The sequence below is a fragment of the Larus michahellis genome, chromosome 11 (genome assembly GCF_964199755.1).
Source record: "Larus michahellis chromosome 11, bLarMic1.1, whole genome shotgun sequence".
Lineage (NCBI taxonomy): Eukaryota > Metazoa > Chordata > Aves > Charadriiformes > Laridae > Larus > Larus michahellis.
In genome coordinates this window covers 12,063,421-12,204,837 of record NC_133906.1, presented here as the reverse complement: position 1 = coordinate 12,204,837, position 141,417 = coordinate 12,063,421, and the positions used below count along the sequence as shown (strand labels likewise).

The 141,417-nt window shown below is 47.7% G+C and overlaps 4 protein-coding genes across 10 annotated transcripts; 3 read left to right on the top strand and 1 right to left on the bottom strand.

Annotated features, from left to right (window-relative positions):
- The first annotated feature begins 12,601 nt into the window (after nt 1-12,601).
- SH3RF2 (SH3 domain containing ring finger 2) lies at nt 12,602-60,154 on the top strand. 4 transcript variants are annotated; one of them, XR_012589518.1, is made up of 10 exons: nt 12,602-12,679; nt 13,251-13,748; nt 30,139-30,408; nt 35,564-35,887; nt 42,679-42,773; nt 44,857-45,027; nt 47,172-47,392; nt 49,510-49,877; nt 50,826-53,777; nt 54,649-60,154. XR_012589518.1 is itself a non-coding variant. In XM_074604280.1 (10 exons), exons 2-9 carry the CDS (start codon nt 13,377-13,379, stop codon nt 51,117-51,119), a joined length of 2,115 nt encoding a protein of 704 aa, XP_074460381.1. In that variant the 5' UTR covers nt 12,602-12,679; nt 13,251-13,376; the 3' UTR covers nt 51,120-51,123; nt 52,265-60,154. The 4 variants fall into 4 exon arrangements, 3 of the variants coding, with proteins under 3 accessions (XP_074460381.1, XP_074460379.1, XP_074460380.1); XM_074604280.1 differs by having other exon boundaries at nt 50,826-51,123; nt 52,265-60,154; XM_074604278.1 differs by having other exon boundaries at nt 50,826-60,154.
- Nucleotides 60,155-63,956: 3,802 nt separating this feature from the next.
- LARS1 (leucyl-tRNA synthetase 1) lies at nt 63,957-96,878 on the bottom strand. Its single transcript, XM_074604571.1, has 32 exons — nt 96,760-96,878; nt 95,356-95,474; nt 91,178-91,265; nt 90,413-90,493; nt 89,828-89,968; nt 88,583-88,744; nt 87,796-87,908; nt 87,327-87,390; nt 86,724-86,791; nt 86,150-86,375; nt 84,952-85,039; nt 84,772-84,848; nt 84,067-84,120; nt 82,953-83,093; nt 82,207-82,284; nt 81,183-81,268; nt 81,025-81,090; nt 80,839-80,921; nt 79,927-80,065; nt 78,477-78,689; nt 77,010-77,067; nt 76,042-76,105; nt 75,249-75,432; nt 74,925-75,015; nt 73,945-74,085; nt 73,235-73,375; nt 73,029-73,139; nt 71,768-71,878; nt 69,660-69,764; nt 67,848-67,943; nt 66,714-66,846; nt 63,957-64,348 (listed from the first exon to the last, which is right to left on the bottom strand). The coding sequence occupies exons 1-32, from the start codon at nt 96,763-96,765 to the stop codon at nt 64,143-64,145; spliced, it is 3,534 nt and encodes a 1,177-aa protein (XP_074460672.1). The 5' UTR covers nt 96,766-96,878; the 3' UTR covers nt 63,957-64,142.
- Nucleotides 96,879-97,347: 469 nt separating this feature from the next.
- RBM27 (RNA binding motif protein 27) lies at nt 97,348-123,148 on the top strand. Of its 4 annotated transcripts, XM_074603653.1 has the most exons (21): nt 97,348-97,551; nt 100,168-100,286; nt 101,124-101,248; nt 103,547-103,653; nt 104,234-104,427; nt 105,251-105,508; nt 106,069-106,302; nt 107,485-107,619; nt 109,662-109,811; nt 111,686-111,830; nt 112,074-112,227; nt 113,340-113,603; nt 113,725-113,853; nt 114,726-114,848; nt 115,399-115,473; nt 115,580-115,744; nt 116,169-116,273; nt 116,377-116,568; nt 118,757-118,843; nt 119,286-119,396; nt 120,001-123,148. In XM_074603653.1, exons 1-21 carry the CDS (start codon nt 97,493-97,495, stop codon nt 120,085-120,087), a joined length of 3,018 nt encoding a protein of 1,005 aa, XP_074459754.1. In that variant the 5' UTR covers nt 97,348-97,492; the 3' UTR covers nt 120,088-123,148. The 4 variants fall into 4 exon arrangements, with proteins under 4 accessions (XP_074459754.1, XP_074459755.1, XP_074459757.1 ...); XM_074603654.1 differs by lacking the exon at nt 107,485-107,619 and having other exon boundaries at nt 97,362-97,551; XM_074603656.1 differs by lacking the exon at nt 109,662-109,811 and having other exon boundaries at nt 97,362-97,551.
- Nucleotides 123,149-139,644: 16,496 nt separating this feature from the next.
- Nucleotides 139,645-140,895, top strand: POU4F3 (POU class 4 homeobox 3). The gene is made up of 2 exons (XM_074604118.1): nt 139,645-139,764; nt 140,047-140,895. Exons 1-2 carry the CDS (start codon nt 139,645-139,647, stop codon nt 140,893-140,895), a joined length of 969 nt encoding a protein of 322 aa, XP_074460219.1.
- Nucleotides 140,896-141,417: the final 522 nt, after the last annotated feature.

Sequence of the window (141,417 nt, the reverse complement as noted above, 5' to 3'; positions counted from 1 at the left end):
TGCTGCTGGGGACGCAGCCCAGGCTGCGGGGGGTTTCTGGGCTGCCAGCACACGTTGCTGGGTCATGTTGAGCTTCTCATCCACCAACACCCCCAAGTCCTTCTCCTTAGGGCTGCTCTCCAGCCATTCTCCGCCCAGCCTGGATTTGTGCTTGGGGTTGCCCCAACCCACGTGCAGCACATTGTACTTGCCCTTGATGAACCCCATGACATTTGCACCGGGCCACCTCTCAAGCCTGTCCAGGTCCCTCTGGGTGGCATCCTGTCCTTCCAGCATGTTGACCGCTCCACACAGCTTGGTGTTATCCAAGAGAGAGTGGCGTCAGGCAGGGCTCTGCTCTGCACAGCAGCAGCTCCGCAAGGCGCAGGGCACAGCCAGCCTCGCTCAGCAACAACTGAGGGACTTGCGTTCCTGGACACTCACACAGCCCTCCAGCCCGACGGCAGCGAGCAAGGACCCAGGGTACCTCCCCAGTACCCAGGGTACCTCCCCAGGACAGCCTGGCAATAGAGATCCCCTCCAGTTACCCCAGAACCGACACCTCGCTCCCGGTGCTCTGTCCCCATTGAGCAGGGGTTTGCTCGCTCTGCCCGACCCCAGCTGCACCCGGGGCTTGGCTTTCCTGGTGAGGGGAAAACGAGGAGTGTGTTTAGCAGAAAACGCATCACCGGGTAACTGCTGTCTAGGTCTTAAACATCTCCTGGTACCTCCTTGTACCAAGTACACACAACAGGAGTTAAAAACTCTCTTCTTTCAAGTTTCAAGATTTCAGTAAATTTCCACTATTAAATGCAGTTTCAGTGAGTGGGACTTAAACTAAGCTTTTTGCCTATGTCCTGCCAAGGCTATCTTCTTTTAATTCAAAACCAGTGCTTTTAAAGCTTAATATTCTCAATAGATTGATTTATTATGTTTATTAAAAGTTTGTTCATGAACTACTAGGCCAACAGTTTAGAAGGCCGTATACAAATAATGCATAACACAGACCTTCCAACCAACCAAACAGCCTTCCTGTGCTGTAAGCGGTTTCTGTCGTGACAGATGTTGTTCTTGCAGGTTCCTTGGACTGCTGGAAGTCTCATCGTGGGTACAGGTAAAAGATGTCTGTCCTGCCAAGAGAACATGCATGAACGCGCCTGGGAAGCATTCAGCCGCAGATACGCCCTTTTCATTTCCAAAACACTATTATAATGGTCATGTCAGTCTCCCATCCTATCTCAAACAGGAGGATCTCACATTATACGAAAACTTTGATTTGCATGAATCAAACTCAGCTCTTACTGCATTTACTTGAGAAGCTTGATCCACCCCTTTCTCTTGTAAGTCCTGTGTGAATCAGGCCTCAGTATTACTGCTTTTTTCAAAGCTACACCAGCAGTCTTAATTTGACACAAATCATACTTTGTGAGATACCTTAATTGGAGTTCATTTTCTTTTGATTAAGGGAACAATCGCCCAGGAAGCGCAGTTCAAAGCAGCAATGAGAAGAGAGCGCGCCACCACTGCCACCACCTGCGCGCGCGAGACCAGCAAAGCGACTCCCGTCCTTACAGTTACTTACAGGTGCTGTCACAGCACAAGTCTACCCCAGCCCTGTAATTTTCACCTTAGAACAACCCCATCCTCTGCAGCACTATCAGCTGGATTTGCTGTTTGTGCCAACAGCCCCTGGGTGCAGCCAGGGTGAAGCTCAGCCTTCTGCAGAGGCAGAGTCCTACAGCCACCGCTCCCCAGGGAGAGACGGGTCAGCTCGCAGAGGCTGCTGTGCTGCGGGGGGATCCCTCGCTCAGATACGTACACACTTCTTCTGGTGTCCCTGCACAGGTAAATCTTAAAAAGAAGAGATTTCTGAACAGCCTTTCTGCATTTCTTGGCTGTTCTGAACAACTCGGGCCAACCTTTCCCTATGAAATAACCTGAACAGGGACTTTCCAGGAGGTGTTTTGTGCCCCAGAGCTGGCAGCAGCTGCACCCCTCAGTGAGCCGGGCGAGGGACGGAGAGGCGGCACCGCCTGCTGCAGCCCTGCCGCATCCCACCGCTCCCCCGTCAGCCTGGGCTTCTTTCCCACAGCCAGCATACGGCTCACTACAAATACAACCATCAGCATTTTGCGTACAGCAGTGAAATCATTGAGTTTCATGGTCTAGATCCATCACCGCACTATGTTTTGCTTCAGACTCTATTCCACCGTATTTTAATGACATCTGCCTTTCAAGCACAGGCCTCTCCTCACCCCCTCCCCAAGACCAGAAGCCTGCAGTGATGGTTGGACGCGCGCTGGAGGCTCTGCAGAACAAAGAGAGACAGTCCTTGCCCTGAGGAGCGTAACGCACTGGGTTAGAGCTATTGCAACAAAGCAGGGTATGTACAAAGCAGGGCAGAAAGAGAAGCCATAGCGAACTGGACTGTAACGCTTTGAAGGCATGTTTCTGCCTGCAAGCTTTGCTGAAAAATATTTTGTTGTGTTTTGCTCCCTTAGAGCAAGCTCCGGAGCCCTCCTCCCCGCGAACGCGCGGGGCAGGCAGCGGCCCGGGGTGGGGTAGAGCGTTTGGGTCTCGGCTGCAGCAGTGCCCAAACGCCTCAGTCCTGCCCCGCTGCCCCGTTGTGCTGAGCACTCACCACGTTGCACAGTAAGATCTGTGGGGCACTGCTGCAGGAGAGATGAAAAAGGTGCCTGAGCCAGCATTAGTGGCCACAAAGAAGGGCAGGAGGCCACGGGGAAGAGGGCAGGTCAGTGATGAAGGAAGCACAGGAGCAAGGTAGAAGCTTGAAAGCGAGGACACAAGCATTAAACTTGCTTAATGTGGGAGTAGCAGCAGAAAGGCTGGGATCAGCAGGTCAAGAAGATCATTTTAGTTGATAATTTAAAGGAGTTGGAGCAGGCTCTGTGTGCGCTGGAAAGGCCAGCAGGTAAAAGCGGGAGAGAAGAGATGCTGCATGGAATGACAAGCGGAGCTGCTTGCTGCTCACCTAAGGAAAAGGTTCCATTTTGGATACGTGCTAGAGAAAACTCACCGGCATTCAGACACCTCTTGGGTGCATGAAGAGAGAGAAGGGAAGGAGTCACTCACTAGTTGCAAGACTTAATGGTGGGGAAGATGGTGGCATTACCATGGTAAACATGGTGGTGCATATGAGGAGCTACCAGGCGTGCCACATTGACCATAACTGACTGCAAAAGGAGGAATCTTTCCTCTTTCCGCTGTTCTCCGGGGTTTCCCTGCAGCAGGGGACCGCCTGTCCCTCACCAGGGGAGCACAGTCGGAGCACCCCTGGCACGGGCAGGGCTTGCACGGGCCGACTCTTCTGGGGTGAGTTACTGAATCCCCAAAGGACGGGGCTCTGCACCGCGTTGCTGCCACGCCACGGTACTGCATCAGCCCTTCATGAGCTCACTGGGCAGCCGGGAGCATCCTGACGTTTTGGCCCTGCTGCTTTATCCAAAAGGCTGTTACAGACACCAGTTTGTTGCATGATTAGAAATATTCTAGTTTCCAGCCTAAATCTATTTGCAACCAATTGGCACTCATTTGCACTTGTGCCAATACTGTCCTTTAGTTTAATACCTCTTCTCTGGTGATAGTTCTTACGTCCCGCTGTATTTGCAGAGGGCAATCGTATCCCTCCTCAGCCTTTGGCCCACTGGGCTTAGCCAGCCCCGCAGCAAATGGCTCTGGCTTTGAGACACAGCACTGTGAAAGCAAAAAAACAACGTCAGAGGCGTCATAGTCAGAGTCCCAGCACAGGAACAGGGGTTTGTCCAACCCAGAGCTGGCTTTTGGCTCTTCAGCAACTATTCACCTGTTTGCTCCTCAGTCCCATTTTCAGGCTGCCTTCCACCTTATGTATTTATCTCTGAGCTGCAGAATCGCCATCAGGGCTTTCTGACACGTTCCTGTGCCCTGGGAAGAGGTCAGCCCTCCTCCACCAGTGGCTGGAGGAATTTCTGCCACCCCTGCCTGGGGGGACCCGCTCCCCTCCCGTGGCGCAGGGTCTGCTGCTCCTCACCGGGAGCCGCGTGCCACTGCCGGCTGTGGGAGGGCTGGTCACAGCACGGTGCCACCAAACCAGGGATGTTCCCCAACGCGCTGGGTGACAATCAGAAAGTGCAGATCCTGGGATTCCCAGAAGGGTGTTTGCAGGCAGCTCAGCCACTGCTCCACCTGCCCCACAGCTTGTGCCTGGATTTCATCCTTCATTACAAAGTTCCACATTGTTGGACAGACCGAGTGCAGCCTTCTGACAACAGCATCTGCTCTGTAGGACTCGCTCACTTTAACTTGCCAGCCATGAGGATTTGCCACCCAGCAGAATGGCTACCACAGCTCCTGGTCATGCAGCCAGGCTTGCCAGAAGCCCAGCTTGCCTCTCTTTGTCCTGGGGGGGAAAGAAAAAAAGAGAAAAAACAAAAACAACACAACAAAACCCCCTCATATTTCTATCTCATAAAATAAAGAAAAAAGTGCCTTCCCTTCTAAACAAGCTTGCTGCCAGCACAGGCTGAAGTTCATACACCGGCCGCTCTCCCTCGCTGGAGGGTCCACCCTGCGGAGGACCAGCTGTGACGGGATGGGTGACCGGGTGACAGCACCCGGACCAGGGAGGGGTGACATGATCTGCACATGGGACAAGACATTTCATCTGCTGATATGAGGCTGCCTGGGAAGTTGTGGTGGTTACAGAAGTCTCGTACCACATATAGTGCCCCAGCACTTGCTTGATGAAAGGAGTGACCGAGATCAGGCTACTTCACCCCCCAGCCTGAGGAAGGCATGGGCGAGGCTGATGCCTGAGTGCAGCACTTGTTTCTTTATCCGCAGGGAAAGCCTCCCAGTGCAGTGTGTGGGATTAGACTGGGACATGGAACGAGCACATCCTGCATTGCCCGGCACACAGTCTCCAGGCTCTCCAGCTGGGGACCCTCACTGTGTCCAGCTCCCCTCATTTCACCTGGGGCTGTCAAACACCCTTCTGTATTTTTAGCTGAAGAAGTGGTGAAACACGAGCCTGCCCCAGCCAGGCTGCTGATCCTGTAAATGGGAGCGGGCCGTCGATTTAAAGAGTCATATTTCACCACTCCTCTTTCTGTTAAGTAGTGACATGACACATGTATTTGTATTGAAAAAAGTTATAGTAATAGCAAAGTACAGCAATTCTGCGGAAAGGTGACAAAAAGGACAAGGCCAGATCAGTCCTTTTATATGGAGCAGATGTACCCCCACCGTGGGGGGTGCATCTCTCTCTTCAGCATCTCTCATCTGCATCCAAACTTCTTGTTACTAAGAGGGCTGAAATCCATTGTCAATACGCCCCGTACAGGCTCAGGGACTGGGACACAGCAGAAATGAAGCCATTGATAGTGTGGTAAAAGCCAGTCGATCTATGCATACAGCAGCTAGAGAAAGCCCGATTTCATGTGGATTTAGCTCATGGTTAGATTGTCTGATGTCTGTTAAGATGCAAACATCCTCTCTTGTTTGGAGCATGTTTAACATCTCTCTCCTGAGGAGAGTTGCAAGTGTCTTATCAGATTGGAAATAAGGTGCAAAGTCACATTGCATTGTCTCCCTTCATGGAGGGGCAAACAGAGGTTCCTTCTTTTGTGCTCAGCCTCCTGTTCTCACAAAAGCGACAGAGTATTTAAAGTTCTGGATGCTTTTACTCTCAGATGAGCTGGATTCACCACTTATGAGGGTGCACAGACAGAGCTACACATACACACTGAGTTCCTAGGACTCCTTAACCCAGGCTAAGAAGGTCTCCCGCTGCTGTCTCGCCTCTCAAGCAAGGCAGGGCCCGCCGCGCATTCCTGGAGGCTGAGGTCAGAGGGGGTGGAGGACACCCAGCACCTCCAGGAGCAGCAAGCAGGCTCCCTGGTGAAACCAGCTTACTGCGCACCCACCTTAGCCCCAGAGACTCTTACATGGGCAGGCAAGCATCCTAAGTAAGCATAAAAATCTTGAAGTCACAAAGAAACAAAAACCAGGAAAAAGCGCTTCAAAGAGGGAAATTCCCAGGGCTGAGTTTTACCTACCGAGACAAACCTTCCTCGGCTCCTCCCGAGAGCAGTACCGCAGCCTGAAAGCGGCGTTCAGAAGAGCCTGCCCGTGTGTGCTGGGGAGAGCGGAGAAGAGCACCAGCAGGGCAGGGAGGCGGCACTGCCCAGCGAGTGCCTCCAGGAACACACCAGGGCTGGGGAAGGGCAATGGCCAGCTCTTGGATAAACACCACTTGGCATCAGAGCATCTGCATCAGGGACACTGCTCTGTACCTGGGGACACTGCTCTGTACCATGGCTGAGATACAGCTCCCAGGTGCCTGCAGACATGGAAACTGGTCTGCCACCATGCAGTAACTCTACCACGATGACTCTGACCCTGCCATGCCTTTCCACTACGCTCTTCTTCGCTGGGCTCACGAGCGGCCTGGGTCCTGCTCTCCAGACCCCCTTCCAGGAGGAGCCCTGCTCTGCAAGCAGGAGCCAGCAGGGAGGCAAACTTGGAACTGCCATCCCCCAAATCACAGCGTCATCAAACAAAGTAGCAGTAAATAGCTGAACCAATTGTTCCTTGATTCCATAAAGCAGAGGTACACTTGCAGCAGTCTGGTAAACACTTACCCCCTCCACACTCCCCCTGCTGCACCACAGCTGCCCCCTCCACGCCTGGAGCTGCAGCCTTCTGAGAGCAGTATTTATAACCTCGTTGTCTTTGCCCTGCTCTGGGCTGTGGCACTCGCTCCTGGCTAGAAGCACCTGGGAACACTAAAGGGTGATGTATCCTTGCAAGCGGGGTTGTTATTTGCATCTGTGTTTAATTAGGTAACTGAAGCCTGACATTTTCTATGGTCAGAGCTGTGTGAAGAACAGCTGGGAAGTGCTCAAAGCAGCTTTCAAAGGCCTGTTAGGTGGTGCTCGGGTCTATCGCTACTTGGAAACCCTTATTTCTTCTTGTCTTAAAAAATGGAAATTGCATCCGTGCGGATTCAGCCCTTATCAGGCAAACACCAGTGGAGCAGGATTTAGTGCTTGGTGTTCTGTGGTTCTTCATTGCGCTGCAGGGAAAAAAAGGCAGAAAGGAGGGATGTACCAGACCGCAGAGAGAGGCAGAGCCATGGCAGGACCATGGAGCAGAGGCTGGCAGCAGCCACCTCTTCTGGCCGGCCCGGCTTTGGTGCCGGGGCACCTGGGGCACAGTCTGCTGGAGGGGCCACCATCTGCCTGGAGGCTGTGAAAGGCGGCTTAAGGTCCAAACTGGGGGTGCCCAGTGCCCTTCCCTGCCCAGGAGGAACTGCCAACGCCAGGCCATGCAGCAGCCTGACGAATGGCTCTTGTCTCCTCCTGCTGAAGCCCCGTCACCCATGCAGACAGCAGTCAGGGCATCTGTCCTCGGGGGAGGTGGCAGTGTCACCCCATCGCCTGCCAGCTGCACCCACTCAGGACCCGGTGCCCGAGCTCAGACCTCGCAGCTGCTAACTCAGAGCTGCCAAAGCCTCTCCTGGGTCTGGTCCAAACTCTCACAAGCCTGATGTCAACCTTAATCACACCCATTCCCTTCTTGGGCTGCGGCTGCTGCCCTGTGCAGAGACCAGGTGGCAGGAGGAGGAAGAGGAGGAGGAGGAGGTCCGGGTGACCTCCCTGGGTGCAAGGAGGACGATGCCTGTCTGATCACTGCTGCTTGGCCCAGCTCCACCACCGGCTACTTCTAATGACACATCAACAAACACATAACAATCTGTCTTAAGGAAAATCACTGAATAAATTACATTTAAAAATACTTCTCTATTTCTGGATAGGCACCACTCTGCTCCAGCTCCTTCAGAATTGTCTGAAGCCCTCGTGTTAATTAATAAACACAAAAGACTAATAAACATCTCTCTAAACCAAGCTTCTTACATAAGTATAGATGGTTTCTCAGTGTTTGGCTTTTATCGGCCAGCTGATACGTACCTCCTGAAAGGGAAAAACGTGAAGGCAATACATAGTATCCAGCTGCCGGTGGGTTCGTCCCTGCCGTGTGCCCCCCCCGGGGGCAGGAAGCGGGCTGGCAGGAGCAAGGCTGCCCGCCTGGGACGGGGCAGGGGGGACCAGGGGTGGATTTGAGAGATGGAAGATTTTAGGGAGGCTTTTGCTCTGCAGGCTGCAGGCCCCCGTGCTGTGCACATCCCTGCAGAGTCACGCTGGCCTAATTATGTCTTCAAGCAAACGCAATGTATTTACTAAATGTGCAGCTTCTCTAAATTTGATTAGAGCATGTGTACTAAACCCACCGCTGCAGCCATGCGCAGACGCTCGCGGTGGCCGATGCCGTGCTGGCCGATGCCGCGCTGGCCGCAGGGGAGCTGAGCGGCAGAGCGACCCCGAGCCGGGGGGGGGGTCACACAGACACGCCACTCCCTGTCCCAGCCCTCGGGGTCCAGAGGCACAGGCAGGACCTGTCGTTCACCCCCTTTCAGCAGCAACACCGGGCGTTGTGCTTGTAGGTGGGTAGGAGGACAAGCTGTAGCTTCAGATCTATAATTCGTAGCAGCTTGTAAGAGGCACCCCCTCTCCCTGCCCTCCAGGAGCTAAAAACAGCCTGAAAGGTCCCTCTTCCCCGGTGGCGGAGGCGTGTGGCATCCACTGCAAGGTGCAGGGCGGCAGAGGCGTTTTGCAGCCCCCCGGGAAGCACTGCCGAGCCCCTGCCCTCTCCAGGCACATGCTCCCCGTCCCCAGCAGCGCTACAGAGCACCTTTAACCGCAGCCCGGTGCCCCTGTGGCACTTGTGGGGGGCACGGGGTCCCCGATGCCTGCGGGGTCGGCTGCCTGGGCACTGGGCTGGCATGGTGGGATGAAGGACGGGGTGAGGAGGACAGTCCAGAGCACACCAGGTGAGGGGAGAAGCTCCTCTCGCTTGCTGACACTATTCATCGCAGTTATTTCGAGCAGAGAGCCCAGAGGGACGCAGAAAGGAGAGCTGCCCCACCAGCACTGTGCCACAGGGGACTTCTCAGGAGCCCATCGCCAGACCCACGCGGGATGTGGGTCCTGCCGGAGAGCCACCACGCACAGATGGCAGGAGGGCAGCCAGCCTGGAGGACACGGTGTCCTGGAGGGCAATGCTCCCTCCAGAGTGACTCCCAAGAAAGAGTGGAGACATGGATGCTCTAACATCTCCATAGTTTCAGCCAGAAGACTGAAGGTCACAGAGCTCCGTGAGGAGGTTATTTGATGCAGGCTCCCTTCCCCACTCTGCCACTGACTGCTTTTATGACCTTGAAGAGTCACCCCACCTCTGTTTTTCCCCCTCTTTAAACAACAGTAGTTATATCCAACTTCATGGAGTTCTTTGTGATCTAAAGGTATTAAATGCAAAGCTTGTTTATACGTTAGACCTCCAGAATAATAACCAACAGTGTTAAAATCGGTGAAACTCAATGCTGGTAAAGGGAGTACTTTTTTCACCAGTGTATTTATGTGTTAGAAACTCACAGCCAGGAGCTGGTGTTAAAGCGGGAGGAGGAGCCGCACACACGCAGGTAAACACCGAAATCTGTCCGATTTTCTCCCAGAGAAACCAAGCGGAGGAAGGTTTGGAGCCAGGTGGTGGGAGAGACGGGGGCTCTCACCAGGCACCTCCCGCTTCTCACCATGGCACGCCGTGCCGAGCCTCGGAGTCAGCAGCAAGAAACACCGCTGTAAGCCCTTGGTGCTCTCGGGAGTGACACCGTTCGTTCGCGATCGGGCGCCATGGCTGACAGCAGCGAGCCTTCTCTCAAAGGAGTCCCCGGCAGAGTTCCTGCAGGGCTGGGCATGCTCCGCCTGTCCACTGGGGTACGATGGGGACAAAGTGTATTTACTGTTTGATTTGGGATCCATTTGAGCTCTTTTCTGAGTCAACTTTGGAGGTGGGGGAAGCTGAGGGTCGCAGCTCCCTGGAGAGACATGTGTGCACAGCCGCTCGGCCCCGAAGAGAGGACGGGCACATCGGAGCAGAACTATTTCTGCTCTCAATGTTGTTTCCCGATTTCCAGCTTCATGATAAACCACTTTGATTAAAAGACTCTCGCAATACGTATTTCAGCAGTTTCATCCCTTTGGCACAAGGCATCCCTCCACGGGTAAGGCGAAGAGGGCTCCTGCACCCGGCGGGACCGGGGCGGCAGCAGGCGACGCTGGCCGTGCCCAGTGCTGGCAGCTGCCTGCGGAGCAGAGTCCTCCAGACCGGGCTCCCCGCTGCATCCAGCCTGGAGTTAATTACAACATCGGCATCAAACAGAGACTTTTTAAATGAAAGGGAAGGACTAGCAGCTCTCTAGCTCTGCCTTTATTTTTTAACCCCAATTACGAGATGCATTGCAAGGGAGAGGCGGTGGCAGATAATAAAGTTCAATGGGATGGTCTGAGCGTTAAGTGGAGAACCAGGAAAGCCTCACATCCCGATCCCAAATTGGACATTGATATGCTGTGTGGCCTCGTCTCCTGGTTTTCTCCATGTAAAGTGGGGGTGATGTTTAGCCCGAGGGGCGTTCCACAGATGAATTAGCATTTGGAAAGTGCTTTGAAGATTTAAAGTGTTATATAAATGCTAAGTGTTAGCATCATTGGCTTTTATATTGCAGCAGAACCCAGAGACTGCAATCAAGATCAGAGCCTCGCTGTACCAGGCAATTTAGAAACTCCTGGTTGGAAAAAGCCCCCGTCCCTGCCTTGGCGACCCGCAGCCTGTATGCCCCGGGCAGGCAGGGGTGGGCTGGAGCCGCTCCCAGCGTCACGGGAAAAGGCTGCCCAGAGCTTTCACACATTGGCATTCCGAAGGGATGCACTGCACGGCTTCCACGGCCACTCATCACCGAAGAAGGGTGAGACCCAGCCCCTCAGGGAGCCCAAAGACTAACTGCTGCCTTGGACCTCTCCAAAGCCCTGGACCCCCCTGGACCCCCCAAGTGTGCCCAGCACCGCTGGGTCCCCCGGCCGGGGCCCTCTGGAGGTGCCCCACAGGGCAGCCGGGCGCTGGGACAGTGACCGCTGAGTTTCAGTCCCGTCTGTTGTTTGGATAGTACAATGAAAGCGGACTGGCCCTTAAAGTTTAGGAAAAACTGAAGTACTCACAAAACAGATTTGATCGGAGATTAGCATTAACTGGCGTGCACAAAACCAGCAGGTCAGCTTCATTTCCACCTCCTGCCCACTGCAAGGGATTTCATAATCCTGTTTCCTTTCTAACCAGATGAAAATACAACATGAGTGTTAATCACAGAGCACAAATACGGAAGAATATGCTAAAAAGAAAAACAACCTTCAAAACCTTTGTTTTCAATGTAGTTTATGTCATGCATTGCATTTAAAAATTCCAGTAGATGAGATAATGTTATTTGCAACATCATTCATTAAAAACTGTGCACTCAGTCAGCCAGGCACAAATCAACATACGACAGACTACAAAGAAATACCAAAGTAAAAGGAAACTTGAGATGAAACAGAGTGAGGTCACTGGTTCCTTGCATTATCCTGAAGATGTTTGTCAACACTTTAATTTAGTCAAATGGCCACCATTTAAAAAAAAAAAAAAAAAAAAGGAAAAACTTTGTTTTGACAAAATCAGGGGATGGGGAGGGGGGACTTTTGAAAAAAAAAAAACACATTAACTATTTCTACTCTGTACTTCTGAACTAGTCCTGCTGAGAAATAGACAGGACATATGTGCAGTCTGATGGCATTATCTGGGAGAGGATCAAGTAGAAGCCATTCCTGCAGATTTGCAGCATTCTCCTCTAAAATCTGTAGTGCTTTTAGGTTGTAAACACAGGACTGAGATATGGCAGGGGTGGTAAGGAAAACTATCTTGGATCTTCGCTACATCTACTGCTCTCTCCTTAGGCAATCCATCAGTATGTGTGAGCAGGACAGGAATGGAGATAGGAATTCAGCTGATAAAGTGAATGCAAATTACAGATACCATGAAATGCCCCCTGGCCCTCCCCTGCCATAGCCAGTGCCTCGCTGGGGTGAGAAGGTGCTCGGTCAAACGCCCGCTGCTGTTGTTGGGTTTAGGTCTCACTGCAGCACATGGGCGCGCTTCCCGCGGGGAGCGGTGCTGGGAGCTGGACGTACTCAGCACCCGGTTGTGGCATCTCGCCCCAGCACAGAACCCATCGCCCCACCAGCACAGGAGCGGGAACAGCTGGGAGCTGCTGGAGCCGTAGGGATGGCGCTGGAAGTTGCACGGGGAGTCAGCCCCGACCCTGCTAACAAACACTCCCTTTTCGATTTTTCCCTCTTGTCCCACGGAGCAGTTGCTTTCGAGGTGAGCATCCGCAGGAATGAGCGGCTGGAGCGGTCACTCCCTGTTTCGAGCACTGGGTGCAGAAAGCCGAGGCCAGGTCAGGTCTGGCACACGCTGCCTGTCCCAGCAGCCGCCGCGGCAGGTCCCCGTGCGAAGGCTGCCATCGGTGCCCCCAGCACGCAGCGGGCGCAGGGCCTCCCGTCTGCGCTGCGGGGCCACGCACCCGCCGCAAGTCTGGACTTGAATCCCGAGGTGGTGTGCGCTTCAGATGCAGGCAGCGTGCAGCGCCGGGGGAGCTGAACAGGTTGAGTGACTTCAGGCTGTGGGAGGAATAATCGTCTTGGGTTGCTTCAGAGAGCTGAGGCAGCCAAACCGGGCGAGGATGGCACTGCGGAGCGCCTCGCGTCTCTGCCAGGTACCTCCAGAGAGTGTTTGTGTTTGGAGGGCTTTATATAGAACTGCTGTCAAAACGGGCAGAGAGCGAGCTTAATCGGGACGGATCTGAAAAAGGAGGCGGCGTGTAGGTGTGCGAGGGATGTGTACCGTGAGCGGCTGCTTTCAGCCGGAGCCGCGCGTAAACAGGTCCAGTCTGATGTTTATCAGGGACTCTCATCTCCTGAGCTGGTAAATTTTTTCCTGTCCTGTCAGTTATGATCCGCAGAGTGGGGAGCATTGAAGACAACTTTGCGTGCAGCGTGAGCGAGGCTGCGCACACCTGTGCTGCTGCAGCCAGCGCTGCCCGGCCGAGTGCGGGATCGGGCTGCCCGGCCAGCAGGACCTGGGGCTCCTGCCTCTGGCGTCAGCCCCAACGCCGTCCCCTCGCGCGTACTGAGTCACAGTGACTCACTTCAAACTTGGATGTGAGCGCAAAGTATACATTTGCAAATTGGCTGGTGAGGCACTGCTTTGCAATGTAGGTGGGATGTATTACATACTCCAGCAGTCAAGTTCTGCTCTTTTTCCCTCCTCCCTCTCTCTCCGCGCAGGATAGCTGTCTGAGTCCGGGATTTTGGTGCGGTTCTTGCAGGCGCAGGAAGGCGGCTCAGCCCGCTCCGGTGGATGTGGCATGTGGATGGCTCCGGCTCCGCTCGTGACGGAGCTCTCCACTGAAGATGGATGACTTAGCTCTCCTTGACCTGTTGGAGTGTCCTGTGTGCTTTGAAAAGCTCGATGCCACAGCGAAGGTGCTACCGTGCCAGCACACTTTCTGCAAACCCTGTCTGCAGAGGATCCTGAAATCCCAGAAGGAGCTCCGGTGCCCCGAGTGCAGGACCCTCGTCCTCTGCAGCATCGAGCAGCTGCCCTCCAACCTGCTCCTCATTCGCCTCCTGGATGGAGTCCGGTGTGGACAAAACGTTACCAGGTTTGGCTCGATCCAGAGGTCAGGGGTCCTGTCCTCCCCTGCCTCCCTCAGGAGAGTCCCCAGGGCACTGCAACTTCATCAGCACCGGCTGGCGACAAATCCCAGGATCCACATGGAAGGGGTAAGGAGCATCCATGTCCTTTACTCTGTCTGTGAGCATAGAAAGCTTTCTTGTCATGTGCCAAGAGCTATGAAACTTTCCTGTTAGCAGTATTGCAGAAATGTTTGAAGTATGAGAGATCGCTTTGTTTGCAAATCCGGCTGTTATTTCCTTGTGATATTTGACTATTTTGAGTTCATCACAACAGTAATTGCATTGGCTCTCAGGCTGAGACAAAACCAGCCCGCCCTTCTCCTTGGAAAAACTCCATAGCAGCTGTTTTCCTCAGGAGTTTTCAGGTGCTTCCTGGCTTTTAGGGCACATTTCAGGCCCTTCAACTTTCGGGCAATATACTGATTTTTGACTGACAGCAATGAAATCAGTAATTGCAAAGCTGTAACTGTTAGAGGTGGAGAAAGGTATTTGCCGTCGCTGCACCTCAGTTTCCCCAACTATTGAAAAAAGGAGAGCGCCTAATGATGCTTATGTCCCTGGCAGAATACTTTGAGGTTCACTAGTGAAAAATATTAAACTTGACTTACTGACTTTATCTAGGGATGATTGACTTAGCTCATCTAAAATTCTAAGTTGTTTCTGTCATTTCCTTTAACAGTACAAAAGCTTTTCATAAATAATGAGGACATGATATTAGACCTGTTAAAGGAGCTTGGCTCAGATTGAATTTGGGGTAGAGACTGACTTGTGGCTTCACCTTTCCTGCATCATACTCCTGGATTTACATTTCTCCCACCTGAACTATTCTGTACGATGTCTCTACAAACCTCTTCATAATATTCAAAAGCCTGGCTCAAATGGCTGGTAAATCTCAGAGCATTTTTCAGAATTGCAGAGCTATAAATTTCCAGGCAGACACGGGACAGGTTTTCTCACCTGGGTGCTGGGGGTACCTATGCGCGGGTGTTGCTGTGGAGCTGGAGAGGACCCCTGTGTCCTGCCGGTACAGGCTGCTGTGTGTATCCCGGGGAATCTCTGTGGCCTCGCTAAGTCATCTTGGGTGGATCACACATCAAAACCAGACATCTCTCGGGAGCTCCTCTCTTAGGTTTTCCCATTGCGAAGTGTGGCAGGGTGGCCCTGAGACCCCCCTCCTGGGAGCCCTGCCTGGCCCGCAGCTCATCAGGCCGGCTGGTGTGCCTGTCCCTGCACAGCGGCAGCACCTGGGCCAGGCGGGCAGTGGAAGAGGCCATCCACCTCTCCTGCATGCATAAAGTGCATAAAGAAACGATGCTTTGGCTTAGATGAAACGTAGCTCAGTCCCCAAAGGCGCTGCGCGGTGCTGTTCGGCAGTGCTGGGGGCGCAGGGGTGGGCAGGTGACACCGCACAACCCGGGAGTGGTCTCCCGTCCGCAGCACCCCGTGGGTGACCGGGGCCGGGGTGGGAGAGTGGAGCGGAGCTGGGGTGAGCACCATCCTCGGGCCCCTCCGCAGTGACTGGTGCGGCTCGGCAGCCTGCGCGGCGGTGGCCCCGCACCATCGGCAGTGCTCCTGTGAGCAGCAGAGCTGTGGCTGGCAAGACCCCTCGCTGGGAACCAGCTCTCCAGGGGGGCTGCAGGGGGTTCCTGGTGCCATTCATGCAAGGTACGAACCATCAGTGAGAGACAGTTTTCAGCCACTGCCATTATGGCCAGCATTTCAGCTGAAAATTTGTTTTGTAGTTTCTTCAACTGGACTCCCCCAGCCCCAGATAAAAAAGCACAAGTACCTTTGACTGTTCTTCTTCTCTCTCACCCATTTCACATTTATTTTATGAGTTCTCAGGACAGGTAGGAACTTGTTGTTGATATCATATAAAGGCAACATCCTTCAGTCTGCAGCTCCCAAAAGCGTTTTAAGACCAAACTGTTGGGAATCGGCAGAAGTAGTGAGCGAGAGGGCTGCGGCCCGGCTCCTGCAGCGCTGGGACAGCCCTCTGACTTCCTATGCCTCTTGATGAAGGGATATAAAAACATGTTACGCTGAAATTCTCTTAGACTTAATTAGTTAATTAATTATAAAACACTTTGGAATCCTCGGCTGCAAGGTGAAGAATGCAACGTATTAGTCACGTTTTGGTTTTGGTGGTTTTAAATACATGTGGACGGGACCAGAGGTTACTCTGGGTGCTGCAGCGGGATGTTAATGCCTGCGGACCCTCCCCTGAGCTGGCTTCACCCGGCGGTAGCGGGGACGCACCGGCAGTGACTGCGTGGTGCAAAGAGACCAGGCAGTGACAAGGGTGACTTGTCATCTCCCTACATTGTGGAGCACTTGAGTTTCAGGGGATTCCTCTGAAGTAACTGGGGTGAGCAGAGGCCTCCTGATGATTTGAACTGCAGGGCAGATGCTTTTTGTCAAGAATCACAGTGAGAAGAGCGATTGTGAGATCCTGCTCCACCACAGTTAATCCCCCCACAGTTGCTTTCCTGGGTACTCGTAAATGCAGTATTCATTTGCAACTGCAGTGGAAGGTCGCGTGCTCTCCAAAGAAAGACTGCCCCAATCTGCATAGTCTGCTAATTACCGCTAGTACCATATACTACTTCATGCTACAAAGCAAATAAAATTAACGTGCGCCGTGCTGCACTGCAGCCAGATATGCCATCAAAAGCAGGATGCAGTATGTGTTTTGTGTTTACCAAAGAAGCCATTCTATAAATAAACTTCCTTTACTCCATGGAGCTGAGAAAATTACAAGTTTGATCAAAGTTTCCCTTCTCTGCAGAGATGTTTCCTTGCCAGCTTTTTGCTCTTCATCCTCCTGAGCTTCCATGAGGACAAAAAAGCAAAATAAATCCCCTTGTCACCAAGCAAGCCCAGAACCCGCATCATTCCGAGAGGGAAGCGCGAGCAGGCCCCAGCAGAGCTGCTGAATTAGCAGCAACACAATGCTCAGTTTTCAGTCAGGAATCTCACAGAGCCATTCCTTCAAAAACAGGGAATATTCTAGTTACAGCCCATCCCAAACTATTTCTTATTTGCTAGCATTTAAATCCCCTTTGGATCCACGTCCTACCTGCTAGCACGGGTGGGCACAGGCTGGGTTTGTGCGGGTCCGTCCCAGGCTGCGCCTCTGCAGGGAGCAGGGCTGCAGAGAGGCCACGGGCACTGCCCCGTACCTGCTCCCAGGGCGTCTGGCCAGGTTTTAAGATCTTTAACATCTATGCAGAGAGGACAAGTCTTTGGATTTTCAGGATCTCCACATAATAGACTGTCTGGAATTTAAGAATAAAAGGACTTGCTAGGAGGTGAATGCGTAAATAATCTACGTTGAAGCCTTTGAACTCTTAGGAACCGCCCCTGGCATGTGCCAGATGTGGTTACGTCTTGTGCTGAAGCATCCGTCTTATCTGGCTTCAGCCCCAATGTTACGCTAAACACAGCTTTGCCGCTGGTGAGAGAACAGAAAGATCGTGTGTGCTGAGGTACACACAAAGCTCCCGTACTTCTCTGATGAGTAGCAGACCAAAACTGTACCCTACACACGGCAAAAATCCACCCAGGCCACTAAACAGCTACTTGGATGATGAACTTTGTCATGCAACAAATACAGGGCAGTGAGCCAGAGGAGAAAAATTCCGAGTATGACAGCTTGCCTTTGGAAAACACAGACCACACAAATTTAACTGTGACTTCGGCTATTTTCTCTTTGCATGAAGTGAGTGCTGTAACACCCCCCTCCAGCATTTCATGGGAGATAGACAGATAACACCTCTATTGGGATAAAAATACACTGCACTCCAACGTCGCCACCTTCACACGGCCGTCTATATATAGTGCCTGTGTCTTGGTATTTTCTTCTCCTCCAGAAACATCTCCAACTCCTTTCTGAATTTGACAGACAGGACTTGGATCGCTGGATCTTTTTGAAACCTTACTCAAAGCAACCTTCATGTTTGCACCCAGCGGAGGCAAACACGTTTCCTGACTCACTCACTGTGCAAACCACCCTCCACGCCCCCCAAAAAACCCCCAGTGGTTCCCGTGCGGTCACAGTAATGACTTCATGATGTGTGGCATGTCCAAGCCTTGGGCTGGACGAGCACGGAACAGGCATTGCAAAGCCGGGGACTCTGGCACATGGGCTCTGCCTTAGGAGGTGCCGCTGCTGTGGGTGGCAGCTGCTCATGACACGGGGTCCCTCAGCTAGCAATGGAGCCGCTTTGTTTGGCTAAAAATTCCATGTGGTCTCATGACCTCCTGGGAGAAAGGCCTTGCCTCAGTTGCCTCCACAGCCGCATCCCATCAGGGTTTGTCTCATTCTAAAAAACGCTGAGTGTGACCCAAGGAACTGGTTCCGCAGTGCTGGCTTGCACCTTGTACAGGATACCATCGGATGCCTTTTTTCTCCTTTGCATGGAGTTTTAGCACTTTTATCTGCAAAGAAAGAGTGAAGTCACCTTGATACAGATTGCCCGACAATACACACCCCAAAAGCTGTGTGCGCAACAAGAACAGAGTCAAGAGCACAGAAGCAGAAGGCTTTGCAGAAGCTGCAGCCATGAGGAAGAGCTGGTGTTACACACAGCAGGAGACCGAGCCATTCCTTCATTTCTGTTGGAGAGAAGCATAAGACAGAACCACAGCCTCAGAGTCAGGGGATGAGGTTCTGCTTCCCTACGGAAAGCTTAAAGAGAAAATACCGTTTTGATGGGATGGAGGAAGAAACACCCAGTTGCTCTGTAGGTGGGAGGCGGCACAGTTGTACTGAAGCCAGGCCGGGATGGCGTGACGGGCGGCTTTGCAGAGGGCTGGGGCGGGTGCGCGATCGTCCTACAATGGTTCAAGTCCGTTTCAGTTACTAGCAGACTCCCCTCTGTGCTTTTGATGGTCAGCAAAGCTCCTCGCTACGGCAACCAGCAACCGGCATGGCAATTCCTGGTGGTACCGCGGGGCGGGGGAAAGCCAAAGGACCTCCACAGCCAACATCAGGAGCCAGTTTCCCTGGTTTTACAAAATAAGGTACCAAGCTGCAAACACATAAAAGTGTTTTAATTTGTTACCAAGGCAATGAGTCAGGCTCAGATGGCGAGTCAGGAATAGAACAGCAGGGTTTCTCAGCGTGAGTGTTCACCTCCTAAGTATCGTGGTCAGCGAGGAGGCTGAAAGTCTGAGAGCCCTCCTCTTCTTGCAGAGTTTCCCTGCTGGTGGCTGGCCACCATCCCCGGGTCCATGAAGCTGGTCTTTGGCCTGAGTTTGTAATTTTACCCTCCGGAGGGGAGAGGAGGAGGCACGTTCAGGTGCAGCTCTGCCGGTGCGCCAGGGCTGGAGGAGAAAAACGTCCTGCGAGACGGGAGGCTGGGTCTTGGCAGAGAGAAGACCCATTCACTGCTGCTGCCTAAACCTTATCTTACCTTCCTTTACTTCGCCTCTGCCCTTCTCACAAGGAAAACTGTGGTGCTTGCTCTTAAATGCTGGACTTTGTTCTGCTGTTATCAATTTTCAGGCATTCAAACTCCATTTAGCATGAGGACTCCACTGTGCAAGGCACTGTGCAAATGAATAAAGAACCATGACCTTTTTTTTTAAGAAAAACTTTTGCTTATGAGTTTGTAAGCATATATTTGAGTTTACCATGATGTGGGAAACCTCTATTTTGTCTTGATGCCTGGACAGGGGACACAACTGAGGAGGCAGTTTTTAATAGACAAAGATGTGTCCTTTGGCAATCCACCCCCTTTAAAGAGGTTTCCTTTGGGCCCTGAACAACTGATGGGCCCAGAATTTCTCACTGGCTTTGCAGAGAGGAAAGAGCAATCCTCGCCTCTTGGGAAACTGCGTTGGCCTGTGTCTTGTGTAACTGGGCTACGGTCGGTCGGTCTGCCCTAGGAAATGGAAATACAGAAAGGGGAGAGCGGCTCCTTTCGCCAGCCCCAAGGCAAGATGAGGACGCCCAAGGCCAGACACACAGTGACCTCCCAGGTCTTGGCCAACATCTGAGGCAAGGCCCAGCTGGCAGCCATCACTTCATGACAGTCATTAATTTACCATCAAAATGGCTGCTAAGCGGAGGTGGTAGGCTAATGGAGAGATGTACTGTCGCTAATTAAGCACTTCCCTGAAAAAACGTGAAAACTAAATCCTGGGTTGTTGAGCAATCAGAAGGTGCAGAGCCCTGACAGCTTTGAACGGTGGCAGGGACACAGCACAGACAACCGCCTTCTGCAGGCCTGCTGCTCTTGGGGATGGCCAGCGCCATCCCTCATCCCTCCACAGCCACCAGCGCTGTTCCTTGTCCCCTCACGGCCACCGGCACCATCCCTCATTCCCTCATGGCCGCCACCACCATCCTGGTTTGCAGAGCAGCCTTCGCCCTGTGCCCGGGCAGCGCTGGGTGAGGGTGGCGTCGGCGCTGCTCCGGTTCCCAGCGCAGGGAGAGGGCCCGGGAGCAGCAGGAGCAGGGCGCGGGACGCAGGTTTCCTCCCTGCCCGGTAAACAGCCACTTCTGAGAACTGCGGTGCTGAGGCAGAGCATCATGACCGGGCACGCCGAGGGCTGACACAGTTTGTTTTCCGTGCGGCTTAAAACCATGACACACAACTTAACCACTGCCCGAGATTGCTGACTGCAGCAGAGACAAAAACATCTGATAGTAACCATGAGTGGAAGAGGCATGAAAAGGTTTCATGCCGACGCTGCAGCTCCAACGCACTGGTCCCCAGCATCACTGTACTGTGCCACATGCCAGCCGCTGCCACCCCCCTCTCCTCACACAGAAATGCTGTGCAGGCCTGGCCCTGCGCTGCCTGTGCCATGACACGCTGCTGGCACCAAGGAGCAAGCAGCTACAAAGCCAAGACATGCTCAGGCCCAACTCAGCACAAGATGAACATGGACCTGTTGGAGCGGGGCCAGAGGAGGCCCCAGAGATGCTGGGAGGGCTGGAGCCCCTCTGCTGTGAGGACAGGCTGAGAGAGTTGGGGGCGTTCAGCCTGGAGAAGAGAAGGCTCCAGGGAGACCTTGGAGCCCCTTCCAGTCCCTCAAGGGGCTCCAGGAAAGATGGGGAGGGACTTTTTACAAGGGCATGTAGTGATGGGATGAGGGGTAATGCCGTCAAACTGGAAGAGGAGAGATCTAGAGTGGATATGAGGAAGAAATTCTTTGCTGTGAGGGTGGTGAGCCCCTGGCCCAGGTTGCCCAGAGAAGCTGTGGCTGCCCCATCCCTGGAGGGGTTCAAGGCCAGGTTGGACGGGGCTTGGAGCAACCTGGTGTGGTGGGAGGTGTCCCTGCCCAGGGCAGGGCGTGGCACTGGGTGGGCTTTAAGGTCCCTTCCAACCCTATGCTTCTATGAACTCCTGCCTTGCATGCACCTCGGCACTCCTTTTGTCCACCTAAATCTCTTTTGTGGCTTCACACAGGCAAAGTGAAGCCTGATCCAGCACTGTCCTCCTCTGGAGCCGTGGGGATGTTACCAACAGGCAGCTGGGCACTCCCCCACAGCTCAGCCATCGCTTGTGCAGCATCTGCTCAGCCTCTCCCTGATAAAAGCTGCTCTGTGTTTTCTTTAATCATTTTCCCCATCTTCCATTTCACTTCTGCAGTACAAAGCCAGAATTGCAATAGGCAGAGTTCAGAAGTGATGTAGGGCTTGGTGCTGCAGCCTGTCCAAGGGGTGTTCCTTAGCAGATGGTGTCAGTGCTCCCATCCACCCCTGCCGTCTCCCCAGCAGCAGCGCAGACATAGCAGCACAGAAACCAGCCCCAGCAGTCTCAGCGACAGGCTCCAATACCTGCTTCTGCAAACTCCACTGGTTGCTTTTCAGCTCTTCAGTCTGTAAATCACACCCACTTATACCAGTAACTTACAGTGGTGTTTTCTATACCCAGCTAAATCCCTACAATTCCTATCCCCGGTTCCCCCCGTGAAGGCCTGCTGGCTCCCAGCGCCACGCGGCCGCCAGCCCCAGCCCCGACCAGCTCTGGCCTTGTGTCCTGGCCCACCAGGAGGAAACAGGCAGATCTGGTGAGCCCCAGTACCCACCTGAGCAGGAGGGGACTGACTTTGCTCTCCCTGGTGCACACAGTCTGCTTCTGCTTGGAAGATGGGAGCAATCCTCCTCAGGGGAGAAATAATGCAGAAACCACCCAACTGACTGAATCCTCAGAATATAATTATACGAAGAGATTGAAATGACAAGTTCACTTTTGATGGTTTTGTTCTCTGTGACAAGGCTGAAGTTATCTCCTCTGCCGAAAAGCAGAAAAACAGAATTGTAATGGCAATTAATTTACATTCAAATAGCTCTTTTCATCCAACTGGATCCTAAAGAGCCCTGAAACTGCGCTAGCTGAGCACACAAAAGAGATGGTGTGGGGCTCATTCATCCCATCAAAATGCAGGCAGTCGGTGGCAGGATGCTGAAGGCGGCTTCCAGAAAGTTAGTAATCAGAATGGATGGCAGTTGTTATTGATTATCTCTCTTTATGAAAAGCCACATGTCCTTTGGCGTCAGTCTGTAGATAATAACCAGCTCTCCATCACGGTGCGTAAATCACTGCTCGTCAGGAGCATGGCGGGATTGTGCTCCCAGATCTGTCCTGGAGTCGCTGTCTGCCTCCGGGCAGGTCACTCCCCCTCCCGCTAGTGCTATCCCCACTGGTAAGGCAGGGATTTGCACCATCACCCCACCTTCACCTGCACGGTCTCCCTGGATCACCCAGCTCTCCAGGGCAGGAATCACTGCTGCACTTGCCCAGCGCCCGGCACAGCAGCTGCCTTCAGTAACACCTACCGACCCTGAGAGTAGGGACGACTGGCCACCTCACCCTCCCAGCCTGAGCAGCGGGGTCGGGACACAAGCTTTCCATCTCCTACACACATCAAATATTCTTGCTATTTCCATGTATGCTGCGGAACAGCCTGTCCCTGCACTGTGGCGGTCACTGCACGGAAGCAGCAGCATCCTTGTGCAGAGATGGACGGGTCACCCTGGGCCAGTTGAGAGCAAAGATGCTCTAACGCTTCTTCAGCCACCCTGGCACACCTCTAGCACTCATTTGTGGATCTTGGGCAATGAAATGTGCCCTCACCTATTGCATACCACCTCTTCGCGCCATGCAGTTCTTTAAAGAAAAGGAGACAGCGTTGGTAGGAAGAGCTTCCTCCATCCTTTGGTGTTGACCCTTCTTTGCTCCACAGTGGCAGCTTTCTGGGTGGAAGGTTTTTTCAAGCACCTCGGTACAGTTTGATATTTAGGCTGTGCTTGGACTCCTACTACCCAGGTGTAGAGCCGGCACAAGGGAGTTTCAAGGTTTGCAGGATCCAATTCAGTGTGTTTCCCTGAAAAGCAAGTCCTGGCGAATCCTGGCCCTGACACCCCTGCACCGGCCCGTGCAGCACACTCGGGTGCCAGTCCCCTCCCACCAACACCAGTCCTGCTCCAAATGGCTCTAAAATGAAAAATAATCAAAAAACACTTGCAAACTGAACCCACAGTACCTAGTGGGAGAAAAATCAAACTGGAAGACATCCAGTATTGGATTTCTCTTCTTCCTGGCACTATCCTAGAAATAAATTGTTCCTCTCAAGGAGGCTGTTATGTGTTACAGAAATCATGTATCTACAGGAATATCGCTGCCTCTGTACAGCATGGATATTTAACTCTTCTGCACAAATAATGCGGTGCTGGGGTTGGGAGGGGAAGGCAGAGCTCACGCAGAGCACTGGGCTGCGTCTCCCCTCCGCACCATCTCCGTCCCCTCAGACTTTCCAGGTGACACAGCTGGGTCTGGCCTAGATTCTCACAGTTCATTTGCAGTGTCCTGGGTCCTTTTCTGCTCTGCTGGCTCCTTCCAGGGTGGGAGAGCCCAGCAGCACTGCCACCACTCCAGCTGCGGGGGCCAGGGCTCCCCTGACATCCCATACCTGAGCCGGTTCTCCTGCACAGGGTTCTGGGGAGCGACTGCGTCCCTGCACGTGGGGCAACACCCGTGAAACCCAGATGAGGATCAGGCCCGTGGTATTTACCACAGAGAGATTCGGGTGGTGGGGAGGAGACCGCATGCTTGGAGTGGCTGGCTGCCTTCGAGGGACGAGGCGCAGCAGAGAGCGACTCCAGGGCATTCCCTGTGTGGACTTATGAAAATCAGAGCTGGGAAACCACCCGGGTGCAAGTCCAGACCCGTCTGAGGCCATTCATGATTCATCTGCCAGCAGCCTCCTCAGCCCCACGGGTCTGGCTCTGCTGCTGGAGCCAGCAGAGTGCCCGTTGAGCTTTGGGGTGCCGGGTCCAACACTGGTGCCGGGCAGAGGTGCCAGAACAGGGATGTCTGCAGCAGACAGCACTCCTGGGGCTCACTCCTGCCCAAACAGCTCCTGCTCTCCTCCTTTGGCACACAGTAAATCAGAAGGAAGCACCCCTGGACATCAACAGCAATAATTAGGATTAATTTGTCACTCATCCCATGTATTCATCTAACGCAGTTGTGGATGTTGGTGAAGTCAGAGCATCTGGGAAACAAGAGGATCCCATCTGATGCCATGAGCTGGGTCTCGCTGCAGTTATTTGCGGTGAGCCTTGCTTGGAAACAGGTAAAAGAGTAAATGGAGCCCAGGTAGATGCAGGGACGTTTATGGCCCCGTCCTCACGCCTACCCCAGGGTATCGCAGGTAGCGGCTCGGTCCGCTCCTGCAGAGGCGGTGTCAGCACGGGGCCATGCTGCTCTTCGGGGAGCCTGGGACGGGGTTCACAGCCTCCATCAGAAATCTCTCCTCTTCGCTGCTCTCCTGGCTTGGCTTTCTTCCTTTCTTGGCAATTTTTAATGTCTCTCCCTGGTGACCGGCACCCCAGCCAGCCTCACACACTTTTTCTTCTTCTCCTTTTTTTTTTTTTTTTTTTTAATACCAGTGCTTTGAGTGTGTGGTCTTACATTAATCCACTGCCAATAACGAGGAAGTTATAACTAGCTCATTTAAGATAATTATAGTGTGCATTTCTCCCAGCTATGAAGAGATGCTTTGAATTGCTTCCTCACATGTACATATTTTTAATTTGCTTCTTTGTTTTGTATGGAGGGAGACTCAGATGTATTGGATGGCTGCCCTAGCACAGCTGATGCCAAATGTCAAAAATAGTATTAAAAAAAATAAATCTTTTCTCCCTTATCGACCTCAAATCCAGTATGAATGGGGACAAGCATTGAGGTGCATCTGCCACGACCATCCCTGCTGGTGGAGTGGCCAAGAAGAGAAAAGTATTTCACCTAGAGCCCGCACAGCGTATGGCACTGACGCGAGAGGGGGTTTCTGGCTCTGCAGCCCCGGGTTCACTTGCTGCATTTTCTCCCCAGGGCTCCCCCAACAGCTCTGCAGGCAGCCGGGGGGCACCTTGGGTCTCTCACCGCTCCGAGAGCCTGAAATACCTCCTGGGGCGCGTGGTGATAGCAGGGTCGTGCCTCACTCAGGCACGACAGACATGAAAACAGAGGGGGAAAAAAATCAGAAAAAATGAGGCAGCGTTGGAAAAAGTTACAACCACCCAGAAAACAGAGAAGGAAGGGCTTCTCTGGGAGAGGCCAGGCTCTCTGCAGCAGCCAAAGGCTCCGCAGGCAGAAAAAAAGTGTTCCCTCAGCACCAAAAGCCACACAGGTTTGGGTGCATGAGCACTGACTGCCCGTGGCCCAAGGGCTTTGGCAAAACATCCCGTTGGTCCCTGTCTGCTTGACAGCCTGAAAAGTAGCAGTGGGCAATTTGATGTCCTATGGCATTCCCTTCTTCTACTCAGCTTCCCACTGATTTTAGAGGCTTTCACGCAGGAGAACGTGAAAGACACTCCTCTCTCTATTTATTTAATTTAGCGACACTACTGTAGCTGCAGTATTGATGGCATCACGGGAAAAAAGCCTTTTCCCTTCTTGTCTAGACCATGCTTTTGCCAAGAAAGGTTGGATCAGATGATCCTTGAGGTCCCTTCCAACCTGGGATTCTGTGATTCTATGGTTCAAGAGTGATATTTCTTCTTTGTACTTGCTGCCTCTCTGCTACTGGGCAGCAAATGTTTTACACAAATTTTCAACAACCTTTAGTTGAGTTTTTCACAGAGCTTCTCATAGCGTTTTCCCAACTGAATTTAAAGACAGACGCTGAACCCTGCAGCGAGGGAGCGTGCCAATATTGGCAATATTTGCCTGAATATTTTGCTGCCACTGCCACCCCACTAAATTAAAACGTTGCCTTGGATCAACAACAAGCAACTGGACATGCTAACGGGAGAAAAATCCATCAAAACAAACCCAGTCCCTCCACACCCCATGCCCGGGACCGCGTCCTCACCCGGGAAAGCCTTTCCCTCTGCCCTCAGCCCGGAGTGAGCTACCTCCAGGCACACCTTGTCTTTATCGCCGGGTTTAATTAGCACCCCAGTTTCTGCCATTGCAATTAACCTACTTTAAATAAAGCGAAACAGATGCCTTGCAGAGGATCTTATGCATCCAAGACTGGACAGAAACCAGCCAAAGCCTGAGAACAAAATCAGATTTGAGATACGCCCACAGCTGCCTGTGTTCTCGCACCAGGAGGAGCGATAAGCACTGAGCTCAGCTGCCCGTAGAGGGTTCCTGCTGCTTCCCCGGCCTCAGCGGGGTGGTTTGCTGCAGGGTGGCTTAGGCGCTTTTCTTCGTCTTTCCTGCGTCTCATGAACACGTTAAAAAATGGTGACCCTGATGTACATTTTTCTGAAAATTTCAGCTTGAAGATTTATTGTGTGAAAGGCCTGCAAAGCAGAAAAGCGCCCTGTACTGTAAAAACCACACCAGTTGCTCCGTGTGGGTAGATAAAGGCTTGGTTTATATCCTAAATAAAGTTGGGAAATCAATGTGATATTTTTGGCTCAGTATCTGAACAGACAAACAAAATTTTAAAAATAAGCAACAAAGACTTCGGAAAAAACTGACTTGGACCTTAAAAAATTACTTGAGTTGAATGATTTTTTTTTGATGAAGATCTTGAAAAAGTTAATTTCAAGTTAATTTCAGTTAGTTCCAAAACAAAACACTTTGTATTGCTATGGGTTTTTTCAATACTTCTCCCGTTTGTTATCAGAGTATTAGAATATTAGAAAAAATATTTTGGCAGTTACAAAGACGGTATGATTTTGAAAATATCAGTCATCAAGTGCTGAAACAGTCCAGCGTGATTACAGTTTCTCCTTGTTATACAGCCAGAAACGCACATCCAGTCCAACGTCCCTTCGCCACGCCACCTGTCCCTTTGAAGCACTTAATTCTGAGGTGTTTTTAATTGAGGCTTGTGGCAAACAAGGACGGCTCTCCTTGCCCTCGTCCCTCCCCGGGGCAGGCAGGAGGCGTGAGGTCCTGTGCCCCGCGCTGACCCCAGGCTGGAGGCTCCAGCCCGAGTACATAGAATCACAGACTGGTTTGGGTGGGAAGGGACCTTAAAGCCCACCCAGTGCCAGCCCCTGTCCTGGGCAGGGACACCTCCCACCACACCAGGTTGCTCCAAGCCCCGTCCAACCTGGCCTTGGAGCCAGGGGAGCCGCAGAGCCCTTCCCCGGGTGCAGGCAGCTTCAGCGGGGAAGAAGCGGTACAGCTCAAAGCACCACCAACACTATAATGACTCTTTGACAAAACATCTGTGAAGGAATACACCAAGGTTACCTTGTGAGTGTTCAAAATGACTAGCAAGCCCCAAAAGACCAAAATTCTGAATATTTTTTGGACGCTAAAGCATATAAGCATTAACTGTTATTCACTTACATCCACGGAAGTTTCACAACAAATTTTGACAAGTGACTACAAGTGCCCTGCTCTATAAAGTGAGGGGGAGATTATGTCAATGGTCACCGCAAGTGCCAGGAAATAGCAATGGGAAAGGGAACCAGCCTTAGGGGGAAAACTGAAAACAGAATGGGCTGTGAGATTTGACAGGGCATGGAAGCGGGAGGAAAGGGTTAAAGAGGAGGTGAAGAAATGAAGGTTCTGACCATGGTTTGAGGAAGAAACAGCCCATCCATCCAAGCACAGAGGGGTGAGTTTCAGCCAGCCCTATCCTACCTAGCTTTCAGTTACTTATTCCAGCCTGTCCTCCTGTCTCATCCTATTTCTTGCGAAGAAAGAATATTCCAGACTCTCACCACCCCACTGCTCATTCACTTTTCCCAGTTAGTAATAGGCATGCATTTCATTTCAGAGTTTCTCTTATTTTTAATATATTTCCATAACTTGTTCTTGATGCCTTTTATGTTTTGCTTTATTTTCCTGTGCAGCCATTCTCTCATCATCCCCGTACGTTTGTGCTCCTCCTTTACAAGCTCTGTTTTTGCAGTTTGCATGAGTCTTGTTTGTTTTCTGGTTGCTCCTGAGGCAATAAAAGGTCTCTCTTTCTGCGCTCCTTATCCTGGTCTGACACCAGAGAGTCTGTCTCGGAGGATTTCTGAAGAACTGGCCCTCCCGTAATCCTCTATTCCCACATTCTGGTTTTCTGCATGGGAACGTGCGTTGGTCCAGGCATGTGTTCGCAGGGAGAGTTTCTGTGTCCTGGCACTGACGCACTCCCTGTTCCCCGTACGAGCTCAGGGACTGCTGGAGAGCAGAGCTGCCCTGACTCTCACTTTCAGCATTTTCCTTTTTTCCAGCAATATACTTTCAGTGTCACTAAGCCAAGTGCATGTGTTTACTGTTAGCACAAATTGACAGACAAAATGAGTTAATTAGAACTAAACATCAAACTAATTGTTTCCTGTTTCAAATGCTTTGAAGCAAATGCAGTACATAAAACTTTTCTTTTCTCTTGGTTCCTTTTTCCTACCAAGCGTCAGTGCCTGGGAGTGCTGGAAGGTGTTCTCTTCCTAAAACCTAAATAATTTCCATGGAAAATTTGATCTTTTCCACACTGCAGAAAACTAATGCTGAGTTTCTCTCTTCCACCTTCCTGACCTCCCCGAAGTGGCTGGTGGGGGGTGAACTCTGCAGAAACCCTGCCTGAGCCCTGGCACAGGTGGATGCGGGGAAAAGGGTTTATCTCCTTCCACAGGAAGAGGCAGGAGAAGCCTGAATGGGTCACTGGTACAACAGTGCCGTCTCCCGCGAGGTCAGCAGGGGTTTGGTGCCTATGGCTTGGAAAAGCTGCAACGCAAGGTCCTACTCACAAGGCCGCAGCACTTGGCAGCTGACAGACAAAAAAAAAATAAAAATCTCCACATTTTGTCCACGGAGATGCAGAGCCAGCAGCCCTGAATCCCACTGCCCCACCAGCATACTCCCCTTCACACCTGAGCTCTCGTGGCATGGGACCTGGCTCCCCGTGGGGGTCCGCGCATCTCGGCCGGTGAGAGCTGAAGACATGCTGGGTTTGAAGCACTCAGCCATGGGTGGAGCTCATATACATTTGTCATGTTGCAGATGGCAATAAACAAACACACACGGGTTGCTTGTTTGTTCTAGGATGCGCTTGAGTGGGACGCAGTACGCTAGTCCAACTAACATGCTGAAGGTATCTCCATCTTGTCTGTAACACAAGTATGTAAAGATCGAGTCTTTCAGTATTGCTGATTTCCAAAGTACGGGACCCCCAAATGCATATCTAGAACAGCTACAGAGAGGGCCGAAAACATTGGCATATCTGCACTCCTCCCAGGAAAAACACTCCTCAGGCTGCCCTCGAGTTGTACCCCATGGGTTCACAGCACGGAGGCCAGGCACAGCCCTGGGTTTATTCAGCCGTCTCAATGATCTGTTGCATTGTGTATTAAATTGAGTTTTCTACTATAGATAAGGGTCAGTAAAGTAGTTATTTTAAGTGAACTTTGTAGTTTCATTTTGATGAGAGTCAAGATGGCAAAGTTCCCTCATCTCTTCTGGTTTTGGTATATCTCTTCTTTCTCATATTATACTGCAACAACAACAACATTAAGAAGCCTCTCTTCCTGTAACCCAGATTAAAGACTGAAATAAAGTCACGGTCACACGCTGTTAAAGCAAGGAGATAACCACAGGAGAGCAGTAACCTGCACGCACCTGGCTCCTGTTGCGTTCTAGACACGCACAGTCGGACACTGCAGGTGACGGCCGCAGGGTCAGCTGGACAGTGGCTGCGACCCCGGTCATTCTGAAATAGAAATACCTGTAAAATAGATATTGTATCAGTCATTATATTACCTTGTAGCAGGCAATAAGATCCCATGGGAAGGTTAGTTTAAGGCATTAATTGTTTCTTAATATTCTTAAACAAGTTCAGCCTGATTTTCATCTTGATACAAATTTAGCATAAGTATTTTGGAGCTTGTCTTCATTAGAAAAAGACATCAAGAAAGGATGTGGGTAGTTAATCCCAATAAATGCCTGCTTAAGCCGTAGACCTCTAAATTTTTCCCAGTAATTACGAATGCTTTTGGGGAATTCTGTCTATGTTGTGCATCGCTGTCACGGACAAACTGCAAGGGCTGTTTCTCATCCCACAGGTCCCGCGAGCCAAGGCCCTGTACACCTACCGAGGGCACAACCCTGGGGAGCTGAGGTTCAACAAGGGGGACATCATCATGCTGCTCCGACAGCTGGATGAGAACTGGTATCTGGGGGAGGTCAACGGGATCAGCGGCGTCTTCCCAGCCAGCTCCGTGCAAGTCATCAAGCACCTTCCCCTGCCCCCGCCCCTGGGCAGAGCACTCTACAGCCTTGACCTGAGGAGCAGGGACAAGACCGAGAACAAGGACTGCCTGACCTTCCATAAGGTACCAGCCGGGGCGGCCAGGGGCTGGCCCGTTTCCTTCTTTCGACTGCATGGTGTTCTGCTACTCCCCAGCTCCATAGAAGCTCCCATAGAAGGTTCCCAAGCCCCCTCAGACACTGCCGCCAGCGGTTAAACCCCCCCACCCCCCCAACCGCCCCACGGGCACCTAGGGGTATGTGCAGGACAAGGGACATCCAGAGAGGGATGGAAGTGCCCACCATCAGCAGCGATTGCAGTCCCTGGGCTCAGCTCCTGGCCCATGCTGCTGTCATGGATGAGGAGCGGCTGATGGTGGTAGTCTGCTCTCAGGCACTCCAGGGAGATCTCTAAACGACACCTACTGACATAGTAAAGAAAATTGCTTTCAGGTCTGGGGTACACCATTTATGCAGCCTACCGGAGGCATGCATTTGCAGAGCAATACCTGAACTTTCACTGCATTTCCCTTTATTCCCCAAAGGCTACAGAGCTTGTGTTTACTCAGTTAGAGGACACGCTCTTCTGAGTAAGTGCACACCTCCCAGCAAAGTCAACTGTCCCTGTAGTGGCAAAACGAGGTGAGGCATGGCAGAGCAGAACAGAAAGCGCTGCCCAGAGGCACCAGTGTCCTCACTGAGAAGTCACCTCTTTCTCCATCCAGCTGGCAGCACAGATGCCATGGTCTCCTCGCTCTCACGGGTGGGAAGAGGAGGCAGGAGATGGAGGCTGTGGCCCAGGTTGGGTGTCCCCAGGGAGCCGGAGCTGGATGTGGGGTGGCTGGCAGGGGGCAAGAGAAATTGAATGGACAAGAGCCGGCTGTGGTTTCTGACTAAGGGGAAGAATTAAAAGAGCAAAATCAGTTCAGAGCAATGTCACACATCACCAGCAGCTCTATCAAATGTGGGCTTTTCGCTTGCTAGTGCAGATGCAGAGAGGCTGGGCAGCCAGCAACCCTCCCTTTGTCAGGAGGATTCACTCATTAGCAGGAGGTGCCTTCCTCGGCTTTCTGCCATCTGCGTTTGTTTTTTCTCTTTCACTCTATTTGCCTTTGTTTCAGGGCTTACTCATTCTGTTTATTTGCGTTAGGAGGCAGCGCGCATCCCCACTCCCGCAGCAAAGTTCACACACAGGGAGTTAGCGCGGATCTAACACAAACACGCTTCTGCAAAGAGGCGAGAGCATCCTCCTGCCCCCCAGCCTCGGGACAGCAGTTATATGAAATGACAAAGATTGGAGCAGTCACCTCAGTAACTCCCCTCTGCAGTAACCTCGGGGCAGTGCTGTGTCCTCCTCCAGCCGGGTAAAGCACAGGGTGACCAGCCAGCTGAGGCGGGCAACTCGAGAGAGCCGTCTCTCTGCAAACCACCGCCAAGAGACGATGGATTCCTCCAGGAGCCCGAGCAGGCAGGGGAATCTCAGCGCAGGGATGCTGGAGCTGCGGGTGGATGACACAGGAGTTGCTTTTGTCCAGCACAGCCTGGCTTTCGACCAAAGCTCTGCTGCAGGCAGCTTCATCTCGTTTTTTCAAAAATACCAACAAAAGCAACACATGCCAATCCCCACAGCTGCCCGCTCTCGCACGTGCTGCTGCTGGCTTCACGGGCAGCTTCTGTCCTCCACCACCTCTCCCACCTGGCGGATACCCCCACCTTTTGCCTTCACCTCGCCATGGGCCCTGGCCCTCCCTTGGGAGAAGGTGACAGTAATTTGGCAACAAGCCCACCTGGAAATTTGGGCAGAGATTCACATGCAGTACCATACAGCAATCTGTTCTTAAGACATGGACATGCTGGAACGTGTCCAGAGAAGGGCCATGAGGATGATCAGAGGGCTGGAGCACCTCTCCTATGAGGACAGACTGAGAGAGTTGGGGTTGTTCAGTCTGGAGAAAAGAAGGCTCCGAGGAGACCTTATAGTGGCCTACCAGTATCTTAAGGGGGCCTACAAGAAAGCTGGTGAGGGACTTTTTAGGATGTCGGGTAATGGTAGGACTAGAGGGAATGGATTAAAACTACAGATGGGTCAATTCAGACTGGATGGTAGGAAGTTCTTCACCATGAGGGTGGTGAGACACTGGAACAGGTTGCCCAGAGAAATGGTGGAAGCCCCATCCCTGGAAGTTTTTAAGGCCAGGCTGGACGGGGCTCTGAGCAACCTGGTCTAGTGGGAGGTGTCCCTGCCCATGGCAGGGGGGTTGGAACTAGATGATCTTTAAGGTCCCTTCCAACCCTAAAAAGTCTATGATTCTATGATTCTTCGAGGCAGTAGGCAGCAGTTACCGTTCAGACACGCAAATGAAAGCTGAGAATCACTTACTGAAAAATTAATACAAAATTTCCACCAGTTCAGATGAAAACTTTATGCACGTGCTCTGCATGGGTGTCAATGTTTTGGCCAGCAATAACCAGCCTTCTCTGACCCCTTCAGCCTTGGAGTCATTAAAATTTTAGCCCCAAACTTTATACATTAATTCGGAACACAGAAAAACATACATTTCTGTAAAATTCTCCTTACTTCCCCCCCACACACGTGGCAGATATCCTTAAAATGATGAAATCAAAACATCTTAAAAAGTTTACAAGATTTAGTTCTGCTGGGTTGCTCAGAAATGTAAGTCTTTCCAAAGAGACGTAGCTATCAGTCAATACAAACCAGCTTCTTTTCCCCGAGTATTTCAAATACCTGCGCTCCAGCAACGCCAGGTTATTTCAGCTCCTGAAATAGCGATCTGAGCTTCTCGGCAATGTGACACGGATTACCTCGACTCTTGCACAGGGGCTTTTCGCTTGGTTCGTAGCTAAAATGCCATTTTCATTTTTAGTTGTGTGTGTGGCAATTACAGAGGCATTTCCATGCGATGGAAAGCATCCAGCAAGTCAAAGGCTTTTCATGTCCTCACCATCAGACTCATGTCCACGGTCCCAATTCAGCCACGCTCGCACCTTTAAATTAAAAACAAGTTTGAGCGTCATGCTGAGTAAGGCCAGACAGGCTGGCTTTGCGGAGCAGAAGCTATCCCAGGGGCCTGGCCAGGGCGCAGCACCATGGCAGTTACGGAGGCCACTCTCCGCCATGGCAGAGCGAGCCCACCCGCACCCCGACCACCCACCTGCCCCCAGCGAGGGCTGGGGACACCGTGCACCTGCCCTTCAGGGTGACAGCATCACCGTCCCTGGCAGCGCTGATGAGAGCTGGGAGCATGTTAGGTGACAAAGCAGGGACCTTCTCCACCGTGTGTGTGGAGGGGGGTGACAGCCCGTCCTCGGCTGTGCCCACCCAACGCCATGCCGGGCAGCGGCGTGTGCCAGCACCCAGGGGCAGAGCCCTCCTCCCGGCACAGCACAGCTCACCGCTGCCTCTGGGCCCTGCAGACAGCGAGCCATTCCCTCTGCCTCGCCGGAACGAAGCCTCCGCAACAGGGAAAAAAAAATAGGGGCAAAAATGCCAAATTCAGGCAAAATATCAAAATTGCGTTTTGAAGAGGTTCTGTTGTAAGCGGCTCCCGTGTGGCTGTTTGCTGGGGGTTCTGCCCCATGACCCCCCCCCCCAGCTGCTGTCCTGGGGCTGCAGGGGGGTGGCTGGTCTCAGTGGCCCCCCACCATGCCCAGTGCGTCGCAGCGGCATTCCCGGCGCTCCGGTTCTGCGGCCCTTCCAGCCGCCCCCTCCCTGGCCCTATTTTGTCAGCACTGGTCTAGACATTAATTGTATTCCTGCAGTTTAGCTTGAGATGTAGGGTGTAAATGGCACCAACAAGAATTCCTAGAAATAAAATTAATACTTGTAATCATCATAATTACAGCAAGCACTTCTTTGTGGCTATTTTATAAAAGGACACTAGTAAAACATCTTATTTGAAGCTCTAATATATTTTGTAAAATGTCTTTTCATTTAATTAAATCATTTTAGCTTCAGTAATTACTTATTTAAGTCTGGCGTTAACAGAAATAAGTTAGTTAGGGCCACATAAAGCCACCAAGGAATTAGAAATTAATTACGGAGAAGGCAAAGATAGGTCTGTTTGGGAGATGCAAGGCTTTTCTTGGCTTTGATGCTTACGTTTGCGCCCCATTTTATTGCATCCCCCAGTGTTTAGAGAGGGAAGAAAGATGTTTCCTGTTTAGGCTGAAGTTTAATTATGTACAGAAACAACAATATTGCCATCTTATATGTGTACATATGCACACGCTATTGTTTTTAAACCTTGCTTTAAGGAGTGGGGAGGAGGGAAATGTGAAAATAATCCCTGCTTTAAAATGATAATGCTTGAGAGACACCTGTACTTCTCCTGCGTCAGAGTCATCCCTCCTCAGCCCAGGAGCCAGGCACATTGCCTCACACGAGTGGGTGAGAATCTCAAAGTTTTGCAATTCATTAATGTCAGCAGTAAATCATGATTAATTCCTCTGGCAGTCATCGTGGTAAAAAACACTGTCACCACATGCCCTTTGCTATTAATACTGTGTGATCAGCAGTTTCCAAGAAATACTGTTTGAACATCGCCCGTATGCAAACTCAGGGCCTGACTCTTCCCTCATTAAACCCAATGGGTAACGAGCCAGGCTTTTTCAATGGAAGCAGGACCAAGCCAGGAATGTTTTGGCCTACAGAGAGGTAATTGCGTGGATCTAATTCTGCTGGGAAAGCCACCATTGGTAAGGGCTTCTCCAAGCTCATGCCCGAAAGCTGACTGCAGAGCTTTGACGTCCTGCTGCGAGACGCACCCAAGCGTGCCAGCACGAAGCGGAAAAGGGAGATGTGCCCTGACGTCCCTTCTAATTTAGAGTTAAATTTATTATAATGCTGCTAGAGGGTCAGCCAGCCCTCCTTGGCACAGTACACCTCTGCAAGCCAAAGGCTTTGACGAGAAACAAAGCTTGTGGTAAAGTATTGGGGGGAGCACTCAGCCCCAGTAACCTGTTCTCTAAGCAATAAGTTTTTCAAACCAATTTTAATTTTGCTGCCAGCTTTGCATCAGTAATTTTGCATCCAGGATTTGTCACTGCAAATGCATCAGGGGAATGACTGAGCCATAAGTTTTTAAAGATCACCTGTAATGTCACCTGAAATCTGCACGCAGCTCTGTTGACAGAGAGGAAAAGAGAGGAAAAAGGGAGAACTGGGCTGTGGCAGGAGTAACTTCTGAGCCATGCCATCACGTCTGCCTTTGTCTCTTCCAGCCAAACACCACTGCAAGGCAACTCCTGCAGACCAGCAAAAGCCACTGGTCCCCTCAGTTTAAGTGCACGTCCCTACGAACGGCGTCTCCCAAAGCAAAGGGCGCGGACTCACCAGCGTTCCCCAAAGTGCCCGACTCCAGGAGGAAGAGCCTGCGGCAGTTCTCCATCACCACCGCCCTGAACACCCTCAACAGGATGGTCCACGCGCCCGCCGAGCGGCAGGCGCTGGAGATCAGCTCCCCCGTCCTCATCAGTTCCAGCAACCCCACCGTGGCCACCCAGAGCAGCGAGAAAGCGGAGTTTCCTTACGGCACCCCTCTCCAGGTAGGGAAGCGGCGGCATGGATGCTGTAGGAGCAGTATGAGTCCAAAATGCAAATCCTGGGTAGAAACACTGGATGCGCAGGCAGCAATTTGAGAAGCTAAAGCCCAAACGTGCAATGACAAAGCAGCCGTGCTAATAGCGTCAGTAAGGTGTCACACACGTCAGGCTGCTGGGATTCTTTTTCCCCTCCTTTTGAATTGGAACGGTCTGTCTTCAGAGTTCAGGGACCCAGGCAAATTCATAAAAAGAGAAATTAAGTTATCAGAGTAACTAAACATGGATAAAGCACATTCCCATCCTGATTTCTGCCCTACTGCAGTGAGCTCCAGGTGTACAGTGGGAGAAAACAGAGACCTTAACTGGCAAAACAAAATATTTTTCATTTTAGAAAGCAGTAAGGAACGTGAATTCCCGAGGGAGCTCGCTCACAGCCATGTATGTGTGTGCGTGTGTGCCTGAATTCACACTGCAAGCAAACACCTGATCTGCTATATAACGATGTACATCAAAAATAGGCAGTTCTCAACATTTGCAAAGTTAAAGCTAAAACCAGCCATTGGCCACACTCACCTGCATTACTTTGACAATGAGCCTTTCTGAGCTCTCACAGAATTAAGTTGCACCAGCACGGTAGGACCTGCGGAATCAGGCCCTGGATTCTGAGCAAATAAAAGCCCAGTGAGGTCAGTGCGGAAGCTGCATTGTGCTGAGCAGGTCTGTCCTGCCTGCGATTGCTTTAACGGCACGTTCATCTAACCCCATGCTTAAAAGGAAAGTAGAAACCTGCTCTTTTTATTTATTGGTATTTCAATTCTTCTAGTAAGTCTTAAGCATACAAGGAGTTCCCAGCATCTCCATTGCTTATCCTCAATAATAAACATTGGGCTTAATCAAAAAACTTGATTAAACCCAAAATCTCAGCACAGAAGCTCATCTGTTTGGGTACCTCTGACCACCACCTTTGCTCTGCCCACCAGGGCACATGCACGAAAGCTGGAGCTCCGTTACCGTACCCTAATCCACAGAGTTTTGTTCAAAGGCAAACCGCCTACAGGACAGGCTTCCTCACAAAATGCCAGTTCAGCAGCTGTAACACCCACGGAAATAATGAAGGCCCCTGCTTCTGCTAAGCAGGTGGCAGCCCTTCTGCAAAGCCATGGGGGTCCTTGCCCTGCCGCCACTCAGTGCTCTGCCCCGCTCTACCCAGGGCCAGAGGAGGGTTCTGCAGGGGAGGGCAATTACACACTCCTCGCCCATCTGCAGTCGAAACCCGGGACGCTGCTGAGGGAAGCTGAATTTGGGGCTGAGATAATAAACATAGACTCACCTTTCGGTCTGTATCTGCTCTTCGCTTTAGGAGGCAAAATAGTCTCGTTCCTTCTTCACACTCTGACTAAAGATCTCAGTACAGAACCTTCAGAGATCATCTGAAATGGAAGAAAAAAGGTTTTGTTTAGATTTGTATGACATCTTTCATATTCAAGGCTGCTCTAACGTTTTATAAAGCAATAAGCAAGCCCCGGTAGTGCAGCGCCTGTGCAATAAAACCCAGCAGGTATTTTGTACTTAGCAATAGCCTGGAAAGAGCCCTGGATGTTAGATCCTGTTTTATGTGAGAGGAAATGAAGCCTTACAATGGAACTATAATTCAATTGAAATGGTATCATGTCTCACAAACCTGATATAATTTTACCAAAAATGTCTCAGTGTGAACTATTGTCAACAACAGAAGCAACAGAGTAGATGTGTTAACGTGTTGCCTTGGAAGGGTTGGAATTTCCTTTCTTCTAAACAACAGTGTTGCTCCCGGAGCTTTGCAGGAGGATCTGTGTTGTTCACACGGCCGCACCGGTTGCAGCTTTTCCTTTTCCCACCTCTGGGTTTGGGTTGTGCTGACCGACCTGCAAAGTTGAGATTCTTTTGCAAGCTCAGATACGCGCTGCCAGGCTGGACCGCGTTGGCCATATCCCACTGAGGTCACTTAGCCTTTTTCCTACTATTAATCAGATGGGAAAGCTGCGGGGGTGAATTTGTTGATAAGGCAGCCCTCACGGTCAGAACAAAGGTACGGGATTGAGGAGTAACGGGAGAGACAAGAGCTGATGCTGCTCAGCAGCTTCTGGTGGAAGTTCAGCTTCGATGGTAAGTGCTGAGACTTTGGAAAAACAGCAGTGCATCTCTGAAAGCGTGGTTGTTCCATCGCAATTAGTTTTATATACACAACATTACTTGGAAGGAAAAGATCTGTTTCTTGGGTTCAAACTACTCCAGATAAAACAGGAGTTTGGAAGTAACAAACAGTTGCGTGCCTACTGCCAGCCCTGAAAACTCAGCCCCGGAGTACAAGTATCAAGCTGGGGTCTTCCATTATTAGCAATATAGTAAAGAAAAGAGTGGGTTGAATCACATCCTTAATTGCTTCCGTGTGCTTTCGTGCTCCCTAGTAAGCCTGCAGAGGTTGAGTAGCCCGGATCTTTGTGGGTGGTCCCCAGTACGGTGCAGCAGATGGAGCCGAGTCTACAGCTCAGCTCAGCCGTGCCGAAACCCAGCCCAGGGTCCCCCTGGGTGCCCAGAGCCTGCGCTCGCACCCGGCCGTGCTGTGTAAGGAGCAGCGAGGGCAGCGCTCGAACCACCCGGGAGCCAGCCCCAGACAGCACAGCCTCTCGGGAGGAGTTCCGAGACCTGGTGGGCAAGACCGAAGTAGGCAAGGATTTAACCGGTTAAGCGGGAATTGTCCCAGGGCAAAGCCCAGGGTTGGATAACCTTAGCTGGCAGGCAGGGATGAGGCACCTGGGGGAGGCTGGGCAAGGAGAGGGGGGCGGAGGGTGCCCCCTGCCCAGGCCAGCGCCGCTGATGCCCTCCTCCGAGCAGAGGGCTGGTGAGGGGAGGGAGCAGGCAGCAGGGTTAGCGGTGAATCACCAGTCACCAGCAGGAGGAATGCACACCGCAGCATCCGCCCTCCCTGGGAGCCAGGGAAAGTCCGCCTCCCCATCCCGGGCTCCATGCAGAGCCCAGAGAAGTCCAAGAGCAGCCACGGCCCCCAGGATCCCCACCCAAACACCAGAGCTGTTCCTGAACTGCCCCAGCAGCAGCACCCCAGCCCCTCGCTCGCCTCGGCGCACTGGGCAGGCACTTGCTCACCCTCCACGGAGCACTCGGAGCTGCTTTTCTCCTTTCAGACAATGACCCGGTTTCATTCCCTGACGGAGATAAGGATGCAAGGCCCCATGAAACCAGCTGGAAGGAAAGGAGCTGTGCTGCAGCTGGCTTTGACACTAGCAAGGGTCAGGATCACAGGAGGGGGGGTCCTGGCATCAGCCGTCACTTGGGGATGGGGCAGCAAGGCAACATTAGCCATCAAACTGGAAACCAAGTGGCCCTGCTACTACCCCAGCCCTTAAATTCCTCTCCTCTGAGAGGAGAGGCGTCCAGACGGATATTGAGTATACATTCGGATCTAGTAATTTTTAAAAAAAAAAAAAAAAAATCCATGTTTTGAATGGATGTGTTCATTGCTTTCCTTGGGGTGTGAGTCAAAAAAAAGTGGGAATTTTCCAGTAGCTTGTAGTTCCATGGCACCAGCCCTAAGCTATGAGACTACAGACGTTTGAGGGAGATGAAGAGAAGCACCAGTATACCCCTGAAGCATCCTGCCTGTGTGTGACACTTCCCCAGCGGAGTCACGTCTCCAGCGATGCCGGCACTTGGCGGGGGAGAGGGCGCTGGAGGGGTGGCACCTTGGGCACACGCAGAACAAAGTACGGATTAAGAAACAACGGTGAAACGGCCGTGCTGGCTGTTTGCAGGGCTTTCCAAAGCCTGCCGTGCCTGCCTGGCACTTCCACCACCAAGGATCAGGTCGGGCTCATTTCGGCCCATAAAAGGGAATAACCGGCAGCGGCCGGCACTGCCACCCGCCCTCCTCCTGCTCTTCCTCCCCCTTGGCGGTGCCAAGCCGGGAGCCAGAACCAGTTTGCAGGGCTTGTGGCACACCATGTCTGTGCATGTGCCAGTTGTGCAAGCGGCTGCAGCGATGCTGAGCCGTGCCCTCCCTCCCCGCCCCCAGCAGAAAGCACCAGCAGCGGAGGGAACCTCTTCCCAGTCACAGCTGGGCTTATTTCCCTGTTCTGGCAGGACATGGGTCAGGAAACACCGGGCTAAGAGCTGCTGCTGCCCTTTGCCACTTGTTCAAGTGAGCTGAGAAACCTGACATCAGCTGTCAAGTGCATCTGGCTTTTCTATGTGATAAGTGATCTGAAACTTGCAGGACCCAACTTCCAGTAGCACCAACCGCCCCGCGATGGGACGGGGAAAATCTCCCTGCCCGTGAGGCGTCTCATGATCACGCTCGACTGGGAACTGCCTGTGTCAGCAGGCGCTGCAGAAATCACGTCGGTGACAAGCCAGAGAGGAGATGGAGTAAGAGAGGGATTTAAGGAGAGGCAGGAGATGAAACTCTTTGTACTTATAAGGGCTTCCAAGGTACTCGCAGGAGATCAACAAAAGTGAATGCTGAAATCAATTATATGTGGGTGGAAAATATTTCATTCAATCCTTTTTCCTCTCTGTTGAAAACACAAAACCAGCTTTGATACAGGCTCTGAAAGGATCCATGCAGAGGGGAACAGAGAGAGATGAAAAACATCCAGCTTTCCCTCCAGAAGCGGACATTTCAACACAGGCCCATCAGGAAAACCAAGCAAAAGGTTGTCATTTTGCTCCAATGCAGGAAAAAGAAACTCCAAATCCCCAAATTCCAAAGATTTTTATTACCAAAATTACTAAAACAGAATTATAATTTCAAATCAACTTTATATGAGAGCCTGGTCTGACCCTACCCGGACTGGAAAATAAGGAACACAAAGATGATTTGAAGCTTACCTGCCACTCCAGGTCCAGAGGCAGAAGCTACAGTCGCTGGGTTTTTTAATTAACTTGGTTTACTGGAGAGCAACAGAGCTGGTGAGTCACTTCTTTTTTTTCCCTAGGTCCTTGCAAAGCCACTGCCCCAGCACCGTGTTACAGACATAATCACTAGAAATTAGATTTGAAACGAATAAGAGATTAAAGCCCTGACGACTCGCATCATTAAAGATCCTGTGGTCTTTGCTGGAGAGCGTGACTGCCAGCCACATCCCAGCCCAGTGACTTTCCGCTGGCTGAGGTTCCCCAGGGATGCTGCCGCCGCACTGCCTCGCTGGGAGCTTTGTTTCCGCCTCCCGACAGCAGCCGCACGACATGGCTCACACCTCTCAGCGTGTGCAGCGCCGGGTGTCAGCCGGGGATGAGCCGCTTGCTCACAGCTCCTCACCCCGGGACACGCTTTTGTGCTTTGGCTGATCTCGCCCTGCTGAAGAGAGCATCCCGAGGGTGCTGTCCTCTCCTCCGAAGCCGTGGGCCCCGCCTGGGGTGGGTGCCCCATCACCCCCCGGCCCCGGGGTTCACTGTGCTGCCAGCACAAGGACAAGGGAAAAGCAAAGCTCACGGGGAGAAATCAAACGGACAAAGAGGCAGGTTCTGGGGTCGGGGGGCAACGGCCAGAGCACCCCTGCCTCAGAAACCCCCTAAGTGGGTGGATGTCACTTGACCTGCGAGACATGGAGGGACAGGGGAATGAGAACAACCCAGCAACGCTGCCCACATCCTCACCGGGACAAGGACGAGGTTCGAGGAGTCATCTCCTTGCCTTGGGCAGGCGGCAGCAGGGACGGGCGCTCACCTCCTGCAGCAGCAGGTCTGGCATGGCGTGTTGGAGGCACGCGATTACCCTGACAGCAGAAACGGGGCTGAGGCTCCTCCCCGGAACATGAAAGACCCCTAGGAGAGGGCAGAGGAGGCATTATGGTGGCTGGTGCCTCTCTGTAGATGCAAAACAATGGTGGGGAAAGAGCCACCCCAAACCAAACGCCAACCCCAGCGAGGTGCCTCTGCCCCGCTCCCGGTGCGGCAGCCAGCGACCCCTACCCAGCACCGTCTGCACGCACGGGGCTGCAGAGCTCCTCGGGACACCACAGACGTGGTAAATAGCTTTAATAATAGTTATTAAAAGATCACTAGGGCAAGGACTGTATTATTTAGGGTTTAGACAATGCCAATACTCCCAGCTGGAGCTAAGTAAATAACAAGGGAAAGAGCAATGATTACACCAGGCCTCACCTGGCAGACGCGACGGACTCCTCCTGGTTAGCAAAGTCTGGGCTTGAAATGCTGTTTTCCCAAACTGCTTCTCATTCCTGAAGCAGGCACCGGAGACGGTGAATGAATCAAAGGTACTCACCTCCCTCAGAGCCAAGCAAAAAGGGGTGAGAAAACACTGAACGCGAGGAGAGGTGCGAAGGAGTGTTTCCCCACTCCGGTGGATCTCAGATACATGAGATTAACAACAATTACAGGTTTAGGGCTCTTGGGAAGTCATGGCTGTTTGGTTACGTTTATCCTGTTCCATCGTTGTTCGGAGACCTGCTCACACAGCAGCTCAGCTGTCCCAACAAGTTCCTTATTTACAGGACGGGATACGCGGCATCAGCCCAACCAAGCCGTGCCCTGGAAAGCATCTCGGTGTTGAAGCGAGTCTTCCTCTTACTGTCTGGCCCTTTTTTTGGCAAATGCTCCAAACCTCTTTCTCCCCAAATATCTTTGGTTTGGTTTTTTTGTTTGTTTGTTTTGTTGTTTTTTTTTTGTTTAAAGGGTGGGTGAAGCCTGTCAAATGTTTGAAGCTGCTCTTCCAGGGGCTAAAATAAGCCTACATTCAGATTAATATATTGTTTTCTTTGCTTTCTTTCTCCCTGTAGGTCAGTGCATCTTACTACCCCGTGCCAGGATCACTGGGGCACTCGGCAGCCATTGTCACTCTTCCCCACCTGCAGCACCACGTCTCAGCTTACATGTACGTAAGGAAACTGAAATACGTTGGGGGTTCTGTAATTTCCTGTACCTTCAGCTTAGGTTTATCCATCCCCGGGTTCTCGCGCGGCGGGAGGTGAAGGCGGAGCAGAGCACGGCTCCCGCGTGCCCAGACCCACGCAGGGGTGGACACGGCTGCTCTAAGCAGGGGGTCACAGAGACTCGGTAGCACGGTTGAGTTATTCTGTTCCCAGCAGGTGAACCATCCTTGCGCCTTACTACCTTACTTCAGTATTTATAGATACGTAGTTCTGCCTGTTTGTCAACAGTATATATTTAAAGAAAAATTTAAAATGAAGAAACTAATTACTCGTTAAGCGCCTCAAGTTATTTATTTTAAAACAGTGAAACTTACTGGTGTTTTGAATGATCCAATCTTTTAAAACTTTCCCAGAGTTAAAATTTGCAGATAACGTATTGTGATAATTGGTTTTCCTCTAGATCAGATTCACCAGCCTGGCAGTGTAGTAAGCTACCTAATAACAACAGACCAGCAACAAGCTGCCTACGTGGTAATTAGCACCTCCCCAGTACGGAGCCAGGCCTGGGGAACGCTAGCACACACCAGCAGTATCTGTACCACGCGCTGGTGTTTGCTACTTTCCTGCAGTAGCACAGGTCACCCAAGCCCATCGCACACAATCCTAAGCACAAGAAAACTCCTAACATCTTAAAATAATTTGCAGAATGAGGATTGTATAAAGTGTTCGATAAGCTGCCTATTTTGCACAGCTCCCCTTTCAACCCTACAATATCAAACCAGGATCTGCACGTCCTGCCCTTCAGGATGAATCCTGCACAAAGCGATAAACCCCTGCAGAAGCAGCGCACCCCTACGCTGCGCCTCGCCTGGGCTGCGCAAGTAACAGAAGGAGAAGGCACTTGATAAAGACGACAGGCATTTCAAGTCAAACTTTCAAATGATTGCTCTGACCAACAGTGAGACAGAAACGTTTTTAAAAGTTAGGAGATAGTCCTTGACTATTTAGACAACTAGTCTGCTGTTTCTTAAATAATATCTGATAATTGCCGTATTGGTCTGTAACTCGTTAATACTTGGGAGTGGATCACACTCCCCTTAAAAAAAAAAAAACCAACAACAATGTAATTAAATTAAATGTGTTATACAGGAGAAAAATTAACGTTCTTTAAAGACCAAATTGGGGAAAGTTTTGAAAAAATACGTCATTTTCTTTTGCTCCTGTTTTGCTGCATGGCCACACGTGGTTCACTGTGGAGAACAAAGCTTCATCACCTCATCGTAGTCCCAGAATCCTGACAGAGAGGTCCAGAGGGGATCTCAAATTTATTTTTCTAGTCCGGTTTCCTCGCTAGCCCAGAGCACAGTCCTGTATCTCCTCCTTCATCCACTTTGTTCTCAAAGGAAGGGCCCCAGCGGCAGCGACTGAAGTCCAGCATTGGTCTCTGCAGGGGTCTGGTTGCAGGAGGAGGAGGAGGGGAGGGAGGAAGATGGGGTTAACACGCGTGTTGGTGTAGGAGCAGTGCTCCTCTTGCCTCAAACCCCTCCAGGTGATGCTCAAGGCAAGCAGATGCAAGGCCTCTGGCTCACCACCTGCTTCAAAGGCAGAACGTATTCTTGATGCTATCGTTCGGACAGAGCGTCGTACCTGCACTCTTTCGTGCTGCTTTGCCTTAGGACAGGTAGGCATCAGCCCTTCATCAGTTACTGCAATGGAGCCCTCGCTGCGAGGTGGAGAACAGCAGCTTTCTCCTGCCTATCGCTTGTCGCCCTTGGCTGGCTTGGCTGGCACTGCTGGGACAGAAACCATTGATGGGATCTGCTTTGTTCTCCGTTCCTGTTGGCTCTTCTTTTATTCATAACCTCTTTGGCCTGAAGTTACAGGCAGTTTCTTCCCTGCACAGTTCTCTCCACAATAACGGCAGCACCCAAATATTTGATGCGAGTGGTGGTTGACGAGGCTTCAGGCAAACAGCCGCCGCTCACCCAAAGCTAGCAGCGTCAGCTCTCCAGCACAGTTACACCCAGGAGGTTCAGGATGGCTCCAGCCGTCCTGCTCCTGCCATCCTCACCCCTCTCTCCCCAGGTGCGTGGCTCTCCATTCCTACGTGGCTCATGGACCAGACGAGCTGGAGCTGCAGAAGGGAGAAGGAGTCCGCGTCTTTGGCAAAGACCACGACGGCTGGCTGCGGGGCATGTCCCTTGTCACCGGAAGAGTGGGGATCTTCCCCAGCAACTACGTCGCTCCCCTCTTCAGGTCTGGTTCTTCTTACATGAAACAAAAGCATGCGGAGAGGGGAGTGGGTAACATGTAGGATTTGGGGTCATCTCGTTCCTGCGGAGGAATCACTGCCAAGGGATTCCTGCAGCACTTCCAAGGGCCAGGGATTCCTCGCCTGGGCGGGATGACACGTGGCAGCTCTCACTCCCTTTATTTCTCTGTGTGCCGACTCGGCTGCACACTCCACCTGGGAACCGCATCTCCCTCCAACAGCCAGGTGCCGCGGCAGGGAGAGGTCAGGGAGCGGAGGGGGCCGACAGCGTTCCCCTAGGAGGGGAACAGCTCAACATCAGCCTTCACCCACTTGGTTTAAACCTGGAATGTCGACAGAGACATCAGCAGCTTCTCCCATGACTATTTAATTCAGTCCAGGAGCTTTGACAAAGACCAAAGGTGAGACAGCCAGCACATTCTGATGAGTTCAGTCTGGGAGCCAGGATGAATGGCAGCGTGTCTGTGCTCGGACTCGCCTTTATTCCTTTTGGATGACTCTGGTCTTTCTTTTTTTTTCCTGCCAGAAGGGAAACCACAAGCTGAAGGCTCTTCTAGAATCAAAATACTGTCTTTAGAGCAGGCATTTAATCACTGGACACCATTGATCTAGCTAAACAAACATGCATTAAAAAGAGCAATAATTAAAATATACAATTTAGGAGAGGAAAAAAAATTGCCTGTGCCCTTAGTTCCCCTGAGATATGCTCAGGTTGGGCAGAGAAATGAAGAGCAGCTGAGAAATGTAGTGCTCTGCTTCTGCAAATAGAAAGCAGGGATAAGTCAGGACGCCTCTCCCAGGACTGTGATTTCATTATTTGGAGCAGTTTCCGTGCCTGGAAACTCGCTGTGACGGTCCAGCCCCGACTGCAGGAGCAGGGACGGGATGGAGGGGCACAGGGAGCTCTGCCGGAGGGGCAGCAGTGTCCCGCAGGGACAGCGGCGCAGCCGCCCGTGTGTCTGGCAGGGCCAAGGGCGGCAGTGAGGGATGAGGCCTCTCAGCCCCTGCCTCCCTCAGAGCCTGCTGGCGACATGGCAAAAATCCACCTTACGCTCCTCCTGCTGCCTCCTTGTCCCTCCCTCGCTTCCCTTTCCCTGCTTGTATCTTATCCTGCCGGATCGCTGGGGTCAGGCCAGGGCTCCCAGCACTGTTTAACCCCAGCGTTGCCCCCCCTGCACCCTCCCCACATCCAGGACCACTGGCGATCCATCTTCATTCCTCCAGCTCATTTCTTCACCATCAGCCTCCGATAACACCGTGACTCCCCCCTCACCGATAAACAGCAAACAAATAACGGAGAGCACAGCCCAGACACCCTACATAGCCTCACAAAGCGCTTCAACCATAAGCACCGGGTTTGGAGCTGCTTTTCTATCCTCCTTAGGAAATTTCTTCATAATAAATTGATACCCGAGTTATTTGATGAATCACTGCTCGGTTATTAAACCATAACTCATTCCTCCACCCCCCCCAAAAAGATAAAAAAGAACCAGAGGGATGGTTTTTCCTTCCTTTAAGGAGTTAACAAAAGGACTTCATCAAGGAATTTGGAGCGGTATTTGGCCAGTGTGCTGGTGAGGAAGGCTGACAAGTTTTTGGGCAATTCAGTGGCCTCGGGTGAAAGGCTGAAGGTGACATCCCTAGGGAAGGCAGAGGGAGAGGACAGTCCGCAGTAGCTGCTGAGCACCCGAGAGCTGCCCAAAGGCGGAGGGGAAGCGAGAGCCAGCCAGCAGGAGCCCAAGCCCTGGCTCTGCCCGCTCCGTGCGGCCCTGCCGGCCCCGAGAGCCCCAGCTGAAAGTCCCTCCGGCAGCTGCCATGCGGGAAATCACAGAGGGAGGGCTGGTGTCTAGGGGTCCCTTCTGCAATGCCATGGTATTACCTGTAACAAATCCTAACCCTATTTGGGCATAATTTCATACAAATCAGGTACAGAAAGATGAAAGCCCTTGTTAAAATGGAATCAGAAACCTGAACTAACTGTGTCATGCCTAGCACTTCCCACCAAAGCCCTGACCTGGGACCAGCGCAGGCGCATTGAAACCATTGAGCACCCTGTTGGGCAAACCCCTGCTTTCCTTGCAAAACCTCAAGCCTAGTCCCAGTTTATTTCCTCTTCCATTTCAAACAGGAAATCCAACCTCTCTGACTCGAAGATGCCTTCTCTGTACGCCTCATGGACGCTATCGACCTCCTCACTCTCCTCCCAGGGGAGCATCTCAGAAAACGGCCCCAGACAAAGCAGACCGCTGAAGCCAGCGCTGCTGCCCGTGCCCGTCCCCTCGCCCGGCAGGAGCGCGGCCGCCTCGGGACAGGCATCGCTGCGGCGCGGACGGGGCAGCACGAGGAAGAGTAAGTGCTTCAGGGGGTCTCTGGGAGGGAGAAGCCAGACGCATCCCCCCTCCCAGACCATGCTGGCTGCCTGCAATTAGCACCGGAGCCATAAAAAAAAGAAGTGAACGTGTCTGGAAAAATGGCAGCTCTCCCGAGTGGTCCTTGCCAGGGCTGAGCCCATGAGCAGAGACGGGCCGTTCCCCATGGCACTCGGCATCTCCCCACAGCGTGAGCTGGGGGGCAGGCATCCCTGGCTGCCACGCCGGGTTTGCAGACACAGAGTGACCACGCTGTCACCCAGCTGCATCCCTCTTGTGAAACCAGCTCTTGGGAAGGGCCTTTCCAAGGGGTCTCGTTACAGCCGGGCTGCAGTGCCGGGGACAGGCAGCATCGTCCTGCTGCTGGGCAAGGGGCTGCACACGAAGGAAAATGCGATTTCCTAGGCTGAGTGCAGCAAAGCTTCCCCGACCTCTGGGGATTAACCCCCCAGGCTGGCAGGGACGGGGGTGAATTGCCTGGGGGGTTAATCCCCTGCAAAGGTGGGAAGGGGGGCGATGGCGGCTGGCTCACCCCAACCCACCACTCAAATGGGGCTCAACTTGCATTGGGTGACCAAAAACATTTAAACAATGGCATAAGGGAGGCTGTTAGACATAAAAGTATCCTTATGCAGCAAAGAAAGAAAATGAAATACAAACTCCAGCAAAGTAAACATGAACTGTACCAAGACAATATTATCAGTCTCTAAAAGGGACTTCTCCTGTGATTTTGGAAAATCGGCAAATCCCGCCTTTGAAATCCACAACAACCAGCAACAGGGCACGAAAACAGATATGGGGAGAAATAATCCCTAATTACACACACAAAACCTTGGTCCCTAAATTAGCTTTTGTTGGTCTGGAGAAAAGTTTTGGAATTGTCACAGACGGCTCTTTGAAAGCTCCAACTGCATGCTCAGAAGCAATTTTTGAAAAGGTTACTTTAGAGTATTATTAGGAATTATTAAGAAAGGAACTCAGAACAAGAGAGTAAAACTCATCTGTGCCATTGGGGGAGTTCTGGCAAACTCATACCCTGAACACTTCACGTATTTCTGGTAACTCAAAAAGCATATAGTAAAGTCAGGACAAGCATGCAGGAGGATGATCAAGAGAACAGAACAACTTCTACTTCAGGAGAAAAAAAAAAATTCAGCTTGGAAATATCTGAGATGCATAAAATCATGAGTAGCCTGAAGGTGAGAAAGGATACTTCATGGAAAAAAAAGCAGCAGGAGTTACCCAGTGAAATTGTGAAGTCAAAAGCCTTGATGTAGCACTGCGCTAGAGGGAAAATTCCTCCATATCAGCTCTGTTTTTCTCCTCCTCCTCCACAAAGATCCAATTTGTGCTTCTCACTTGCATGTGCCCGAGGCTGTAGGAAACACCCTCCCCGAGGGTGGAGAGGAGGGACAGGGAGCCTCGGGGGACTCCCCCGAGGCAGGGAGCCGGGGTCCCACGCCACTGGCTTCCCCAGCCATGCTTGGTTTGGTTAATTTTAGGTTTTTTGACTCAGCAAAAAAAAACTCTTTGCGAAGGCTTACGCAGAGCTCAGTTGGTTATGTTCTTTCCACCGAGGCTGGCAAGGTTCATCTTCAGCCCATATGTGCTGCTTTAGAACACGTTTCCACGTGTGTTTGGGCAACCAAGTGGCACGTTCTGCAGCGCTCGCTGGCGGAGCTGCTGCTGGAGGCAGGCAGTGCCCCTGGAAGGGGCCAGGCGCGGTTGCGAGGGCCATGGTCAGTGTTTCTAGATTCAAAATGGGATTTATCTTAAGAGTTTGTTTACTGTAAAGGACTCATTCCCCTGTGGTGTCTCTGTTTAAAAAAAAAAATAATAATAATAATTCAATCTCGTGAACAGCAAGAAACTGTAGAACAAAAAGTTCTACAGCTATGGGATGGAGCAGCCAAGTAGGACCCGCAGCCAGCACGGGAGCACGGGACGGCGGGAGGGCTCAGGAACGGGGCTCCTGCTGGCGGCTCCTGCGTTCGGCAATGGAACTGCGCGGGAGGAGGGCAGGGAGCACCCGGGCCCCACAAGGGCCACACTGGATTCCTGCTGACTTACCTCCTTCTGACTGTTCTTGCTCCCCAGACGGATCCCTGCAGCGGCCGGGGCAGGCAGGGACCCCCGTGCAGGTTGCCGGCTCCCTCAGGCGTCCTCCCACGGCCGCGGGACGACCTCAGCAATTTCAGCTTTATCAGCACACCAGCCCCCAGCCGCACAGCATCCCTCCTGGTGCCGGCATGGCCGAGGCAGCAACGAGACCAAACTTCTCCCACGACGCTTCACCGGCACTTGTGGTCCGAGGAGGGGAAAGCAGAACTCCCTCTGTGTGCAGCTCAGTGATCCTGGATGCCAAAGACCCTCCAGCAAAGAGCGAGGCAGCTCCAAAGCCACCGGCATCAGCCCCGCCATCCATCCTGGTGAAGCCAGACACCTCCCGCAACAACGCCGAGAAGGTACGGCCCGGGGTACCTGGGCTCCAGAGGGTCCCCATCCTCCTGGGGCTGGCACTCAACCTAAGATCGCCCGGGGCCAAAGCCTGTGAGAGCTTCCCTCCATTCTCACCAGGTTTTCTTCTGATAGAAGTTACTGGGATTGGTAGCTGCATTAAGAAATCAGATATTTGTGTTGCAGACTCTGCTGTTCAGATTAAGCCCTTCAGAAAGGCAAGATGCTGCAGGGATTCTTTAAGTGTAAACCAATGTTCAGTCACAAACAAATATTGAGACTTTTCCGAGTTCTTAAATCAGGCAAGAATCCCACCGAGGTCCCTGAGAGTTTGGGAGCAAATGCCACAGACCTGGGTGTTAGACTGTACATCAGGCTGGTCTCTACAGAGCTCCCCCCATCTCCCTCCCGGCGCTTTGGCTGAGCCATTTGGAATGGAAATTTCTTTCCCCTCTGGCAGCCAGAGGGAAATTTCATAAAGATAAAATGGTTCTGCAAATTGCCCTAGTGATGACCTTCCCTTCCCGTGGCACCCAAAATTAAATGGCTCCACAAGCCCAGGTGACCTCAGAGCTCCCGGGAGGAACATCATCAGGTGGAGAGAAATGGCAGGCTCTCCGGGAGGGGCACGGCAGGACGGGCCACCCTCCCTCCTCTGTCGGGCTGCCACCCACTCTTCCCCTCGCTCTCCCCACTCCCTCGGTGATGGCTCTGGGCCGACTCTCCGGGGTCTGTGAGAGCCGATGGCAGTGCTGCACCGCGTCGTGCCGTTCCCTGGTGCTCTCCTCACCCACTACCCGCTGCCCATCACACTGGGCTTCCCCGCAGGCATCCTCTGCCCCCGGGAGGGAGCCAGCTGCCCCCTCAGCTCATCCCTCAGTGTTCCAGGGCAGATCCAGCAGGGAGGGGGGATGGCTGCTTTTCCCACCGTGATCCTGGTCCCCTTCTCGTTGCAGCAAGTGAAGACGGTGAGGTTCCAGAACCACAGCCCGCCGCCGCCCAAGCGGCACAGCCTGCAGCCCTCCCCAAGCCTGCTGCGCAGCAGGACGGAGCCGGCGGCCACGGCGGAGGCTCTCCTGCCAGAAGCTATCCTGCCGGGCCCCGAGCTGGCCCTGCTCTACTCGCCCAGGCCCAGCTCCAGCCCCCTGCACCAGCGACGGGCGCTGCACCCCAAGGCGCTGTCGCTGGACCTCTCCGGGCAGCTCACCTTCCCCGTCAAGAAGAACTACAGCAGCATTTCCGCAAACTGACAGGGTAACTCCTCCGCTCGCTTCCCTTCACGCGAGCTCCTCTCCTCCCTCCTGCGAGGGGCGAGCACCCCGCACCCCCGCCAGCCTGCCACCTCCACCGCTCCCCTCCCACGGCGAGGGACAGGTATTCCCCACATCTCCATGCCACCGGCGCCCTCGGGACCTGCAAGTCTGAGGCTTGCAGAGAACTGGGGGAGCTCCCAAGGGAGCGGGACGGGACAGGGCAGCACCTATCCCTGCACGGAGCCCTGTCCCGGCCCTGCTGTGCCAAGCGCGGCTGGAGGAGCCCCACTGCCCCCAGGGCAGCTGCCAGAGACACGAACGGTGTTTGTGGCATCCACAAAACCGATGTTCTCTGGTGCCGCGTAAGGCTGGCTGTGTGGTACTGGAAAAGGAGCGGGAGGGGGAAGAGAGCGTGAGGTATAAGAAATAGTTAAGCTTGTTTTGATCTCCTCACTGCTGCAGGAAAGCCCACAGAGATCAAAACACTGGTTCATTACTTTCCTGCTTCTGCAGGATAAAGAAACCATAAATCAAAATCAGTCAGTTCCTCGCTGACGGTTCCTGTTGCCTTTTGAGGGGGGTTCACTCAGATTTTTTTGTTAGGTTGGTTGGCTGCTTGCTTTTCTGTTTGGTATTAGTCCAGGAGTTTTAACACAGACTACAGTTTAAAAGGTGATTTGGAGAGGAAAGGGCCAATGGAAAGGGACCTGCCATTACCGCAGCCACTTAGACTCTGCAGACAGCGGGATTGAATCTTGGTTCTCCTCATTGCTTGGTTTCCTCTAATTACCTGTCAGGTACCTCCTAGCAGTCCAGGAGCTCACTCCAGCTCCTTCCCACCGCCCAGCCTTTCAGATACTGCTTTTGTAAATATCCTAAGCGGAATTCATGGGTTTAAGTCTACATTAAGATGCATGAAACATTGTCTATGTAACAGAAAGCAGAATTCAGCGTTCACCGTGCCGCAGACCACCCCTGCGCCGCGGCAGCACCAGCTGATTTTCGGCAGACCCCGTTTCCTCCTGTGACCCCGGGGAAAAGCTGGCAGGGTCAGAGCTGTGCCCAGCTTACCAGCTGGGACCAGTCTCCAGCAGACCCAGGCACAACAGCTTTTGGTTTTCATACTTTGTTTTTATTGCCAGTTTATAGACCAGCAATTCCCATCCCAGCCACAACCACCGACCGCCAGATCTCCTAACAGCGGTAGCTGTGCTTCTTCCAGAACTGCTGTAAAATCACATCCTTGGTTAATCACATGCAAAACCATGAAATTATCTCCACTGGTCAACAGAAACTCTCCGAGGCACTGGCACAGCCTCAGAGGACGTTTTCTTCTGGAACTAAGAAAATGGAATGCATAAAATCATTTACTAGTCTACAGCCCCTGTTCTTTTACTCTTTCAGACTTTCTCTGTTTGTGGAGCAGGAAGCTGGCGTCTGCCTGCAGGACTTTCAGTAGCACAGAAACCACCAATGGCACAGATAAGTTCTTCACCTTGTGCGCTCTCTCACTATTTAAGGTCCTGCAGAAAAATCCCGGCAAACTGAAAGTGTGCATTTTGCCCAGGTATAAAAGGGGTGCATGCTGCAAATAAGAGGGTGAACATGACTCTCAGCAATGCCACCTCAGAGGCAGTTGAACATCTCACAGAAGACATGCCGGTGCTTGCTGAAGGCTCCTCTTATCCCTTTGAAACTAAACCAGAAAACTTCATAAGATGTCTCTATAACCAAGACGACCTCCACTTCTCCCAAGCACATTCGGAAATAAATAGAATTGCATTAGGTATGTCCAGGACCAGCTTGGGTGGTTTATCATGCTGGTTTGGAGGGGAAAGAGGCGCTGCCTGCTCACACCTGGCTCCAGATGATCGCTCTGTGTGTTAATGAAAGGACAGACGGCTTGGTATGACCTAATCTGCAATCCGCTGACGAAGCATCTAATGCATTTCAGCAGCTGACCTCCTGTGAGACGCACAGAAGATGGTGGCATGGGTGGCTGGAGCTACACGAGAATTAATTATGGAGATGTAATTGCTGTCAAAGAAGGAGCAGTAGGAAGCATGAAGCCCATTTGAATACTTGGCGGGGTCGGGGTGCGTAGGGAAGGAAGGAAGAGGAACTTCTGTGTTTTACTGCCCCAGACACACCTGTCCTCATCTCCTGCCAATATAACAGAGCCAAGGTCTAACGGGACCACTGTGGTCGCACCGTTTGCTGAGCAGGGGGACGGACGCGTCCGGAGCAGGGTGGGCTGTGCCAGGGAGGGGACGGGCCGATCCCTGCACTCACCACAGCTGATGCCAATCCCGAGCTCTTACACACCCCAGCGAGAGGCAGCCGTGACCCCCGGCTCCAGCACAGCTCGGTGTCCCTGGAGAGCAGGAATGAGATGATGGGCCAGGGACTCTGCAGCAGCTCCAATCAAAGATCTTCCCTTGTTATCAGCAATTAACCCTGCCCTGCAGACCCTGTTGCCTGTTTCATCAGGGCTCAGGAGGAGCGTTGCTCCAGACCAGGGAGCACAGCAATAACTGCCAACACTCAGGAGGGAGCTCAGCGCAATCTGCATGCAAAGAGGCATTTGAAGATGAGGAGCAAAAAGAAAACAACAAACCATAACTCACCGGGGGCTTCAGGCAGACGTACACTGAAGTAAGTCACCTTGTAAATTTAATCTACAAGGGGGGCAGGTTTTCCCACGAGAGGCAGGCGTGCGAGGCCAGGCAGCAAGGAAGAAATTAAAGTTCAGCTTGGGGCTGCAAAATGTAAAGCTCAGAGAGCAACAGAGAGGAGCGACTGCAGCTGTGTTTCTCACCCCTCGGTCCTGCCACCAAAGCCCAGACAAGAGCAAAGACGGCACCTCCTCTGGCCTGACTTAATCAGATGCACTAATCTTCAGGGGACACCAGGAGCATCAGGAGATGCCAGAGGTGCTCAGCACACCTTAAGAATTAATAAGCCATAAAGTTTTTCTGCACATCTGGGCTCACAACCACCAGATACCTCTCATATGATCAGTTCAGAATATTGCCTTTCATGGAACAAATCCACCCTTTTATCCTCATATCAAGATAAACAGCAATAAGGTTTCATAGCACCCATGCACACAGGGAAGCCTGCAAAACTGTTCAGCCCCATTAAATGACACTGAAGACTTAAGACAAACATACCAAAATGCAAAAAAGCACCACAAATCTCTCCCGGACTTGGCCCTTAACCCACTGCGTTACAACAAGTGACAGCATTGGGCTGGTGGGGACAGGGAAGGCTCTGAGACTCCTGCATACGCACAGTCACGGGCTGCGGCGGGGAAAGGAAGCGCCAACAGTGACACTGGTGCTTTGGTAAAAGAGCAGGCAGCTATTTTGGGATAGATCTCTCAGAGTTTCTTGCATAGGATATTTCAGTGTTTTGATGCTATGGTGATAAGTGCCCTAAATATATTCAAAATATGTAGGGAGAGGGAACTGAAAACAGGAGACATTTTAAAGCAACAGCTCTAATAAGCATCTTGTTCCCATAGCCATACCTGCCCACTGGTTCCACGCTGCAGCCCACCGAGCAAAATCCCTCAGTGCTCCTCATCTTCTCCGCTCCTCCCCTGGCTACACCTAGGAGGAAGCATCTGGACTGCACTATCTCACCAAGGAGCATCCCAAGGAAGAGGGACTAGAACTCACTGGAACTCAGACCTTTCTCTTCCAAAAGCCCAGCCTAAAGCAGAAGCTCCTGTAGGAGCCAACAGGGAGCTTTGTCACGAGCCCCGAGCAAGGCAGTGCCCAACAAGTGGCCCTTGTCTACACAGAGAAGCCAATCATTCTGGGGGAGACATCGACCGGGTCTGCTGGGGAGTGATTCTAAGTGCCCCAGACTAAAAACCGCTGTTCTGGAACAGTGACTCCAATGCCTTGACTCTGCAAGCAGAACCACCCACCGGGTTCTTGGAGCATGAGCAAACAGCATTTTTTGTTTGAGCTCTGGGCTGCTGACCTGAAGGACACTGCACCTTCCGTGAAGATCTGCTCCAAACCGTGTCCATCTCTGGCTGCTGTCATCCCATTTTTACTTCTTTTTTTTTTTTTTTTCTTTTAATTGGTAGCAATGAAAACAGAGGCATCACATGTTGGTAGGAGGGTGGTAGCTCTACATGGAGGTGGGCGAGCTCTTCAAGGGTTTCTGTTCTTTTTATAAATATATTTAACTTTCCTCCTCTCTTCCCATCCTCCAGACTCTCTTCAGCCCCATTTCCTCAGGGAACAGAGGTTAGACATCAGTACTGGGACCCTGTTCTGTCATTCCTGAGTTGGCCAGGAGGGTTCACGGGGGAAGGCCACCCCTTTTCCCCCAAGGATGTCTCCATTCTGCACTCTCAGTGATACGGAGAGCCTGGCCTGAGCCCTGGCCCAAGCCTGCAGTCTCCTGTTTTACCACAAACCAGCACGGGAAGCACAGAGTGCAAAGAAAACAACATTAGGAAAGGCAAAATACAATTGCAGGTGTACTGCAGCGTAATGCATTTCTATAATGAAAATATATTGTTCTCTGCCTACCCGGTTCAGGGGCAGGCGGGCTCCCCGCACCCGAGCGTCGCGTCTGTCAGCAGAGTGCAGGAGAGGAGCTCTGGAACAGCGCACAAAGCGGCACACGGGGACAGAGGGACCGTTAATGAACCTCTCACAAGTTCTTGAATTGGCCTTATTTTCTATCTGCTCATTTCTTATGATTAGTTAATGAATTGGAGCCCGAATCAGATCATTCATCAGCTCAGCTCTAATTGCCTGCCCAGCCTGGCAGGAACCTTGGAGTGCTTCAGTAAGTAACCTGCCCCCCGAGCCTGAACTGCAGTCATGCTTCCTGATAGATTACGACAGGGGCAGCAGAGGTAAGAAAACATAACATTAACTAAGTCTCTCCACGTCCTTCACGCGGAGGGTGCCGCCCTGCCCCAGCCAGAAGCAGCTCGTCTCAGAGCCCCCGACCCCAGAGCCGGGCCCACGGGGAACCCTCCCACAAGGAAGGTCGAAGTGAGGATGTCCAGCCTCAGGAGGGAATTCTGCAAGGCTGGCTCAGATGGCAGCCGGCCTCGCTGGCAGAGTGCTCTCCTCGGAGCCGGAGAGCCGTAGCCAGGCTGGGGTCCGTAGAAGGCCCCCGGGGTCCATCCCTACCCTCCAATAGAGGGATCTAATGATCCCTTGGGCAGAAAACATAAGTCATACACCAGAGGATGCTGCGGCCACACAAAGCATTTATCATCACGCGTGGTCGGGTGCCACCAACAACTGCATCGCCACAGCAGGGCCGGCCAGGTGGGATTTGGGCACGGGCAGCTCCGGATCCCCAGAGCGCAGTGGTGCTGGGGAAGGCTCAGCCCCCAAGAGACCTGGCTCGGCTCCGACTGCTTTCAGCTTCCAGTCACTGCGTCTTTGACAGTCGTTCTCAAGAGTTTCTCCTACAGCCACAAGGGCACCTCTTTTTACATGAAAGTCAAGGAGATTTTTTTTTTTTTTTTAAACATGACCACATGATTCCAAGAACCTCGGGCTTTAGACAAAGAAAATATCCCAATCCTGATAAGCTAGTGAAAGACCACAGTGTGCGGGACACCAGATATTTGCTTCTTCCACTCTCCCAACCACCCTGCTCTGCCCTTGGTAAAGGCCCATTTTCCAAAACTAGCATTAGAAAAACACCTTTAAAGTTGTAGTGCATCCAGGCTTCTAATCCACACTATAGTCTTAGTCACCAGGTGTTTTAACGAACACTTATTTCCAAGCATTTTATTTCCTGACTTCATCCTCTTCAATTTTTCCTAAGCCACCAAAGCAAAACAAGAACTGTTAAAACACCACAGATCTCCTCTAGATTCGGAAAACCCAAGAAATCAGCTTGAGAAAAAAGATCTCTGCAGGAAGAGGCAGCCCTCAGCACCGAGCCCCGTCTTCCCCGGCTCCAGGAAAGGGCAACGCTAACGCTGGCTGCAAAGCCACGTGGGAAACACCGGAGCAACCCAGGAACATGTCAATTCATGTGTACATTTATCATTATTTTAGGAGGTTTATTCCTTGCCCAGTAGTTATTGCCGTTCATTTGTGCAACTACATCTTTTAGTGTAATAATAGCTACAGACTTTAAGTTTTTCAGGTTTTTTTGCCTTGTCTCAGTATCTCCCCCATTGGAAAAGTAACATTTCAAAAACATTCATAAAATCAGTGTTTAGAACCCAAAACCATCCAGGTGAAGCGATGGGGACTCACCAGGGAGGTCAGTGCTGGTCACTTTGTCCCTGTTTCCAATGGGAAGTTGTGACCGGATCAGGAACCGCTCTGAGGGCTGGCACACAGGATATGGAGCCGCGGTCAGGCAGGTGAAGACAATACGGGTAATAAAAGTGGAAAAAAGATCTATTTATACCAAAGTTGCAACCGAAAGAAAATTTAAAGGCAGTAGGGATCAACTAAAGGTAGTTTACCTTGATCCCCTGCACAACAGACCAGGGAATTTTGTTGTCTTCTTTCTGCACTGAGCCCAGGAAACATTATCATAAAATGCTACAGCCACTTTACTATAAATGAGAGAACAGAAATGACTATTTTTACATGTATATGCTTAGAAACAGTAAGATATATAATCTTCTCTTATTTGGTGATGGGTAGGAGAAATAAATAAAATACCTACATTTAGTTTATTGTTCAGAGACACTTGTACAAATCCAGTGATGCTTAATATTTTTTCCACGATGTGAAGTTCATTTTTTTTAAAAAGGTTTTTCAATTTAACATACTATTAGGGAGAAGAGAGGTCAATAAACAAAAAGATATTAATTTGCCATTTTGTATTAATCCTCAAGATATTTATTTTGTATTTCTGTAACTGAAAAACAACGGTTTAAAAATATTTTCAGTTTTCAGAAGTTTATTCATCTAAGTTTATAGCACTAATGTTTAGATCTGTAGCCTGTAGATTAATTAAATTAATTGGAGCCGAATGGATTATGGCATCTTACAGACTGTCAGTGAGGGGCAGGACGGAGCTGCATCCCACGGGTGCTCCCGAGGGAGCTGGTGGGGGGTCACCTGGGGGGACACAGGGCTTGGGAAAGCTGTCAGCGCCCAACGCGGGCCGTTTATCCGCCCTGCGCGGCGCCCACCCCGTGGACGCTACTGTGTTACCATTAAAACTTTTTGCATGAAAAAAACAGGAATGTTTATTTTCACTGTCTTATTTCGCGTTGCAGTTTCGCAGTCGGGATGGAATGGGAGAAGAGGGAAGGGGATTCCTGGGGCTGGGACAGGGGCTTCGCTCTCCCCCGCACCAGCCGGGCTCCAGCTCCAGCTCCGGGCTCCGGTTCAGCCGGCCAGAGCTCCAGCTCCTGCTTTCTGGTTTTGATGCTCTTTGCTCCCAGCAGGAACCTACAAGCAAGTATAACGATATTTAAGCATTGCTTGCCTTTTTTTTTTTTCTTTCTCTCCTTTCTAAAGTGCTTTGAAGTCTCTGGCCAAGAGGCGAGCAGAGCGCTTTACTCCATTTTACCTGGTTGGAGCAGGTCCCGCGACCCTGGTGCCGTTCCCCACCTCAGCCCTCGCCGAGGCGCGGTGGCACTACCCCTGCGCTACGAACTGCTCAGCTGCAGGACCAGCGCGTCACCGCTGCTCTCCCAAGAATGGCAAATAAACCTGCACTGAATTTTCACATCACAAGTCCCAGCTGAAGACGGCAATTTAGGTTCACACTCTCAAAGCCACTGCTGGATCAGGAAACGGCTGCGACACCACGACCTGGCGGGAGCTGCGGGTTACTGGGCATTATACCCAGGTTTAATTCACTGGGGTTACTGGGCATTATACCCAGGTTTAACGTACTGAAGGGGACGAGAAGCAGCAGAGAGAGAGAGAAGCTGCTGTAAAATACTCGTGCATTTTATTTTTAAAAACAAGGCATTTCACATGGTGGGTGGTGAGGGAGGACGACCGGGTGGATAGAGAGAATCACGACTCAGACTCCCTCGCTGGGAGGGTTTTTAACTAGGACACCCTCAGCTCAGCGTCCGCGTTCCCACAGGGCTGGTGGCAGCCCTTGGGCCACTTGACCTGCAGCAGGTGGCCAGCAGGTCCGAGTGCTGCCCAGTGGCCACCAAGGGTCCCCTGGAAGGAGCGAGCAGGATTTACACAAACACCACGACTGAGGACCGACTTCCCCACCTCGTCCTGCATGTCCTACCCGGGTCACAGCAGGAGTGAACTCACGGTCAGACCCAGCCCCGGCCCAGTGGATCACCCTGTGCTCGGGTGGCTCATTTCAGCCCATCACCCGGAATCCTCTGCCCGGTTCACCTTCGGCACAGGGAAGACAGGTTTTGAGGGGTGCTGGACACCCACCAGTCTCACTTAAAAGCAGGAGGTGAGGCTGCCTGGAGGGCACAAGCCCTCAGCTGAGACTCTGCCATGGCTTGAAAGGGCTCCTTGCTCCCTGCCGCCCGGTCACACAGCGATGTACGCTGTACAGCCTCCGCTCCGGCTGCGCGATCCCGCAGCAGCTGCAGACACACACAACCCTGCCCTTAGAAACTACTTTAAAAACATGAGGAGCTGCTCGGAGTTGCCATTCCATTATAAAACAAATGCTTTTTTTGCCTCCGTGCAGGAGACAGGGCAATTCCTTAGATTTAATGCATTAGTTCTGCTTTAAAAATGCATCAAGGTACCAGAACAGATTTTCAGATCAAAAAGGAATTTGGCTGCAGGATCCTGCACGTGCTGGTGCAACCAGCGTGTAGGGCCCAGATGCCATCTCCTCTGCCAGCCAAACCGCAGCTATCAACTGGCAGAGTGAACCCCCTTCGCGGCATCCCCAACAGTGGCGGGGACAGACTTCAAAGCCTGCGGGACGCTGCTCCAGCAGAAATTAAGGAGAATCGAGTAGGAACTGCAGCACCCTGGGAGCACCCAGGGGATCAGCGCTGACTCCCATGCGGGTATTTCGCTCGCTCTCTCCCTGCTATTGCCTGAAGTAAATCCAACGCTTCGCTATCGCAGCCCGGTGCGATTCATCTGCCCGGCCTTTGGCTGCAGTTCAGGCGTAAATACATCCAGCGCAACGCACCATCCCCAGCGGAGCCAAAGCCCTCGGAGCTTTGCCATGGAATCACGTTGTTTAAATCTGCTTTATACCAACAGTAACAGTACTTTAAACAATGTATTATTACAACAATATAATGCTTCCTGTTCCATTAAACTCACCGGTAAGTCCCTGTTTATGAAACCCCTGCAGTCTTTAAGTGAGCTCTTTAAAAAGGCCAAACTGGGAAATAAGAGGCCTTCAGCCCTCCCATCTCTGTGATGAGGATTTGCACGACAGCCACGCCAGAAGAATCAAAGCCCCTGAGGCCGTGCAGGGCAGAGGGCTGGAGCTCCAAGCTGGGCCCCCAGTTTCACGTTATCAGCACCAACACCACGTTTTCATGACCCAGTCTCTCCAGAGAGAAACCAGGAAAGCATCAACTGGGAAAACCTGATGAAAAGCCTGGGTTTGCCTTCTCTAGGTGAGGTCCCGGCACAGGGAAAGGTACAAGGCAGGAGCTGCTGCCCCGAGCAGGGTCCAGCCCCAGCCGCTTCGGCCCCTCAGTGGCTTCGGCTCCATCAGACACCTGCAAACCCCATCTCCCACGGAATCAGCCCAGGAGCTTCATAAACCTCCCTCCATCAAATGAGCAGCCCAGCTCTTAGAGCGGTGTCGGCATGAAACCCAAAGAAGTATTTTCAGAAAGCACTGCTGAAGCGCTCCGTGCCTTTGCATCTAACTCACGTCCTTAATGCAGATTAGCGGTGATGATTTTCTCCTCCTTACACATTATGAAAGACATAAAAGAAGCCTGGAGGAAAGTAATGTGACCCCCGCCCAAATAAAGAGAAAAAAGGACGTGAAAACCCAATCTGCTACTAAAGAAATAAAACATCAAAAGAAATAAAAATTCTTACTATTAGACATCTACGTCTGCTTAATGGATCAGCAATTACTCTAACAGCCACTGCTTAAAGATCAGAGGAGCAACAACCGAATCCCCTTTATGCCACAGATAAAACGCAGATTTACCCTGTGCAGCTTTTAGCTGTGCCCCCTTGCAGAGCCCTGCCCACGGCGGGGGGCCCCCGAGCCCCAAACCACCTGGGGCCCCAAACCACCCCGGGGCCACGAGCCCCCCAGCTGCAGTGGACACTGCCAGCGCGGCAGCTGGTGCTGGGGCACCTTAGCAGGGACAGGCAAAGGCGACAGGCTCGAGTGGCTGTTACCTGGGTGTTTCTTTGCTGAGGCACTTGAGGGGTAAGAAGCAGCCCCACAAACTCGTACAAGTTGCCTTGTTGTGGCCGACATCGATAAGGCCGGCGATCTGGCCCCCGCTGGTGGCAGTGACAGTAGCAGCAGCACTGGCTGGCTCGTCACAGGCTCCCCTGGTGCTTTGCTATGCACTGGAAAAAGGAACAAGAACACACAAAGTTAAAAGGTCTTGTCTATTTTTAATTACACACACTCTACATGTTCGGAGTGACCTTGCGAAGGAGGAAGGAAGACTTACAGGATCAGTGCTACCATTTTGCTTTACTTTATGCCAGTTCTCTTTCCAGGATTTGCTTGTTCCTGCGGTCTCCCTGCCACTGGGCTCCAGCACGTCTCCACCTCCCTCTGCCTCTGTGGCGAGGCACCGGTGCTGCCAGAGCAAACTATGGTACCCATCAGGACTTCAGCACCTCGCAGCCATGTCACCACACACTATCCCCTGGATGCTCACAGCCGTGCTGCCATCAGCTCTCCCCTTCCGGGAACGCACCACACCAGTCATGATGTCACTGAAAAGGGCTTCGAGGTCCCGTTTTGCCAGGGTAGAAGGTTTCGGTTGGGTGCTGGTGGCGTTGCTCCCTCCTTGGGCTCCCGCGCCCCAGCAGCACCCGTGGGACAGGAGTGGGGGCCGCAGGGAAGGAGAGGCTGAGGACGCCTCCAGTCCTGTCACATTAACCTGACAGAGCCAAGAGCCGGCTCTGCCGCAGCACCAAGGTCTGCCACTGCCACGCAGACAGGTCAAGAACCGATGGACAGGAGCGGGGATCCCAGGAAGGACAGCACAAATGCTAACGGCAACCATTCCAAACCAGCCTCTCGCCTGGCAGCTCGCCAACGGGCATCTCCTGCTCTTGCACGGTCATCGCTGCTGCTCCCACTCCGGCCGAAAACAACGCAGCAGAGGTCACGCAATCCTTCCGACACAGCAAGGCGCTGTTGAAGAATAACTGTTTCTGCTTTAAACAAAATATAGATTCTGGATACTCTGCTGGTGCCCCAGAGTCAATAATTCTCTCTTCTGCCTGCGAGGCCTGGAGGGATTAATAAGCTGCTTTGAACTGAATTCCCGAGTAAGAGGAGCCCTACCCAAGCCTCGCTGCAGAGATATTTCACAGTGCAATGCGCAACAGTGAGCATTCGTTTCTCATCAGCTATATGGTTTCTATACAGATTTTTTTTATATATATATTCCAGATTACATATAATGTTACACAGGGGACGTAGGGGTTCCCAACTTTACTCCTTACTTGAGACCAGAAAGAAGAGAAATCCTGTCCTCAGGCGTTACCCAGGAAAGAATCAACAGCGACAGGACCGAAGACGTTCACGCCGTCAGCGGGCACAGGATCGGCCGCCTGGCAGCAGCCGCAGCACGTGGCACCCGTGACATCACCACGCTCCGCGCCCTGACGTCACACCGTCCCCAGAGCCGGGACGACCCCTCGCTCCCCTTCTCCTGACAGGAAGAAGACTGAAGGGCACAGAAAGCCAAGAAAATACCCTGTGGTGCCACAGCACAAAACTGGGAGAGCTGGGAAATAACAGTAATAACCCATTATTTATGGCTGTGGATTTCTATACTCCAAAAACTGGCCCAATTAAAAAGGAGAAAAAAGGATCCGTTTCCAGATTTCTCCAGCCAAAATCGTAACAGGAAGACTACTAAGTAAGGCCAGAATTTTGTTAATGAAGTGGGAAATCTAATACCAAGAAAGACTCTTTATCCTTTTATTGGGAAAAAAAGCACAAGAACCAGCGTAGCAGTGACATCTCCTGGAAGCCAATACATCACAGTAGACAAAAATTCCAGCTTTTTAGCTCCATCTTTCTCATTAATAATCAGTTTGGCTCATTCACTTGAATACTGAGACTGTAAGAAATACCACCATTATTTAACTTGCCCCTCATGGCAGAAAAAAACCCAAACGCAAACAGCACACACACACCCCCAGCCAGCTCTCCCAAACATCTGGAGGAAAGTCTTTGCTCTCTGGCCAGCTGCTGAAGGGAAAAAACCCCATGGATTATGAAAGAGTAAGGAAGCAATGTTGATTGTTCTGAAACTCTGAACTCATTAACCTTTCAACTTAAAGTAGATTTATGAATAGTTTCATGAAAGAATAAGAAAGGAAAAGTCAGTCTTTAACAGTGTTTGCCACAGGCACTCCTGTTTTAAGAGCAGAGAATCATGGAACCTTCGTATTTAACTCTTGCTTGCGAGTTCTTCAGAACTGCTAGCCCACGTAGAAGTGCCCTAATGGTGCTGTCACCTGCGTCATTGAAAACTAAAATACAGAAGCGTGCAAGCAACTTTTTCCCCTCTATTACAGGAGATCTACAACCAGCCTCTCTCCCCAGAACCCATCCTATTTTGGAGGGAGCAGAATTCCAAGTGTGGTACTCTAGTTCGCTTCTGAAAACACTAGCCACAGCTGAAAAGGAAGATCCACCACATTAGCATTCAGGATAACGGTTTCTTTTGAAGAAAAGCCAAAGGGCCAGAGGAAAATAATTTTATTATATCCACATTTAAAAGAGTAGGGGTGAACTTGCATGCAAAATTAGGTTGATTTGGGTGGGCTTTCTTTTTCTAGAACAAATTCTCATCTTTGTTCAGTACAGATGCTTTCAAAGTCATTCTATGAACTTTCTCACTGCCAGGGACCAAGCCAGGTATGTGCCAGTTTAATGAACCAGATAAACAATTGTGTCACCAATGTCCTTTGTCAGGCCATTCTCAGTAATGCGAACGTGCTTCTCGCCCAGGTCGATGTGGAAGATGGCTTGCTCCAGAATAGGCGTTTTCTCCGCTTCTTCTTTGCCAAGGACGGGAACACGGCGTGGCCCAAGCACAGGATCATCAAACCTCATCAGCTTCACTTTAGAGAGATCTGCAGTAGAGAGACTGGCTGGTCAGGCTATGGGACCTACACACAAGCTATAGCATCAACTGAACTAATCAAAACAACACTTAATACTTGGTACTTTAAAATATCTACTCCAAGGAAATACATTCTCTCGGGAATACCATTCATGTTAAGATTTACACCCACTATAAAGATGTCATTCAGTGGTTACACAGCAAGTTACCAGCAGAAATGGGGATAAACGACACAGAAATACCAACTCTCGATACCACACTAAGCACTAAATTTGCCTTATCTGGTTTTGGGACACCTGTGAGTAACCGAACAGTTATGGTATCATTTTCTGAGGAAATGAATTTCAGAGACTAGGAGAAAGGGGAAGGCGAGACTTGTTTTAAATAGAATTCCCTGTTAAAATGCACACCAGTATAGACTGCTAAGCAGCCCAAGAAAAGTCTTTAGGAAGCCTGGGATCTTTGAGCCAAGCCTTTCTCCAAGTACAACCTTCCAGTCCTTGCGCACCAACAGCACAGTGACACCTTCTGGAAAAGGCCAAGTGAGCAGGAGTCACTGCTTCATCTCACTTGTTTTCAATTACTTCAAAATATCCACCTCGCAGAAGGGTAGCAGATACACACACACATCTGCTATGCATACAGCGCATTTCCCTAAACTGTATTTTGCTACATTCTTCATCATACATCCCTCTCTGTGTGCTCCATCATCAGTGTGCAGTTGTCTTTGTTCTACAGATAAACATCGATATAAACACAAGCTGTTGAAAGATACAGAAAGAAACAGCTTTGCTGTCATAAGCTTTTCGATGAGGTCCAGTTTTCCTTTTATACCCAGCTCACAGTGCTTCAGATTTCTTTGATTCTTAATTCCTGCATTCAAAAACACAGCTGCCGCTTCTTTAAGAAAGATATTTTCTTTCATTACACTGGCCAGAAACTTAATGCTTGTTACAACAACGTCTAACATGAAATTTTATCATGCTATTCTGTGTTTTCCTAAAATATCTTTCCAAGCAGGTGGAGAAGTAAAGAATACTAAAATTATCAACAAGTAGGCTAGAAAATTTGCTTATTTCCAAGAAAAACTGAGGAAAAGCACCCACTCTGAAATACTACTACGTACAAAGACCACCTTTAGGCTGTCAAGTGCATATCACCTTTAGAATTTACATGGCAGACTAATAGCCCTGCATAAAGTTACTAGGCAAAAAACTGTTCAGAAAGCAAAGCAAGAGGAAGCAAAGTAATTATGGGCAGCAATCCCAGGATTGTTGCCAAACAAAAGGAACCTCCACAGAGTTGGACTTTTTCCTATGATGGAATTCAGGTTCCTAAGCCACAGCACACTGGTCACTGCAGCGCAATCAACATGCTCTAAGGAAATATGCTGTAGCAAAAGCAGGTCCCCTAGCTCTGCCTGGAGACCTTTATCGGAGCCATGGCTGCACCACCGAGGCACCAGCTTCTGTCGGTGATGCCGTCAGACGCAGGGGCAAGGTCTGGCTCCCCGGCTGCTCTCGCGCGGGTCCCTGCTGCTGGAGCCAGCTAACACCAGGGCACGCAACAGGCAGCGCTACCACAGCTGAAACGCCACGTCAGGTTCAGGGGTGATGAAATGCTTTTGTCTTAATGCTTTCAGGATGGAATCTGCTATTGCCATGGACTGGGAGCTCTCAAAGAAACTCTTCCAGTACTTATTGTCTCTCTCACCACTGCAGGGTTCAACATTTAACAGACGAAATAAAGCATTAGTGCATAAAGAATACAAGAGTAGAGAAGGAATAAATAGCTCAGAGGATTCAACAGGAATATTAAACTAGTTCCTACAGAGGTTGCAAGTTTGAGTTTGGCATAAACAATGGTAATCCCAGTTTTAAGTGTTTTTCCACTTTTCCGCAAGTGTTTTCCATAGTATTTCCACGATGAACCGGGACAGAAATTATTAGGAGCCAACGTAGCAACTGTTAAATTAATTCACCTTAGGCTAAATAGAAAAATAAATTTGATAATTTTTTTTTTCAGCCCTGGGGTCCAAAACAGAAGGGACAGAAGCTGCCTATAACCGGTTTGGGACTAACTCTTTTTCTTGGAAATTCAAAGCACAAGGGGAAATAAAATCCATATTAATCTCTGGCTGAAGCTATGTTTCGGTGTATCAGTGGCAGAACAAATGAGTAATGAGGAAAACCCATAAAAAAGCCTGCCTATTTGCAGGTTATCTCTTTCCTTGTTCACTTAAATGTAAAACTTCTCACTCCTTTCTAAGTATCCATGACAGCAGCACAAACTTCAGCAGCTTTGTTTCCACTTCTCTCCTGGAAACATTAATCTAATCAGCATGTGACAGCTGTAGGTCTGTGCCAGTATTTTACCTTTGATTCCTCTGTCCATCTTCATTAAGCGTCTGATCACTGTCTCTCTGTTGTCTCCTTGCCGGATTTCAATTTTTGTCGAGAAGTGGCCATTTGACGGTTGAGGGTTCACCAAAAATACAGACACACTGGGCTGTAAGAAAGTTAATACAAACATTAAAGGAGAACCTCTATTTGTGATCCAAGCCTCAGAGGAAACATGAAACTAAAACAAATAAACATCATCTATCAACAAATATTCTGGATGGATAAACGTCATTTGGAAACACTTACTGCCAGTGGCTGAATGCAAGCACTCCTCTTGCACAACTCTCCAACACATAAGCCACAGTATACACAAGTTTATAGGACATATTTAGTGAAATCAATCAAATTTTAACTTTTGAAAAGTATTAGAGCTAGAAATATTCATACATGATACCACTGTTGATGAGTTTCACTAATCTTACACATTACTCACTAATTCCTCCAAGAGCGCATGACAAAACTGTAAGAATACTTTTGAAAGGTTGTAGTTTTACGCAACTGAACGCCATTTATTAGCCCGACATAAACTAATGGAAAAACATAGAAAGTATTAAAAAACACTTTAGGATTCAGCAAACAAGTAATACAAAGTTTCACATGGAAATTTATAATACCTTAAAACAAGTATCATATGCAACACAGCAACTGCTATATAACAGTGGTGAAGTGAGATCCAGCCATACTTGTGCAAGACCTTCTCAATTCTCTATTTGCGGCCTGTGTTTTAACTAGAATACAGAGTAGTATTGTACTACGGAGTGGTAGTTGAGGCGTACGCTGAGAGAAACAAATACAGAATATGCCTGTGCTGAAGTCACGTGTTTTTAACAGTCTTCAGGTCAAATCATTAAACTGTGCTGGCTCGAAGAGCCTTAAAGCTAAGGTGCAATCACAGTCACATTTAGGGCTCTGTACAGAGGGGAAAAAAAATAAAAATATAATTGCTTCAGGAGATGTTTCTTGTTTTGAACGGCTGATGGATCAAAGGCAAAAAAATCCAATGTTCATGTCTGATTCAAGTTTTTAAATGACATATTTGCTTTTATTGTTGGTTTGTTTTTTTTAATTAAGTTTTCAGACCTCCAGTATCAGAATTTCTAATTTTACCTCAGTTCTGAATGTGGAAAATGGTTTTCCAGGACAGCAGTCTTCTTTTATTTTATCTTCTGCTTCAGACGCGAACTTCACTTCAATGTGATCCAGCTGTTAAAAAAAAAAAAAAGGGGAGGGGGACGGACAAAAAACCCAGGAGTTTAATTGCTTTGGAGGGAACACCAGGAGTTCCCAGGCTTATCAAACAATTGTTCACATAGTAAAGTGGAAAGTAAACATGCCTTGGCATAAGGCAACATTAGCACACCCAATATCACAACATATTGTTTGGGAAGGACCTCTGAAGGTCACCTTCTCCCTGCCCAAAGTCGGACTACTGCCCACACTGGACCAAGTCCGCCTCTGAGGATGGAGATGCCATGGCCTCCCCGGGCAGCCTGCTCCAATACTACCCGCCACCCTCGCAAACACCTCTCCTCATGTCCTGCCTCAGCCTCACAAGTCGCACCTCCAGCAGTAACTCCCAGTTACTGCCCCTTGTTTGACTCTCAGCCCACTGCCAAGAGAGACGTTGACTTTATCGTCTTTGCGACCCTAAGCAGCAGCAGATTTCTCCGAGACCTTCCCTTGGCGATCCTCACCAAGCCCACCTCCTTCACCCTCAGCTGGAGGCCATGCACTCGAGGCTCCCCCAGCCATCTCGATGCTCCTCTGGTCAACAGCCCCAACCCCTCGAAGCCTCGTTAAACCGGGGCTGTGGAGAGGGGGAGGATGAGAGGGGCGCACAGCACTGACACACTCTGAATCGGGCTCAGCAGAGCTGAGGGGAGATGGATGACCTCCCTTGACTTGCCAAATCATGTCCTATACGGGTGACTCCTAATGCAGGTCAGCACGCAGCATGGCTCATCTGCGGTGACAGCACACTCACGTTAGTTTATATTAATCTTGACAAGGCCACAGTAACCCCAAAGTCCTTTGAGGCAGAGCTGATGGCCGGCCAGCTCCAGCTTGTAGAGAAGTGTGGGGCAATTCTGCCCTGCTGCAGAACTTGACCATTCCTGTTAAGCTGCAGGAAATTTCATAGCCCAGATCTCAAGTTTCTCTAGATTCTCCCACATGAAAGATCCACTGTCATACTGTAGAGGTTACAAAATGAAGTTTTGCAATATATATGTATTTTCAGTTTATAGGGGTTTTGGTTTCGTTTGGTTGGGGGTGGTTGGGTCGGGTTTTTTTGTTTTGTGTTTGGGGGTTTTTTTGTTACATAAACCTGCCTGAGCTGTCCCCTCATTAACATATTGTCTATTGAACCAAATTCTGGTTAGCATAAGCAGCAGCATAACTGCTACTAGACTGGCACCCATTTTACTATATACCATAGTTTTTAAAAGCCCTGCCCAGACCTGCCCCTTGAAGAGGGCAGGGTAATCTGCTACGGTGAACATCGTCAGAGTCCAAGGACACAAGGCTAAGGACTCTGATCACATCTCCTCATTTCTTTAGCTGAAAAAATATAAGATACTGGTTGGCTCAGCGAAAAATGTCTCTTCAAAAGCGTCACTGGACTTCACTATCACAGAAACAACCAGTACTGCAGCAAAACCCACCTCTGTTTTGGGGGAACTTGTCTGTATACCACACACCTACCGGTGTCTCATGTCTGTATTTAACAGATTTATACACCTATATTCGACAAATTTAAACAGCAAGATCAAAATACAGAAAGCTGATAAAAAAAAAATCTATTACGTGAGCAACATACACCCAGCAGTTCATGTAAGCAGGCTTAGAGCCTTAGGAAAGGCTGGACCTCCAGCTATCCCAATAAGCACCAAGCAATGACTATGTCGAGTATACACAGACCTCCAAGGAATTTGTCAAATAGACAATATTCTCCATGAGCACTGCACGTTCATCAAATTCTAGTTCCAGATCAAGAACACGTGATCCATTCTTCTCCAGATTTTCCTGGCAAAGGAAAAAAAGAAAAAAAAAAGGGTTAAACCCCTCTAAACACTGCAACTAAAATGATGCTTCAAAATGGCAAACTATCTACATTAGTCATGAAAAGAATAAGCTTTTAAATATGACAGCTCTCTGCTGGCACAACATGCTAACGTAGCAGCAATAATTTTCTTGTAACAGGGTTTCTTCTACAGGGAATTAGTGACACTGATGGGAGGAGTAAGAGCAATTAGAACACATTTTTAATATAGAATTGAAAAGGTGTTTGACATTCACAGTTATTTATAATCCCTACTTAATGCGCAGGTTGAGAATTCACAAAAATAAGTCAGCACTTCAGTGGTATTTCACAGCAGGAAATTCAGTCTTATGACCTAGTTTAAAATAAAGGACGAGCAGAGAACAACTGGACATGTTCACAGCAGTTGTAAAACAAGTTCTCTGCAGGGAAATAACAACTACTTTATATGTCAACATAAAAGTAACTTAATTAGTCCAGAAAGCCAACAGCAACAGTCACAAGAGACAAAGTATTACAAGCAATATAAAAACCATGTGAATTTTTTTTTTTTTTTTTTTTACTAAAACAGAACTTCCACTTTGGAATTTAATCTGTCCCTTTCTCGCTTTCATATGCTGAGCCAGCTGTCTGCTTTGAAGCCCTGCTTTGTCAGACTCAGCACAGTTGTGGTTTCCTGCTTTCCTTGTCAGTTTAATGGGAAGGATTCCCTGCATTAACTCTGAATTGCTTCCCTTTGGAAATCACAAAAGTTTCTTCTACATTTAAGCTCTCCTTTGACGAACAGGAGGCACAAGCAGAAATGCTCCTTGTACAGTGGAATTGCCGAATAATTGGTTTCGGAGAAAAACATACTGATCTAGGAAGCCTGAACTCCGATGTTTCTATGTCTTTATGTGAAATTGCCAACTGCTCTTCAAAAGCGAAAGGATGGATGACTGGGTACGCCTCAGCACGCTGACCCACCCCCTGCGTGGACCAGAAGCACTAACTGTTGCCAGACCGAGGACATCAAACACTAGGGCTGTTTCAGCCCTAACACACTTGCAGGACTGAAAGCTCGTCTGACCTTTTCCGACTCCGTCAGCTGATCTAACACATCACTACGGCTCTTTACACACCTCCCTCATGCAGGAAGCGCCATAGCTGCTTTCTGCTCCCTGTTCCTCTGAAGGCTTCTGAGCTACCATGAAAAGGAACAATTAGAATAACCCTAGAGAGGCGGCAAAAGAGCACCTCCATTTATAAACATGAGTAGAAGTCAAAATACTTTTAAACCCTACTCCACCCCCATCTTTTTTTTATTTAAGATTTTGCTTATTCTTTGCTTCTTGAACATTCCTAGTTGATGTATTGAATTTTTATCTGCAACCACAAGCAAAAAAAGTTTCTTAGAAAAAAATGCAAGCCAAGATTTTCACAGGCTTGCATGACTAGGAAAATAACAATGAAATATCAGAATATTAGTGACAAGAACATAAGAACGATGCAGAAAATTCTTAATTTCATTTAGGGCTAAGAAGAGTCCCTTTTTTCTTCCCTTAAATGTAGCATAATCAACTATCTCTAGCCTTGTTCTTAATTTTCTAAGCATTTTTATGTCTCCAAAGCAACACCTTATTCTCATGAAAAACTAGAAAAGTCAAATGCTATGCATAGAGAAATCCACTTGTATTTGAAGCACAGATTGTACAACCTGTGAAATACACAAACGACCAAGCCTCAATGAGACCATGAGTTCACTGGGCTAATTCACATAGAGACATTTTTATTGTATCTTTCTTCCAGAGGTGTCGAAGTTTATAAATAAAAACATGAAGATCAAGGAGCAAGATACAGACTCAAGTCAAAAGTTAGTAGGAGATCCAGGAACGAAATAAAGGAAACAATACCTGTGGCACAAAGTTACAGATTGTCATTGCCTTCGTCTGACATGTTTCAGTCTCAACAGCTTTTTTTGTACAAGAACTGTCCCTCTGACACTTACCTTAACCATGGCAACAAAAGGCATAACCTTCTTCATATACTTCTTCAGCTCCGGCAGGGCGTTAAGCTCACTGGCAATTACTTTATTGTCTGGCAGGTGACCTCCACTGACCTAAACATTGGTGAACATCCATTAAAAAGTATAGGCATCAGTAAAAAACCTTGCCCTTTAATATCATATACCCTTCATGCTTTTCCATAAATACCAGCAAGGTTTGTCATCATCATTGATTCCACATATAGGAATGTGGAATATTCCATTTTCCCATCCCTGTGAAACATTTTAAAAGTCATATTTTAAGTCTTTGACAAAAAAAAAAACAACAGATAACTACTGCCATTCAGGCAACTCAGTATTATTCTGCTTTTTCTTTATTTTTTCCAGTGACTGTATACTAATATACTTAAATTTTCTACCAGAATGCATTTAAAAATCTACTTTTAAGCCTTATCACAAGCACATTTTTAAGCACTAGTTTCCTGAACTTCTGGTGTTTTACACCCAAAATTCAGATATTTGCAACAATCCTATTTAGTGCATCACACCAAACAGCAGATTTTAACACCGATGCAGAAAAAAGCCAATAGAATGCCCAAAGTTTAACACCCCAAAACCAAATTTCACATGAGGAAGGTTGGTTTATCTCAATGCCATAAGTCATGACTCTCTAATCTGTCAGCTACAACATTGGTTTGTTCAAGCCAAGAAGGATGGTGCCTCAGGAGGCCAAAAGCCACTCTCCTCAGTTGCCCCATGTCCAAAACACAGATTCTTCTGCTTTCAGAAAAGCTTATTTCTTCTACTTATGACTGACATATTCCATTCAACATATTTCTTGTAACATCACTGAATAGTTTACACCTATTCGAGGACCAAAATAATGTTTCTGAGCCCACTTGCATAGTAAGGCAGAATTAATCTGTCAGTCAACAATGTTTCCTCAGAAATATACTTGCAAAGTGTATTTTAAAAGCTATCCACTTAAAAATGAAAAAAATAACAGGACATGGGTCGCTTTTTACTCAGATTGTCAATAAACAATGAAATCATACTGTCAAATCAATGACATTCCTTGGGACGTTTTCATTAAGCACCAAAATTTACTGGACAGTTATAAAAGGATAAAGAAAAGTAAAACTATATTGCTTTATATTTAAATAATTTGGTAACAAATTACTGCTTATAAGCTTTCTACAGACAGAAAAGAAGAGCCCACAAGAAAGCAGTTAAGCAGCCCAAAGAAACAGGACAGGATGACCACCTGGTAGTGCTTGCGCAGAAGCGATAAGGTGGTGTGCTGCCACGGCGGGTAGTTCTTTGCCACGTAGATGGTACAGTGAGAAGGCTTCTGGGCAGGTTCTTTACTAGTTTTCTAAGGAAGCGAAAAACAAGAGTTAGGAAGGAGTCCTAAAGCAATAGGGAATTATCAAGTACACACACTTAGAAAGATGACCCAGTACACTCCACCTTTCCTTTCACGGGTGCCATGTAGTTCTTGAGGCGGAGGCGGAGGTCATGAGCTGCTTCCATCAGGTACTGAGAGGAGCGAATTAACACCTCATCCACAGGACCCGCTGTCGGCCAAGAGGCACTCATGATGGAACCGGGCTTGGAAGAAAGGGAGAAGTGACATGCACTGAGAGGAAAACACATCACTATGTGGTGGTTTTTCTAGCCATTGTAGCTTGACTGGAAACTGGAGTTAAGACAGTCTGAACCCCAATGAGCACCCACTTACAGCCAGGTTGTAAAGGAATAACTATACAGCCAACAAGTATTTATTTGCAATGTGTTAAGGACTATACATACAATTACACCTGTCATATAGCTACATAACTTCATCTACAAGCACAAGGCAATAAAAAAAAAAAACCCCAACAACTAAGTTTCATGCATAAGTGTAGAAATATTGCATTATTTGGGTTAATTTTAGATGACCTCTTTGTGAGTCCACAACCAAAGTGACTTGTATTAAAGTTTCATGTATCATCACATTAAGAGGCTCGCTCCGTATGTTTACTGTCCTACGGACAATCAGCTATTATGGCTCTTCATATTGTAAGACATACATTTCTTCTACTTGCATATGAAAGACATCCATAAGCCTGATATGAGCCTTACTAAAAATCGGTAAAAGCTTAGATCCAAATCAAATGACAAGACTGAGACTTTAGTACCTTTCCCAGCAGCGACCAGATGTGCTCACATAAGTGGGGACAGATAGGAGCCAACAGCAGAGTCTGAACTTCAATAAACTGAAACACCAACTCTCTGTGCATTCCTTCTATCGCCAGCTCACGGTATTTGTCCTTTGCTGCCTGAAAGACAGCCAATGCTACCACCATTAACACACTCCAACTGCCAGGGAGAAACAATTAGAAGAACACACACACAATTCCTTGCTCTAATATGGCTTTAGAATGTAAGCAGCTTAGAAGTCAATAATGGATTATTACAAGAACTGTACTTTTCTGAAGCACCTGAGTGTGAATCTGGCTGTTGGCCATTTGATTTTTGCAATAATATGGTACTTTTAAAAAAGTATTTATTGTCACAGACATAAAAGACAAAAATATCCACAACTGCGTATCAGGTACTATCATCGCAAATAGCTTGCATAAAGATACTAGTAAGTACTAAGAAAAAGACAATGAATATGATCTATCATTACACACATAATTCAGCCTACTCAATCATATTCCTGAATATCATAAAGGAGCCACATGAAGGAGTCTCTGTAATTCATTAAGTGAAGTGGCACAGTTCAGCAGACACTCTGGAGACACGGTTTATGGAACATAAGAAAAAGCACTCTGCTTCCAAACAATTTTGTTGATGTATTATCTGAATTTCCTATGAATAGTTCCTTATTACAAAGGGGCTAAAGAAAGGAAACACTCTGTTTAACAGTGTCTTTTTTAAGCAGCTTTTTGCTCATATTAGACATCAGGACTATTTGCAGCATCACAGCTGTCTTCCTCTAGACATTGGTAAAAATGACCCAAGCAGACCTGTATAATTTCAGATTTATTCCATTAAAGTACTCTTCTTTCTTGGCACAATTCTGAATCCAATTCAGCTGTACAATCAAGGATCAGAGACATCAGGATCAAAAGAAATCCACGCAGTAACAAATACCTAAGAAGATTCCTCCTACCTGAAATTCAAAGAAGCCAGTTTTCAGAGCTTCCTTAAACATCATCTTCTCATAATTTTGGTCTGTCTTCATTATGCCTGCATTCATCTCACTAGGGAGGGAAGGGAAGTGGGAACATCAATATTGGAGTCTGCCCCGCACAATGACAGCACTGTGTAAAACACCATCATCAATGTCATCAGTGCGGCACAATCACATAACCTGTTCTGTAAAGTGTTTGTTTTATGGAATTAATTAATTCGCAGAAAAAAAATAACTACAGAGATGCTCCTTGCAAGAAAAAAAAAAAAATGGACCATCTGTCTATTAGCCTTTGTACAGTACCTGGCAAAGACTCTGTCGTTGAAGGTGTTGGCAGGACCGCTTCTTAGACTGTCTCTGTTTGCAATCATCTCCTTTACCCACTCCACCCATGTGTAGAGACGAAGAATACCAGCATCTGCCATGGCTTCCACAAAGTTGGCATCTTCAACAGTGTCTCCAGCATCAGCCAAGGCTAAACGCATGCCTGCAAGAAACTGGACCAGCTAACATGGCCAGCATGCAATGTGCTGGTAGACAGAGATGCAGGAGGCATGGGACTCAAAGTGAATTTCAACTAGCTTTTCATTAGGAGTTACTAAAATGCAAAGTGAATTTACAAACTGCCTGGCCAGCTAGAGAGAGATGTCCCAAAGGATGCCCTTTACCCAGGAGAGGTGCACTACCCTCCTTGGGAAGCAAAGCAGACTAACACCAAGAACCAGGAGACCAGTACAATCACTGTCCAAAACACAAGAGTGTGCAAGAAGGAACCAGGGCATGCACGTACACACACAGTGGGCAGCCACAGTGCATGCCTTATGTTCTGATCTCTTCAGCAAACACAGAAGAATGAAACACGGACCCTCTAGGAGCTCTCAACACCAGGAGCAGTTCCTGGCTGAAACAGATGTTGTGCTAACATACATCCCAATTTTCTAAACAGAGTTCAGCTTTTCAAACAAGAGCAGGTGGTAAATACTAGATTTAGTGCAATTCATTACTCCAATAAAACCACTGCTCCTTTGAGAGCAAAGCACTAATTTTAGTCATTTTGGCATAACTGAAAACGTCATGCAGGCCATAACACACTTACCATCTGCAGAAAACTTGTCAACAGCTTGAGTTAGGGTAAGAAAGTTGCCTGTGGATTTAGACATCTGAAAGAAAGAGAGGAGTGTCTGTTTTCTCTCACATCCGTTTTGTCGTTGGATAAGCAAGACAGACGCAACAAGGGTTTGGGGCGAACCATTGTGAAAGTATTTTCTTATGAATTGTAGCAAAAGCAATTTGGTAAATCTGAACTGAATCACAGTAAAAGCAAACTAAACTTTGCAAGCCCTCAGCTAGCTCCTGAATATCGAGCTTGTCTTGAGACTTGCATGAGTTGTTATGACTAAGGTCACCACAGCTGCAGGGAAACGGTCACTGCCTTCTGCATCGTGTGGGTTCCGCACTAGACTTTGTCAGGCTTCGAAAAATGGGACAGCTGATACCAAAATTTAATTCCAGAAGTTACCTGAATTAAACTTAAGTACTACAAAATTGGAGTTTTCAGCTCATCCTGCATTGATTTTTCAAGGAGGACTCCGGTGGAGGTTTTTTTGCTTCATATTGAACAGTCTCCAAGGCCTAATTCCCAGGTTCAGGCACTTTTAAATCCAATTACATTCAATTTCAGAACTTGCATATATTAGCAAGTTGTTGGCACTAACCTTTTCTCTCTCACTGCACCTACTCCAATGCTTAACAAAGCTAAAATTTAGTAAAAAAAAATAATCATTCTACATTCTATATTACCCTAAAACCTCACAGAAATGCACTGAAATCTTTACTAAACTGGTGAAGCTATACAAGAGCTAACTTAAGAAAAGCGTAAGACAGAATTGGAGGAAAGGCAGGTCTTTACCTCTGATGAATGAAAAACTGGAGGGCACCAATGAAGAAACTAGAATTTTCACTATTTCCTCCTCTTAAATTCCAAGAAGGATTTTTCCAGTCTGGCTGGCAAGCGCCTGTTTTGACAACCACAAAAGCCATCTCATACACAAAACCTCACTGTACCTTTTCAGAATTAAGGAGGAGATGTCCATTCGCTCTCACAGCTACTGGCCATTTTTCTCTGTTTCAAGACAAGATACAAAGTATTTGACAAAGGAAGTACATTTTTCTCTTTTAAAAGAAAGAACAAACATTTTATGTTCCAGTTTGGGATGAACACCTTAAGTGGAATCTTCAAAAAAACACCTAGAGGGTGTCTTAAAAAAAAAATTAAGGAGCGTCTGAAGATGGAAAGAACTACAATATAAGGTCTAGGAATTATCACGGATGAAATGCAAAGCAGGGAGCGTTGCACCTACAATTATATTTCATTTACCCCACCTTCTATTCAGCTACATTTAAATTAAAGACCAGTGACTGGCACTGCCCAACAGCACTTGATAGAGCAAAGTCCCACCTATCTCTTCCAATGCAGGAAGCAGATATGAAATTCCCCACCACCATCTTTACTATATGTGTATAAATCCGTATATAGGAAAAGCCATTTTCTCAACTCTGACATAAAAGTTCAAGGGAATGCAAACACAGTATTGTAATGCACAGAACCATATCTGTCTAAAAGCACCACTGACCAGCAAAGATTCTCAACCTGTGCTGTGCAGTCCATGGGAATACGGACACACTACTTTAGTGACCCTTGAGAAGTAAAAGAAAACTCCATGATAATAAAGTTACTTCAAATCCCATGCAGGAATACAATTCAATACTGGAAAATACATAGGAGGAGATACTTACCAAAGACATTTGACTTTTATAAAACAGGCCAATGAAAGCTAAAGTTAAAATTTGTTCTCTACCTTTACACATTTGCTTTTTTACGTGGCTATCTAACTGAGCATTTCCTGCCTCCATAGACAGCTAACAGAAAGGAAAATTAGCATCAATCGTCCCAATACCAACTTCGGCTGCCTTTGGATTTAGCTCTAGGTGGTGCTACTCAGTAGTCTCTCCACTCCCAAAGGAGGGAAAAACCCTAAAGATACACCAGTGCGGATTCAGGATTCAATACATTTTTACACATATCCTCTAAAGAAGCACTAAGCCAAGGCACTGTTTAGTTAGGACATATAAATCCTTAGGTGTGCTCTGGAGCTGATGGAAACTGCCATGTCAATTACGCTACATGCTAAAATTCCAGTATTGAGAACAGACAGGGATTTCAGCAAGTCAACTAAAGTCATATCATGCAGTTAGATTTCAGTTTTGCTTTAAACAATGTTTTAGAATTTGTATGTAAGAATCTTGCATCTTAAAATCTTTAATGGATTCTAGAAAAAACAGGGGAAATAATGGTAAAAAGCCTTCAATTTCAATAAATTCTATTATAGACAACTGTAACAAAGCTGCAATATGAAAGAATACATTTTCAACTTAATTCTGAATGTTGTACAGTCCAAAAAAGTCATTAGCAAATGTACCAGAACTATAAACTCTCCAGCTTTATCTCCTTTGCATTATCTCCAAACTTACCTTTGATCTGACCACATAGCCACATGATTATAGAGGTAGTATGACAGATGATTTGGAACAAGATCTTTGCCAGAAACTCTGAGATCCACAGGATACCAAAATTCAAACTCCTCCTTTAGCTTGTCCAACTTTTCTTTTGGAATCTCTGTTTTAGGAAATGGAGCTGACTTGAAGAAGATGTAATCCCAAACTTCCTTGCTCATTTGATGTGCCCTGCACAGAATAAGTCCCATATTGAGATGGCAGTAAAAGCTCCTCTTACACTCCACAGCATTTTGAGTAAGACAGCTTAAAACCATTGATTCACTCTCACAACATACTCCATTTGATAAGCAGAGCAAACACGGACAAAGAGTGCACAGGTCTTTGTCTAAAATCAGATGAGCGCGTCCAATATAAGAAACAAAATATCCTTTTACTTTACCCCACAGAGTAAGTCTCGGTAAAAAGTGTTTGCTAACACTGTAAGAAAGATGTTATCTACCTGCATAAGAGTATGCTCTAATTCCATATAGTTAAATAGATCAAATCTATAATTCAGTTCTCAGGATGCTCACTTCAAAGTTTGTAACCAGACGTGACTGGTATGTCGGCAGCCTCTCTATAATTACAGGGGTTTGAACCAAAATTAAAACCTTGACAAGACTTTTGCAACTATTTCCGTTTGTAAGAACCTTCACTTTGGAAATGGTTTTGAGATTAGTTACAGCATTGAATAAGGCAAGTTCCAGTTCCAATGTGTAAACCACTCGGGGAAAACAGTTCAAACACGCAGAATTAGAGCATAAGATTCAAGGCACGACTGGTAGTGGGCTTTTTCAATTCCAGATGAGTTGTACCCCCTCACCTCTCTGATCTCTGTCACTGGAAGTTCACCACCACTCCAACCAGGAGGCCACAGAGCAATCTTAGAAGGTATTCTGGTACAAATGCCCTCTCCCTCCTACTTTGAAGGTTTACAAATACGAGTTGTGGATAAAAGATGGTTCTAAGCTTCTAAGAGGGTTACCAACTTTTAATACAGTGACCAAAACTAAGCGGTAATCCTGCCCACTTTGTACACGGAAGCACACGATATTTTATAGTTGCAAAGCAGTCTCAATAAGCAGAGACACTTCGGCAGCCACTGAAACCAATCACTCAAAAACACCTGGCAAGGACCACTTTAAGGCAAGTCAAACAAGTATTAAAAAAGGTGATTTACTCTGCATACAGTTCCGCTTTGAGGGATATTCCTCCTCTCCCTCTGGCCTCCATACTCCTTTCTCTTTCCTTATTTCCCTTCTGCAGATTCGCTGTAACTTAGCTAACAGCAGGTTAAGTTTTAACAATGATGCTTTTATACACAAAAGCAAAGAATCAGCCTGCTTGGCAAGTCTTTGTCAAGAACAATTCAGGAGATAAGCACACCTAATTAAACAAGAACACTTAATGATTCACTCTCCCTCACCTGATGCCCAGAGGAGATTCTCCTTGGCCCCGCAGGTTACCTCCCTGTAAGAGATGAGCCACTGTGTAATAGGCCATGTAGATGGTTGAGTCGGAGAGAGACTCTATCAGCCACTGCTCGTCCCAGGGTAACCGCGTACCTGGGAGAGATGGGAGCCAGGACTCAGGCACGGTCAGCATCGTCCCTACACACGAGCGCCACACTCAAGCATACAAAAGCAGCTTATGACTTTCAGTGGAACATATACACACACACACGTATGCAAGTACTCATGTTTATGCTTTTAAAATTCCTTTTTTTAAAACCACACTCAAGCATACAAAAACAGCTTATGACTTTCAGTGGAACGTACACACACATGCAAGTACTCACGTTTATGCTTTTAAAATTCCTTTTTTTCAAGGCTCAACTTACGCACTTGAAGATTTTATTAAAGAGAAAGCACTTGCTATTTGTGTAGTCAGCTTCTTAACCCAACTGTCAAACAATCTGCAGCTCATGATGGCTTGCTGTGTATTATAACGCATTTATAACAGTTGTCCTATGTCACAGGCTACACGAGATGAAGGCTAGTCAGAATGTAAGGAGAACACCCAAGAAATGGTATTAGCTCTGTCTTCTGAGGTCCCTTCCAAATCAACGGCCCAGACAAAAAGCTACCTACAGAGATGCTGCATAGAATCACAGCAGTAACGCAAAAATAAAGTTACCCCTGGCCACATACGTTTTCAAGAAAGTGTGCCTTCTCCAGGATGCTGGATCAAGACATAGCGTTGGATAAATCCGTTCTACACTTAAATAAATAAATATTTTTTGGATTCTAGATAGCACTTAAGCCTTCAAATGAAATGATGAGTACCATCTTCATGGTACTCATGAAACATTGAGTGAGAAAAGGAGTGTTTTGCCTACCTAAGCCATACGTCCTGGAGCACGCATGCTCTTGTAGCCAACCTAAAGTAGCTTCAAAATTTCTCCTAGTCTCTTCACAAAACCTGTAAGAAATAAGCTATTACTAATTACTCCTCTCAGCCCTCTTAGACCACCACTAGCAGCAGCAAGCCACCGCTCCCCTTCACGTCCGTGTTTATAACTTACGTCTCTAGATGTTTCAAGCACTCTGATGCCTGTTTCTTCCAGGTCACTTCCCCATAGTCTAAATACCTACAGTCAGGAAAAGTTTATTGTAATAAAGCAATCCACAAGTAAGATATAATTTGGCAGTAACTTTATAACCACAGCTTTACTTCACTTACCACTGGTCACAAAGGGCCACGACACATTCATCAGCAGACCTCGACATAACTTGTTTCTCAGGTTCCATATAAATCATGGCTTCATCCTAAGAGTTGAAAGGGCAATAAAAGCTAAGATTTAAGTACTTAGCAGAGTCTCGAAAATCCTCACATCTTACTAAAATACATCCTCTCCCTTCTAATCTGTTTTACAGCATTTATTGCATGGCTTTCACCACTGCGCAGCTCTGCCTCAGTATTCACTTTAGTAAAATGAGGACAACACTTGACTATGTACTTCTCTGAGCTACCAGTTCATATAGTTTTGTATAGAATGTCTCCATGCATGACAAAAGGGAGGACAGAAGCACAAAATATTACTCATTGACTATGCCCCTACTGATTAAAACAGCTACCAAAAAAAACGCGGTGGGGAGGGGGGGATGACATGACAGTGGGGGTAAAGAAGAATGTAATGGTGAACTTTAATGCTACCTTCACAAACCACATGCTCTGATGTGGGATCAAACAGGATGAAGCATTATATTATAATCTGAACATAACTATGCTGCAACCACAAGGGCATACTGACTAAATAACTGAAGCCTCTCTCACTTCGAAAATCTTATTATAGAGATGACACGATCATTGTTCATTTACTACTCTTCCTTCTCTGCAGGAGGAACCCTAGAAGTGAGGTGTCTGCATGTTATTGGCAGGCTTGGAAGAGACTGACAACAGGGATCTTACACTTCCAGTATCTTCCCAACTTTATCAAAGATTAAATCAAACCACCAAAAAATTTCCTAGACAAGGTGACAGGATGAAACGGGGAATAAGAGGTCTCAATTAAGCCATTCATCTCCCTTAGTCCAAGAACACAAGGTCCTTCTTTTATCAGTATTTCATACTCTGTAGCTATCCAAAGCACCACTAAGAGGACTGCAGAACCGAAACAGAGAGCTTTCTTCAGCAACTCGGCTACTGTGAAAAAAGATAAAATGGATAATAATGTAAAAGCAGCTGTGTGCATACTATCACATACGTTATCCACCATCATCTTCTGAATAAGCTTCTTTACATCTTGAACTTTTTGTCCTTTGAATCCATCCACCAACATTACCTGCAACAGATGGGTCATAGAGTCGATTTTTTTTTTTAATTAAGAAATAGGTGCAATAGCTCTTTAGATTAAAAGAAAGAAGTAGTAGTTACTGTAGTCTTTGACATACAAAGAATAGGAATACAGGGGTTGGTGGTTTGCTTTTTTTCATTAAACAGATGGTCATCTTTACCCAAAATGCATTTATATACATGTCAGCATGCACATAGGCAATCCAACACAGCTAGTCAGAAATAAAAATTGTTGTCGGCTTACAAGAAAACAGCTGAGGAATACATCATAGTAAGCCATTACACAAGTAAGAACAGGAGATTTTAAAAAAACAACCCACATCACACAGCAACACATCGCTCTGTTCATTATCAGTTTCCAAATCAACACTTGTAACAAAACTGTTCAACTCCCCAGAACGTGACCGCTTGCTAGAAACCCAGATTATAAATGTCAATTTGCAGTCGTACTCCATTCTCCTTCTTCAGTTCTACCCAGCTCCTCCAACTGCAGAACTTGACTGCAGGAGAAGCCTAAGATAGAAGTGGTCTGGGGAAAAAGGAAAAAAACCCTCTCCTTTCTTGCAGTCTTTTTTTTAAATTCTTGATCTTTATACACCTTTTTTCTCCTCATCAAACTCAGCAAGAAAACACTTATAAAAATCTTTTATTACTTACTCCCTCATAAAATCCTTTCAGGTAGACTCTCTCCTTGGCTTCAGCAAGTTTCTCTCTGTCATTCTGGCTCTGGATTTTGAGCTCGTCACAGACTGATGGAGCACAAAGGTTGCCATAGCCTGGGATTTCAATGATGGGCACCTGGGAATTAACAAAACAGTCTCAGATATTCCGTTCAAATTATCTCACTGTAATAAAATCTACACAAAGATTTGTTTCCTGGGTTTCACAAGCTTCACTAGAAGTGACACACTGAATGAGACAGACAAGTATATTTTGCTTGGTTTGCAGTCCCAGGGGTGACATGGGAGTCTGAACCAGAGGTTATGAAGGGGGAAAAAAGGCAGTTATTACTTGTTACCTGAAAGTGTCGGTGCTGCATGGTATCTTGGCCAAAAGCAACATTAAAGAAAGAACCCTAATGGCAGCAGAAGCAGGTGTTAGGGCTAATGTTGAACTTGTACTGTCCTACTCTGCGTGTAAGTTGACGGCATCTATTACTAACCAAGTTACATAGGACTTGCAAAGTCTTAGTGCAATTCCACTCATCAAATCAAAAACTCCTGGCAGTCCCCAGTGTGACTCTTGATCTGCCCTCCCACAAGCAGTAACACCAGTCCCCAGCTGCACCAGTACTGAAGCTAGTGAGCAGAAGCAAGGGGAATGCGGAACACTGGGATGGCTTTACCTGTAACCTATGTTTTCTAATGAAAACGGATTCAGCCATGAGCCTGCAGCAATAGTAAGGGACTTGAGCTCTTTGCATAGAACAATAATGATCTGGCCATTAAGGCTGTAAGTTTTAACCAATCACCAGGCTATCAGTATAATGATGCAATCCATTCTTCAAAATAGTAATTCCCACAAAAATTAATACTTTCCTTTATCTCTGAAGTATAGCGTCGAATAACAAATCTTGGTTGCAACCCCTAACACACCAAATAGTACAACACTAGCAAAACACGAAAACCTTACTCTCAACTTTTCAGCTCTTTCAGCTGAGGACAACTTTAAATAGAAATTCTGGGAAAGGCAGGCACAGTTCTTGGCACATTTCTCATCAGTGAATACAAAGTCATGTGTACTGCAGATGGACACGTTTGGGTGTACTTACCGGTTCAAACGGCAGGACCATTTCATCTTTGATGCCATACTTCACCCTCAAAGCCTTTGAAAGTTAAAGGAAATACAATGCAATATGGTTAGAATAAAAATCTTCTAGATTTTTTATCTACCCGTAGGGTCTTTCTTGTACATAATCATTTGTTATAAAGCAGACAAAGCCAATTCCCTGCCTTCTCAGCAGTTCTCACACCTGTGTTAATCCCCATCCCATTTCCAGGTGATAACTGTCCACATTTTAAAGAGAGAAAAACCTACTATTGCTCCACCCTGAAAACAAGTGGGACAAAACCTCAATAGTCAGGGATAGCTGTTTAGACACTGATGTTCTCTTGAACCTGTAACAGCAACAGCTACTTTAAGTCTCATCTGAAATTCATACAGAGGTCTTAATCTCACCTCTGGAAGTCATTTCCACAACAGGAATTTATTTTGATTTCACTGGTACTCTTGTATACCTTAACATGCAGCAGAAGTTTACCAATTCTTGACCAAAACTCTTGAACTTTGAGAATAAAAAAGCCGTCGCAGCCCAGCTGGTCTTACCTTCATTTATTTTTAACTACTTTGATTTAAAGTTAGAGATGGCAAAACTACAACTAAAGGGAGTTTCATTTTGCCCGTCGGACATCCACTTTTGACCCTCCACACTATGGAAAGGAAACAGAAACACGAACAATTCAGTTACCAGACTGACCTGCTTTTTTTTCAAATCTCTCAGGGCTGCAATGTCATCCGGAGAATCAGAGGGAACACTTGTTACCACTCCAGTTCCTTGACAAAGAAAGAGATACAACAGATAACAAGATTAGTCAACACATATTGAATGCATGGTACACATCAAACAGGCTTTGGCAAGACACTACTGCAAGGTTACCTTTATCTTCCTTAATCGTGAGCATGGGAAGAGCGTATATAACTTTGTAGGTGGTGAGAGGTGCTGAAAGCGCAGCGCCGAGAATCTCCTATGCAAGACAAAGGAATATCATTACAATAAGTAGCACTTTTTCAGCCTAGCCGAATAAGCTCTCTTGGCTGATAGTCTTCAAATTTCCTGGCATTCCTTACATATTATGAACAAATAAATTAAAAGAAAAATTATATCTATAGTTAGAGAAGGAGAAAGTACATATGAAAAAGCATGTATGTACCATTTGAGACAGTGTATGGACTATTTACTGGTAGAAAAGTCAAATCCCAGATAATATAGACAAAGTAATTCAGAGAAAGCAAAACTACTGAAGTGTGGAGCTGGAAAAAGATAGTAAGCAGGAGAACAGTTTGCCTCCAAATATCTGAAACACATCTGCATCAAGACAGGAATGAAATAGGAAGCCAGTGTCAAGAGCTGGATTAAAAAAGGCAGGAAAAGCACATTGTCAAGAGCATTTATGCACTGACAGGGAGTAGTCTATTTGTTGTGGTTATCTTCTACCTCTCTAATTTGCTTGAATTCACATCATGTCTACTAACAAAGAAACAAAAGCTGTATTTTCTACTTCGTCCTTCGAAGCAGAATCGAGAAAGATGGTGTCAAGTTTTAGTGAACAGAGATCAAGTGATGTAAACAGATTGTATTAAGATGAACAAATGCCACTAACTACAATTATTCAAAGCACAGAAGTTAAAGATAGTAAATAGCAACCCACTGACATTCAAGTACCAAGCTAGGAAAGCTCAATTCAAAGATGTACTGGAAATTCCAGCATCAACAAAAAGCCTTTTTCACATAACCCTTTCTAGCTATTACTTTTTCCCATCCCTTTCCATTGCTCGTAGAGGAGTCATCACTCTCGCAGACAAATGTTACTTAAAACCATTCATTCGTCATGCAACACTAAGGCACTAGTAACGCATCTGTCCACACATAAATGCATCAGGTTAATCTCCCAGAAGTAGCTGTAGCCCAGCTGCCAAGAAAGCTGACTTCTGCTTCCTTTTTTAGTCACTAAACACTCCAAAATTTTTGTAATAGTTCCTGTATTTTCTTTATAAGTAGAATTCTACCATCACCTTTGTAAGCATAAGCTTCACAGGAAGAGAGAAGCCTGACCAGCAAGCTGCAAGATGCTTACTTCTCCCATCAGCTCCTTGACAACAGGTACGACTCCGTTATCTTTTGTAAAGCCCTGGTAGGACATGTTCCTGGCAGCTCTTTGGGTACAGATAAAAATATCCCCGTTCACAGTTTCAAAGCCGATGTACTTCATATCTGGGCGAACCCAGCAGTTAGTCTGTCCAAACATGGTCTCTGGTCTGAGCGTGGCAGCCACCAAGAAGATATTTTTTCCTCTTAGGCCACTGGGGAGAAAAAAAAGTATTTTATAAGTCACCAAAATAAAAACATTCAGGGCAATGCAGAACATGCTTTTAAGCTAATATGAACTTTTAAGTAACATTTCCTAAGTGACGGAAGTGGGTCATTAGGGTCTTTGTGGCTTTTTATTTTCTTTCTTTTTTATTTTAAACTCCAATTTGAGTTTCACAGACTAGTGAATATAGGAGCTCAAAACAGAGACCAAGTCTTTGAAGTGACAGAAATAACAGGGTGGAATTATACTCTGCATTAGGCAAAACAGACTGTCTAATGTAATGGTCACTTCTGGCCATAAGATAGAACCTATTTGCCATTATGAATTCAACACCTACCTTAATTTTGTGGGATAAGGATCTAACACCTTCATTTTTATCAGTGTATATTCTTGAGGCCCGACACCCTGCAATTCACATAATGCAGCAATCAATATATGACACTGACTCAAGCAGTAAAGAAAATAAATCCTATTGCGCAGTAACCTAACCTAAATGCTATTTAAGGTACCGATGCTTTCTTCAAAGTAAATCATATTTCCATCGAAACAGATGCCTGTTTACTAAAACACAGACTGGAGAGAAAGGTTATGCTTTATTCCTATGTCCCGAAACGTACTCATCACAGCTATGATCACAGCAACATCTAAGTTAAAAACAGCTTGTTTTGTTTCAATAGATTGATAATGGTATGATGTAGCGATGCTGCTGGCACAAATTGCCAAATAATCACAGAAAACAGCTACAATGGGAAATACTATGCATAGCTCAAGGCAAATATTCTCAATAGAGGAGTTCATTCAATTTTCACATGCACTGACAACTGAGAACCCACTCCATTTTGTACCTACAAAATCCACTTTGCTCCAAGATACAAATCTTTTTTCCGTTCAGTTTTTAAGATAATAAGCAATACATAAAAAAGTCAATTTAAAACATTACCTCTCCTGTCTGCCTGTCATGATCCATGCAAGGCTGTCCATCTTTTGGAGAATAAATTGTGTATCTAGAAAAGCATATATTCTCATTTAGTAGCAAATAAAATAACGTGTAGAAAAAGAGAAAAACCTCACTTGATGAAAAAGAGACCTCTTATTGGTATTTTCAAATTTTGTATAAATCTATTTCTACCGATGTTAACGTTCAGTTTTTGCAAGAACTTTCAGTATTGGCCCTGTTTTGCTTTGAGTTGGTATCCATGAAAAAAACTGAAACAGAACACAATCTCCCACACCTTGCTAGCACAAGAAAGACAGCACTTTACTGTGTCTGGTAGAGTATTTGAAATGAAAGGATTTTAGTTTAATGCGAATTATAAGCATGTTCTAGAGACATGTCATAGGGTTCTGTCTTTGGTAAAACTGAGCTTATCCATATTCACAATAAACTCAAAGTTGAGTGGCAGGCTTACCGTTTCCCAAACTTAATTTTATTTCTTTCCTTTAATGTAAGAAATTGCCATCGTACAAAGGAATCGTAGTAAGGATTAACATCTGTAGTAATGAAAGAACGCCTCCAATCCACCTGGAAACGCATAACAGTCTCTGGTAATTAAATACAGTAAGAAATTCAAGGAACTTCACAGTAGCAAAACCATTATTTTAAAAATAAAAAGTTCCTCTCCAAAAAGATAATGCAAGTACCTATCACACAAAGGGTGCATGCTTAAACACGGAACTACACAGTGTGTATGTGCATGGTCCTTCAGAGCTGAGATGCCAGACTCAAGGCCCTCTCTGCTGACTGAGAATTGTAGCTATTCTGTAGCACTTTTATTCAATTGATCCAGCTAAATTTCAGCACTACTGTTTTTCATAATCTCTACCTGTGTTCATTTTTAAAAATCTGTTGTCAGCAGCACAAATACCTTTATTTAATATCATTACTCTTCCTAAAACTACTGTCAATACTGATAATAGAACAGTTATCTAATATGGAAATAAGAAGCAAAAGTCGTAATTCTTTTACTCGTTTCTTGTTTCCAGTTGTGATCATTGCATAGAATATAAGCTCTATATAAAAAAGCACATAATACCCAAAAGGTTAAATGAATAATTCCAAAAATACCAGAAACAGTTCTAGAATAATGTTGGTATTATGCAGAAAATCTTCTCCAAGGAGAAGCGGCATATTCATAAACACAATGACAATACAAGTATGGCTGCTTGCATAACTGAATTTCAGATTTCTCCAGTTACCTTCAGTCCCATGCTTTTCAGATCCTGGACAGCAAGAGGAGGGAAATAATCCAGCCAATGCTCAGCTTCAGAAAAACTGACTACTTCTTCATCAGACAGACCCAAAGACTTCATGATTCCCCACTGGTACTTGGACGAGCCAGTCTTGGCAGCAGCCTTACTCTGAAAGGACAATTGAGGTTAGGAAAAAGTGATGTTGTTCTATTCACAACAGCTTTATATGCTCAAGAGCACTTTTTTCTATTAATGTTACACTTTCCATTTCCAGGTATACAAGCTAACACAAATACTTTAGCATCCCTTCTCTAGCAGTGAAGATTAATTATCAGAATTTCTAATTATCAGAGTTTCTGATCTGCTCTATTTCCCAGCTTCTATTCAACTGTACAGACATCGACCCCCCTCCTTTTAACTGTCATATGCTTACAGCTACCCGATACATCCGCAGAAAGGGTGAGGCAGGACAAACTGGCAAGACACAACCAGTTCACTGAGGTCCTGGTCAAACAAATGGGTGTTTTTACCATGAAAAGGTGGAACAGTCCTGCACGATATCCTTGTATCAAATACCTTTTCTGCTCTTACTTTGCTCATATCACTTCTTCCAGCATTTTATGTCTGTACCCAACAGCAACTTACTACCTGCAAGAGCAGACAAGGTCACACCTTCTGTTGATGTAGTGCAGACAGAATGACAAATCTAATGCTTCCAGTGTGACAATCTCTTTCGCATACACCAACAATACATCTAAGAACATCTCTAGATTTTTCCTAGACTTGATTCTTTTCCTTGATAAGCCAAAATAGTTTGGAGGATTTTACTTAGCCTATCTAGCCAGAATAGGCCAGGTACCATTTTCAAGGGAATAATCAGGATAGTAGGCATACATATAACCCCTTCCCCTGAGAAAGCAGCGTTTGTGAATGCTTTGTGCGGGGTGGGGGTGGGGGGGGGGAAATCAGCATATTACTCTGGATGATCTCATTTTTCTCAGGAAACTATTAAACAGCGCACCAGCTCACCATTAAGATTTCATGCATTAAAATGGTATCATTGGAACCATGCAGTTAATGCATTTTTTTCCAAGTCTACCTTAAAAGTACCCAGCTGTCTTGGAAAAAACAATCTAAATATTTGTATCACAGGTTTCTCTGAAGAATGTCAAGAAGGAAAAACTCATAATGCTTACTTTGAAGCTTTGAGAGCACAGCTACCACTCCAGAAAAATTTTCTTTAAAGTTTACCTTTTTGCCTTTTGCTTTGTCTTTGATGATAATTTCTTCTTCTTTTTTAGCAGAATTTTCTTCCTCTTCTTCCTCCTCATCAGGAAATTCAGGTGGGCAGCCATATAATTCCATTTCTCTTTTTAGCTTATCCGCACAAGCCTAAATAGAGTTATTGGTAGTCTATCAGCACTTTTCTGTGGCAACTGCTTCAATCATAGCTAAGGAGTGCTTTTTACTGATAACATTTTGCATTCTACTACAAAGCTTTAAACTTTTCCTGGACATTCCATTAACTTCTAGGAGATCTTGCAACTTCAAGAATGCCTGCCGCGGAAGGAAGAGCTTTACAGTGAGGATTTTCTTCCAAATGAGAAAATACAATCGGTAAACTTAATTTTAAAGCATTTTATTTTCTAGACAGTCATAACGTATAGTTCAAATACAACACATCTTTATGATAAACTCAAAGTTCCAAATCACACTATCTTGATAAATTTTTGATTAAATTAACATCATGTTACGGATGGACAGTAAGCAATGCCTTAAGTAGTCTTAAGTATAGAAAACATTGGAAAGAGTCCTCAGCAACTCAGACCATCCTACCTTTATAGGCATCCCAGTGCAGTGCAGACCGAACGGAAACAAGCAGCTCTTTCCCTTTAGCCTCTGGTACCCAATCGCAAACTACATAAAGGGGAAAAATGAAACAGATGAAACAAGAATGGCATAAGGCTAAATTAGCACCCTTCTCAAAAAATAAGTGCAATGCCTTCTTTAACATGAAACTACTGAAAGATAGACGAATGCAATCAACAGCATCTAGGAAGCTAATCAAAGGAAAAGGCAGCAAAACTCAATTTTGTTATTGGGTCTGCCACTGCTTGGCTGTGCAAGTACAAGCTCTCCTAATTTTCAGGTGGCTGTTTTTGAATAGAGAAGAATGGGTGCGAAGAGATGGATTTTGTGGAATCCTATCCGCTAGTATCTAAAGCCTGTTAATGTACAGGTAACAGAGCACACTGTTCACAAAGAAGAGACAGTACAGTTTCTTGCGAAGTTTGCGCCATTTAGCAGCTAGACAAATGGTAAGCAGCGACATCTCCTAAAAATCTCAGCAACTCTAGAAAAATGAGCAGGGGAAAACACCTGCAGTCTAGTCTCCTAGAATTAAAAAAAGCTATCAGTGGCATCTCTCTTCAACCAGCAATATTACCTCTGAAAATATGGGAAAAAAGGAAAGTTTGAATTAAATCATTATTGGCTCTATGAAGTAATTAACCAGGCATTCTGTTAGCTCAAAATTTAACTACAAAATTAGCATTTGTTCTAGAGAAGTATTTAAAGGTATTAGCAAAGAAAAATTTTTACCTCACATTTAGACAATGAAAACGTGTGTCCCAGGTGAAGGCGGCCATTCATGTAGGGATAAGGAAAGGTAACAAAGTACTTTCCTTTGCTGAGAAGAAATTCAAAGAATCAAAAGATGTAATTAGCTTTTAAAATGACCACCAGAAGATGCACAAGTAAAACAGTTAACAGTTAATATTACCAGCACACAATGACATCAAAGTACTATTTTCCTTGCCAATAACACAAGTTTTTGATTTTAAAGAACTGATATACTAACAGGTTTCGCATCTTTTAAAAGAAGTGCAAAAGAAGAAACACACATAGGACTGACATCACAGAGAAACTTCAAAATAAATATAACATCTGCCCAAAGGTGACAAATTCTAATCCTACTTCTGTAAATTAATTACCAAAAAGGCTTGAAGTCATTTAATTAATCTCCCACTGTCAGACTTCAGGTCTTCTAGTGGCACACTGTAAATAACTACTCATTTCACAGAGATACATTGTTGCACAGTATTTTGAATGTATATTATATTGTTGTAACCTGCTCTCAGAGCAACTACCATAATTTCCAGATCTTTAGGACATGGTAAATTTCCACCTGCACCTTTGTACTCTACTCTTCTCCTTTCAGACACTACCACTGATGTACAAACATGCATAAATAAAGGCCAAGTCATTTGTTTGCTTGCAAAAGATTACAATTTAAGAAGCTGCCACCTGTTACACCGCTTCAGTTGTTATCTGGGTTTAGCTTGACTTCCCCACATAACCAATAACTAACCTCATCTTGCCGAGGTCACAGCTTTTTCAGCCAGACCTACCCAAAGGACTAACGCTGCTCCCCACGGAAGCCGCCCTCGACACCGTACAAAGCAGGGATCCATTGCTGCGAGAGGAGCTGTGCTCCCAAGCACGCCAAGCACCTCCTGAGGTTCTGTCCGAAACAACTGTCTCAGGGCTACTCTGGGGCAGAAATTAAACCACGAGCCAAAGGGTGGCTCCACCCCACCACACGCTCCCTTCACCTCTGAAACACATTGGCTCTGCTCCATCCCCTCCTTGCCAGACACTGCCACCCCTGGGTCCTGAGCCGAGGCCAGCAGGGCTCCTCGCCGCAGTGGCCCCCCAGCCATGGCAGCAGCACCCACCCATCCCAGGAGCCCTGGGGCGCAGGGAAAGGGACGGAGTGAAGGCTGAAGCGCAGCAGCTGCTCGGGTACCAAAGCAGATCTCATCTGCACATCAACAGCGTCCAAAGCAGCGCCACACATGCCCGCCAATTTAGAGGAACCCACTTCAGAAAGCTGAGGACAACTGTGAAACCAACCAGGTGGCAGAAAACCTAAACAAAGAAACAAGCACCTTCTATGATCAACAGGCAGCAGTTTGGGAATTTTTTACCACAAGACCAGAAAGCCATTATCAAAGCAAAATATCATGTTGACCAAAACCAGCACAGTTTAAAAGTAGAACGCTCTATAAGAAAAAATAAATCCTTAACTAACAAATGAGAAAAACAAGGTAAAATTCACAGCAGTTCAAATGAATTAGAAGCAGCAAATACCAAAAAGGAAAGGAAAAAGACCTAAATAAACCTCAGTACAGATTCACGCACAGAGATATGTCAACAAGAGGATTTCTTCTTTTATTTTAACACAATAAAAGAACAAAGGTCCTCCTACCAATAGCATTACTACATGGAAACAGCAGAAAACAAGAGATGGTTCAGACACAGTCCCTCAAGAAACACAATGAAATTATATTAGCAGAGGAAGCTTCAAGCAAAGAAGGAGAAATACAACAAATGCAGTGACTGGAACTGAAGTTAAAGAACTTGATAAAAAACTTTAGATAATAACGAAAGAATAAACTGGGAACATTGTTAGCCATTAAAAGAACTTGAGAAGATCTGTGGTGGAATTCCATTCTTTTTAGATAAGGGTTAGATTTTTTCCTAGGAAATCTCCTCTAGTTCACACAGGAATCATATCAAAGAATTTATTAAATCGGAGTTTTGGAAAAGGCCAACTGCATTAAGTCATCTCTCCTGGACCACTGTCTTTGAATAATATTGATATAGCTATTCTTGCTATCACTTTCTAGGACTGAGTTTTGCATGAGCAGCAACAGATCTCTTACAGCAGTTCCATCTACATCACGGTAGAGCTTCACCAGCTCAATGCAAGAAAAAACATAGAATCATAGACTCTTCATGGTTGGAAAGGACCTTTGAGATCATCGAGTCCAACCATACACACACACAAAAAAACCCCAACCTACAATCTCTGCCACTAGAGCATGCCCTGAAGTGCCAAATCTAGACGTTTCTTAAATACCTCTAGGGATGGTGACTCAACCACCTCCCTGGGCAGGCTGTTCCAGTGCCTGACCACTCTTTCAGTAAAGTAATTCTTCCTAATATCTAATCTAAACCTCCCCTGCCGCAACTTCAGACCATTTCCTCTGGTCCTGTCATTATACACCTGGGAGACGAGGCCAACACCCACCTCTCTACACCCTCCGTTCAGGGAGTTGTAGAGGGCAATGAGGTCTCCCCTCAGCCCCCTCTTCTCCGAGCTAAACGTGCCCAGCTCCCTCAGCCTCTCCTCAAATGACCTGGCCTCCAGACCCCTCACCAGCCTGGTAGCTCTCCTCTGGACACGCTCCAGCACTTCAATGTCCCTCTTGTACAGAGGGGCCCAGGACTGAATACAGTACTCGAGGTGAGGCCTCACCAGTGCCGAGTACAGAGGCACGATCGCTTCCCTGCTCCTGCTGGCCACGCTATTCCTGATACAAGCCAGAATGCTGCTGGCCTTCTTGGCCACCTGGGCACACTGCTGGCTCACATTAAGCTGGCTGTCCACCAACACTCCCAGGTTCTTTTCTGCTGGGCAGCTTTCCAGCCACTCTTCCCCAAGCCTGTAGCATTGCTTGGGATTGTTGTGACCGAAATGCAGGACCCAGCACTTGGCCTTATTAAACCTCATACAGTTGGCCTTACATTGTAAGTAAAGCCTTTTCCTGGCATGGCACGAAATCGCACTTTGACTACGTAAGGACTGACTGCAGAAATGTTCGCACCAGCATCGTCTCTCTCGCCTCTAGCATAGCTTCTAGTAGTATCAGCTATTTTATAAAAATAGATAGATGTTTAAGACAAAATCCTGAAATAAATACATGGCATTTTAACTCGAAGAGTAAGAACATTAGTTTAGCAAAGCAGCAAAGGTTACCTGTTACCATAACAAACACTGAAATTTCATACTGTAATACCCCATATTGTAAAACCGACCTACTACTACCATTTTTAATCAGAAACTAATTATTAATTACAGCCTTAAATTTCAACCTGTAAGACAGTGAACACTTAAAAGTACCAACTGCATTTAAGTAAAAAAAAGGGAAAAAAATAGTTCTAAAGTGTAAGCAACACACACCCCCACACAACAGTTTTTATTACACCTCCTAATTTAGCATTCAAATCTTCTGTTTCGGGTTCTTCACTATTTACTCAGCCCTGGGACTAACCCTGCAGCAGTTCCAGCTCACAACGGAAGACATGTACACTGAAGCTCTATGACTGACAAGGCAGTGGGACAAACGGCTGCAACAGTTCACGTACTGGGAGAAGTCATAGCACTTCATCGGGGGAACAGAAATGATCACATGCCTGGCCTTCATCCACTTCCACACAAAGCAAAACAGGCTGGCCTACACCAGAACCCAAGACAGTTGTTTAACAATTTTCTTTTCTCAGCGAAACGGAGCAAGTACACACGTTCCTTCAAAGAAAGGAGTGGTCCTTTCTAACTGGGATAGCAAAAGCCCTCCCACTAGTAAGGGTTCAGGCATCACGTTGAGAAGCCTCCTCCATGTCAAAAAGTAAAAGACAACAGAGAATCCGTTTTTAAAATCTCAGAGGGTACGGACACTACAGAGGAACAAGGAGAAGGCTTTTTACATCCTACTAGAACTTAGCCAACACATGTACACCACTGCTTTATGTTGTCAGCTACAGAAATGCCAGCTTAATGCATAACTAAGTACCTCCAGATGATCCAAGAACACTATTCATTCAAGAGAAGCCACTTTTTTACCCCCTGGGTTTTGAAGGAAAATGTACCCTTGAAAAGACATTTCAAACAGTTAAAGATAGAGTCTAAAAACCAAATAATACTGTAATGATACCTCTTTTGGTTCTGCCTATCCGAAGCATTAACCTCAAAGACTTGCTCATCATCCCACTTTTGCTGGATCTCTTTTTCAATTTTCTTCAGGAAATCAACTTTTGCTGTCCCTTTACGTTCCTGTTAAACAGAAAGATGAAGAAAAGTCTGGCTGAATGAGTTAATAAATATAGAATTGTAATATATTACAGACTACTCCTAAACTCCTTTCGTTACTGGCGAGCATTTCTCTGGACTCCATAACACTGAAGCGTAATCTCACAACAGAGCATCACTAACATGATCAACAATCAGACCACATAAATCTGTATCTTTGAGACTCAGCATTCTGAAACAAGACGAAAAATCTGTAGGGAAAGTGTTAACAACCTTTTTCCAAGGCAAAGGACTCTACAGCAGCCAAGAAAACACACAAAATGCCTAATTCAAAGCTGTCTGAACTGGGGAGATAGGAGTGGGTATAAATCATACTTGAAAAAACCCATGGAATTCTGATTTTGCTCTAGACTCTTCATAAACCCCATGTAATGTTTCTCCATCTTGCTATACATGAAGGGGGAACAGCACTTCATATGCTGGGAGAAGAGTCTGGCATACAAATCTACTATAATTGCAGTTCAGAAGGACAGTTCTTAAGGTAAAGTATTTTAAATTATTTTAAATTCCATCAGTGTTTAAACACCACCATTAAGTGTTAAGTACTCTTTCTCCTTATTCTTTTACCATACAACATATTGCAAGTGTTAAAGGATACATGCGCTACAGATACCGCAGTCATAAAGCTCGACACACACAAAGGTTGAGGGTTTGGTTTTTTCCCCCCCAAGATCAAGGCACTATTAAGACAGCTGGGGCAGAAGTTGCGCCTGTGTTTACTCATATAAGCAAACAGAAACCTGATTAACAATAAAAGTACTACAGCAAGCCTCAAAATACCTTTAAAAGATACTATGACAACTTAATGAAAGGTTCTAACTCACGCTCCTGAATCATCCACCTTAGCGCGACTCTACCATTTTACTAGTTATTACCTCACCTACAAGTAACGCGAGGCGAGCTGCAGAAAGCCCTTCGGCTTTCAGAGGGTTTATCAGCCGCGTACGCTGCCCAGAAATGCCGCCCACCGACCCCGGCAGCCGGGCCGGCTCAGGGACACCGGCTGAGGGACACCTCAGGACGCCGCGGGGGAGCCCGCCCCCGGGACCGCTCTCCTACTGCTCCACACGCAGCAGAGCCGCGCGGTGGGGCGGGAGTGCCGCGCTGGCCCTGAGGGGAGCGCGCCGGACCCAAGCCCCGGCCCGGCCCCCGCCGGCCCCGCGCGGAGCCGCGGCCCCGGAGCGGGAAGGGCCCCGCCGGCCGGGCCGGGCCCGCAGCACCCGCCGGACCGCGCCCTGCCCGCACTCACCGCCATGCTGCCGGGCCGCCGCGCCTGACGGGACACCACGCGCCGCCACGCCCCCCACGCGAGGCCGGGCCTCCGCTCCCGCCGGCGGCCGGGCCGTACCAAGGCGGGGGCGTGGGGGGGGGCCGGGCCGGGCCGTACCAAGACAGCGGGGCTGGGCCGTACCAAGGCGGTGGGGCCGGGCCGGGCCGTACCAAGGCGGCGGGTAGGGGGGAGGCAGCGGCCCAGGAGGGCGCTGCGAGGGCAACAGCGGAGCCCAGCGGGGGCGCGGCGCTGCGGCCGGGTTTGCCAACACAAAAGCCGTCGGGGCTACCCCCGCGGAAACTTCGGAAAAGGGGAAAATAAAAGGAATCCGCCCGCCCCGCCCAGCTCCCGCCAGGTCGCTGGGGGGCGCCAGCTCGGCGGGCTAGCCGGGCGCGAGGCGCGCGGCCCCTTTAAGAGCACCCCCAAAGATGTCGCACCCGAGTTCATGTGCTCGCTCGACCTAGCCTGCTGGTTCTCCACTGACCTTCGCCATGGGCTCTTTGCGGCTACTATTGGCTCATGGAGTGCGAGCTCCGCCATCTGATTGGTGAGCGGCGCCCTGGTCCCGCCCCGGCTATGCCCAGCAGGGTGCGTTGTGGGCTGGCGGCTAGTTCCTGTAGTAGGCCTCGGCGGGGAAGGGGCCGGGGCGAGTGGCTGCAGCGGGGCGATGGCGGCCGTGTAGAGCGGAGCCGGGCGGTGCAGCGGGGTCACCATGATCATAGAGAACGTGGACGCTCTCAAGTCGTGGCTGGCTAAGTTGCTGGAGCCGATGTGAGTGCGGGCAGGGCCGGCCGGTGGTGCGGCAGCGGCGCAGGGGCCGGGCCGGGCCGTGAGGGGGTGGGCACCCGCGGGCGGGCCCGGCCCCGCCGAACGGGGCTGGCGGCGGGGCTGCGGCGGTGACGGGCCTGTCCCCCCTCGGCCTGAGCTCGGCACGGCGTGTCCCCAGGCCCCGACGGGTGACAGGGCCCGGCCCGCAGCCAGCGCTGCGAGCGGCCGCTGGGGTTATGGGAGGCTCCTGTCGAAAGGACTCGGGCCGAGATTGGGGTTTACCGCGGCCTGGCCTTTTGTCCCAAAACCTGCGTACCGGCCTCGGGCCGTGTCTGCCCCGGCGGAGCCCGCCTGCCCGGCCCGGAGCGCTCCCCCGCGGTGTCTGAGGGCGATGTGTAACGGCGGGTGTAGGCAGTCCTGAGCGCAGGACTGTGAACCGGCTGACGAGCATCGCCGGAACAACCGAGCACACGGGCGGCAGTGCCCGCGGGAGGCTGCCGGGGTCGGTGGGGCCTCGGCGGAGGAGTTGGAGGGGGTGGGAGGGGTGGCGGTTCTGGGTTCATGAGTCGGGGCAGAGGGTTGGTTCGAGGGGTTTTGCCCTAGTGATGAAAACTGCCGTGTCTCTGACAAGCACCCGGCGCACCAAGGGGTGTTTGTGCTGTAGATATGGCGAGGTGTTGGCGGAGTTTCGGCTGTAGCAAGGGGCTTCAAAAGGACGCAGACTTGCCGGTAACACACTGGCTTTACAGTTCCCACAGAGTAAAACTAAGACCTGTTTGAAGTTGCAGGACTTATATTTACAATGTGTAGTTAGCTGATAGTTCTACAGATATTTTTCTATTTTGGTATTGTAAATAGGCCTTAGAACTAGTCAGTTGTAGACATTAAGTAGCAGGCATTTGGAAATTCTTCGTTGTTTTCCTTTTTTAAGATGATGGTTGTCTCTGATATTTGGTCAAATCCTTCTGACATCTGTCTGGACGGGAGCGTAACTCCTGCTCCTACACTTTCACTGCCAGTTCCAGTTGACCTTCTGCCTTGGTGCCCAGCGCTCCTTCAGTATCTGAGCTGCGCTATAGGGACGGGAGTTGGAGACGAGGGTTCATGCAGACAGTCATAGAGTTTGGTGGTGGGTCCTGACAATTGAGAATTCAAGAGTGCAAATACAAAGTGGTTAACCTGGAGAAGCAGACACACCTTATGCATGCTCCCGTAATGCTAATGTAATGCCTAAGAGAAACTAATATATGGAGAAAGGAATGGGAATGGTTACAAAGTGATGGATCATCTCCTTTATTTTGAATTGAAGGTTTATAGTCAGTTGCATGTAGGCACTAGCACCAAATACATTACATACAGTTTATTTCTTTTTGTGAGTGTGTGTAAGAATTGTAAAATCTGTAAATTTGTGGTTTCTTTGTTGTTAATTGCTACATTTAACATGGCTTTCATTGGATGTTGGAAACAGTGAGCAAATTAATTTGGAGTAGAGCTACTTGACTGGCTGCTCGTTGAGGATTTTTATTTTCTCTAACCAGTTGTCACCTGCTTGGCTTTTTGCGTTTTGTTTGTTTGTGGTTGGGATTATTTTTTTTTTACTTGCAATTACTTTGAGGTCTATACACTTCATACTATTTCCATGTTTATTATTTTAGAAAATATACAATCCCCTCTCTAGAAGTTAATCTTAAAAAAAAGAAAAAAATCTTTAAATCATCAAACTGTTATAGGTTCCTACCTGCCATCTGATAACTTGCATCTGCATCTTTTCAGAGAGGCAAAATGAGGAGCTGTTGCTTAATCATTTAAGACTGTTAATCTAATTCATACTTTGAGTGTTTTTCTAGTAGCTGAATGATGGAATCTAAAGCAATATCCAATTTAAAGACTAGCAGCAGAGTATTGCTACACAAAATCCGCTTTCTTTGGCCTTCATGAAGCTAGATAAGGATTTAGGTAGTGTGGATAGAGAATCTGTATTAATAGTTGCACACCTTTAAACGTTTTACTAGTGTTAAAAGATTGTTGTAAAATTTGTAGGCATTGCTATAATCCTTGGGGAAGGAAACCCCCAGTATGTTAGGCATGGTAACTTAAGCTGTACGTAATGTATCTGTGTGCATATTTAAAATGTGCTTTTGTGATACATTTCTGAACTACTTTTCATGGTAATAATATTTTAATACTTTGATACTTTACAATAATTGCGCTGTGACTTTCCTGGTACTTGCTCTGCTATTCCTGTAGAATCATACTTGGTGGTGGTTGCTGTGCTTAGAGAAAGTTAGGAAACGATGGCGTCTGCTCAGTTGCCCTAGAATTGGATCTTTCCATAAAAAAAAAAAGAAAGGTGCTTCTTCCAAAGCAAAGCTCAGGAAGGAGCAAAAGCATGGGAGCACTGTCAGGTTGGGGGGTGGGCATAAGGCAACTGCAATATTGTGCTGTAACTGAAAAACCGCTTTGCTGTCTCAGTTCTTGCGGTGCAGCTGTGTTGGTGTCAGAAAAGCATCCTGGTGTGTTGCCAGGTTTCCTTCGATGGCTCTTCTGGGACAGCGACTATCCAACACGGGGGTTTGGGCACAATTGAGCAGAATCAAGAATGGTTATTTCTCTCAATAGATGCGACGCAGACCCCTCAGCCTTAGCCAACTATGTTGTGGCATTAGTCAAGAAGGACAAACCAGAGAAAGAGCTGAAAGCTTTCTGTGCTGATCAGCTGGATGTCTTTCTGCAGAAAGGTACTGTGCTCTCCGCCACTTCATCCGTTCGGTGGCTTTCATTTCATTGCAGGGAGGAGGAAGGATGATGCATCATTGTTGCCTTCAAAATACTTGTTGTCCGTGAATTGAATATTTCTTACAGAGTGTGAAGGAATAAAGATCTTGTGATTAAAATAAAAAAAAAAAAATCTTAGGATGAAGTTGTGTAGCTTGGTCTTGTTCATGATGGGTGGGAGGAAGTCCTCTGAAGTAAGTTAGCAATTTCATTTGAAAGTATCAGTTGTGCTGCCAGAAGTTTCTCCGACAGATGTTTGATACCTTTTGAAAACCTGGTCCATATTAATCTTTTGGGCTTCTGTGAGCGTCTCATAGCAATTTGGTTCAAATTCAAAGTTTTAAACACTTGAAATTCTGATACTCATGGGGGAAGTTATTGTGCATTTTCTTGTGATCTGATGTTAAACTGATGATTAGTCTTCTCTGAATGATTTACTCTCATAAAAATTGCCATAAAGAGGCTGCTAACTGCAGCTAATGGAATAACTGTGGATTATTCCTTGATCATAAGTTTCGATCATGCGTGCCTCCTTAGGACATTTCAAAGTTGTAAATGGGATTGAAGGGAAAGTCTCTGTTTCTGCCTCTGATATACCTGATTAATTTCTTTATCTAAATAAACAATCTCAAGTTCCACAAATGTAATTCCAGCTCCTTGAATGGAACTGATATTCGTTAATCTAAGATGCTGCTGTGAGCAGTCCACCTGGATGATTTTTCCCAGGGATTTCTCTGGTAAATCTAACAGTGCTCTTAAATCAATATGTAACCGTGTTTTCTTGTGTTCTGTATCCACAGAAACTTCGGGTTTTGTAGATAAACTTTTTGAAAGTCTGTACACAAAGAGTTATCTTCCTTCTCTTGAACCCACTAAAGTAGAAGCAAAGCCTGCAGGTCAGGAAAAAGAAGTCGTCAAGGAGGAGGTAACTGTTTTTTGTGTCTGCCTGCCTCTAATTTTCAAATTAGCTGTCCCGTACATTTGTGAGAGAAAAATTCACTTTATTTTGACTATTGACTTTTGCAATCTCTGTGCATTTGAAGAAAAATGCAAGATGACCATTCAGAGAAAACATTTTACATTCCCTTTGTAGAGTCTACCTTTGATCTAGATTAATAGCATTCGGAAATCCTATTCAGACGTCCCTGGCAATACGAGCTGATAATGATGTGGAAGGGCTTAAGAGAGGGGGAAGAAGGAAAAATGTTCCCAAATTTCCCCTTTCCAATTTTGTGTATTCTGTGAGAACAGAAATTATTTTAAATGTTTTCTGTAATACTTAAAATCGCCTGTATATTAAGGGATAATTACTTTTAGAAGTGAGGTAGCATTCATTTGCCAACAGTTCTTTCTTTTATCTTGTTTTTAAGTTTCATTGACAAAATTGACAACAATTGAGTTTTCGAGGGGAAAAAAAAAAAAAGGCAATATTTCCATAGTTGTCTAAATTTCTTTATATATTGTATAATCCTGTGCTATCACTTGTCTAAGATGGATGTTTTTTTCTTCTGAGTTGGTGATTTTCCAAGGGAAGAGACCACTCCTCTGTGCTTGTAGCATCCTAATGTACCAGCTTTGGGAGAGAGTTGGGGAAAAAATGCTATAGAAGTAAATGTTCTTTATTTCTGTATACTCTCTGATCACAGTTTGCAAAGATACTTTAGACTGAATATGTGTTTTAATTAGTATAGGAAAGATGCAAGTAAGGTCAGGGCCTTTCTCTTACTCCAAGGGTGCTTATGTCATGCAGTGTTAAAAGCTGCTGTCTTTATAAATGGACCATAGGTAGCGCTTTTTTCTGACAAGTACTCTAAATGGGTATTCAGATATGTGCTTTTGTCTGAGAGCCTAAAATAATGTGAAGGAAAGACCTGGCTGGAGTTAGTTGTTCTGTCCTCAGAGTTAAAACTGGCTGATGGGCATGAAGGGGACAATTGCAGATCAAACTCTGTCAGTCGACCAAAACAAAATTGTATTATATCGTATTTCAGAATGCAGATCCTTATTTGACAGAAAATTAAAGTTGCTATTTAGTTTTTTCTCCCCTTTCTGGTATCCTTTTTTTTTATCTGAGGATGAGACCCAGAATTATGACGCTTTATGGCAGTAGCTTTGGTGATGGAAGTTCGTAATTTGCAACTGTACGAGACTTCCTCTTTAACTGTTTTCCTGTCATTTCTCAAAGTACTTGTCATAATTTATAAAAATTGTTTTAGGACTACCTTCAGTTAACTTAACCAGTGCTGTGAGGTGGGGGGGGGAAAGGGGAGGTTCTGGGGGCTTGGGGCGGGGCGAGCAGGGGTGAGGTAAAAGAAGATATCTAGGACAGCGTTATGGGACAACTTTACAGGATCAGGACACTAAGTAGCTATTTCCACATCAGTAGGGCCTTGATGATTTGTTATACAGCTCAGTGTATTACGTGATTCCTGCAAGTGGAGAACAAAACCAGTGTAGAATCATGGGAAGTCCAGGTTGGAAGGGACTCCAATATCACGTGGTACAACTCGTGTTGAAAGCAGAGGGCCTTAGGTTGAGCTATCCAGAGCCCTGTCAAGCCAAGTCTTGAGTATTTCTACCGATTCTCCCTAAATAATCCTAAACAAGGATGCAGGAAGCGTCCCTTTTTGTTTTATTCTAATTGGAAAAGATCTTTTAAAGATTATTGCATGTAATCTTTGGACACCAAAATTTACAGTAGCTTCTAAGCAGTGTAAAATGGCAGCCAAGGCAGCAATGGTACGAAAGGGGTTCAAAGTGATTTACAGTAGATCTATAGCTGTCAGACTTCTAAACCTGCCCTTGTTGAGGCCAGCAAGAAATGTGACTAGTTCAACCATGTGAACAGTTTTTTGCTTTAACTCATTTGTTTCAAAGTGTAAACCAATGACGTATCTACTTGGAGAAGTAACTCTCCTTAGTTGTGTTCCAGTTAAGAGATTCAGAAAATACCTCATTAGTAGAATTGATTACTCTAATGAACGAGATAGAGAACTTGCCTTTTATGAATCCTGTTTAAAAACAAAATATCAAAGTAGTTTTGTTCTGGGGCATTTCCTCTGCAGAAAACCCTGAAAGATTTGAAACAACCTCTAGCACTCAATTACATGTAGTGCCTAAGTGTTCTGGGCAAGTAATACTTAAATATTATTTTTATACGGGATGCTAGCTGTAACTTGAACTAAATTTTGGTCTTATTTTCTTCACTAAAAAAAATTGGTAGTTGCCTCATAAACAGAATTTTCAAGAGTCAGTTGAAGAAGAGCGGGATAGCAGGAAAAAGAAGTATTCCAGTCCACAGAGAAGCCGTGCAGATTCCAGTGAACAAAGGTTAGTTTTGAGCCAAAATATTAATATATTCTTCTGTATTTGCTGTCAGTCTTTAAGTGTCTCGTAGGTAGTGATTTTTCACAAAAACAGTGATTTCCTCCTTACTTTTCTCTGTCTGCAATGTATTATCTGTGTGCTGGTCACGTGCATGAGAGCCCTTCACTAGAAGTTGGTCCCTTACAAAAGAATGACAGTATCTTTCAAATGTTAATACCTAGGAATGTCATCAGTTCCATTCTTTCCCTGGTTATATAAATTAAAAGCACTGTTGGAGGGTTCTCCAGGGGTTGACGGAGTTGATCACACAGTGTCAACATCACTTTTAAAATATGTTCTGCTTCGGTCATGTAACTTCTTCACTTTTCCGATTCTTCTTAGTCCTCCCCTTGCTGGTTTCTACCAATTAGTGCGTCAACTTTGAGATTCTGTACTTTACTATGTAATTTGGGAAATTCTGACTCGAATGTTTTGCTGTCCAAATGAGATGGGAAGGATGAGTAGTGTCTTGTTGCAAGCTTGTTTTTTTAATTTGGTTTCTCTTTTCGTAAATGTGATCTACAGTTTTTTCTTTTTTTTCTAGAACCAGAGAGAAAAAGAGAGATGATGGAAAATGGAGGGACTACGACAGATACTATGACAGGAGTGACTTGTACAGAGAGAAATCTAGCTGGCGACGTGGCAGGAGTAAAAGTCGTAGTAAAAGCAGAGGGTTAAGTCGAAGTCGTAGCCGCAGCAGGGGTAGAAGCAAAGACCGGGATGCAACCAGAAGTGTTGGTGAGTACCCGAGATGCTGCTCCAGAACATCTCATGTCAGTGGCCTGTGGTGGCTCCTACGTACTGTACAGTCTCCGAGGCTGGAGATGTCCCTTGAGCAGTTTGAGCAAATTTTGAGAACTTTGTGTTCCTGAAATTATTAATTAAGGTGCTGTTCTTCAGAGTAGAATAATTAACAGGATTGTTTTCTTCTTTGCTAACCTCTTAATTTATCCACAGGTGTATACCGGTGGATATCGGTAGCTGATATTTTTGTGCTGTGTGTGTTGACAGAAGCTGTTGATTTTTTTTTTTTTTTCCCCAAAGATCTGTCTTTTTGCAAAATAGTGTTACCCTCTTTTTCACTTTGTTGCTGTATATTTTTTAGAGAAGGTTTCTTTGTAATTGAAGGTGGTTACCATGTGGTTCATTGTTCTTTTAGGGCTAATTCAAGTCGGTTGGGAAAATAAAGAGGCGCAGATTACAATGGATTTCAACGCATGTTGAGACCATGTTAGTTAAGGGCAGGTGCAGGTTTGTTGTTTCAGGCTTTCTCCCCTTCCCTCCCACGCTTTCTACTTTTAAAAAAAGCTGTAATTCAGAATGGGATAAGGAATAGAGGAATGAGCAAAGAGAACATTTAGATTTCTGAAGTTAAAATCCTATTTGTATTATATTTAGTTCTTATTCCATTGGTAAGACTAAGTTCCTTCAAGAACAGTTTAATCTGCCAAACACTGAGTATTTAAGGAAATGTTTATACTGTTGTGTATATTTTTTTCAAGGCTCTGATATACAGAACGAAGTGTGAAGACTTTACCTAACTCTTTTTCTTTTTAAACAGAGCACCGAGAGAGATCAAAATTCAAGAGTGAAAGAAATGATGTTGAAGGCTCATATAATCCAGTTTCTGTGTCTCCTGGTAAATCTACTGAACAGTATTCCTCTGCCCAGTCTATTCCCAGTGCTGTTACTGTAATTGCACCTGCGCACCATCTTGAAAGCACAACGGAGAGCTGGTCAAATTACTATAACAATCACAGCAATCCCAGTTCATTTGGCAGAAACCCTCCTCCTAAAAGAAGATGTCGAGATTACGATGGTAAACTATCTGTTTCTTAGTTTTCAGTTTTATACTTTGTTTCAATTATTCTGTCACCTTTTTGTAGGTATTCACTAAATGTAGGCAGCAAGTCAAAAATGCAGTAGCATGTGTATTATACCTTGTATGTAAAAGATGCATATGTGACCTATATTTTACTGAGGACTAACTGGTCTTACTGGAAGCAGTTTACTTATAATCTGACAGTTGCTGGATAAGAACATAGGGAGTTTGTTCACAATTCTGTTTACGCTCGGCAAATATTTCAGCCACTGGCAGTTGTGATAAAGATTGCAGTGTAAATGTTTAATGTAAAACAGGTGGTACTTTGACTTTTTATTTCCACAGCTTTTATGATGGATGCGTGTATGTTTTTGTATGCTTTTATGGAAGATTATTCTAATTTGAATTATTTTGAAACTTCACCTGATAACGTAATGTTGGATCAGTGATTGCATGTTTTCTTTAGTAAGAAATTCCAGCAAAAACTGAGATGCTACATATCGCTGACAACTAATAATTATTTTTTTTCTAAAAAGTTTAACTGTCCTGTTTTGCAGAGCGAGGATTTTGTGTACTTGGTGATCTTTGCCAGTTTGATCATGGAAATGATCCTTTAGTAGTAGATGAAGTTTCCTTGCCAAGTATGATTCCTTTTCCTCCACCACCACCGGGAATTCCGCCTCCTCCTGGTATGCTTCTGCCCCCCTTGCCAGGTCCAGCTCGGAATTTGAGGTTGCCAGTTCCACAAGCTCATCCACAGGCACCACCTCCTGTTGTGCTTCCTGTACCACGTAAGTAAAAACATTGTTCCGCATTTCTTTATGTCAACAAGTTAAAACGACGGCTTTTTCTGGAAGATCTATGTGTATTTGAAGTAATGAGTTCAAGTTCCTTTGCTAGCCACGTGCTATTCAGAACATTGCCAAAATAATTCTGAAAAATCAGCTTGTAAAATAGAATGTTGCAAGCACTCCAGATTGAATTAGATGAATTGGGCAGGGAAGCAGGTGTCTTCCAGATTATCTCATAACCCTGGTGTTGTTTGGATTGATCACTGACAATTGCATTACTAGCTTTTTTTTTTTCTGTGTTTGTGCTATATTATGTATTGCTTTTTAGTGGCAGATAATTGATACATCTAAGATGTATTTTAGCTGAACAGTGGTCTCCGAGACTGTTTAGCCGCTTATGTTATCTTACTGCATTTTATCGTGTCAATTCTGTGAAGCAGTAGAATATTAGCTGTGTGGTTACTCTGTTTCAGTACTCTCTATTCCAGTAACACAGTACATGCTGCGATAATTGTATCAAATTGCAGCAGCCATGGGATGAGAAGTCATTTTATACAGGATTAACCCTTAAACTTTGCACGAGCCTTTTAGTGAGTAGAATTAGCTTGCTATGGAGTGAACGAAGAGCAATCTGTAGTTGTGCCTTGATAGGTTGTGTAGTGAAACTCATGGTTCTTTTTTGGCCATCTGGTAAGTAGGAATGTATGTATCGTATCCATATACACTTTGTTTGCAAACAAAGCAAAAATAGCTAGACAAATTCCTTGTCTGTGAATGCCTTTTGCCCTGTAGTTCTTGTTTTAGAACTGTAATCTAAGTGTGGTTTATTATGATCTCTTGCTCTGAGCAAGCCTTGATTCTCCATGGCAGAGCTGAGGGAGGAGCTGCTGTAGGTAATGCAAGCTCTGACAATAATAAACTGCTGGGGAAGAAAAGAAAAGACATGTTTTGTTTTGTGTTGTGCTTAAAGCTTTGTCCTTTCTGGCAAAGAGAAGAGGTGTTGGAATCAGAGTAACTTACCTGAGTGGGGCTTCTCCATTTACTTTTACTGTAGTGGGATTGTAAATATTTACAAAACTGGCCTTGCTCAAAGCAAGGCATAAACAAATGAAATTGAATTGTTTGCACGTTTTATCTGTGGAGTTACAAGTTTTAGTGATCTATTCTATGGTGTCATTGTAGGACCACCTTTAACACAGTCAAGTTTGATAAATAATCGTGACCAGCCTGGGACAAGTGCAGTGCCCAGTCTTGCACCCGTAGGAGCAAGACTACCTCCTCCTTTACCCCAGAACCTACTGTACACAGTATCCGAACGTAAGCAAATTCCTTTTTTTAAAATCTGCTTGAGATACAAATTCTAAAATTCCTCTGTTGATGTGTGATTAGAAATTATTACCCGTCTTCCTCCAGTACATACAAATCTAAAAAGAAGTCTGATGGCTTTCCCTGTGGTCAGTGCATCGTCTGCTGTTGCTGTGTGAAATCACAATAGTGTTCTGTCACCGTCTGAGGAAAGATCAGTCATGGGGAGCTTACTCTGGGTTTCATGTACTCAAAGCAATAAGATTGTTGCATAAGAGAGGGATCCTTTCATCTTCAAGCTGTTTAGCAGAACATCAGTAGGCAAAGATGGGTCTGCAAACCTGTAATTAGTGTTTAACTCGGTCTTCATTCCTATCCGGTTTTGGCTAGTACAGATGAGAGAGATTTTATTTATTTATTTTCAATCTGTGTATCGCAATAGTCTCTACAGTCTTCATATACATTAGTACTTTCTTTCTCTCTTTTTTTTTTTTTTCCAGAATCAACTTAGTTCTAGCTTTCAAAGTTAAAAAACAGACCTCAAATTTTTAAAAAGTGGATTTTTGTGAGGGGAAATAGCAAAATACCTGGAGAGCCCTAGATTGCTCTATTTAAATCCAACAAAGCTCGTATTTCATTGATAACGAAACGAGTAATGGCATTTGCATGTTTTACATGAGCAAAATAAAATAATTAAATCTCAGTGTCTTATAATGTTCCTGTCCGGGTTTTTTTACATAAATATTCTGAATTTTATTCAAAGGAGGGCTCTAGTTCATGATCCATGTAGTTTCCTTTGAATTCCATGCTTTTCAGAACTTCAGTCACTCAAATATCTTGTTAGATAATCTGTTCACTTATCTCCAAATGCGGTCAGGCATTTAGATGTTACCATCCGATTCTTTCAGCTTCAGAACTTCTTCTAACGGGCGATTCTGTCTGTCTTAGCTCGCAGGGCGTCACTTGACTTCAGTTGCACTGCATAAATCTGTTCCCCAGAACATCTGTGGAGGTTCCCATGTCCTGGTCTTGGACTGTTACGGTAACAACTGCTGGTTGCCCTTTTGCGATCAGTTGTGTGCCAAACCCTGGAGAAGGGTCTGGTGGTTCAGCTCGTGCGAGGTTAATGGAGGTTCTTGGCAGAGTCAGAAACTAAACTAAACCATCAGTTTTGAAATTCTGGGGCATCTGTTTTAGATTGTAGAGTCTTCATTGTTGCTGTGGAATGAGGAGCTGACATTTAGAGTGCATCAGATCTGTTGAGTCCCCTTGTATAGGCATTCATTTCTGTTCCAGGGTGTACTGTGGTTCTGTGGAGGCTTTTCATAGACTTTATTCGTTCTAGTTCTTGTATAGTTTTTCCTCTTTATGGTTGGAAAAAGGCATCATCCTTGATTTGGGCCTTGGGGTGGAGGAACAATATGAGGCAATTCTGTCATCTTGTGTTCTTATGGTCACCGCTTTTAATGAAAATAATCATTAGTACCTTACTGGAGGTATGCAGCTGATCTCACTCTTACATAAATCGAAGAGAATTTAATAGGTAAGTATTGGTCAAATTACCTGATTTCTCAGCTTTCTTTGATCAGAATCATTTAAGTACATTCTTCCAGAAAAATCCTTTTCTGAAGTAAACTAGACAGTTGGGCAGCAAAGACTGAAAACTCTTTGCATCTTAGGCCCTACAGAACAAACGCTCAAACTACATCTTTTGTTGCTCCCCTTGAAACGCTGTCAGACATTGTGAAGGTTGTCATACAGACACCTCATTCCTTTTTCAGGCAGCTCATCAGCAATACTCAATTACTGTGACTTACACGCTTTGGACAAACAGTAACAATCAAATTAAAAAAATATGCCCAAATAGACTTGGGCGTAAAGTTCAGTTGAGGGTTTTAAATGGTTACACACATTTGCTGTATGACCACTTTTCTCTTCTCTTCATCCAAAACAACTTCTGATTCTTGGACATCCATGCATTTCCTTAAAGGAAAATTAAACCTGAGTCTTAAACTCATTTGAAAAATTCTTTCATTTCTCTCCTTTTTTTATAGATACATATGAGCCAGATGGCTATAACCCCGAAGCTCCTAGTATTACCAGTGCTGGTAGATCTCAGTATCGACAGTTCTTTACAAGAGCACAAACGCAGCGTCCAAATCTAATTGGCCTAACATCTGGGGAGATGGATACAAATCCAAGAGGTAGGAAGGGTTTCTAGTCATTGCTGTTGCTATTATGGTCCAAGATCGTCAACACTTATTTTCCCCTTTTTCAGGCTGAACGCAGTAGTCTTTCTCACTGATCTAGTATTTCAGAGCAATTTTGGGACATCTCTACCTTTTTTAAACTGCTAATATGACCATATAAAAGTCACAGCAGCCTTGTTGATTAAAAATAACCACTTGCTTTGGAATGTTACTAGTGTTTTTTGGTTGATTGGTGGGGTTTTATTCCTCTTTAGCCTGTGAAGGCACTTTTCAGGTGCTGGGTGCTTCTAGAAGAACAGTGGTTCAGAACGCTGGCTTTGAGCAGTGTAGTCTGAAGACTGCTTTTGGTTTGCCCAGGGCGTGATTAGGCCCTGGGGCACAGAGGTGACAATCTCCAGTACTTTCCTCCACTGTTGTGGTGGTAGTGAAGAGGGGAACTATCATGGCATGGTTCTGTACTTGGTGCTCTGAGTGTCAGCTGGTTGTTCTCTCTAAAACGAACATTGCAGGTGGCATTCTAATTCTCCTAGCCCATGGAAATCCCAGTCTGCATTTAAGTAACTCTGAATCTGTAACTGGATGAATGTGGTTGTACCACTCTTAGTGTTAACACGTACAAAATCTCTTTTAGGGGAGAGAACAAGGCGTGGCTCTCTCTAAGAAATTTTTGTTCTGTTAGCATACCTTTCTTTTTCCCTCCTGCTTTCCCCACCCTGATCTTTAAAAGAAAAGTTGTTAAATTTCAGTATTTACTGTTACGCTTCACTGTTTCTTATTCAGTAGTAAGAAAGATATTTTTTTTTTTAATATTTCCTTCCAGTGACTCATCCTGTAAAGAATATGCTTAAATATTATTGCAGAAATTGCTGTTGCTGTTTTCATCTTAATGAACATCATAAAGGCAGGGCTGGGGCTTTATTGCTGGCCCTCAGATTCTCTCTAAGAACCCATTCCATTGTAAGGCGTGGGTGAGTGTTCAGCAGCGGTGCTTCAGACCACTTGTTTTACTGTCTTTGTCAGGAGTGTGAAAGGCTTACTCTAAAACCATCCTCCAAAGTAAGACTGAAACTGTATGCCTGAAAATGCCCAGTCTTTGTTCTCACCAGTGTAATCAGCAGAGCTCTGGCATATATAAAAGCCATAGAAAATTCACTTAACTCAGACTTCTTTTTAGGAGTTGAATATTTGGCATACACAGGAGACGAAGAGCAATAGCATAATCTTAAAAAGGTTGTAAAAGAAACTTGGCACATTGTGATCTAGTTCTTCAGCTTTGTGTTTGTAGAAGTTGCTTCAAACCTTAAATCTAATGTCTCTGAGAGTATAATTTCATGCCATAGTTGTGCTTAATTAACAGTTTGTTACTGAAAACGGGATGGAGCGATGACAAGGGGACGGAAGTGGGAGGAATGGGTTCTTGGTTGCTTTTTCACTGTCAAGGGTTAATACAGGGAAAGCTGGTTATTTAGTCAGCCCATGCCACATTGCAGAACTCTAACCTGAGTCTGGGAACCTACCCTTCTTTCCTTTCCTCCTCAATATTTTATTATTTTTTTTTCCCTGCAGAATCTGAATTTTCAGTACCTGAAAGATGAAGTTTTAGCTTTGTTTCTTCAAGCTAATACCAATCTTAAAGGTCAAAATCTTATCCCTGCTGGCTGGACTAAATGTTTGTCTTCCTCAAATTGTTTAGTTAGGCTAGCAAATGACCTTTGAAATAACTTCATAAACAAAACTGACCAACTTGATAAAGTCTTCCTAATTTTTATGGTTTTAAACTCAATCCTATTTTGCCGTTTAAGTGAAAGCTTTTCTGATGTTTCCGTTGATCTATGGTAAATAACGCAGGCCTCTTTCTGTTCCTCCAGCTGCCAATATTATCATCCAGACTGAACCTCCCATTCCCATTGCAAATAACAGCAATGTAACTAGGGTTGTCCTTGAACCGGACAGCAGGAAGAGATCTCCAAGTAGCATGGAATGTCCACCGTTAAAGAAACCGTGGCTGGGAAAGTAAGAATTAACAGCTGCAGTTGGTGAATTGGAGTGTGCTTTATTGCTGTTGGTGCTGTGAATATAGCTATTCACTGGTCCCCTCTAATGGAGACTAAATCTTTGGTGGTGGGAGGAGCTCCTTTTTGTTAGTGTCTAGAGTGGATACTTTTCATGAGAAATGCAAAAGTTAAATGTGCATTAACGTTTGCTGCTGTATACGCGTGGCTATCTAAATTACTGTCTTGCTGTCATTTTCTCTAGGCAAGCAAATAACAACCAGAGTAAGCCAGGATTTTTGAAAAAGAATCAATATACTAATACAAAATTAGAAGTTCGAAAAATTCCGTCAGAATTGAACAATATTACACAACTTAATGAACATTTCAGCAAATTTGGAACGATTGTAAACATTCAGGTAAAAAACAAAGTTCAGTTTTATGCCTATATATGGGTATTCTATTTTCCTTGACGCCGCCTTGAATGTTGCAGCTGAACTACATTCCTTGAGAAATCTTAATGGAGGTTAAGCAGGAGAGTAGGTAATCAAATTCAAAGAAACCTTTTCTTCACCCACTCAATTGTATTATTATCTTAATTTTGTAAGAGTTTGTTGGCTTCTGCCTTCATGAGGTCTTATTAAATTTGAAAGGCTTGAAGGTTTAACTGTCCAAACTAACTCAGGTTTTTGAGCAACTTGTGTACAATTTTTGAAAGAGATCTTCTAACGATTTCTGTCTTATACGATAGTCCTATAGTATTTGATAGCCAGGATTGTGATAAAGGTGCTACAGGAGAGTCTTTATATGCATTGGTTTATTACCACTTTGCATCCTAGAACTGGCTCCAGTTCAGTGGCATTCCTTGCACTGTAAGAAGGGGAAAAGCACTACATAAGCAAGACACAGGTGGTTACATGATTAAAATAGCATTTAATTTCCATTTATTTTTATAGACAAAACAGGTGCCTCTTAAGTCCTCGGTTAGACGTCTAAATAAAAGACAGATTACCTGGGAAGCCTCTGTATTTTTTGAGTTGATAATTTTATTCTGCACCTTGATAATGAATTAAGGCATTTAAAACATGCTATCTCATTAATTTTTAGAGAAAAATAGCCTTGCTCAAGAGTGTTAAAAATGCTTCTTTGGGAATGTGGCTAACCTTTCCATTGTACATCCGAAGACAGCAGTCGTCTTTCAGGAGCTTTGGAGTCAGCACTAGCGTCTCTTCAGTAATACCCCAAGGGCAATTCACAGTGCTCTGAATATATGATGCTATCTGGTGAAAGAGTCTTTCTTTTTACTTTTCTTTTATTTTGCTTTACTGTATATAGGCTTTGCTGTAAGTATGTGTAATACTTGCCAAAAGGTACTTGCATTTAATTACATAGAATGTTTTACCTTTATTTTGAGATGCTAATATCATGGGATGTCCCACTCACTAATGAGGGTTATTTGTAGATTGGTTTACTACTGATTGAGATGTTTTCTTCCTTGAAAAGTAATGCTTTCTAATAAACTTTTATTTAGGTTGCTTTCCAGAATGACCCTGAAGCTGCTCTAATTCAGTACCTGACTAACGACGAGGCTAGGAAGGCAATTTCCAGCACAGAGGCAGTTCTGAACAATAGGTTTATAAGGGTGCTGTGGCACAGGGAGAGCGAGCAGCAGTCCCCGCTGCTGCAGCAGCAACAGCAGCAGACCCCCCCACAGGCTCTGCATCACCAACTCCACCTGCAGCAGCAAGCCCTGACCGCAGCTCCGGCTGTAACGATGCACAGCAACCTGTCAAAGGTATGGTGCTGTCATAAATTAGGGATTGAGCCATGAAGATTATCAGCATTCCTAAATGACTGCTACTTTAAAAAAGCAAAGTATATAATCATTCATTATTTTAATATCTGTTGATGCACAGGTGATGAATAAACCACCGGCATCTGGTGCCTATGTCCTTAATAAAGTCCCAGTGAAACGTCGCCTTGGAGCAGCGGGTGTAAACCAGCCTGACATAAACCAGTCTGGAGCTGTGGTAGAGGATTCCCAGGTACGTTGATGAAGGCTGACCATCTTCATGCTTTCAGTTAAAGCTTTGCCCCATTAGCTGAGCAGGAGCTGGCAGGTAGAACTTGCGCATTGTGCCTGCTTGGTTTTTGTTCCTTATCACTCATGTTTCATGTAACCATGGTCAGTCACTTCTTCCTAGTTTCATTTGCTGTTTATGTAAAATAAGGACAATGACTTCAGAAACAAAGTATCAGTATTTTAAGTAGCATAAAATATTTTTGGCAGTGCTTCATAGTAAACAAATTTGACAGCCTATATGTGATGTCAGCTTTTTGTTGGCAAATCTAATTGCTTTCCCGGTGATTTTTGAGCTTATGCTATGCTTTCACAGTAGTGCTAGATGCTTATAGAATACCTCTGCATAGAGTTCAAGCTGATACAGTTTAATTCGCACTGATATCATAGTGCAGCGTGTGCTGTTGGCCACAGAGAAGTCCTTCTTTGCAGAAAGGCAGTGTGCAGGTGACTGTTGCTGCCTTATTTGATCAGAAAGTGTGATGTTAGACTATTACTGCAAAGGTGAATGTAATGCAGATGCAGAAGATCAACTTCAGTGATCTTTCTAGTGGATATAAAGATACAGAGGGAATTTTGGATGAAGAAGGAAAGAAAGCATCTTTTGCAGAAATCCTTTTAACAAGTATTTGAGCTGATTGCTTCCAATCAAGTTGACTGTTAGACCAATGCCTTTATGTGTGTGGTTTAATTGCCTTGATCTTTTTGTTTCATTGCACAAATCTGGAAGTCTGTGTTCACGTTTCACTGAATGCATTCCTCTAAAATTCATTGATGGTATATCACGTTTGTTTTCAGCTGTTAGATATTTTTCTGTGTGTGTGTTTGCTATTTCAGACATTCCCTACATCTACAAGCCACTCAAAAATGGTTTACAGTTCTTCAAACTTGAAGACATCTATGAAGCCTGGTGCAGGGTCTAAACCTCATGATGTGCAAGAAGCCCTTAAAAAAAAACAGGTACTTTCCTATTCACTGGCCGACTGACAGTTTATCAATCAAAGTGCTTTATAAAGAAAGATTGATAGGCAACTTGAACCTCAAATATTGCTGTATAGCTTTCTACGTTAGTGTGGGGTTTGTCATCATTATCTATCTCACAAATGCACGTTGAGGTTAATCGTGGGGAAGGGAGTATTCCTTTTGGGATGTCTTACATGACGCACTTGATCGTGTAGTTTTTCTGGGTTTTCTTGAGGCATTTCTCTGATTCTAATCTCTGCAGGTATGAGACACTTAAATGATGTAGGATATCTTTCTTAAGAGGTGTCCAAAGGGAGCAAAAATTTAGTATAAATTTAGTATAGTACTTCACAGCAGGAAGTTAGCAACTTTTTTTATTTTTATGTTTTTCCTGGATCAGATACACTTCATACTTGTGCATTTTGCAGACCGTTAGTTTTCATGCTAGCCTTCACTTCTATAGCTTGAAGAAGGCAATATGATGTAGATGAGTACGTATAATGCTAAACTGCTTTTTACTGATTGAAAGAATTTTCTCCTCGTATAGGAGGCAATGAAACTCCAACAAGACATGAGGAAAAAGAAGCAGGAGATGTTAGAAAAACAGATAGAATGCCAGAAGGTAAGTGTGGAATATCTTCTACTTACATACGTTCTGTAGATAACTAACTGTTCAGTGTTGGTTTTTTCCGGTAACTTTATATTCCTGCTCTTCTATTACTACATAGATGTTGATATCTAAGCTGGAGAAAAATAAGGCCATGAAACCAGAAGAAAGAGCAGAAATAATGAAGACCTTAAAAGAACTAGCAGGAAAAATATCTCATTTGAAGGATGAACTGAAAACTTCATCTACAACCTCTACACCATCAAAAGTAAAGTCCAAGACAGAGGTACTTATTGTGCAAGACACTTGCTGCCTGTCTCTTGTAACTATTTCTAATGTGTTGTCCTAAAAATGCAGCAACATTAGATCTAAACACTTCCAAGCAGTAGTTTGAGTTTGAGAGTGATAACTATGGACAAGCAAGCTGTGGTTCTAAGGAACTCGGATGACCTACTTTTGCATGGAGCTCATTCAGGCTTGTTCCAATTCTGAAGCAGAGAATTCTGGGTCTTCCAAAAAATGGGCTGGGGGAGGGGCATGGAGGCAACTAAAACAATCTGAATTTAGAGGGAAGTATGGATATTGTATACTGATCTGTCTATATCATTTACGTGAATGTGTTGCTGAAGAAGTGGAACAAAACGTTAACTGCACGCATTACAGTTCTGCTTTTCCCTTCCACTTTCTCTTTCTGCACCTTTTTCTCTAAGGCACAAAAGGAACTTTTAGATGCAGAACTGGACTTTCATAAGAGACTCTCTTCTGGAGAAGACACAACTGAATTGCGAAAAAAACTAAATCAGTTACAAGTAGAGGTGAGTTTGTCTGGATTGGTGCTTTTAATATATTTATGATATGTAAAGGTTTTAAATCCTTTCAAACTGAGGGTGGCTTTGTACGTTATTTGCCTTTGAACAGGCTGCCCGTTTAGGCATTCTGCCTGTTGGTCGAGGAAAGACAGTGCCAACCCAAGGAAGAGGACGAGGACGGGGTCGTGGGGGAAGAGGAAGGGGCATGTTGAATCATATGGTGGTGGATCATCGTCCCAAAGCACTGACAGTTGGAGGCTTTGTTGAAGAGGAAAAAGATGAATTGTTACAGCACTTCTCTGTAAGTATGACGTCACATTAAAAAAAGAAAATCTGAAGAGGAGAATTGTGGCCTAACTGTAAATCTGAGATTAAGTAGTTAATCCCCTGGATCGGGGTTTACTTGCAAAGAGGGGCATGCTAAGAGCTCTGTAAATAACTGGGGTTTTCCAGATTCTTGAACATGTGAGTCTTTTTGTTTCCGTCAGTGCAAACAAATCATTGACTCATCCTGAATTCATGGAACAGGCTATGGATAAGCAAACGGTTTCAAGAGTTAACAAGGGTGTAAATGCAATGTCTTTTATAGCTGCCCAATGCATTCCTTTAATGGGAAAAACTAAATAGCTTGTTCATATTAATTCTGCGTTAAAACAGTTTAGAACAGATGTTAGAAGGCAGAAAAATGCCTATCAGCCTCTCTCTGTTTACAAATTATTTTTCAGATTAGCAATTCATACCATTTATCTTGTTTCTTTCTAGCTCAAGAAGCAAAGCACTGTTTGCTAAACAGGACATCAATTTCAAAGAGGTTAAATTTGTTTGCTAACTCGTGGTAGTGCAAGCAGCTTGCTAGTTTGCAAGCTAAGCTAACGGACGTGTTGGCATCACAACTAAGTGAACATAATAAAGGAAAAACTGATTTTACATTTCCCTCCGTTACTTTAACCAGAATGAAATGTTTTGGTGTGCAAAGCTGGTAAACTTCTCAGAGAGATCATGTAATGCTTCACAAATAGACCCAGCGTGAAACCTAAGCTCGATCAAGTCCGTTGGGTATTTCTGGATGCTCCTTGCATAGCAAGTGACAGATATGGAAAACTAATTTTGTAGAATCCTGCCCTTTAGAGCTGGATACAGGAAAGCGGTAGAGCTCTTGAGGAAACTGGTAACCTGAAAGCGTGTTTGTTTCTGGTTTGAGTAGGACCAGAGAACTTTCCAGTTCTTCATACGGTGGGGTAAGCTTTGCTCTTTGGGGAACTGCTACCCTCTGCTTTGGCCTCGTGGCTTGTCAGAAGGTTAGAGGCCACAGCTGCTGCTTTGATTAGGTAAATTCAGTGACAAATATTGTGCGGTTTGATCAAAAAACCCAACCTGCTTTGTGATATGACAGTGCCATGACCCCTGGGAAAAGTCTGAAGGGGGGACCAGAGTATTTTTCTTCCTTTTTTAAATAAAAAATAATAAAAAAAATCTTTCCTTTAATTCTGTTTCTGAGGGATTTCATGCCTTTGAAATTTGGCTTTGAAAGTTTGAGCCGTCCTTAGCTGCTAAAACCAGTAAAAGTTTTTACAAACAACTAGTGCTGTTACTCAAGGTATTATCTTCCTGGCTTTTAAACTGCTTTTCTTCTGCTATTCTGCTATAGTGGTGAGCCCCTGGCCCGGGTTCCCCAGAGAAGCTGTGGCTGCCCCATCCCTGGAGGTGTTCAAGGCCAGGTTGGATGGGGCTTGGAGCAACCTGGTCTAGTGGGAGGTGTCCCTGCCCAGGGCAGGGGGTTGGAACTGGATGAGCTTTAAGGTCCTTTCTAACCTGATCCATTCTATGATATTAAATCTGAAGTTCACTACAGTTTTCTTTCGTGCTGCTTGTACTCCATGCATAAATCCTCTTTTTTTTTTTTGTTTGTTTGGGGTGTTTTTGTTTTACTATTTAACTATCATTGCCACGGTCATTCCAATTTTCACCGTTATGCAGTCTATAAATTCTAAAAATGCAAACTTCTTGTTAATCTAGCCGTACTAGATTATATTTTTTCCTCCTCCCAGTAGTGTACTTACAGAACGTATTCAGGAGCTCTATAGCAAAGATTGATTCCTATTCCGGAAATCTCTTTTGCAAATTAATGAGCTCTAAAGGACTTGCTTAACAGGTTTAAAGAAGTAGAACAATGAAGGGCAGAAGAGAGTAAAGGAAATAGTGAATTCAAAGAATTCACTTCTTAACTAAAATTAACACACATATTTCCTTTCCTCCTGCAAAACTAAGATCCCCTTATTAGAATAACAATAAATAGGAGCTTTTGCCCAGAAATACAGGTACAAATGCTGCAATATTGCTGGATGATGCAGCTGAGATTTCTCTGGCTCTCACCTTTCCATCCAAAAAAGGTTTCAGTGGCGCTTCAGTACATTGCAATTGTAGCACATGATGGTCATGGCTTTGGAGGAGAATATTACTACTGTTCCTAATCGACTTTTCTCTCCTAGAAATTTGGAGATATTGAAGACCTTCAAGAAGAGGATTCTCCATTAAGTGTTGTTCTAACTTTTAAATCTCGCTCAGAAGCTGAGAATGTAAGTAGAATAACGCATATATTTTTTCATTTTAAACTTCTTATGTCTGCCTCTGTATTTTGAAGTGCAGCAGGCTTTGGTCCTTCTAGTTGGAGCTAGATAGCGTGGGCATCTGTGGCTACTGCATACAGTGTCACTGAAGGGGGAAATGCCTCCCCTTTCCCTTAGTGGTAACCTCGGCCTTTTGCTGATAAAGGTGCAATGGCCCAGTCAATTCAGAGCTCCGTTAATCTTTTCAGATTGCTGGTAGATAAGTGTTATTTAGCAGATTCAGGTGTCAGTGAAGTTGCCCTCAGAAGGCTGAAGTGGATGATTGTGGCTTATGAGATCTTCAAATGTGCGTCTGCACGATGTTCTCTGGGGCTAGCTCGTTGCCTGCAGTCTTAAATGTTCTTCACTTGATCCTCTTTTTGAAAATATGTTCATTTAAAATACAATCTAGGCTGCTAACCAGGGATCCCGGTTCAAAGACCGAAGGCTACAGATCTCATGGTACAAACCTAAGGTACCCTCTGTGTCCACAGAAATCGAGGAAGAGGAGTCCAAGGAAGAGGTATGAAAATATATTAAAAACCTAATCGGTCTTGTAGGAATCCAATAGCTAAGAGCTCTTGTAGGATACAGTTTTCTGTTTATTGAAGAGATTTTATAAAAGGTGGTTTTGCAAGCCAGAAACTTAACTGGTTTTGAATAGTCAGGTACGTTTTCCACGCTTTTAAGAAAGGGGAAAAAATACACTTTCTGGATGGGATGTTGATTTGTCACTATGAAAATAATTTTTTATCTGCAGGCTGCTAATCTTTTTACTTCACAGTATTAATGCTCCACTGTAGGATAAGTTACAGATATTCTTTCCTATAATTATGAACACATGAAGCTTCTAAAGGTTTTTCCGTCAAGGCATTTCGAAGTATTGTTTCAGAGAGAGTGGGTGGGTGTTTATTCCTGCTTCCTTTGAAGTTTGGCTTTCTTTTCCTTTCTTGACGTGTGAGGCTGCTGCTCTTCCCATAGAACTTGTTGAATTGTGTGTGTTTCGGTGAGTCATACGGTAAACAACAACCTGATATAAAGTACAACCGACGCTGTGTTGCGTGATGTGTTTCCTAGGGTACAGCATGGAACAGCATGTTTAAAAGTATGTTTTTTTCTTCATCTAGGAGACTGAAACCTCAGATTTATTTTTGCACGAAGATGATGATGACGACGACGAAGATGAGGATGAATCCCGTTCTTGGAGAAGATGAAACTTGATGTTGGAAATGTATAATTTTAGGAATATAGTTCAAGCTACATCTTTTAAACGTTTATTTAAGGAAGTTGATGAGCCAAAAAAAAGTTTTACTTTCTTTTCAAACCACAAGATTTAGAGTGAGCAAAGATTGTTATCAAAACATTTCGGATCTAGCGCTGTGATACTAAGCTAGCCAAAGGCCCAGTACCATTTTACGTAATTATCAAGCTCACCAGGGTGGTGAATTTTTCTATTTAAGAAGGATAAAAAAGAGAGGGGGGGAAGAAATATTAGTATTTTCTTGTCCTCTTTTTGTGTCACCTGTATTACCTTGTTTTGGGTTTTTTATAATGTGATTGTTTTGTTAGTTTATAAATGAAAAGATATTACAGGTTTTATTTAGCAATATTATGGGGTTGGGGGAAAGACGCGAACTTTCATTAAATGTTATGAAAGAAAAAATTGCCTCATTTGCTAATTGAAAAAGGGTAGCATTTTATTTCATGTGGAGTCACTTATTGTAGGAATTCTTTGTGGCTAGGTTCATAAATGATTGATTTCAGTATGTTTGAAAGCCACGTGGTTTCTATGTTCTTCTTTTTGTGAGAGGAGATGGAAGAAGCAATTTAACAGGGTATTATTATAATATTGTCCAGTTCACTCCGTTTCTTCAAATTCTGCTTCGCAGAAAACCGTGAGCAATGACACATATTTGAGTGAATTTTCACTCACTGTTGATTTTCTTCTGTAGTTTCAGTGTAAGGTTCGTTCAGTATTTGTGAGCATGAGTGTAATGACTTTCTTACTTCCCCAAAAAGAAAGCCAGCCTGGCCACCGCCTGCCAGCCAGCGGAAACTCTTCCTCCTCTCCCTGCTACCAGCTGCGTATTTATGTTCAAACCAGATCGGTGAAGCGTTCAGAGCAAAAGGCTTTTTAGCCGACAGACGGCAGCGTCCTGCTCATAGGCTTGGTTAAACCATGCTTTAAGTGGCGAGTCCTCAGAGGAGTGTTCAGAGACGGGTTTGGAACGTTATGAATTTATCTTCAAGTATAGTTGTGTTCAGACCCACTTAAGACGAATGAACACGTTACATTCTCAGTTGCCTTATTGTTGTACCATTTTAAAAGCAGCCCCGCAGAAACGGGTGTATTTCGAGAGAAAGGGGGATAACGAGAGCAGATCCTCGAGCCCAGTGTTGTGACTGTTGGTGGCTCCTGCAGTTCACCAGCGTGGTGTCCAGTGAGCATTTGCCTTGACTCTGTCCATACACTGCTCAGTACATTTGATGTACGTTTCTATACAAAATAAACAGAATGTCGGTGCAAAAATGCTCTCCTCTTTTGAATAATTAGTTTATCAGTATATTTGCCAGCAAGTTCCCAACTGAAGAAAATACACATCAGAACCTGTAACTGAGGGTGGCTCTGACCTTGGCTGGTGACCCGTAGCAGAGCTTGCCTCTGGGCTAGCCATTCCCCTGCCCTTGTTAGCCCTCTGCCCTGGTGGTGCAGCAAAAGTCAAAACAGTGTCATTCTCTATTTCCTTCTCAGTTGAAGGGAGTATGTTTTTCAGTATTCTGTCTCTTCCCATTGAAACCTCGCCTCTTTATATATAAATTAGGACTTTCCTGCTAATACTGAGGCTAAATTACAGACATGAAACGAGGGGAAACCAACCCTACATACTTAGAAGAATGTCTTGCTTTTCTCCCATCATCTCTAATGGGTTGTTTTAGTGTGGCTCAGTCAGTGTATATTTTGAAAAATCCATTGCAACAAACATATTAAGTCCTGACAGTTTAAAAAAATGATAGAGGGAACAAAAGGATTTATATATTTTTTTGTACAGAGTTTTTTCTTAAACTGTATAATTTTGTAAATATTTTGCTTTTTTGTGTACTAAAACTACCAGCGTATAGATTTCAATAAGAATTGTTGTATTTTTGTATTTGGAAAATGAAAATTACAGTGAATGAATGAAGCTGTAAGAAAAATTGCAGTAGCCTTTGAGACACGTAGAATGGGATTCCTTTTCATATGGTTTTAGCTCTGAAGTGACACCGGAGTGGCACACCGTGTTCAGGGACACTTGCCCTTGCCCGGACACGCTGGGGCTGTTCCAGTGGGGCGCGAGAGGAGGGAAGCGAATGCGGTAAATTTAATGATTTTTTTTTTCTTTTTTGAGAGCTTCATATGGTTTTGGTTTTTTTTAATCCCCCGTCGCAGCACCTGTTGGCAGGCGTACATAAATCCCGCAGTGACATCCCGAAGGTGATCGCTGAGCGCTGTGCCCGAGCACAGCCTGTGCGCGGGAGCCTCGCTGCTGCCGTACGGGGAGCTGAAACCGTGGGCCGGGGGCGGTTTCTGACTCCCGGCGGTTGAGGAGGAGGAAAGAGGTTTGAAAGTGACCTTCGTTTGGCCAAAGCTTTCGATCTCCCTGGATTTTCGGGCATCCTAGGCTGTATTAAAGTGCTTGGGGGGCGGGGAGGGTTTGGTTTTGTTGGTTTGTGTGAAGAGGTAGTGTGGCAGTACAGCTTACTTTGTGGCAACGCTTTGTTGTGAAATTCCCGGGTATTTTCAGAGAGTACCTTAGGCAGTTTCTAATCGACAAGGTAACTTGTGCGCAGCAGCCGGCGTGTAATTAGACGGTACCGGTCTGAGACTGGGGTATAAACGTGGAAGGGATGCGTGGTAAGAAACGAAAGTCACTGTTAGGAAGAATAATCTCCCTTTTGTTGTTGAATTAACCTAAGCAAAAAAAAAAAACAAGACCAACTCAAGAGTTAAAAAGATACATCTGAAAACAGTTGCCTGCTTATTGTGAAAACAACACTTTTATTTTTAACAAAATCATGTGAAAAGGAATAAAGTTCCTCTTGGTGTATAGTAAACTTGTACTATAGTTTTTACAAATTGTGAACTTGTGTAATAGTATAATAGGAGATATTGTTGAATTTCTAACTGTTTATACATTTAAATTCATATATGTAATGTTTGTTTTATTGATTACAATCTGAATTTCTAAGATGCATGTTGACTTTTTTGCAATAAAGATATACTACGGAATGGTTCAAGATTTAGAAAAGACAAAGAAAATTCTAACTTAAATAAATTGGACAGCAGAACCATTCAAAAAAAATTACAACTATCACAAAAAGAGTGTTATCACTTTTTTGGGGTGGAAGTATTTGTGTGAAGGGGGTATTTATTTGAATGGAATGTGTGTGCAAGTTTGTTTTGCTTAATAACCTGGAGAAAAACCTTCAAGTGTGGAATAGTACTGATTAAGACAGCTAAATGGGTGGGAGGAGGGTACGGAGGGCGTGGGAGGGATTCCGGTAAAGGCTGTTTTACATTTTGGGGAAGGTTCAAAGTTTAACAGAAAATGAAAAATGTTTTAGACATTTTACAGATTTGGAGTATTGCTGGGTTATTGAGAAACAGTGCGTACGAAACATGAGAATATATACATGCAAATTTTAGCCCCTTTGCAATTTGGTCTGAAAACTAATTTATGCTATTATAAACTTTATTCTTGGTCTTTGCTTCTTTCACTGGTTCCCCTTACTCCCTTCTCTTTCCTCTATTGCTTTCGGGAATGTAAATGTTTGTGATCCACATTTTTTAACAGCCCTTTCCCTTCCCTTTCCTTGCCTGGAGAGTCGGTGTGCTGGGGTGCAATCACACATCCCCCCATACAGTCGGTGTGCTGGGGTGCATGCACACACACATACCGCTCACAGTCGGTGTGCTGGGGTGCAATCACACATCCCCCCGCACAGTCGGTGTGCTGGGGTACACACACACACATGCCCCTGCACAGTTGGTGTGCTGGGGTGCAATCACACATCCCCCTGCACAGTCGGTGTGCTGGGGTACACGCGCACACACATACCCCTGCACAGTCGGTGTGCTGGGGTACACACACACACATCCCCCTGCACAGTCGGTGTGCTGGGATGCACGCGCACACACAGACACACACCCCCCGCACAGTCGGTGTGCTGGGGTACACACCCCCCGCACAGTTGGTGTGCTGGAGTACACACACACACACACCCCTCACAGTCGGTGTGCTGGGGTAGGTACACACACGCTGCACAGTCGGTGTGCTGGGGTACACACACAGTGCACAGTCGGTGTGCTGGGGTACACACACACACATCCCCCTGCACAGTCGGTGTGCTGGGGTACACACAAACACACCCCGCACAGTCGGTGTGCTGGGGTACACGCACACATCCCCTGCACAGTCGGTGTGCTGGGGTACACGCACACACCCCCTGCACAGTCGGTGTGCTGGGGTACACACACACACACACGGCACAGTTGGTGTGCTGGGGTACACGCACACACATCCCCCGCACAGTCGGTGTGCTGGGGTACACACACACCCCCCCACGCAGTCGGTGTGCTGGGGTACACACACACACACACACATCCCCCGAACAGTCAGTGTGCTGGGGTACACTAAACCGGGTGTTTCACAAGGGGGGGGATTTCTCCGTTTTCCTCCCTGCCCGGCGCTGGTGTTGTGGGGAACGGGGGCAGGCGAGGGGGGAACTCCCCGGTCTGTGCGGTGCCCTCCGCCCCCTCCCTCCACAGCCCTGCCGTGCAAACGTTTTACAGCAGGAGCCAGCCTTGCTGTGCCGTTGCAGAGGCTCCTCATGATAAACCTGTGGCTTTTGGACATTTCCTCAGGCAGTGATCGAACTTCTTTAGAATCTTTCCAGCGTCCAATTCCCTGTGTGTAAATGCTCAGCAGCCACCAGCTAGTCCTCCCTGCCTTCTGCAAACGCGGTAAAGTCCTCTAAAGAGATGGAGCCCTGGCGCTGAGTAGGAAATGTTTCACATTCAGTTCAAAATACTTGTTTCTCCCTACACGATCAAAATTAATTTTAGCGGCAGAAGGGAAAAAAAGAAGGCAGGGAACTAGCGTTTTTCTCTCTGTGTGTGGCTTTGGATTATTTTTGTTTCCCCAGCTTTTTCAAATATCATCTATATGTTCCCTTACTGAGACAGTACTTCTAGCAGGGTGTGGCTGCTCTTCCCGCAGCGGCGGATCGGAATCTCGCTGGAAGCCTTTAGAAGGAAGCAAGATGCGGTGAGTAACTATTGTAACTGAGGGAATGCATGGAGGTAAATTGTTGCTGTACTTGTTAGGCCAAGAATCTCTTTAGTAGCTACAGTCATAGCGGCATGAAGTGCAGTAACTGCACATGGCGAGGTTTCCCAAAGATGAGATACGATTTAACTCGTCTCTGGAACCACGGGATGCAGCAGCGCAGGCTGTGTAAGGTTTAGCTGGGTCCTCGCTGACGGGATCGCTGACACCGGCGCCTGCCTGAGAGCGGAAAAGTCTGGCTGACGTCTCCCCCGTGTGTTCGTGTGCACCTCCACAGCTTTTATCCGTGAGGGATCTACCGCTGTGGTGATCAAAATGTAAATGGATTAACTAGAGCTTTTTCTCTCTCCCCAGGATGGTTCCACAGACAAGTTCCAGTCGCTGCTGGTGTGGGTTCGGGCAGGTTGATCTGTGCGAGATGTGGGCCTTGGAGCCGACGTGAGAACCGCTGGAAGGCCGGCAGGAACGGGGGGTACGGGGTTGTGTGTAATTACCCGGTGCTGGCCAAGCGCCGAGGTGCAGCTGCTCCAGGGCGTGCTGTGCTGTGGGGATGGCGCAGGTAACGGGAACGGTGGCCGGTCTGGAAGGACAAAACAAGCCCATAAAGGGCGCTTGAACTGCCACGGGGAGGGCCTTCTGCTCCCTTTTAGGAGCTAAGTACAAGAACTGGTGAAGTGTAGGCTGGAGAAACTAATTCGGTGTTTTAAAGGCTGGCTGCCTTTAGAGGGCAGAAGGATGCAGGGATCCTTCCTGAGCCGGGATCTCCGCATCCCTGCTCCTTGGGGCATCGGCCTTGCGCCAGCATCTCCCGGGTTTTCTCGCCATTTGGAGACAGGTTTAATTAAAAGGTAAAAGCATCAGAAGCAAACAGTTATCTAAACTCTTTTATTTATTTGAAATCTGCATCTTTAGGCATCTGAATGTTTTCTGAGCTGTCTTAGCTCAGTGGCGATTTCCACGTCGCTCGGTTCAAAGGCAGAGTGTGGGCTGAGGTGACCAGAATGTCGCCCTCTGTCCCTCAAAGCGCTGCCGGAGGAGGGTGTGCGGGTGTGCGCCATGCGCCGCTCGGCTCCTCACGCCTGCTTTATTTGAGGTGAGGATGGTTTTGCTCCGCAACAGGATATGCAGCCCAGGAATTATTTTTAATAAACCTGTGGGCATCTTAAGTGGACATTGAGTGACTGGAGCTCAGGGCTTTGCACTTCTGTCACTGACGAGCGGAAGGACGCTGATGTGTTTCCCAGCTCACTGCTCCCGACCGGGCATTTTCCGGAGGGCTCGGAGCAGCCACCCCACAGATGGGGCACCCCCGGGCTGCCCCCTTGGCTGGTGTCTGCCCGCGGGAAAACACCGAGCTGCCTCTGGGGGGAATCAGTGGAAGCTTAATTGATGGGGAGAAGCAGCGGTAACTGCGTGGGTTGCACATACAAACCCGACGCGTGGGATTATTTTCTCTGCAATAATAATTTTTCATCACGAGGGGTTGTAACAGGGCACTGCAGAGATTAGTGTGGCATCGCCAGGGTGGGCAAGAGCAGGAGCGGGGCTCTCCTGGGGCGTGCAGGGCTCGGGAACAAGCCGGGGCTCGGTGCCGGCGTGGGGCTCGGTGCCAGCAGCCTCGGCAGGGAGGGCGACATCGCCAGCAAGCAAAGACCTGCAGAAAAGTTTATTGGAAACCGTGTAGAACAGGATTTATGTTCATCTCCAGATAAATATATTTTAAAGCAATATTTTCTGTGACCCTAGCAGAGTTCATCCTGGAAATCTAATGCATTTTACTGTGACTTGTCTGCTTGTTTTATTTTTAATTTGATCTTAAGTGTGCTTTCATGATGGTAAACTCTGTTATGATACAGACTTTTATATACTGCTCCTGTGCTTTTTTAATATTTTCTGCTTGCTGGCTTGTTTTAACCCTAGTATAAATTGAAAGTTTATAAACTTATTCAGCTCTGTTCTCACAGCTTTTGTATGACCTGAAAGTTGTATAAATAGTAAAAAGCTGATGCCATGTGTTTTAAACTTGTGATGCATGAATATTGCATGCGTGAGGCAGGATTGCTCTGTCACTCCGCAAGGAACGATCATTTCCACTCTGGCCACGTCTCAAAAGCGGCAGCCACTTACGGTGCTTGGTCCCTTGCGTGGGGACGGGGAGGTCTGTGTTCACCTCGGTTCGGTAATGCCTTTGCCATAAGAGATATTCCAGGTGTGTGACAGTTCCGCATATTCCATATTCCATGTTCCATATTCCAGGTGCAGTGAGTTCCATGCTGGTGCTTGGCCTGGGGGTGACGGTGACGCCAGGCCGTGCCACGCTGCGCCGTGTCACTCAGTGCTACGTGTGTGTGTCTCTGTGTGTCTGTGTGACACGGGCAGTGCCAAAGCAGAGCTTTACTGCTCCTGCTCCGTGTGCCACCTACCCCAGCCGTGGGGTTTTGCTATGAAATGCAGTGGCTGAAGGACAGAAATTCTTCCGGTGACCCACAAGGGTGCAGTGAGGGCAGGTTTTTCCACCCACGGCCCCCAAACCACCGTCACTTCCCGGGCGTTTGGCCCTGGTCCAGGCGGGCTGCAGCACCGGCATGGCTCCGGTGTCCCTCTGTCCCGCCAGGCCCCAGGGACCTGCCCGTCATCCTCGCGGGCAGCGCAGCACCCTCCCGTCCCGGAGCCCCTGCGCCGTCGTGGTCGGCAGCGCTGGCACTCAGCCAGGGACTGGGGGCACGGGGGGTCCTGGGGACGGTGTGTGGGTGCGGGGACAGGCCAGGGCCTGCCGTCGGAGCTGGGGCACAGTGGGATTTCCTTGTCCCTGTCCTGTTCCAGCCCAGCAGAGCGGGGGGCAGGATGACTCCCACCCCCGGGTGTCCCGCTCCACCTGCCTCTGCCCCCCTCTGCCCACAAAAGAGGAGGTTTTTGCTACTTTATGGCATCTGACAAATACACTTTTTTCGGAAACAGCTTTTAGGTTTGAACTTCAAAAAACATTTTATCCGGTCAATAGGCCCCAGCCCAAACGAAGGCTGTAACAGAGTTGGTGTCACCGCTCTCGGTGCATCCAGCTGCGGGGGAGGCAAGTGACAAAGGTCGGCGGGGAAAACCCCGGCAGAGGGCAGTGGCAATGACCATGACCCCCAGCAGTGATGGTGGTGACCCCATGCCACCCCAGGTGACCCAGGCCGCGTGCATTGGCCGAGGCCACGGATCCTCCGGGAGAGGTGGATCCATTGGCACCGGAGCGGCTCTTGTGGCCGGGCAGCTCGCTGTGACTGTGAGTGCTTGGAGGGACAGACGCGTGTCCCAGACCCAGGGGAAAAGCCCTGCCAGCGGCAGGGGAGGATCATCCCAGCCCCAGTGTCACCCCCAGCTTGGGGGTTTGGCTGCTGGGGTGTCGTTCGCCTTATTTTTTAGGAGTTGAACCCCTTTGGCACTTCATCTTGCTGTGCCTTGATGGTGTCAGTGCGGCACCGCTGAGAGCCTGCACTGAGTGACATTTCTGAGTTAATTATAGCCTGGTCTGCGCATCTCACACCAATAACCTTAAAGCACTTCTGCTCTGTGATTTATTCAAATGCTAATAAATTATACATTTCTGGCACTTTAGTAGTTCATGTGAAAATTATTTGGAGTCAACTCAACGTAACGTACCTCTGTGTGCTCTCTGGTGGCTAAAGATATGTCAGACAACGATTTCATCCACTCCTCCTTTTCCCTTTTTAATATGTCTTTGGGTTATCTGTGGGTCAATGAAGAGTGAGGAAGACTTCCTGAACAAGCCCACTTCCAACTGCTGATGTCTCTGTTACGAAAGAGGGAGTTAAGTCTAAATCAGGGTAAAAGTATACGCGACTGTAAACGTATGTAGGCCTACAAGAAAGTATTTTCAGGCTGTGCTGAAGTACGCTCAAGTGGAAGCGTTAATATCAGCATGTGGAAATTGATGTGACAGGGAGAAAAGTAATGAGACTTGTTAATTTAACTACAAAATACTAATGTCTGAGGTTTGCCTGTGGTGGAAGGGATGAATTCTTACAGATTTATGCTGCCCCAACACTGTTTGATTGTTCTTTTGTGGAAAAGCCTAATAAAGGGCTACAAAACTTGATGCCATGAGGTTTAGGGCGCGGTGATTCCCCAAACCAGGGGAGGAAAGACTCTGCCCTCCCTCTGCCGGGCGATGCTCCTGCCGCAACCCCTCACGAAGGGCCGCAGTGTTTCCCAGCTCCTCTCGCAGCCGCAGAGCGGTGGGTGGGACAGAGCCCCCGCTGCCCTGGGGAAAGACCTGGTGCCAGGCGTCAGAAGCATCAGCCACAGAGCATCGCTCTGACCGGTGCCAAACGGTGTCATCTTCAATCCTCTTCCTGAGCAAGCCTAATTTCATCACAAATTCCTGTGTAGCTGTTGATGTGGCACTTTTCGGGACGCTGTCAGGAGCAGGGACCTGCAGCCCCCTCAGAGGGGTGACTGGGGCAGCAGGCGGGCGATGCTGCTGCGGTGCCTGCTCTCAGATGGGGCGCAAGCCCCAGGCCCTGCCTGCACCGCAACGCGGCTGTGTATTGCCCGAGGCTCGCTCCTCGCGCTGCTGCAGCTCCAGGACTCACTCTACACAGTCCCCCCCGTTGTCTGACTCTCGCTGGCTTTGGGAGCAGCCAACACCTTCCCATCAATATCTCCACTCCAGAGGCAACCCGTCCCTGGCAAAGCCATCCCTCAGCGTCTCAGTTTTGTGCAGGCAGCAGGAACCTCTCACAGCAGGCGGCACGGCTGGGTTGGGTTGATGGTTGGACTCGGTGATCTGAAAGGTCCCTTCCAATCCAGGCAATTCTATGATTCTATTAAATATTTCTTGGCCTACAGAGATTTCTAGCTGGGGTGTTTGTGTCTAAATGTAAAGCAGGTTAGGAACTTGAGATTTTCTTCTCCTCATCACAGCGGAGCGTCTTGCTGTGCCTGATAGGTGCAAAGCTGTGGAAAACGCAGGGAGGTGTCACACCAATGCCACGCCAAGCTGCTGTAACACGGTGTAACGCACGCAGCCAGCAGCATCTGCCGCAGCAAAGGGCCGGCACTGCTCCTCGGCCCTGCAGCTGCTTCGATGGGACACACTGGGACGCAGCAGCCGGTGTGACTGCTTCTGTTAAACCCCAAGAAATGTGGCTGTGGAAGGGATGAGTTTAACGTCCGGTGACAGGGCTTCTCCCCACCCCCTTTACATTTTAATTTCAAATTTTAATGAAGATTTCAGGGAGCATTAATGTAACGGGGATGTGAAGGCAGCACAAATCTGAATGATTTTACAGAGCACAGCAGCACCCACCGGCTCCACGGGGGGCTCCCGGCAGCGCTCGGCCCAGGGGGCTGCAGACCCCCCCGGAACCATCCCCGAACACCACCTCCCAGGGTGCCTCATCGAACTGGAGCAAACTCAAAATGACTCCCAGGGCAGATGCGATGGAAAATTGTTTGTTAGAGCACCTGGAGCGGGAAAATTCTGGGTTTGGTTGTTAAACGGTTATTCAGCTTGTTTGGGCACCCGAGGAGGGAAGGGCTTTGTCTGTTATGAGACAGCTCCAGGATTTAAGCAGCTTGAGCTTCTTCTTGGACTAGTTTTAAGATGCAGAGGCTCTAATGGAATTTTGAAATTTGGAAATGGAAAGGAGAGATTTTGTGCTATGGGCGAGTCTTAAAATCTCTTCGATTTGGAAAATTTTTTTGGAATTTTTTTTTTTTTTCCATTTTGAAAGAGGAAAAACACATACATTTGCTCTTACTGGTTTATAGACGATGACCAAAACGTGGTCAATATGAGACAAACCGCTGTGTTGGGGGCAATGTGTGAGGATGTTGAACTGCTTTCTCTGGCACCGTTTACCTGAGTTCTCTTAGTGCTGAGTTTTGCCGGGCAGCGCGCGGGGCCGTGGCTGTCTCTGCTCCACACACGCTGCGGCTCCTCTCGCTGGACGTGGAGGCGACCGCCCCGTGCTGGAGTACATGGAGGATGGTTAAGAGTCTCTGCTTAAATGCGCGCTGAGCGGCACTCGCTCTGCTCCTGTTCAAGAACTCAACAATTTCACAGCAGCTGAAAAAATAGCTTTGGGGCACTGAATCTTGGCAAAGCAAGAGGATTCTAAGTCCTTTTTTGGCTATGTATGCCCCTTTGAAGGAAATAGATTTTTAATTTTGTTCAACATTTTTATGTCTTGTTTGAAAGCAACTTGTTCTCTAATTATGTCCTGATTTTTTTAAAATATTGTTTCTCTAAACAAAGCCATTAATTTTTAAGTCTGTTCTGTTAGGTAAATGTCTAAACAGCAACATTTTTGCAGGTTCAATTCATTACGTTCACCCAGATAAAGGCCCAGCGTGAAAAGTCAGCCCTAAACCTGCCCACAGTTCCCGCGTGCCGGGTGTCCCAGGACCCAGCACTGAGCCCACCGACCCCCAGCCAGGCGCGAGGGACCAGAAGGGCCAAATGCAGGTTTTGTTCAAATATTCGGTCTCTGTTTCAGGCTTGAGCAGCTGACTCCTGGTTCTTCCTTTTTCCTGTGGCTGGATTTTTGGTTTCCTTTCCTCGTTCCCTTAATTTTCCCTATGAAGGGCTGACCCCGAGCCAGCCCGGGGCTCCCTGTAGCTTCTCACCAGCGTTTGCTCCTGCCGGCGGCTGATGCTAAGCTGGGGAGTCTCTGGGTTCCTCTTTGTGACAAGGGATGGCGTTAAAACGCAGCAGCGACCCTGGATTCCCAACGGAGAAACGTGCGAACCGAGGGCAAGACTGTGGGGACAGCGGGTAAAACACATCAATGTTGTTCTTTCTCCATCCTCCCCAAGATTGCCCTGACAAAGATACAGCTGTTTGACTTGTTGATTAGCAAAAACATTAGCAGGCCTACTGTTTCAGGACATGAATAATTAATGTTTGTTCCTCATTAATTTCTTGTGGAACAGAGTCCTGTTAGACTGCATTTAGATGTATTTCTAGAATTAGGAGCAAATATAACAAGAAAGAGATGCCTGACAGATAAGTGCTCTGTTCCCCACCCCCCCGAAAATATTGTCATGTTGCTCCTATTAGCTCTATCAGGAGCAGATCGGGTTTATTTTTAACAAGCAGCGATGTGTCCTTTGTTACAATTTTAATTTCAGGGAATGATACAAGAAACAAGTTCTATAATTCATGCACATTACAAACGAGTACAAGGCAGACCTCCTGGTTAGCGTGAACTGTCTGGCATCTTGCATTCCTGGGACCTCAAATCAAAACCTTGTTTACTGAAAAATTCAAAAATAAGATTGCATCAGCTTTCCGAACGCTACTGCTGGAAGACAGGCCGTTTGTTCCGCCTCCATTAAACGAGCATTTCAACGCTGCAGCGGAGCTTTGGCACTTATTTTCTAATATGGCCAGGATGCTTTTCTAATACTAAAGGCTTTTTTAGTGTTGAGCGAGGATTACTACTGGCAAATACCTGCTCAGCCTTCTGGAGCGGCCGTGCCCAGTAACGTGCCCAAGACTTCGCTCCCCGAGACCGGCTCTGCATGCAGCCAGCAAGGCTTCCTTCTGGTTTTTAATTGCGGAAGACGAGAACGAGCACGTATAATTCAATCTGAACCGACGCGCAGACCCCAGGTCCTTCCCCTTGCCCCTCCTGGGAAGGTGGTCCAGTGGTCCAGCAGTGGGGCTAGCCGCCTGTTCATTGGGAGCCTGGGCTGGTGGGCCGGCACAAGGGACCTCCAGCCGAGCGGCCCCACGGGTGTCCCCCACCCCCGGAGGGATCCCGTCCTGTCCTTGCTGAGACGAAAAGCTGCAAGGGAAGGAGTGCCTGGAGGGAAACCGCTGCTGCTTCCAGCGCCATGAGCGACAGGACCCGCGTGTGGCCATTCTGCTTCCCACCATCCTTCCCACACCCTCCCTGGCTACTCGACCCCAAGTTCCCAGCGCTCGGCCATGCCAGCGGGCACAAGGCAGGGACAGCACAAGGCAAATCATGGAAGAGAATAATACCTGAGAGAAGCATGTGTTGCAAAATCTGCTCGTTGAGTCGGATGAGTGGCATGTGCTGTTGTGAACGGCTTGGCACCAAGATCCACAACCAGAACGGAAACTGAGCGGTCACCAGCAGGGACTTGTGGGGAGGTCCAGCACGTCCAGGGGACACTGGGCAGAGCCAGGGCACAGAGCAACAACCCCCGGCCGGCCGGGAAAGCCCGTGCTTGGAGCAGCGTGTGCAGAGCCACTTGGGTGATAGTGGCGGAGCTGCACGACTCAGGAATGCCCGCGACCCGCGTGGGGCGGTGACATCGGTGAGACAAGTACCTACTGGAACCTTGTGTTGCTCTTGCCTCAATGAAATGCCGTGCCTTTATTGCTCTCTCAAGTCCCTGTAAGGAGGAGTAATCGGCAGACACAGAATGGTTGAGAGATGGTGTCTGCCCCCGTGCAACTATGTACAGTGCAGTTTTCTGACCTTAATTTGTTGCCATTATTCTCTTCCAGGCTGTGGCAATTTTGGGGGTAAGCAGCCTGCCAGTGAAAGCTATGTGTCCTACTGGGTTTGTGTCACTTCACTGAAGGGCCTTGTCCCTGGCTGGGTGCCCGGAGTCTGCTGTGGCGACCTCCGAACCTGCTCTGCCAGGGGCAGAGACCCCGCTGTGCCCTGCCCTGTGCGCACCGCGTGCTCCAGCGCTGGGGGGAGCACAGGCACCCACCCTCCCTCGCCACCCCGCTCCTCATGGTCAGCGCAGCTCCCCAGAGCCGCAGCCCCGCGTCTGCGTCTGCTTCTCTGAAAGCGAAACCCCGGCACCGTCGGGGACCTGTGTTTGCCTGGGCTGTGCCGGGTTGCTCAGACCAACCCCTGGGCTGTGTCCGACACTCGCCGTGGATTTTTGGCTGTAGATACTGTCGGCGGCAGCTCAGTGATTGGAGCCGCAGGGCTTTACCCGGGATGTGCTGCTGCATCCCGGCTGGCTCGAGCTTTGGTTTTGCAGCTCCTCTTTGTGACTTTGAGAGATGCACCTTGGGCTGAGCCCTGCCCAGGCTGGTGGGGACACCCCTCCTTCGCCTCCCTGCTCTTCCCCTCTCCCAGCTCCTCCCTGCCCGCTGGGCTGTGGTGGCCCTCGGGAAGCTGCTGAGGCCCCAGCGCCTGGCCCTTTGCAGGGGGGGTGGCTCAGGAGGGGTGGGTAATGTGCTTTTGCCTGAAACTGCCTGCAGGATCTCCCTGCTGCAGGACGCTGCTGAGGATGTCACCGAGCGGTACCTTTGTGGCGGTGCCACTCACAGCTTTTCTCTCAGAAATAGTTTCCATCCCACCCCCACCCGTGTTACAAACTTCCCCAAATGATGATGGTCCTCCCCTGGCCCCTCGCTTTAAACCTGCAAGTTCTCCTTCAAAATGCCCTCACAGCACCTTTCCTTCTCCTCTGGCCAGGCCCCCGCAGCCCGTCTCTGCCCGCGGGGGCTGCAGCGCGGCCGGGCGCAGTCCTGCCCCTCTGCCCAGCCCCATCCAGGCCTGCGGGGAGCGGGCTGCTCCGAACCCGAGAGCTCGGCGTGACACTCTATAGCCCCGAGACTCCCTCGCTGCCACAGCCCTCTCCTTTGAACGCGCGACACGCGCGGCCTCACCACCCGGCCGGGCAGCTCCTGTAACTTAGCAACTTTCTTTTTGCTTTGTTAAGTTGGGCTCTTCAATCTCCTTAATGAATAAGAGAATCAAGCCAGGTAATTGATGCTTGGCCGTTTAGCTGATGAATAATTGACTGTCTGGGTAATCCTAGATATTTCCTCGATCAGATTGTGCAGTGGAACAGCCGTATCATACTGGGCGCAGCGTGGCTCCTGCTTTTAGGGCACTAAACAAACCCAGGCTCTACAGGGACCCCCCAAAGTCACCGCTCATCCCTCTCCCTCCCCACGGGTCAGGCGTTTGTGGTAACAGGCCGCACCTCAGCAACACAACTTATTTTATTGGGTGAATATCTTGAATCAGGTCTGCAAACCGTGACTTTTTTTCAGATAGAGAGTGAAGCCAAACACCAGGGCGTGAGGCAGCAGCCCCCCGGCGCGTGGGGTGGGCCGGGGAGGGCAGCAGAGGCCCCAGGGCAGGAGCCAGAGCGGGTGCACATGGCTGCACTCCCCGCCAGGGAAAGGACGCTATCTTTGTGGTAGTCACACAAACAGTAGCTTACTCGCAGATATTGAACGGCAAAGTATCGCAGGAATCTACCCCAGAAGGGCCGGATTTGTGGGAAATTACGTGGTTGTTTTAAATAGCATCTGAAGAAAATTTAATGTGGTGATTTATGTTGGCTCTGTGACTGTGATGGGTAGTGTTGCTGACAGCCCCTTGCAGAGAGGATATTAGCATGAATTGTGTGTTAAATAACAGACATTTATATTTCAAACTTCCCATCAGTTCTGTGTGAGCATTTACTATATAATTTTTAAACTACATTGAATGAATGCAATGAAACCAAGAGCCTATCAACAACACTCTGACTGTGATGGGCTTTGAATTAAATTCTAAATAAGAACAGAATATTTTTATACATTAGGAAAATGGATAACAATCTTTGAATTATGACAAAGAATAAAATAGCACATGCTTTTAATCTGACTTTTACCTTCAGATTTTCAATGAGTCACTAGTGATGTTCCATCAGGGTATGGGTTTGGTGGTTTTTTTCTTCCAGAAATACTATTAATTATTTACTAGTATGTGAATGATCTCTGAAATCTATTGCAGTGACACCTTTGAGTCCTCAGATAGTTTCTGATGGCAAACCATCTGGGCTCTTTTAACTTGTTATTGTTTATCCTTTGGACTCCTCTCCTCTGTTTGTAAGGTGTAACGTCAGTAGACAGGGCCAGGAACATCAATATTTTACAGCTTTAATTAAAGGCAGCTCAGCAGCTAGATTACCCAGCCCAGTTTCTTTCAAAGTGGCTGCCTTCAGGGGGGAAGGAAAAGACTGTGCTTCAAGCAGGCAGTGAGGAAAGGTGTTCCTGGGGAGGGCTGGGATGGGAGAGGGGTCTGGGCTGGGATGGGAGACAGGTCTGGGCTGGGACAGGAGCCCCGACCCGAGCTCTGTGTCTGAACGGCTAATCCCTAGCTGCAGCATCCTCCGAACGGGGCCTGTGGCTTCCCACGGGAGCAGGGAAAGGAGCATCTGCGGGCTCCGGCATCTCCTCCTCGCTCCGGGGGGAATGAAGCAGCAGCAGAGAGATGGGGAAAAGCGCCAGCCCAACGCGAATGCTCTGGGAGTCGGTGCTGGGGAGACATGTCCTAGGGAACAGGCACTACTCAGGCTTTACACCCAGCTTTCTGTTTGCATCCTCTTATTTATTTACATTAACCAGCCAGCGCTAAATAAAGGGAAGGTTAAAACCAAAACAAAACAAAGGCCTGAAATTTATCCCTCTATTAATTACCTCCAACACAGCAGAACTGCCTATAAATATGGTGCCACTTTAGATAAAACTTTCATGCAGCTATTTAGGCCCTCTGAAATATAAATGATTTCCTTTAAATTTTTTATCATAAATCAGGGCATGGAGCTTTGCGACAACGCGACGGTTCCCCCCAATGGGAGGAAGCTGCTTCTCCCACTCGCTCCTCCCGCAGCTCGCTCCCCGCGCCCCCTTCCCCGCCTGCACCCCTCGGACGGGGGGCAACGGGGCGGCCGCGGCACTGCGCGACCCCGCGCATCCCCCTGCGTACCCCACACATTCATCTTGTGCATCCTGCGCCCCCCGCGCATCACCCGGCGTGACCCGCGCATCCACAATCCACCCTGCTCGTCCTGCGCCCCCCACCGCCACCCTGTGCCCCCTGCGCCCCCTGCACACTGCCCTGATTGCCCCCGCACGTCCAACCTGCGCATCTTGCGCCCCCCGCGCACCCACCCCGCGCACCCTGCGCCCCCCGCGCACCGCCCTGCGCGCCTCCGCGGCGGACGCTGTCCAGGGTGCTGGAGCCCGCAGCCCCTGGCCCCGCTCCGCCCCGCCCCGCCCCGCCCGGAGCCCCGCCGCCCGGCAGCCCCTCGCCGGTCGGTGCGGGTCGGCAACGGCGGGGGAACGCTCCGGAACAGCCGTTACCTGCTGAGTGGGGCGCGGGCAGCGGCTCCCCCGCCGGGGTGAGCCCCCAGCTCCCTGCACAGGCTGCTGCTCCCGCAATCCAGCACCTCCCTCTGCAGCCTCGGCCCCTCAGCTCCGGCGGCGTTCCTGCACCTTTCGGGCAGAGAACGGCTCAATAAATACGCGCATCAGAGTGTGAAACGTTCTTTTGGAGTGAATTATAAAACAGGCGACTTCTTGTCATTTAGGCTACATTTTCACCTGCTGCGACATACGGAGGGAAAATGTTTAAAACGGTTTTAAACTCAAACAAGGCAGATTAAGGTTAAATATGAGGAAGAAGTTCTTTGCTGTGAGGGTGGTGAGCCCCTGGCCCAGGTTGCCCAGAGAAGCTGTGGCTGCCCCATCCCTGGAGGCGTTCAAGGCCAGGTTGGATGGGGCTTGGAGCAACCTGGTGTGGTGGGAGGTGTCCCTGCCCAGGGCAGGGGGTGGCACTGGATGGCCTTTAAAGGTCCCTTCCAACCCAAACCATTCTATGGTTCCATGATTCTCTCTCACAAGCATCTTTGGGGTGTGCGTGTTCCATAAATGAAAGGCATTTTACCACAGAAGTAGTACCTCTTATTTTCTCTGAGCCCCACATTTGTCAATACATTTGTCACGAAACCAAGTCAGCAGCTCCTTTGCCTCTTGGTCAGTATTTGTTAAGACTCACAAAACTCTTGGAAACTTTAAATCTAGGAATAGATTTTATTTTTGTTTAAGAGCTTCAAATTTCACACTTTCAAAATGCTTACATCCCTGGACCATCGAAGTCTAGTAGTGTCTAAAGATGTGTGAAGATACAGAGAGCAAAAATAAAACGACCGCTCAGTAGCAGAATTATGCCAATTTCAGGACTATTTTTCTTGGGGGGGGGGGAAGGGGTGTCTGTTTTCTCGTACTGAGTCAAGGATCAGATGTTTCCAGACCATAATACGTATGTGAGCATGGCACAGCTCACTTAACATCTCTCAGTTTACTTTACTCCCCTACACTGGAGAATGTATTTTACAGGATTTATGGAGGTTGGCAGCCAAGGGGTGTGTGCCGAGGGAAGGGCAGCACTGAGTCACCCTGAGCCGCCCCCATGCCTGAAGCTGAGCCCTGGGCAGGATCTTGGAGCCTCTCTGGAACTTGAAGCTGCACCAAAGACATTTAAGAAGCCCCATACTCTACCCAGACAGATAGATTTCTCACAGTTCCCTATGAAAACAAATTCCTCGGTGGAAATATTTCCTTGCACTTTGAGTCACAGCGGCAGCCCTGCCCACAGGCCCCTGTCACCCTGTCGCACTGACGGACACTGCCAGCAGTTGAATTTTCCTCTCCCCAGCCTGCGACCCCATGCAGGTCCCACAGGCCTTGGCCTGACCCCACTGCTCTGGTTTCAGTGGGGATTCGCCTCAGTAAAGACGTGCAGGATTGATCCCCGAGTGACAATTGATGTGAGCATCTGAGGGGACTGGGTGCCAGAGGAGGGGTTTACATCCAAGCTCACGGCAGCAGGGTGTAGACGCAGTGGCACCCCGGGAGCAGCGGGAGCAGTGCCTGCATTCCCAGCCAGCGGTGGCACAGGGTTACTGTATGAAGGCAACGCTGTGGGGTTTCTGCTACCCATGTGGGAACCACAAAAGACATTTTTCCCTTTGATGCACTGTGGCTTGCCCAGTTTATCCCTCCGGCGTGTGAAGGAGTGGCACCATCCCGGGCGTGGGGCAAAGGAGCCTTTCGGCACAGGCTGCAGGGGACACTTTTGGTGACCGGCGAGTGGCCAGTGCCAGCAGCAACTGGGTGCAGGGGACACCAGACGCCCCGGCAGCTGATTCCTGGACAAGGATGGTCCCTCTGGTCCAAACATCAGCCCGTGGGCTTTGCCCACGGAGAAATGCCCCCTCCTCCCATCCCCGTCCCTCGGGATCTGCCGCCCTGTCTCCTCCCAGCCCAGGGACAGGCAGGACCCGGGCGGGGGGCGCAGCCGGGGCTGCCCCGGGACCTGGCGAGGGGATACCGGGCCCGGCTGGGGGCTGCGAGTCGCTCCCGGCCCCGACGGCGCGTCCCGCCGCCCCGAGCGCGGTGCTGGCGGGCTGCTGGGGTCCGGGGAGGTCCGGGGGGTCCCGCTGCCCGCGTGCTGCCCGCGCTGCCCGCGGCGCATCACGCCTGCGCGGGGCCCGCTCCTGGCAGGCAGCGTGTAAGATGAGTGAAGAAGCGGGTGGGGGGGGGCGGGCGGGCGCGCAGGGGCAGCTCTGCCATCGAAAATCGCTCACTCGGGCAGTGGCGAGGCAGAGAGACAACCCCGAGCCCATGTCAGGGGCTGCCTACCTGCGCGGTGCGCAGAGATGATGGCCATGAACGCCAAGCAGCCCTTCGCCATGCACGCCGCCCTCCAGGAGCCCAAGTTCTCCAGCCTGCACTCCAGCGCGGAGGCGATGCGCAGAGTTTGCCTCCCGGCCCCGCAGGTATGTAGATGAAGCATAATCACCGCTTTAAGGCACATTTTCTGACAGGCAACGGCTTAATGTTTTTTTCATGTCGCCAGAACAATCGCGCGTCTCGGCACCTCTCTCCCCCCCTCTCCCGCTCCCGTCTCTGCTCCGCACGTCTGCGCGGGCAGGGCTGCTGCCTTCATATTAATTTTTATGACCTGAGCTCTGAGGAGGAATCGCGGTGCCGGGGCAGGTTTTTCATCCGGCGATGACAGTATTCCCCACTGACTCCACCATGCGCGTTCTTGCTCGCAGCTGCAGGGCAATATATTCGGGAGCTTCGATGAGAGCCTGCTGGCCCGCGCCGAGGCTCTGGCGGCCGTCGACATCGTCCCCCACGCCAAGGGCCACCACCACCACCCCCCCTTCAAGCCGGACGCCGCCTTCCACGCCATGAGCGGCGTCCCCTGCGCCGCCGCCGCCCTCCCGCACCCCGCCGCCCTCGCCGCCCACCCGCACCCGCTCCCGCACCCGGCGCTGGACGGCGGCGACCTGCTGGACCACCTCTCGCCCTCGCTGGCCGTCGGCGGGCTGCCCGAGCCCCCCGCCCTGCCCGCCCCGCTGCCGCCGCTGCCGGTGCCCGTGGGTCCGCCGGGGGGGCCGCCGCCGCCCGCCGCGCCCGAGGCGGAGTCGGACCCGCGGGAGCTGGAGGCCTTCGCCGAGCGCTTCAAGCAGCGGCGGGTGCGGCTGGGGGTGACCCAGGCCGACGTGGGGGCGGCGCTGGCGGCGCTGAAGCTGCCGGGGGTGGGCTCGCTCAGCCAGAGCACGATCTGCCGCTTCGAGTCGCTGACGCTGTCGCACAACAACATGACGGCGCTGCGGCCGGTGCTGCAGGCCTGGCTGGAGGGCGCCGAGGCCGCCCACCGCGACCGCCCCGCCGGCCCCGACCTGCTGCCGGGCGCCGAGCGCAAGCGCAAGCGGACCTCCATCGCCGCCCCCGAGAAGCGCTCGCTGGAGGCCTACTTCGCGCTGCAGCCCCGGCCCTCCTCCGAGAAGATCGCCGCCATCGCCGAGAAGCTGGACCTCAAGAAGAACGTGGTGCGCGTCTGGTTCTGCAACCAGCGCCAGAAGCAGAAGCGCATGAAGTACTCGGCGGTGCACTGACGGCGCGGCCCCGACGGGACCCCTCGCCGTGCCACGGGACGGGGCGGCCCCCCGCCCCGCCGGGGCACCCCGGCCCCGCCGACCGCACCGGCACCGGAGCCGAGCGCGGCGGCGGAGCGGGGCCGCGGGGTCTCCGCCGTTCCGCGGACTCCGTCCCGCCGGGGGAAGAGCCGCCCCGGCGCCCGGCCGCGCTCCCTTCCGCCGGTCCGTCGGGCCCCGCCGCCCCGTCCGGGCGAGCGCCGCTCCCCGCCCCTCTCTGGAATAAAGCTTTATTTTTCAACCCGAAGGGACGTGTCTTTCCTCGGCAGCGCCGGCAGCACCGAAGGAGATATTTGCGAGCGCAGAACAAACGAAAAGCCCTCGGCGGGGCGTCCCCCCCGCGGAACGGGACGTGGCTTCGCCCCGCCGGGCCCCCGCGGTGCCATCGGCGCCCCGGCCCCGCTCCGCGCCCGCGGACAGGTCGCAGGGGGACCGGCAGCCGCCCCCCCGCCGGCCCCGGGGCGCCTCTCGCCCGTCGGGTGG

What these genes read in the sequence shown, in the direction of transcription:
- SH3RF2 (XM_074604280.1), top strand. Translation starts at nt 13,377, where the DNA reads ATGGATGACTTAGCTCTCCTTGACCTGTTGGAGTGTCCTGTGTGCTTT. An exon ending in CACCACGTCTCAGCTTACAT is followed by an intron (nt 42,774 to 44,856) that starts GTACGTAAGGAA and finishes CTCTCTCCCCAG; the next exon opens with GTGCGTGGCTCTCCATTCCT. An exon ending in ACGGGGCAGCACGAGGAAGA is followed by an intron (nt 47,393 to 49,509) that starts GTAAGTGCTTCA and finishes CTTGCTCCCCAG; the next exon opens with ACGGATCCCTGCAGCGGCCG.
- LARS1 (XM_074604571.1), bottom strand. An exon ending in AAAATTAAGTTTGGGAAACG is followed by an intron (nt 87,391 to 87,795) that starts GTAAGCCTGCCA and finishes ATGCTTTTCTAG; the next exon opens with ATACACAATTTATTCTCCAA. An exon ending in CTGGCTTCTTTGAATTTCAG is followed by an intron (nt 74,086 to 74,924) that starts GTAGGAGGAATC and finishes GCTGTCTTTCAG; the next exon opens with GCAGCAAAGGACAAATACCG.
- POU4F3 (XM_074604118.1), top strand. Translation starts at nt 139,645, where the DNA reads ATGATGGCCATGAACGCCAAGCAGCCCTTCGCCATGCACGCCGCCCTC. An exon ending in TTTGCCTCCCGGCCCCGCAG is followed by an intron (nt 139,765 to 140,046) that starts GTATGTAGATGA and finishes TCTTGCTCGCAG; the next exon opens with CTGCAGGGCAATATATTCGG.
- RBM27 (XM_074603653.1), top strand. Translation starts at nt 97,493, where the DNA reads ATGATCATAGAGAACGTGGACGCTCTCAAGTCGTGGCTGGCTAAGTTG. An exon ending in GAACGATTGTAAACATTCAG is followed by an intron (nt 112,228 to 113,339) that starts GTAAAAAACAAA and finishes ACTTTTATTTAG; the next exon opens with GTTGCTTTCCAGAATGACCC. An exon ending in CTCGCTCAGAAGCTGAGAAT is followed by an intron (nt 118,844 to 119,285) that starts GTAAGTAGAATA and finishes AATACAATCTAG; the next exon opens with GCTGCTAACCAGGGATCCCG.